The sequence below is a fragment of the Manis pentadactyla genome, chromosome 2, assembly GCF_030020395.1.
Source record: "Manis pentadactyla isolate mManPen7 chromosome 2, mManPen7.hap1, whole genome shotgun sequence".
Taxonomy (NCBI): domain Eukaryota; kingdom Metazoa; phylum Chordata; class Mammalia; order Pholidota; family Manidae; genus Manis; species Manis pentadactyla.
The window spans coordinates 149,259,662-149,403,840 of record NC_080020.1 but is presented as its reverse complement, the minus strand read 5'-3'; the positions used below and the strand labels follow the sequence as shown (position 1 = coordinate 149,403,840).

Below are 144,179 nucleotides of genomic sequence, written 5' to 3'. Positions count from 1 at the left end.
AGATGACAGAGAGTTGAGAATGTAATACGCTGGTCCCTCAATTTGGGGGATCAAAAATGAGTGCTGAGAGAAAATGCCAAAGATAGACATGCAGCCTCTCCAGTTTCCCGTACCTGCAGGGAAGGCTTCAGCAGCAGGGCATGGAGATGCCTTCAGTGATCACACCAGAATTCAACTGCAGGATGAGGCGTTCTCCAAGCTGTCCACCTGCTGGAGCTGATATGTTAGGAAAGGGCTAGGCCCTCTGTGAGTCTGCAGGGATGCAGAGCTTGGTCCTCCCTGAGGTTATTTCTTCACGGGGTTGTGCAGATGGGATTATTCATGCCCCCAAAATGGAAAGAGGCCTGGACTGGAAATCAGCAGACTGGAATACCAATATTATTTTTCTATAATCTCTGGCCACTCTACTTTTCTTGGTCTCTGCTTCCTCATTTATAAAATAAACGCTTTGGAGTAGAATAAGTCAGTCATTGCAATTTCAAATATGTAAGAAGCCAGGCAGGTAGTGAACTATGTGAAACAGCCTGTTATAAATGAGAATGGGTGCTTAAGCCTGAGGCAAACCAGAGATATAGGAGCCCAAATAAAAAGAGTTAAAACTTGTTCTTAACACTATGCTGGTTTTAGCAAATGGGCATCTAGTTTGTAAACTTCTATGTTAAATAAACTAAAGTTTCTTCCCAAAGTGTAAATCCAAATTTTCTCCAAGGCATTTTATAATTACATGACATCTCTACTTTGTGTAAATCTAGTATATTAATTAGGATTACATTCAGCTGCAAGTAGAAGAAAACCCTCAAAGAATAATGACTTAAGTGAAATTAACTTCTTATACTCATACAAGTCAGTAGATAGACAATTCAGAATAGGTCTAGAGGCTCTGCTCCATAACACCCTTTAGAAACACAGATTCTTTCCAGTCACTCCCTTGGTGTGACCCTTGTCTCCACAATCTTGGTTCCAAGTTTTAAGATGAGGAAGGGATAAAGAAGTAGGAACCAAGCACCATTTCTTGAAGTAGGTACCCAGAAACTATCTTATGACACTTCTTTTTTCAACTCACTGATAAGAATTTAGTTTTAAAGGAGGACAGGAAATGCAGTCTTCACACTGAGCAATCATGTCTGAATTGTATCCCCCTTCCCCAAATTCATACATTGAAGCCCTAAGCACCAACATGATGGTATTTGGAGCCTGTAGGGAGGCTGTTAAGATTCACTGAGGTCATATGGTGAGGCCCTAATCCAATAGGATTGATGTTCTTGTGAGAAGATTAAGCGGGACTAGACCCGGGTTCTCGCCTTCCACTTGCTTACAAATGAAAGGCCACATGAGGACACAGTGAGAAGGTGGCTGTCTGCAAGCCGGAAGGAAGGTCTTCAACAGAAATAGAGTTTGCCGGCACTTTGATCATGAACTTCTAGCCTCCAGAACTGCTAGAAAAATAGATGCCTATTGTTTAGGCCACCCAATCTGTGGTATTTTGTTATGGAAGCCCAAGTATACTACTAATGCATGTATCTAAATTGTTGTCAAGTTAGAAAAAAGAAAAGCAATGCATTAGTCAGGATTTGCCAGAGAAATAGAACCAATAGGAGATAAGAATATAAACATACACACACATACATATGCACACATAAAAATAGATGGATTGTATTCTCTCTATAGATACATGTGTGTGTTTGCATGATATATATGTGTATACATATGTATAATGAGGAATTGGCTCATGTGATTTTGGAGGCTGAGAGGTTGCATGATCTGCCATCTGCAAGATGGATATCCACAGAAGCTGTGGTATAATTCTAGTCCAAGTACAAAGGCCAGAGAACCAGGGTTTCTGAGGTGTAAAACTCAGTTCAAGGGCAGGAGGCTGGTATCTCCCTCTTCTACTCTGGACACAATTGAAAATAAATACAATTCCATGTAACATTACATTTAAAGACCAGTGATGGGGCAAAAAGTGTGTTATTTGAATTTCAGAGAAGGGAAGTTTAATGGTGCAAGATTAATACAGGAAACATCAAATGTGAGCTCTTAAATGGCTGGTTGGATTTAGTGATCTAGAAGGCACTAAGAAAGATGTATCACTATGTTAGGCTGTCCTAGCACCCTGAGAACTTTCATGACTGACACGCATTGAAGATGTCAGAAAAGCTCCAGGTCACTTGACCTTCCCAACCACTATGTTATGTGATCTCACTTGCTTCCTGTGGGACCATTCTGCATAGTAATTTGGTAAGTGTTAATGTAATCTCATTAACAGGTCAAACAACAATATTCAAAGTAATTCAAAATGGGTTTTATTCCATTACTCTCACTGTGATATTAATGTCTGGTAAAGAACTTGCATATCAGTTTCAAAAAAGTAGCACAAATATTAGAAACAAAACCAACCAAACAAAAATCTCAACAATCTCACTTTGTCATTGTATCTCCAGGGGGAAAATACTTTCCCAGCCCAGGGCAAATTACCTTTGAAACCAAAAGCAGTCAAAGGGAGAAATTAAGTGGGAGAAAGCCATTTATTTATTGCTTACAACCAGTTGTCTTCTTCTGCTGGCCAGTGTCTCGCATGACCTGGCTGCAAAAAGGGGACCCATCCAACCTTTCTGGTACAGATATGCCATCACTCCCCCATGTAGTCATCTACTGATATGAAGATGGACTACTTCTGTCCACCCCTTGGAAACACCTGTTGGTATGGAGATGCACTAAGGCCAGGTGAGAGATTCTGGAAATGTTGCACTTTACCCACAGTCATTAACCTAATGGTGTTATCTAGCATATTGTTTGCCATGGAGGCATTCTTAAAAAAGTTTGTTGAACTGAACTGAAGGAGACAAAAACTGGTGGGTATTAATAACTGTCTATGTTGTATAGACAAAGATTTAGAGAAGTAAGTAATGCCAGGTACTAATTTTAACATAATACTTAGAGATTTAGGGATTAAAGAATCATATACAAAATGATATTTACCATAGATATCATGAGCTTGCTTCATGACAATCTTGTTTTTCTCAATAATACTACAAAAGCAAACAAATTGCATTTATTGAAAATTTAAATGACAGTGTTACAGGAGAAAGAGAATAAAAAATTAAAATAGATACTGATAAGTTTATGATATACAAAAACACTTTAAAAAATTTGGTCTGTAAAAGCTTTTACCTTTGAGAAATTTATGTTAATTCACCCAAACTAGAATTTAGTTTGTACATTTTTGGTGGAAAAGAAGGAATGCATAGTAATGCTAACAACCTCACTGGAACATATTTATATCCTTATGGTCTGGTGCGTGTCTCAGAAAAAAATGGAAATATACTTGAGAGACGGTGGCAGTTTCCATACAAAAAGAGTGTGAATTGTAAATGGATCATTTTGTATAGCACTCCATTCCCTGAGTTTTCCTTACATGTAGCTCTTTCACTTCCCGAATTCAAAAGTAATTCTATTTATGTTACCTTGCTTAGATTTATTTACTTATGACAATGGTTATGTTTTTAAATCCTCATCACCAAATACTTTATTTTGGTATTAGAGTATTGAGATTTTTTCACACAATTAGTTAAACTAACTTTCTAATTGACTTTTTCATGAGCCACAAACTTAAATTTGCCTTCTGCATTTTTCAGAAGATACAGTGTTAGGAGCAGGGAGAAAACAAGCCAAAAACAAAACAGCTATTTGAGCCTCTCCTAATTAAGCAAAACAGTAGCATCTTTGTCTCCCTAATGTAATATGTCTATTGAACCTGATGGAATGGAAAGCTTGGAATGCATCCGAAGGCTGAAGTTGAACATTTCCCATTCTAGAATAAGGAGACATTTTACAAACCTGAATTGGAATAGATTCCTACATTAATTTTTCTTCAAAATCATTACATTAGAGTCATGCCTTTGTGGTCCTGAAAATACTGGAATTGAGTGGATTTTATCAATAAAATCCAAATTAGTTATTTGATATCCTATGGACAACCCAGTCATTTGAAAAAAAAATGTTTCTTTCCATTCCTAAAATAAATTATCAACCAATTATTTTGGTTCATGCTGACCTAGCATCTCTCTGAACATTATGACTAATTTGTATTTCTCTAGGCCACCTGCCTTCTCAACACAAAGGAGCCCTTTGAACCATTGCTGACGAACCTCCTATATTGATGAACTAGGGTGTGGGGCCTGGGCAGGTTGGGAGGGCTGAGAATAGCATAAGGATGAATCCACAGCCCAAATCACAGGGGCAGATTTCTTGACTTCTGTGACCCTCCATTCCTTCATCACTAAAAACCCCATAGGTTGTTGTGAGTCAGCAAGATGCAGGTGATGATTTACTACAACAATGACAGCAGCAATGAGGAGAGGGGACCCTTATTGAACTCTAAACCATGCATCATGCACAGACCTATTCCAGTGCTGACTACTGTCTCTTCCTCTCTTTACTGACTGGGAGAAGGAGCCTGCAGTAGGGGACCGATTGGAGGAGCAGTCGAGGCTTGATCTGGGGTGCTGAGGCCCAGACACTTCCTTGCTTGGACTTGGCTGGGGAGATGGTGAGAGCTGAAAGCTGCTGTGAGAAACGCAGACCCTGCAGCTGACAGCTACATGCCTGGACCTTCCTTCCATCCCTTGTCCCATTTTGTTTTCTTTATATTTTAATAAGACAGTTGAGTCAAATATCTTCAGCTGGCAAGCAAGCTCATATGTCCATCTTACTTAAAGCATATAGAAACCTGTGAGGCTGGTGCTAACATAATTTCCATTTCAAAGATGAGAAAACTAAGGTTTAGAGAAGCTGATCTAAAGTTACAGAGCTATAGGTGGGGCAGGAACTCAAAAAGGCTCTCTGGTCTCCCAAAGTCCTTCTTTGGGACTTCTCCACACTTCCTCCCATTGGGGGGCTGCCCCACAAGGAAGGGCTGCATCTCAGTCTTCTGGCCCACGGCCATGATCAGCATGAATCTGTGGCTCAGGGCAGTGCAGGATGGCCCCAAGGCCAGGGGCAGCTTGTGAGGTGGTTTGGAGAGCTGACCCAGTAAAGAGCTGGATTGATTAGAAATTGAAGCACCTTTCTCTGAGAGGATTTTCACTGGAATTAGGACAGAAATGAAGCAAACATCCAAGCCATGGACCCATGTGGAGAGGAGGTCAAAAAAAGAGCAGGCAGTCAGGTTGAACTTTCAAAATGGGCATTTTGCACCCTTCTTGGCTTGCTAGTCCCTGTCTTTTCTCCAGGAACGAAGGTTTTTCTATGCCTACAGCTGTTCCTCTGTCCTTCCCCATTCCTGCAGACATTATCAGTCCACAAAATATTCTCAATTATAGGACATAGCACCTAATTTCTCAGGATCTTCGTTGTCTGAAGATCCCCAAACCTAAATGTTATTGATCAGCTCATTGAGCCCTGAGTTAGTCCTGCGTTGGTGTAATGGTGACACCAGCCAAGCCCCTGGGCCTCATTGAGCCTCGTTCCCTTTACCTCTGCAAAGACAGCAAGTTAGGTAGGTCATTAGTATGACTGCTTCCTAACCTAAAATTCTGTGTTTTTTCTACCACACAAAAAAATAATTGATTACAGTGAGTAAATGAAGATTTGATAAATCATTTCTGGAAGGTTGCTGACCTCTAGTGTCAGCCCAGATCTAGAAGGAAAATTCAAACCAATATTAATTTCACATTCCATTTCCTAAACCTTTTAGTTCTTCCTTACGGAGGAGAAGAAAATGTAAAATACTTCAAATTAAAGTTCTATTAACTAAAGCTTCATTTACAGAATAAATATTTCTGCTGACATTTGACAGATAATATCAATTTTGAGCTTCAAATTTTAATAAGGTATTAATTACCAAGCCCAAAAGAATAAACAAGCTAATCAGGCCCAGTTTCCTATTTCCTCCTTTTTGTTCAATGATAAGTGAATTTTAAAGCTATGCTTTGTCTTATTAATATCTGCTAAATATGGATGAATTACTGAATATATATTTATTCTTAAACTCATTTGGAGGCAAATATTTACAAGGCTTTTCTGTTATAATCTGGTTTTAATATCTCAACTGAAACTGATTTGTAGCTCATGATTTCAAATGTGGTGTTAGTGAAAAAGACCAGGAATTAATTAGCTGATTCTATCAAGGGTTTCTTGAAACTGATTTTGAAAGGGGAAAAAAAAACTCCTATTTTTCTAGGTCAAATTTTAATTGTAGGAATTTTCATGGCAAATATCAGAGTACTGTGTAAACAAACCTTTAATAATGCTGCATGTGTGTATGTTTAGTTTTGCCGTATTGTTAACTCACTTGAATATTCTGTGCCATCAAGTGAACATCATCTCTAGCATGCAGGTGGATTACTTCATTACGTATTCTGGAATTAGTTACTGAGGAAGTCAGTGAAGTTTGTTTCCTGGAAATCTTTAAAACTTGCTGTGTCTGAGACATGGGTGGGTTGGATGTTGGTGAAAACCAATCAAATGTCTCCCCGTTTCTGCTTATCAGCTCAGAAATGTGGTCCGTCTACCATTTTGTATTTGAAGAGTGCTCGTACCTTGTTAGATGCACCAGAGAACATCTGAACCTCTTCATATAATGGGTCACAGTTATACTGTAGAGACAAAAAGCAATTTCCTTGTAATGCAACAAGGTATATATGATTAACTGGCAAAGTTTAGTCATGAAGAAAGTGCTTACTGTGTGTGAGGCAGTAAACAAATATCAGGCATTCTTTCATTTTCCTCCTCTCAGAGTTATCTATTGGTCAACTGTGAATTTAACATATAAGCCTGTCTTGTATGACACACAATTAAATAAGCATTCAGTTATATGTTAAAAAAATACATATAAATATTGTTTAAAGACTGCACACCTATTTTGGAAAAGAAGTACTTTGTATACTGAGCCTATTTGTGCCACAAGCCCCTCCTTTCAGGTCCTCCGGCTCATGCCATTGTGGGGCTGGCGAGGGTCCAGTGCAGGGCAGGTGGCAGGCCCAAAATTCGAGCAAGCGTCAGCGTTGTCGTCTTGAGTTTGAACACAGTCTGGAGGCAGAATTCCCTCCTTCTACAGGGATCTCAAGTCTGTTTTCTTAAGGCTTTTAACTGATTGGATGAGGCCTATCCACATTATGGACAGTAATCTGTTTTATTAAAAGTATACTGACTTAATTCTTAATCACATCTAAAAACACCTCTGCAACATCATCTAGACTGGTGTTTGACCCAACAGCTGGACACTGTAGTGTAGAAGTTGACAAAATTAACCATCACTCAATGTTACACAATTATGCACAGGGTCCATTTAAAATTTTATTTCAAAATTTTCTGTTCCTCTCATATAGGCATCCACTTGGCCCATTTTGAGAAAAGTTGAAGTGTTAAAATGATTTTATTATGTGAAGAAGTTATTCTTCCTGACTGGTCCCACAAAGCCTTTCCTCTTCTTTGGGTCCAAGGGCTTGGAGTCCATTTTTACCTGCATATTTACTTAATTTCTTTTATCTTTCCTCTGAAAATGATGTTGTCACTCTTTTCCCCAGTATTCAGTCAACTGGGTCTCAAAAAATGAGTGATTTGGAGGTTATCACAGTTAAGTTTATATGTCAGCTTGGCTGGCCACTATACCCAGATACTTGATCAAACATTGGGGATGTTTCTGTGAAGGTAGTTTTGTGTGAAATTAACATTGAAAGTGTTGGGTTGGGAGTAACGCAGATGACTCTCCATCATGTGGGTGGAACTTATCTAATCAGTTGAGGGCTTGAATAGGTCAAAGACTGACTTCAAGGAAGAATTCTGACAGCTGACAGCCTTTGGCCTGGGGCTACTGCTTTTCCCTGGGAGTTCAGCCTGAGAACCTACTCTGCAGATTTTGGACATGAACCTCCACAAACTTGTGAGCTAATTCCTTAAAACAGGTCTGTCTGTCCCTTTCTCCACACAAACACACACATACTCTCTTGGTTCTGTTTCTCTAAAGAACTGTAACTGGAGCAACCAATGGAGGACAAATATCCCTTCTTTATCTGGGATTTCTGTTGCTCCAAGCCCTTTAAAGGTTGGTTTCTGTTCTACATACTGACACAGTTTTATTTTTAAAAATGTCATAAAGCAGTAGTAAAATTTAGGAGGCCTCACTGAGACCCAAGGGAGTTTTCAATGTTCCAAATAAAGATACAGAATCTGAATCCCACAGGAACTGTGGTTTTCTGTGTCCGGGACCTCACAGAGGTGATGCTCATGTTCCTGGAGACATAGGAGTTGAGTGCCATTTATGACATGGCCTTTGGGAAGGGTCATCCCAGAGGTGGGCAGCTCAGGCTGAGCCCCAGATGCGGACACCCGGTGCCCACATTGTGCTGCAAGAATACACCGCTCAGCCCTCCAGGGACACAGTACGAGGTTGGCCCAAGCACCTAGGGGCTTGTTCTGCATCCATCACTTCCTGCCAGTACTGCAGTCCTTCTCCTGCTAACTACCCTTGTGGCTAAAGTGCTCTTACCAGATGCAGGTCCTGGATGACGTGACTCAAGCTTGCTCATCTGCCTGAGCTTTCTGGAAGCCGCACTGCCGTCTAAGCTTCCCTTTTGACTTTCTTCTCCTACCCAGTCTCTCACCCCCATTGTGGTCTGTGGGCTTGCATTTCCTCCCACTCCCTCCATGCCTTCCCTTATATGTTTTTACCCCAATGTGTCTCTTGCAAGTCTAAAGGCATCTTGGAGTCTGCTTCCAGTGAACTCAGACAGTACATGTGAGGTATGGGGATCTTGTGTTTTGTAGCTGCAGAGAGGGAGGGTGAAGTTGGGATCTATTAGAGCATCTATGGTGAAGCCCAAGAGCCAGGGATGCCTACAAGGTAGCTTGCTTCTGGGCACTTAGGAGGATTGGCTCAGATACCCCAACAAACTGTTAACTAACTTTAAGGCTTCGCAGTCTGATTGTGAAGCACCCTGGTGGAGGCATGGCTGCGGGGTGTGTGTGCGTATGTGTGTCTGTGTGTGTGCTTAACCAGCTAATACTCATTTATTGTTTGTTCTGTACAGCAGAATCCTCTTTCCTTAGGGGTGTGTGTGAAGGGAATCCCCGGTGGGTTGGTTCACAAATGAGCTTCTCAGCACAGATGCTGCCAGAGTGAGCTTGTCCAAGACTGAGGTAAAAACCAAGAAGAGCAGATACAATGTAATTAAGGAAAGTCTGTTTCTTTTCTTTTTAAATTTTTTTTATTTTATTATCATTAATCTACAATTATATGAAGAAAATTATGTTTACTATGCTCCCCCCTTCACCAAGTCCCTCCCACACACCCCATTACAGTCACTGTCCATCAGCGTAGTAAGATGCTGTAAAATCACCACTTGTCTTCACTGTGTTGCACAGCCCTTCCCATGCCCCCATGACATGCTAATTATACATGCTAATCATAATATCCCCTTTCATTTTCCCGGCCCTTATCCCTCCCTTCCCACCCATTCTCCCCAGTCCCTTTCCCTTTGGTAACTGTTAGTCCATTCTTGGGTTCTGTGATTCTGCTGCTGTTTTGTACCTTCAATTTTTCTTTATTCTTATACTCCACATATGAGTGAAATCATTTGGTACTTGTCTTTCTCTGCCTGGCTTAGGTACCTGAGCATAATACCCTCTAGCTCCATCCACGTTGTTGCAAATGGTAGGATCTGTTTTCTTCTTATGGCTGAATAATATTCCATTGGGTATATGTATCACATTTTCTTTATCCATTCATCTACTGATGGACATTTAGGTTGCTTCCATTTCTTGGCTATTGTAAATAGTGCTGCGATAAACATAGGGGTGCATATGTCTTTTTCAAACTGGGCTGCTGCATTCTTAGGGTAAATTCCTAGAAGTGGAATTCCTGGGTCAAATGGTATGTCTGTTTTGAGCTTTTTGAGGAACCACACTGCTTTCCACAATGATTGAACTAATTTACATTCCCACCAGCAGTGAAGGAGGGTTCCCCTTTCTCCACAACCTCGCCAACATTTGTTGTTGTTTGTCTTTTGGATGGTGGCGATCCTTACTGGTGTGTGGTGATATCTCATTGTGGTTTTAATTTGCATTTCTCTGATGACTAGCAATGTGGAGCATTGTTTCATGTGTCTGTTGGCCATCTGAATTTCTTCTTTGGAGAACATTCTTTTCAGCTCCTCTGCCCATTTTTTAATTGGATTATTTGCTTTTTGTTTGTTGAGGTGCATGAGCTCTTTATATATTTTGGATGTCAACCCTTTATCGGATCTTTCATTTATGAATATATTCTCCCATACTGTAGGGTACCTTTTTGTTCTTTTGATGGTGTCCTTTGCTGTACAGAAGCTTTTCGGCTTGATATAGTCCCACTTGTTCATTTTTGCTTTTGTTTTCCTTACCCAGGGAGATATGTTCATGAAGAAGTTGCTCATATTTATGTCCAAGAGATTTTTGCCTATGTTTTTTTCTAGGAGTTTTATGGTTTTGTGACTAACATTCAGGTCTTTGATCCATTTTGAATTTACTTTTGTGTATGGGATTAGACAGTGATCCAGTTTCATTTTCTTACATGTAGCTGTCCAGTTTTGCCAGCATCATCTGTTGAAGAGACTGTCATTTCCCCATTGTATGTCCATAGCTCCTTTATTGTATATTAATTGACCATGTATGTTTGGGTTAATGTCTGGAGTCTCTATTCTGTTCCACTGGTCTGTGGCTCTGTTCTTGTGCCAGTACCAAATTGTCTTGATTACTGTGGCTTTGTAGTAGAGCTTGAAGTTGGGGAGTGAGATCCCCCCACAACTTCATTCTTCCTTCTCAGGATTGCTTTGGCTATTCGGGGTCTTTGGTGTTTCCATATGAATTTTTGAACTATTTGTTTCAGTTCATTGAAGAATGTTGTTGGTAATTTGATAGGGATTGCATCAAATCTGTATATTGCTTTGGCAGGATGGCCATTTTGATGATATTAATTCTTCCTAGCCAAGAGCATGGGATGAGTTTCCATTTGTTAGTGTCCTCTTTAATTTCTCTTAAGAGTGTCCTATAGTTTTCAGGGTATAGGTCTTTCACTTCCTTGGTTAGGTTTATTCCTAGGTATTTTATTCTTTTTGATGCAATTGTGAATGGAATTGTTTTCCTGATTTCTCTTTCTATTAGTTCACTGTTAGTGTATAGGAAAGCCACAGATTTCTGTGTGTTAATTTTGTATCCTGCAACTTTGCTGTATTCCGATATTAGTTCTACTAGTTTTGGAGTGGAGTCTTTAGGGTATTTTATGTACAATATCATGTCATCTGCAAATAGTGACAGTTTAACTTCTTTACCAATTTGGATTGGTTGTATTTCTTTGTTTTGTCTAATTGCCGTGGCTAGGACCTCCAGTACTATGTTGAATAACAGTGGGGAGAGTGGGCATCCCTGTCTTGCTCCCGATCACAGAGGAAAAGCTTTCAGCTTCTCGCTGTTAAATATGATGTTGGCTGTGGGCTTATCATATATGGCCTTTATTAGGGTGAGGTACTTGCCCTGTACATTTTACTGAGAGTTTTTATCATGAATGGATGTTGAATTTTGTCAAATGCTTTTTCAGCATCTATGGAGATGATCATGTGGTTTTAGTCTTTCTTTTTGTTGATGTGGTGGATGATATTGATGGATTTTCAAATGTTGTACCATCCTTGCATCCCTGGGATGAATCCCACTTGTCATGGTGTATGATCCTTTTGATGTATTTTTGAATTCGGTTTGCTAATATTTTGTTGAGTATTTTTGCATCTACATTCATCAGGGATATTGGTCTGTAATTTTCTTTTTTGGTGGGGTTTTTGCCTAGTTTTGGTATTAGGGTTATGTTAGCTTCATAGAATGAGTTTGGGAGTATTCCCTCCTCTTCTATTTTTTGGAAAACTTTAAGGAGAAAGGGTATTATGTCTTCTCTGTATGTCTGATAAAATTCTGAGGTAAATCCATCTGGCCCGGGTGTTTTGTTCTTGGGTAGTTTTTTGATTACCGCTTCGATTTCTTTGCTAGTAATTGGTTTGTTTAGATTTTGTGTTTCTTCCTTGGTCAGTCTTGGAAGGTTGTATTTTTCTAAGAAGTTGTCCATTTCTTCTAGGTTTTCCAGCTTGTTGGCATATAGGTTTTCTTAGTATTCTTTAATAATTATTTGTATTTCTGTGGGGTCCGTCGTGACTTTTCCTTTCTCATTTCTGATTCTGTTGATGTGTGTTGACTCTCTTTCTCTTAATAAGTCAGGCTAGAGGCTTATCTATTTTGTTTATTTTCTCAAAGAACCAGCTCTTGGTTTCATTGATTTTTTCTTTGTTTTATTCTTCTTAATTTTATTTTTTTCTTCTCTGATCTTTATTATGTCCCTCCTTCTGCTGTCCTTAGGCCTCATTTTTTCTTCTTTTTCCAGTTTCGATAATTGTGAAGTTAGACTATTCATTTGGGATTGTTCTTCCTTCTTTGAGTATGCCTGGGTTACTATATACTTTCCTCTTAAGACTGCTTTCACTACATCCCACAGAAGTTAGGGCTTTGTATTGTTGTTTTCATTTGTTTCCATATATTGCTGGATCTCCATTTTAATTTGGTCATTGATCCATTGATTATTTAGGAGCATGTTGTTAAGCCTCCATGTGTTTTTGAGCCTTTTTGCTTTCTTTGTACAAATTACTTCTAGTTTTATACCTTTGTGGTCTGAAAAGTTGGTTGGTAGGATTTCAATCTTTTGGAATTTACTGAGGCTCTTTTTATGGCCTAGTATGTGGTATATTCTGGAGAATGTTCCATGTGCACTTGAGAAGAATGTGTATCCTGTTGCTTTTGGATGTAGAGTTCTATAGATGTCTATTAGGTCCATCTGTTCTAGTGTGTTGTTCAGTGCCTCTGTGTCCTTACTTATTTTCTGTCTGGTGGATCTATCCTTTGGAGTGAGAAGTGTGTTGAAGTCTCCTAAAATGAATGCATTGCATTCTATTTCCTCCTTCAGTTCTATTAGTATTAGTGTAACATATGCTGGTGCTCCTGTGTTGGGTGCATATATATTTATAATGGCTATATTCTCTTGTTGAACTGAACCCTTTATCATTATGTAATGTCCTTCTTTATCTCTTGTTACTTTCTTTGTTTTGAAGTCTACTTTGTCTGATACTAGTACTGCAACACCTGCTTTTTTTCTCCCTGTTGTTTGCATGGAATATCTTTTTCCATCACTTGACTTTTAATCTGTGCATGTCTTTGGGTTTGAGGTGAGTCTCTTGTAAGCAGCATATAGATGGATCTTGCTTTTTTTATCCATTCTATCACTCTGTGTCTTTTGAATGGTGCATTCAGTCCATTTGCATTTAGGGTGATTATTGAAAGATATGTACTTATTGCCATTACAGGCTTTAGATTTGTGGTTCCCAAATGTTTAAGGTTAGCTTCTTTACTATCTTACTGCCTAACTTAACTTGCTTATTCAGCTATTACAGACACTGTCTGGTGATTCTTTATTTCTCTCCCTTCTTATTCCTCCTCGTCCATTCTTTATATGCTGGGTGTTTTATTCTGTGCTCTTTTGTGTTTCCTTTAACTGCTTTTGTGGGTGGTTGATTTTATTTTTTGCCTTTAGTTAGTATTTGATTGGTCTGCTTTCTTTGCTGTGATTATATTTTCTCTGGTGACATCTGTTTAGCTTTAGGAGTGCTCCCATCTAGAGCAGTCCCTCTAAAATACCCTGTAGAGGTGGTTTGTGGGAGGCAAATTCCCTCAACTTTGGCTTGTCTGGGAATTGTTTAGTCCCTCCCTCATATTTAAATGATAATTGTGCTGGATACAATATTCTTGGTTCAAGGCCCTTCTGTTTCATTGCATTAAATATATCATGCCATTCTCTTCTGGCCTGTAAGGTTTCTGTTGAGAAATCTGATGATAACCTGATGGGTTTTCCTTTGTAGGTGACCTTTTTCTCTCTAGTTGCCTTTAAAACTCTGTCCTTGTCTTTTTTGATCTTTGCCATTTTAATTATTATGTGTCTTGTTGTTGTCCTCCTTGGGTCCCTTCTGTTGGGAGTTCTGTGTACTTCTGTGGTCTAAGCGATTATTTCCTCCGCCAGTTTGGGGAATTTTTCAGCAATTATTTCTTCAAATACACTTTCTGTCCCTTTTTCTCTCTTCTTCTTCTTCTGGTACCCCTATAATGTGAATATTATTCTATTTGTATTGGTCACACAGTTCTCTTAATATTGATTCATTCCTGGATATCCTTTTATCTCTCTGGATCAGCATCTATGCGTTCCTGTTCTCTGGTTTCTATTCCATCAATGGTCTCTTGCATCTTATCCATTCTCCTTATAAATCCTTCCAGAGATTGTTTCATTTCTGTAATCTCCTTCCGGACGTCATCCCTTAGCTCTTGCATATTTCTCTGCAGTTCCATCAGCATCGTTATGACCTTTATTTTGAATTCTTTTTCAGGGAGATTTGTTAGGTCTATCTCCCCAGATTCCTTCTCAGGGGAGGATGTCTGGGTTAGTCTGGTCTGTATCAAATTCTTCTGCCTTTTCATGCCAATAGAGGTAGTGAAGCTGGCGTGTGTGTTGGCTGGGAGAACATTCCTTCTTGCTGGTTTGTGGCCTTCCTCTCCTGGGAGAACAGTGACCCCTAGTGGCCTGTGCTGGGCAGCTGCGCACAGACGGGGTTTCTAATTCTTGCCCGGCCGCTGTGAAAGAAGCTCTGCCCTGCTGACTCAGGCTGTTACTCCACTATGGAGGAGCGGCATCGGAGGGGAAATGGGCAGGAGGCTGTTTATCTCCATGAGGGGCCTCCGAACTGCACTGCCTCCCAGGGGGTTAGGGTGCCTGGAGTTCCCTGGGATTCCCAGCTGCTGGGCTAAGTGTCCCAGGGCGCTTCTGTCCAGAAGTGGGGTCCCTGTCCCTTTAAGTCTTTCAAAAAGCACTTGCTTTTCTTTGTCCCTAGGGTGCTGGCTGTGGGGACTCATTCGCAAGTTTTACTGTCCCATTTCCCTAGTATCCAGCACCCCATGTACTGTGTGTCTGTGCTCTGGTGCGGATGGCTGGGGCTGGGTGTTCAGCAGTCCTGGGCTCCCTCTCCCTCCCCGCTCTGCCTGCTCTCCTCCCGCCGGGAGCTGGGGTGAGGGGCGCTCAGGTCCTGCTGGGCCGTGGCTTGTATCTTACCCCCTTTGTGAGGTACTGGGTTCTGGTAGCTGTAGATGTAGCCTGGCTGTTGTCCTGTATCTTTTGGTCTCTCTTTTAGGAAGAGTTGTATTTGTTGAATTTTCAAAAATATATATGGTTTTGGGAGGAGATTTCTGCTGCTCTACTCACACCGCCATCTTGACTCCACCCAGAAGAGATCTTGGAAAGTCTGTTTCTTAAAAACAACTTCATAATTATGAAATGCCATAGAAAGGTTAATACAATGTACAAATACTATTCAAGTTTTAGTTTTAAGTTTCATGAAATAATTATTTATTAATTTATATATATTTTTTTAATTTTGAAAATATTCAAACCCACAGAAAAATGGAAAGGATAAAACAAGGAACACCTTTGTTTTCCTCAACTAGATTCACCTGCTCTTAGCATCTTGATATATATGTTGTTTCAATCAGTCTCTCTCTTTTAAAAACTTTTTTTTTTGAGGTATCATTGATGTACAATCTTAAATTGGTTTCAGATGTACCACACAGTGGTTCAATAGTTACTCACATTATTAAATTCTCACATTCCAACCAACACTTCCCCAAACCTTTCCTTCTTCCTTATGGATAGTAACTAGTGAAGTTACTACCTGTCAACATAGGAAGATGTTAGGGAATCCTGGCTATATTCTCCATGCTGCACTATCATCCCCATGACCAACTTATGTTATATTTGAGAATTTTTTGTGCCCTTTATCCCCTCCTCATTTACCCCACCCAAAGCCTCCCCCATGGTAAGCACCAGGCACTTCTCAGTGTCTATGACTCTGCCTAATCAGTCTCTTTCCGTTTTTCCAAACCATCCAAAATTAGCTAGCCAATATGATGTCAAATCCCTCAGTGTGTCAGAATCCCCTACACAATCACTTCACCAAGACCACACCCAAGAAAACCTTAATGTAAAAACATGCTCTAACACAATCCATAGCCAGATTTTCCATTTGTCCTTAAATGTCTTTATAACTGTTTCACTTGTACTGGTTTTTGATTCAGAATCTATATGAGACTCACCCTTTCCATTTGACTGCTGGGTATATTTATTCTTCCTGGTCTAGAGAATACCCCTACTCCCCCCACCCTGTGTTCTTCAATACATGGAAGGTTTCAAAATGTCCTGCCAGCTGTCCCACATTCTGGATCCCTCCAACCCTTCCCAGATTACTAGAGGCCACCTCTGGTGCTTTGAGTATGTGCTCCTCGCACCTCCATAGTAGGCAGGCTGCAGGCTGCAGGCTGCCCTTGACCTCAGGATGACTCAGGGTCCACAATGCCCAGCAAGCTTAACTTCGTACTCAGATTACCAGATCTCTGCATTGCAAAAACACATTTCTCCCGTTGTAATTAACAGCTAATTAGAGAGGTAATATTAATTCATATACTAATTCATAGTTTTTAATGCTCTGAGTCATTCTTGGGGAGTGGGGTGGAGGGGAGATTCTTCTAGCAAGCATTTTACATAACTTTCCCAATTACAGAAATGCCCTTTTCCACTTACAGTGAAGACCCTGGGGAGTGAGGACTGGAAGGGAGCCAGGCAATGATCTGGTTCAATTCCATTTGTTTACAGAGGAGGAACCCAAGTCATGTTGGCAAAATAATGAGAACTATACTGCAGATCCCCTGATTTCTGTCCGCTTTTCATTATTTTCAAAACATGTTTACATAATCCTTCAATAATAAAAAACAAAATCTTAGACAATTAAAAGAAGATATGTGCACAGCATAGAAGAGGATGGATTATGATATCCTTGGGGATTTGTAGTGGGAACAGTTATACCAGGGTCATGTCTGTTGTATAATAAGTAAATAAATATAATGTGAGCCATATGCTAAAATTTTTTGAGTAACCACTTAAAACAAAAGTAAAAAGCAACAAAAGGAAGTGATTTAATATTATATTAAGCCCAATTTATTAAACCCATATTCCAAATAACATCAATCAATATTTTTAAAAATTATGAGATATTTCACACTCTTTTTTCCCCCAAAAATGTATGTGTTCTATATTTACAGCACATCTTCAGTCAGATGAGCCATATTTCAAGGACTTGAAATAGTGTCGTTTGGCTATCTAGTACCATGTTTAACAGCATTGCTCCAGAACAATGAGGAAATGTAAAACAGAGATTCCTACTAACTACTTTCAATATTTCAAAAGTCTATTTAATAGCATACATTTTGGAGTGTGGGATTCTGAAGCGTATGCCAGCGACTTGCCACCTGCCTTCCCAGGGGGCTCCAGGTTGCTTTCCGGTTGCACTCGGGCTGCGTGCAGGAGGCTCCCACAGAATGTGTGCACTCACTTGGTGAATCTCCTAGTGCCAGAGGACTGGCAACATTACATAACCATCAGAAATCACCATGACGGCACAATGGAAAGACTGTGGAAGAAAACAGAAGCTTGTTTCCTGACTGTGAATCAGGGCTCCACATTTTCATGCTGTGCTGGGCTCTGCGAGTTACCTTCACTCTTCTTGTCCCTGTTGCTATTAACTATTTTGTAGCATTCACAATTTCTGCCCTTGTAAAGAACAAGACTGGGGGCCGATTCTTGATAAAGGCAGTTTGGTAGACAAAGTCTTTGAAAAGATGTGACATATGGGTAATGTATCAAGTCAGATATACTTCATTACGTGAAGAATGTAACAGATTGGGTCTGGATGTGGAAAATGTTGGAAATTCCTGATAGTGACTCAGGAAGTGTTCAGAAACAACTAAATCACTCCATGCAATAAAAAGCCAGTTCATGTGGGTATTAGAGAAGGGGGACTCTGTTTTGGTTTGTCTTACATGAGGTGACTGTTCATGTACTACCTTTTTGCCCTATTGGATATTGCAGTGGGGTCCTGTAAGTGGAGTCTGACTAAATAAAGTTCCCTCTAATGAAATGTGGCATTTTGCATATGCAGGGATTTAGTGATCAGAACTGTGGGACAGTCTTTTAAATCACGATCAGTAGTAATGAAACCATGGCCAATATGATGAGATACTTTTAATAAATATAGTCTATTGATCCAAGAAGGCTAGAGCTGCATTGCAAGACCGTTAGATGAAATGTGACGACGGATTCCTGAGTGCACAATCCAGGGAAGATACAGGGAAGGACTGGCAACACTACATAACCATCAGTGTTCTGGGAGCCGCACAGCTCGTGGCAGAACTAATGGCCAGCATGGGTGGTGTGTGCTCATCGTGGGCATGCTGCCAAGCAGAAAAACCCAGCTCTAGCTCTGCCTCTAACCCACCAACTTTGAGAAGGGGTTCCTTTCCATATTTGTAAGCCCCAACAGCTCAGCCTGGCATCCCTTAAAATCCCTTCCAACTCTAAGATTCTATGATCAATAAAGACTACAATCAGAAATATACTGAGAATTTGGATCATTTTCCCAGTACATAAAGACCTACGTCTGTCCCACTGACATTATCCTCACCTGTGACTTGGAGAAAGAGTCACCGTATTTTAAGGAAGTCCTCTGGGGGATTGTCTACCCAGGGTTTCAAGAAAGGGAATCCTGGGCTGGTCAGTCTTCTTTTCTAGTTTGTTTTTCATTTCTTTCTTCTCTCTCCCCTCCTCTCTTCTACTTTCTTTTTGGATGCCCAGCTAAACACCCTGTGAATCTGTCAGGGCTGTTTAGAGGTCAGATTACTATCCATGTTCAGGGCATTAATTCCAGGCCCTCAGAAATCTGAGCTACGGATCACCTGGTGCTTCCTCAGCTTCCAGGCCTGCTTTGCTTTAGGCAGTCTATTATATATTCTTTTGCTCTTTTGGCGTCTGTTTTTGCCATCATAATCTTGATCACATACAGTTCTTGGGAATGGAAATGGTTAAATTGAGGTATGAAAATTTTGCTTCCCAGGGCAATGCCAGTAACCTTCAGAGATGGCTTTGAGGGCGTTGTCCCATCAACTTTTATAACTAAGGTTCCTCTTTGCCAGCAGTCTTCTCAAATATGCTTAATTATTTGAAATTTTTCTGAAAGCAAGTTTAGAAATTAAAGATCACTCCTGTTTAGGCCACTGGAAAGGACTGAGTGAGTGACTGGCTGACCTCCGACTTGACTGACAGGAGTCCAGCTTGTGGGCTGTCAAAGGCCCGGTCATCGGGCGTTACGAGTGCCATCAGAAGTGCAGAATGCTGCGGCTCACGTCCTCCAGGTCTGTGATAGACACAATCCATTTTTAATGCCTTGTGTCAGGCATCCCTTCTGCCCTCTAACCATTCTTAATAATAAGACAAAAGTGATATTTTAGGGTAACAGTTAATAAATAATGTGACTTATCCAATCACACCTTTCACTAAAATATTATTATCTTTTGGCAGATTCATTACTGTAGAGACATCAGGATCTGATGAAACATTCTCTAATTCTACCACTAGTACATTCTCCAGAGTTGTCTTTCTTTTAATTTAATTCTCTCACTCTGAAAGCATACTGTCCATTGCAATTACTGAATGAGCATTTAATCTCACATAACTAAGGCATTCTAATCTTTTCTTATGGAGAGACAATTAAAAAATCCTCACATTGCTAGGTTATGGATACATTTCACCCCAACACAGTGAATCAAAGTTTTGCTTTGTTCTCATACCTGTAAGTTAAGACTAACTTCGCCTCCAGGCACTTGGTTGCAATGGTTAAGCCACCTTATCACTAGGTGGGATAAATGTCTCAGAACATAGTCTATTGAACAGAAAGGTTAGCAGGTCTTCCCTGGGCAGAGGTAAGCCTAGAGGTGGAGAATCGCAAGAGAAATTTTTATCGTTGTTATGGTAGCTTGATTTATTGTCTATTATATTTGTCTCAAAGCAATAAATCTTGGCACTTTTTAAATGCTGTGTTGCTAAGAGAGATATTAGATCACTTTAAAACTGTAAGAGGTGATTTTGCTATACTATAGCATTTATACATTGATAATGTCAATTTTTTAGTTATAACTTTAGTATTATACAAGTATAAAATAAAAGGCAGTTTATGAATTTTTAAACACTTTTCAAAATCAATACCTTGCCTGATTTTTACTTTCAGTGCACTGTTTTATTTCCTTGGCACACAGATTGTAGCATTAAAAGGATTTTATGTAGACCCTGAATGTTTGCAATGTACATAAACCTTAGCCTATTATCAACTCTAGTGAAAATACATAAATATAAATCTGCAATGTGTTGTTTATCTAAGAAGGTAATTTCCCCATGACTATTTTGCCTGGCCTCCAACCACTGACACTGGTATATTTATTTCAATTGTACTGGTCACTGTTTTATTAGGAAAGACCTCACACTGAATTATGTATTTTCATAATACCCTGGGCTTGGTTGAGAAATGTCATATCCTTTCTCTTCAGCTTCCATTTCTCAGCCACATCCTTTCACGACTCGACTCTCCCCTTTGAAATAATAATGGGTCACAAATTAACAATCTTGCATTTGGGAAAAAGGGCAACTTCAATTTGATTTTGATTATGCATTTATTCCTCAAGGATCATTTCATATTTATTTAAAGTTGGTGAAACAATAATTCTTTCCAGATTGATAGTGATCTGGTAATCAATGGGAAATGTATTTGTAAAACAAATAGGGATTTATCTGTTTCCCCATGAAAACATTCAGATAACTGCAACAGCCATTTTAATGGTCATATTGGAAATTTTTAAAGATATCTTTTAAAGGAGAACATGTCTTTTTAAATTCTTCTATGTATGCTGCTTTCTTATATTTTCTTATGAAGAGTTTTTATAAATTAAAAAGAAGAGTTATTAAGTAAATATTGAGATTATAACTAAAATGTATAACTGGAATAAGAAACCATTCACAGGTATTTCACTTTTTTGTGGATGGTGGTAATGATGACTGAAACAGAAATCCACAGAAAGAATATCTAAGAACTTCTAGTCATAACATAAATTCATAAGGATACAGATGTACTTTGTTTGCATATTGTTTTTTATTAACCAGGAGCTGCTTTGATTATTTGGGCTAAGGTGTTGACAGCCAGAGGTGTACTCCTTGATTACATAGGTAGAGGACTATACATTAAGCTGAATAGAAAGATGATAGCAATGCAGGCTAAATGCATTTAATTAGCTGTTTATTCAAATACCCTATTCATTATTTCTCCCCTAAAAAAATGACATCAGTGTGTGTGTGTGTGTGTGTGTGTGATGGGCGCAGGACAGTGACGATATCGGTAAACTTTTTGGAGGGGTCCTGGGGAAGAGAAGAGATGAAGATCCATTTACAAAGGTAAACAAATGAACATTTACAAAGGAACCAAAAGGGTTGAGTGTATTTATTCTATGGTATTTCTATAGTACTACACCACCATAAACAGAAAGCCATTATAACAACATGTCATTGCAAAAGTCTAGTGGTTTAGAAGTGCTTTGTTTGGGTGAAAAAGAGGGTAGCCACTCTCTTCCTTAACTATGCAAGTTTCCCTTAAGGTGAAATAGAATTGAGATAGATATAGTCATTTCAAGTGTTAGTTTTTGTCTTTTCAAATGTAACTTTCTTATTACATGAGACTCTTGGCAAAAGTAAAGAAAATCACAAGGCAATAAATATCAAATTAAGTGCTGACATTTATTTTTTAAATTACTTATTTTTAGTTTCAGGGTGTACAACATAGTGACTTGATATTTATGTACATTACAAAATGGTCACCACAATAAGTCTAGCTACCATCTGTCATTACACAAAGTTGTTACAATATATTCCCTATGTTGCTCATTACATCCTTGTGTGACTTATTTATTTTATAACTGGAACTTTGTATCTCTTTATCCCCTTCACCTGTTTCATCCATCCCCCTACCCACCTCCACTATGTCAGTCATCAGTTCGTTCTCTCTGTGAGTCTGTTTCTGTTCTGTTTTGTTTGTTTGTTTTGATTTTTAGGTTCCACATGTAAGTGAAATTATATGGTATCTGTCTTTCTCTGACTAATTTTATTTAGTGTAATCCATCTAGGTGCACCCCTGTTGTTGCAAAAAGCAAGATTTCATTATTTTATATGGCTGAATAATATTCCATTGTGATTTTATACCATATTTTTAACATTCATCTATTGATGGACACATAAATTGTTTCCATATCTTGGCTATTGTAAATAAAGCTGTAGTGAACATGAGAGTGGATATATCCTTTTGTGTTAGTGTTTTTATTTTCTTTAGATAAATATCCAGAAGTGGAATTGCTGGATCATATGGTAGTTTTATTTTTAATTTTTTGAGAAGCCTTTATACTATTCCCATAGCCGCTGCACCAGTTTACAGTCTCACCAACAGTGTATGAGGGTTCCCTTTACTCCACATCCTCACCACTTGTCACTTTCATTTCCTGTCTTTTTGATAATTGCCACTCTGAAAGGTGTGAGGTGATAGAGTATTGTTTTTCAAAATCATTGAATGAATAGGAAAGTAGGGAAGGAAATGCAAATCTCATTTTGTTATCTGAGTCAACCCACCTCAGAAATGCAATTCAGTTGAAGATTACAGAATAATTAAGATAAAGATACTTGAAGTCAAGACAGACTTGAATTCAAATCTCAGCTCTGTGTCTTAATAGTCACATGACACCTGAAAATGTTTTGAAATTTTCTAACTTCCAGTATATAAAATAAGAATAGTAATAAAATATCTCCTCTTTATGGTTATTGTGAAATCTAAAGAAGAAAACATGTTAAGTTCTTAGCAGAGTACCTGGCATATAATAATAAACCCCCAACATGCCACTTAAAAAAAACCTCAGGGTAAAAAAAAAAGTGAAATACTTAAGAAAGAAAACATTTTGCCATTAACCATCTCTTCAAACTGGGCTGTTGGTTTTTCCCTAGAGCTAAATAGCTATTTTCTCTCTCTCTTCAAAAAAAATGGGAAAGGAATAAATAATATTTGGGTTTTTTTGAGAAAAATCATACCTTGAACTTGCTGCAGAGTTTATGAATTCTGAAAGGGTAAAGAAAAACATAATAATTAACTAAAAGCTCCCTGTTCAAACAGTTATTGCGTAAGTCGTAGTCCAACTGTTGTTACACAATTTTGCAGGTTTCCACAGGCTCTGCTGCATTTAGTCACCCAGTAGCCTTCAGGGAGAGGGTGACTGGGTGCAAGGCCAAAGTCAACCACGGACAGTATTTCCCCTTCTCACACTTAGGGGTTTGGCCTTTCTGGGGAGAGGAAGTACAGTTGAGCTACATGGCTTGCTTCCCCCTGCTTTAGGAGCCATAAAGCCTGATGGAGCAAGAACACCTCCATTGGTCCATGTTTCAGCTGCAGGCATTGTTTAAAGCATTTTATGATTAAAGTTATGCTGATACCAAGTCACTCTGAAGACTGAACCCAACACTAATTTAGTTTACCTTAATTGCTGTGTATTTCTGTCAATGTCCGAGATGTAGACACAATGGGACTTGCTTTGCCCAGTACTGTGATGTTGCCTGTGTAGACATTGTCAACTGAGGAAACATTTCATAGAAATTTCCCTAGGCTTTCCCCCATTTAACTAGGCAACTCCCACTGTTCCTTTGCATGATCCATGTCACCACATACCTGAAGCTCCTCACGGAAATCCAGGGCCAGACTCTTCCCCAACCACATCACTCCTACTTGTTCACTGCTTGATAACCTGCACTGGTCTGATTTAAAATCATGTGTCCCGAATCTGTATTGGAAAGTCCAAGATTGTAAAGGGTCTTCTATCCTTGCATGTAGGGCGATTTAGTATCTGTTTCATTACGAAAATAATTTTTCTCCCTTCTCTCTTCCAAAGGAAGAATTGGATTTTTCCATCATGTGACTTCAGAAGGTTTATTGGTGTTACTTTCACAGCCTCAATACTGTTGTGTTTTAAATTATAAGCAAAAAACGTGTGCTTTTTTTCACTGTATCCAATTTTTGTCTTTGATTTTAAATGACTAGGAAAAGGACCTATAACTACAAGTCAGAATAGGGATATACTTAATTTTAAAAATATATATTCAGGACATCTTATATTTTCACTTGAAATTTTTTTTTCTTATTTAGAACAAATAAAAGAAATGATTCTGGAAAAAGGGATATGAACATATAGAATATAAAAGTTGACTGACTTCTGAAGAGTCTGTCTGTCTCTGTCTCTCTCTCTCTGTCACACACACAAACTAAAACTTCTTAAAAAGTTGAACATTGGACAGCTATAATTGATTTTTGGTTTTATAAAAATCTCTGTTATTTACATAGCTTCTTAATATCAGACACCTGATTTAGAAGATATTAAAAGCCGAGGTGAATTGCTTCTCAGTCTTTTGGCTAAGATCAAGTGTAGTACCTAATTCTATCTGTTAATATCTGATACGTCCTCTATCAGGTATTAACTGAAGCCGGGAGATGGAATAGGTGCTTGTTCTGTCCACTCCTTGCATCGACCAGGTATTTCAGTGCCTCCAGGCATGGTGTAGTATAAATAAATAAATGTTGAAGTGAAATACAAAACCATTCATTGCAAAAGGACAAAAATTTAAATTTTATTTAGGGCCCTAAATTAACAAATTAGTCTTTACTATAAGATTGTCATAGTATTAAAACTGCACACATGGGACTCTGTTGCCAGAAACCACTCAGGTTTGCAGAGGGGGTTATCAGAGTCGCTGTCATCTGCGGAGTGGACCGTCTTGGGTGGGTCCGGGGCCCTGGCCCCACCTTGGCTGTGTGCCTGCGTGAGGTGGTAGTGGACAGAGGGGGGGTCTCTGCTTCAGGACACCGCCAGCCCCTTGCCGCGCACGCATCCCTCCAGGGCCCTTCCTACTCTCCCTAGCTGCTCCACTGCTCTCACGCCCAGTAGAGGGCGGTTCCTGGGAGCAAGGAAGAATTCGGGTGGCTGGGACCCTCTGCCTCTTCATGCTCTCCTTCCTTCCCCTACTTGTCCCCAACTTCTCCATTCTCGTGCCCCTTTAGCAAAACACAGAAGCCAAAATGCAATTAAAGCGGCTTTTTCTGAGCCACTGGTCCTTAAGGGGTCTTTTTGGGAAGGCTGAAATTCAATCCACTTTTAAGAAAAAGAATATTTCTTTATACAAACAGGATCTGGCCAGCTGTAGGTGTTCCGGGAGAGAACAAGTACTCAAAACACTTGGAAAATCATCTATAAAGGATTGAACAATAACCACCAGGGTTCAGGAGATTTCCTGGGGATTAATGAGTAGCTGGGAGGAATTGGTGGCCTTTAACTGTACTCCGGGCAATTAACCTCAGCTAGTCAGTACTTGCTAAGCAATGCCCTGCACTGTGGCAGTGATTGCTATTGTGAGATATAAACATGTAAGAACACTTTCTGTGTGATTTTATTTCAATGTGCCCTTTGCTTCTGAAAGACGGTGCAGCATCGTGTGAAGCATTTCGTGGCTAATAATAACACAGCACTCTTTAGCCAACCATACACGCCTCATCACATTAACCAAGCTGATTGGAATAATGTCTGAGGGAAGGAAATTAATATTTTATTGTGGAAAAAAAATACTGGAGAAAAACCCATTAAAATACTAAATACACAACCAAGATTATATTGATTTTAGAGCAAACCAGGTATGATTAATCACAAGTACGATTAAAACATTTCTCTTCAGAGTGAGGGTTTTGATTTTTTTTTCATGGTGATGAGATCATCTCAAAAGCTTTAAAAAAAGACAGCTTCTGTGCCTTTCTAGCTAAACCTTATGTCAGTAAAATAGTTCATTGGCAAAGATTCATGACCCAAGTTGACACTGGATTTAATTTCAAGGGGGAAATATGTAAAAATTACTTTCAACCTGATGTACTAAGGTAGACACTTAAATTTTCCACTGATTATTGCCTTCTCAATTCACTTTATCTTTAGGACACTCTCACAGCAGATTAACATTGGCTTTGTCCTTTATATTGTTTGCAACTTAAATTAACCAAGTATGTGATTAGAGGTTGGCGCTCATGTAGGGCTCATGATCCAGAGGACTGATCCAGAGCAATAGTCCGTTGCTCCCAGCGTCTCTGCGTCGGCATTCCCAGGCAGGGGCCTGGTGCTCTGACTCACCTTCATGCCCATTCTGGAAGTATCGACAAAAGTCTTCCTTTGCTTCCTTTACTTCCTTTACCATCCAGATACTTTGCTTCAGGAAGCCTAGAAGTAAGTATTCAGACTTGGCAATAAATGGCTTAGAGGCATGTTCTTTAGTTCTACTTCATAATTGAACATAATTTTAAAGTAATTGTTTCTGGGAAATGTAAAAAAAAAAGAGAAAAACCCACATAAGCCAGTGAGGCTATGTGTATTTCCAATACACCCCCTACTTCCCCAGAAGGGCAGACACCAGGCTGGAAGGGTGGGGAGCCCGGTGCGGCCTGGGAGGTCAGGTTGAGAGCTGAGGGCAGGGCAGGTGAATATGCATGGTCCTGTGCACACGACCTTGCAGAGTGAGTGAGCCTGGGGTCCTGCCCTTGCTTGGACATTCTTTGGGTCTGCTCTGTGGATGGGCCTAGCTTCTGAATGAGGCGGGGACTGAGTGTTAGAGACAAGACAGTGAATTCCCTCTATCTAATCAGCAGAGGTATTGTCTGGTTTTCCAGTTCCATGGTGTGAAAACTCGCATGTTAAATGGGACCAGAACAGAGTTGGCTACAGGTAACAAATTCTGAAGTACATGAAGCTAACATGAGAAGTCCAATCTCATTCATTCAGTAGATAAATATGTAAACAGGAAGAAAAGTAGGGAACAAGTTACACTTCTGAAAAAGCATAAATGGCTTAAATCCAGGCTCCACTGTCACACAGCACTCTACCAGCTCTGTGCACTACATCCCACTGACTCCAGCGGCTGAGGCGCACTGTGTGGTTCGATCCCACACACATCCAGGAAGGAACAGTGAGTTGTAATGGTTTAGCTCATGGACCCTGGAGTTGGAAGCTCCATCTAATAACCACCCAGTTGCTTACTGGGCTGTGTGGACCCTGAGCAGGTCCTTCACTCCTTCACATCCCAACCCCCTGGCAGCCTCCAGGCCTCAGCACCCTCCTCTTTTAACAAAGTTGTAGCTCTACTATTTAAATACTGGGAGAGAATGAGTTTTAGTTGGCCTGTTGATTTTGTCAGTAGAATTTGGGCCTTGGTGTTGCACCTGTAAAAAGGGATAAAAAATACCTTGCAGGACTGCTTAGGAGATTTAAGGGTGATAAGGATAACCCAGTAGCTAAAATAGTCATTTACTTCAACCCTCCCACACCAGGGCCAGTGTGAGTGATATTCCTGGTTTACAGATGTAGACACTGAGGTGTGGAAATGCCAACATGGTGCTCTAATCACATGGTAAGTAGTCAATAAGTGCCAGCTTTAGGGAGTTTGGTTAAGAAAATATTCTTTTCTTGGAATTGCTGAAAGAAAGAGAAGATGTAGTGTATTCATTTGCTAGGGCTGCCATAGCCAAGTGCCACAGACCAGGGGGTTTAAACAGTAGAAGTTAATGTTCTCACAGTCCTGGAGGCTAGAAGTCCAAGTCAAGGTATTAGCCAGCCTGGTTTCTTCTGAGGCCTCTCTCCTTGGCCTGTGGAGGGACCTCTTCTCTGTCTTCACACGGTCTCTCCTCCGTGTTTGTCTGTGTCTTAATTTCCTCTCTTATGAAGACACCTGTTGTAAGATTAGGGCCCACCCTGGTGACCTCATTTTCATTTTAATTACATGTTTAAAGGCATCATTTCCAAGTTCAGTCGCATTCTGGGTTATGGGGTAAGGACTTCAATATCGGAATTTGGGGAGAGGCACAATTCAGGCATTCAAAAAAGGCAAGTAAGAACCTCATGAGAATTAACTTAGTCCAGTCTAGGAGACTCAGCAATAAAACCTAACACCGGGTGCACAGACCTGTCTCCCATGCCCTTGGTCTCAGGGCTTCTGCACATGAGCATGAACGCCTGCACCTCTGACCACCCCAGGGTATGTACTGACCCGCTGCAGAGTTTCTTCCCCACAACTTGAGCACTTTGATCCCTCAAAACTTTAACAAAACAGCAACAGTAAAAACTTGCAATTGACACAGATCTCTGTTGTACTTATTATTACTTTCATGGTGATATTCATTTTTTCCATTCTGTTATTCCCTCATTTTATAGGACGTCATAGGACATATACAATAAAATTCTGCTGTCATGTCACTCCTTTTCTTTGTCCTTCTTTCCAATTCACAACCATGAACATGTTGACTGCATGACAAATCAGACCTAAAACATCTCAGAGTGAATTGTACTATTCTTTTTTGTATTTTGTTAGTAAAAGTTTGACTAGACACTGTTTATAATGGAAAAGATGCTGGGATGTTGCAGGCAGGGACTCGAATTCTTACTCCCTCACTCGATATTTTTGTTGAGTTAAGCAAGATTCCTCACCTCCCACAGGCTTAGTGTCCTCCTCTGTACAAGGACAAATGCATATCTGGAAAGTACACAGCAGACGCTTTTGGACTCTATTCTGTAGCCTAAGAATGAATTTACCCTGGCTGCTGGCAAAGTATACCACCCTTTACATTCTCTGCTTTCTCTTGGAAACATAGTAGGGAAAATTATGAGAAATAAATACTGATAAAAATAGCAACAACAATTAAGCCACTGCAATAATAATCATGAAGAAGCTAGTATTTATATATGATGTGCCAGGCACCAGGCTAAGTGTCAGATATGGGAGCCCTTTGTTATTTGTCACCATCGTTTCACAAGGGAGTGGTTTTTAGCCCCACATCACTAATAAGAGACCCAAGTGAGTTAAGAAACTTGATCAAGATCACTCTTCATGCTCCTAAGTGAAAGTCAAGATTTGTCTAACAGGACATTTCATATAGGTACTAGAGTGAAGTCCTTCAGAAACATAAAGGAATGAATTATGGTTCATTTCTACTTCAAATTGAATAAGAACTGAAAGGAAATGGAAAGAAAGAAAATTCCGAATTATAGAACTAAATAAATATAAAGAGTTTCCTGTAACCTCTGGCCAGATGGTTGGTAATCTTCAAGTGAGCTGTCAATTCAAATTGGATGTAGGCTAAAGATCTTCTAGACAGCTTTCTGTCAACTTCCTGTGGCCAAACTCTGTGAGTCTCGTTCTTCTTGGTGGATACATAGCAATATTTCTAAAGTCATAGACTTTCTGTCCCCAGCCTGAAGAATAAGTAATCAAGTATCTCTAAGGGGAAGAAAGACCAACAGAAATGTCTGAGGTCTTTGTAATTTTTCAAATTGTAATAGAATAGATATTATATAAGCAATTATAATTATAATTTAAATGTCATAAATTTGAAAAAATATTATTTTATGCAGGTTTGATTACAGAGATACATTCTACATATATGAATAAACTAAATTCCTTTAAAACCTTACTCCACTCAGAGATGCAGTCTTTTTTGGCTTGTGATTGGGTGTTCTATCAGCTCAGTGTTATTGAACATGAGCCCATAGGGCCTGTTAAGTTTGACAGGATTCAAGCAGTAACAGTCCCACTGTCTGAACAATGGACTCATATCTTAGGGATAATCATCCCTGAAAGGGGGTTGACATACTTAAAAGGGGATACAAATATTTAAGTGGAAGTAATGTAACATCTTTATCCTTCTGGTAATAATTGTAAAATAATGCGAAGAGGTCCTTTGAAGTATGCAAAACACGTGCCATTTAAAGCAGGGTATGTACCTTCTTTTGCATCATTCCCATTTCAGGAAGATTCCACTGCACTGTGGGAAGGCTGTTATAATATCTGAATTTTGAATAGTGTTTAGCTGAATGTACACAGGACAGAATTTGAATGATGTAGTATCTGACATGCCTGGCTTTCTGGGACTTGTGGAATTGAACTTCTTCATTCTGTTCCTTAGAGAGGAACAGGCTGAGGCTAACTGGTAGTAGTATCAACTAGCAGGTTTATTGGTATTATCAACTAGCAATATCAAATGCTACTGCTGTTTACCTAAAAACTCCTTTTTCATAGGTCATATTACAAAGTTTAATCAAATCAGTACTGCACATCTTTGGTGAGATATCTATTCTGAGAATTTAGTTTTTCGGTCATCACCAGACTAATAGCTGACTTGAGGACTTAGGGACTGTATCAGTCAGCTCAGGGTAAGTTATGTGGAAGTAACAAATATCCCCTAAATGTCAGTGGCTTATAACAATCCAAATTAACTATTTCTTCATGCTGCTTATCCATTATACGCCAGTCACATTTCTTGGAGCCAGGATAAAGGAACAGACCTTCTTTGGGACATTGTCAGTTTCATGGCAGAGGGGAAAATAACTACATGTAAGTTTGTAAAATTTTTGCTCAGAAGTGTGATATGCTACTTCCTGTCACATTTTATTGGTCAAAGGAAGTCAATAGCCAACACTGGTGTCAAAGGGGCAGGGATGTATAATTGTTTTGTAGGGAAGAACTTCCAATTCACATGGCTAAAACTGAAGTCCATGGGTTGAAGATATAAAATCTTCCCAAAGGAGAAATGTAGTGAATATTTTGAACAGTAATGCAGTCTACACCAATTAGTAAAGTAGCTTTTACCAGAACATGTCCAATACCTCACTCTGGAAGAGGTAAGTAAACCAAGGGGACAAAAAATTATCTCCCAGTTTCTACAATTAGCAAATAGCCCTTTGGACAAGGGAAAAGCCATCTAATTCTGGGAAAGGTGGAAGGTCAATGACTCCTTTGCTGGTGAAATGCATTAAATGAAAGACTCCTATTTGGAAGCTCATGACTATTTCATGAGTCAAAGAGGGAAAACAACTTTTCACTAAGAGCTAAGTACTAGTGGGATACCTATTAATCATTAGCTCTTGTGGGATAACCTGGAAGTATTCCTTTTATGCTCCCACATATTATCTGGACTCAAGGTAAAGTAAACAGAACTCAGCAGAACAAAACCTGCTGGTACATGTGCCAGAAGGAGCAATTCCAGGTCATTTCTGTGGTGGGGGGTTGGTGTTCTCCCTCCTGGAGCCTATAAACTGCAAGGAGTTCAACTCACTGGCAAAGTTGGGGGATCAACATGTCCATTGAGTGATCAGAAGTGGAGAGTCATTTTAGCATGTCTTCATAACATTTTTTTTTTGGATTCAATATGGTCAGTCTATTTAAAGTGAGGATTTGATACCCAAATGCAATCTAATTGGAAGAATTTACTCTGGTTCAAGTTTGAGGGTCCAGACCCATAGAAATTTGATCCCCTCTGCCCTCTCTCTCTCACAATGCTAACACATCCTTCTAGACAAAGACTGTCTCTGTGACAACATAAAGGACACTTTGGTTCCCATGTGTCCACCTGATTAATATCCTCCAAGACTATGGACACCTTCCATCTGGGATACTTTCTTTTTCTCCCCTTTACTGACTTTCCAGTGCCCCACAGAGCTCAGTCATTCACTTATCTGTGAGTCTGAATAGTTCGTTCATTTTACACAGTAACTGTCCTACTGCACTGGATTGCCGGTCTACATGTGTCTCCCCTACTGAACTAACCATGTATTCTATGCCTATTTCTTTAGAATAAATTAGACATCTCTACATCTTGAGGTTGAGTCCATATCTCCTCAACCTTGCACTCCCAGCATTTAGATGTTCAATAAAATTTGTGGAATGAATTAGCTTTCAATTTGCCTGCATTGCAACTAGAGCACTAAAATTTTCTACATCTAGTTTCATGCAGAGACTGTATGTTAGTAACTGTTATATCTTGAGCACCCACCACATACTGTACTGAATCCTCTACAAATGTTATTCATTTCACTTAATCTTAATGGCATTCCTGCAAATGCAGTATTCATGTCCCTGTTTTATTGATTAAAAAATAAAGTTGAGGATGAGAGAGATTAGATGCTACTTAGACAATTTATAATTCCACAAGTATTGTTACCTTTCTCAGTATCTTCAAAAAGATAAATAAAAGGAAACTGAGTTGTAATTATTACTAACGGCATAAATTAGAGCTCCTGTCTTGAACATCCTAATATTTTTGAGTACTAGATGTATTCTAAACAATATTTTTTGAGTTCCTTCTGGAGTTGAATAAAGATTCTAATATATTAGCATATGAGGTAGTTAGTGGGGAACTATGCTAGAATTTCTTTCTCAGAATTATGCAAATGCTCTAGTTCCTCATTTTCCAGAGGTCTAGCCTATAAAATAAACATACTGCAGATCACTTAAAATTCAAATACAGAATTGAACATATTTATATATATTTTTTTGTATCTCCATATACATACATACAGGAAATCAACTGTAACTGGTTTATCAGTTGGATTGGACTTTGTAAGCATGCAGGAAAGGATTTCATGATTCTCCCGCTATCTTAAACAAGTACTGATGGATTCCCTTCCCTGATCCAGGATAACAAATCAGGCAGAGCTCATGCCATATTTGCTCATTTCTCCATTATTAGCAACCAGTCCTTCGACCTAAGTTTCATCCAAACCAAATTTTGAGCCTGCCACCCAGGGGAACACTCCTTCACTCCCAACTCAAGCTCAGACCAAGCTTGAGCCTCAGTGTGGAGGAAAGATGTTGTGTTTTGTTTCTCCTTATTTTTCTAAACTTCTGTACTTATATTTCTCCTTCTAGCTCCTCCAGAGTTGGGATGGAGAGGAGAGATGTGAGAAGTAGGGAGAGTTCCTACTTGGCTTCAGGGTTTGCTAATGGATTGTGGATTCCTCAGCAGAAGATGTCAAATGCTAGTATTTCTCTCATAGGATACTTTTTGCAGACATGCAAATCTGTATCAGTCAGGGTTCTCCAGAGAAGCAGACCATTAGGAGACTGAAGGCAGAAAAGGGACAGATTTATTACGAGGAATTGGGATTATCTTTAGGGTCTGAGAAGTCCCACAATCTGCCATCTACAAGTTGGAGATAAAAGCTGGTGGTATAATTCCAGTTGAAGTCCAAAGGCCTGAGAACACAGGGAACAGACAGTGTAAGTCCCAGCCCAGGGCAGGAGAAAATCAATGTCCCAGCTCAAAAGACTGGCAGGAAAGGAGTGAATCCCTCCTTGCTCTGCCCTTTGTTCTATTCAGGCCCTCAGTGGACTGGATGATGCCTGTCTACACTGGTGGGCAATGAACTCTACTCAGTCTACTGATGCAAATTCTAATCACTTCTGGAGACTCCCTCACAGACACACCCAGCCAGGGTTCCCATGATCCAGTCAATTTCATGTATAAAATTAACCATCACACCATTGTCGACCAACTTAGCTGCTGTGTTTTCTTCCTCACCTCCTAATAACACTCCAACTTACCCTCTGGCAGATCTCCTCTTTCTGCTGAGGAGCTTCACCCAGCAGGCCTTGGAGAATCATCAGGCCTCCATGATCTGCCCAACTTCAGGAGCGCACATGACCTCTCTCCATGGCTCTGTGGTCACAGGGAGCCTCTTGCCTGCAGATTTTTCTAGGTTTTCCCTGGTTTCTCAAGCTCTAGGGACACAGGTCAATTTTTCCCAGAGATTCTCATTATTTTTCCAGGCCACAAAGGCCCTTGAATTCTATTGGGTGGGTGTGCATCCCTTTATGCCCTGCACTAAGGCAGAAAACATCATCTTCTATATAGACACACACCACTCTGTGTCTCTTTAAGTTAAACCTGTTTTTCCCTCCATACCTCTGCACTTGTCCAATCAGCTTCTGGTCTTCTCATATACAGGCCAATGGGTAGGAATTGGTAAAGATGCCAGAGAACTGGGGATCTCTCATACCTTAACTTAGTAAGATATAGATGGTGATATGGACTGAATATTTGTATCCCCCCAAAATGCTTATGTTGAAATCTAATCCCTGGTGTGCTGGAGTTAGGAGGTGGGCCCTCTGGGAGGTGATTAGGTCATGAGGGTAGAGCACTCATGAATCGGATCAGTGCCCTATAAGAAGGTACACAGCTAGCTTAGCTCTTTTGCCACCAATGTGAGGTTATAAAAAGTCAGCCATTGGCAACCTGGAAGATGACCCTCACCAGAACTCAACACCTGACATACTGGCACTTGATTCCAAACTCTGAAACTATGAGAAATAAATGTGTATTGTTTACAGGCCTCTCAGTTTATGGTACTTTGCAATAGCACCCTGTACTGAGACAGATGCTGTAGTACTGGCAGAATGGCCCAGCAAAGTTGTCCAGAGCCTCATTCTTGGAACCTGTGAATTGTTAAGTTGTATGGCTGAAAGGACTTTTCAGATGTAATTAAGGTTATGGACCTTAAGATAGAGCCATACCCACTGGTTTTGATAGTGGAGACAGGCACTGCAGCCAGGAAGTAGGAAACAATTCTTTCCTCCCCCCAGGCACTAGCACCACTCCCCTGCGACCCCCGACATCACTCAAGGGGCTGAGCAGCTTCAGAGATTAGAGCTTCTGGGCAATACAGGGTGCCACATATAAATATGAAATGTCAATGGAAACTGGTTCAAAGAAAAATCTCGCCAACACGGGAAAAAGGGACAAATGAAACTGAACTCACCAATCTTCCTGAAAAAGAGTTCAAAATAAAAATAATAAACATGCTCATGGAGGTAAAGAAAAATATCAAGAACTCAGGGATGAATTTAAGATGGAGATTCAATCATTAAGAAATTTCATATCTGAAATGAAAAATACAATGGAGGGATTTAAAAGCAGATTACAGGTAGTAGAAGAGATGGTAAATGGAATAGAAATTAGAGAAGAGAAATACAAAGAAGCTGAGGCACAGAGAGAAAAAAGATCTCTAAGAATGAAAGAATATTTAGAGAACTGTGTGACCAATCCAAATGGAACAGTATTTGCATTATAAGAGTACCAGAAGAAGAAGAGAGAGAAAAAGGGATAGAAAGTGTCTTTGAGGAGGTAATTGCTGAAAACTTCACCAATCTGGGGAAGGAGATAGTCTCTCAGGCCATGGAGGCGAAAAGATCTTCCAACACAAGGGACCCAAAGAAGAAAACACCAACACATATAATAATTAAAATGGCAAAGATCAAGGGTAAGGACAGACTTTTAAAAGCAGCTAGAAAGAGAAAAAAGATCACATACAAAGGAAAACCCATCAGGCTATCATCAGACTTCTCAACAGAAACCTTACAGGCCAGAAGGGAGTGGCAAGATATATTTAATGCAATGAAACAGAAGGGCCTCAAACCAAGAATACTCTACCCAGCAAAGTTATCATTTAAATTTGAAAGAGGGATTAAACAATTTTCAGATAAGCAAAACTGAGAGAATTTACCTCCCACACACCACCTCTACAGTGCATTCTGAAGGGACTACTATAGATGGAAGTATTCCTAAGGTTAAATAGCTGTCACCAGAGGAAATAAAACCATAGCAAAGTAAAACAATTATTTACTAAGCTGATGCAAAATCAAATCAACTATTCCCAAAGTCAATCAAGGGATAGACAAAGAGTACAGAATATAATACCTAATATAAAAAGAATGGAGGAGGAAGAAAAAGGAGGAAAAAAAAAGAACCTTTAGGTTGTATTTGTAATAGCATATTAAGTGAGTTAAATTAGACTGTGAGATAGTAAGGGAATTGCCCTTGAACCTTTGGTAATAATCACTAATCTAAAGTCTGCAATGGCAATAAGTACATACCTATTGATAATCACTCTAAATGTAAATGGTCTAAACGCACCAATCAAAAGACATAGAGTCACTGAATGGATAAAAAAACAACACCCATCTATCTGCTGCCTACAAGAGACTCATTTCAAACCCAAAGACATATGCAGACTAAAGGTAAAGGGATAGAAAAAGATATTTCATGCAACTAATGGGGAAAAAAAGCAGGAGTTGCAGTACTTGTATCAGACAAAACAGACTTCAAAACAAAGAAAGTAACAAGAGATAAAGAAGGACATTACCTAATGATAAAGAGGTTAATCCACCAAGAAGATATAACTATTATAAATATCTATGCACCCAATACAGGATCACATATATATATGTGAAACAAATATTAACAGAATTAAAGGGGGGAAACAGAATGCAATGCACTTATTTTAGGAGAATTGAACACACCACTCACTCCAAAGGACAGAAAATAAGGAAGGAGACAGAGGCACTGAACAACATATTAGAAGAAATGGACCTAATGGACATCTATAGAACACTCCATCCAAAAGCAACAGGAGACACATTCTTCTCAAGGGCACATGGAACATTTTCAAGAATAAATCATATACAAGGCCAGAAAAAAAGCCTTAGTAAATTCAAAAAGATTGAAATTGTACCAATCAACTTCTCAGATCACACAGGTATGAAACTAGAAATAAATTACACAAAGAAAATGAAAAAGCCCACAAACACATGGAGGCTTAATAACATGCTCCTAAATAATCAATTGGATCAATGACCAAATTGAAAAAGAGATCAAGCAATTTATGGAGACAAATAAAACCAATAATTTAACGCTGCAAAATCTGTGGGACACAGCAAAGGCCATGATAAGAAGTAAGGAAAGTATATTGTAATATAGGCCTACCTCAGGAAAGAAAGAATAACCCCAAACGAACAGTCTAAACTCACAATTAACAAAACTAGAAAAAGAAGAACAAATGAGGCCCAAAGTCAGTAGGAGGAGGGACATAATAAAGATTAGAGCAGAAATAAATAAAATTGAGAAAAATAAAACAATAGAAAGAATCAACAAAAACAAGAGCTGGTTCTTTGAGAAAATAAACAAACAGATAAACCCCTAGCCAGACTTATCATGAATAAAAGAGAATCTACTCACATAAACAGAATCAGAAATGAGAAAGGAAAAATTACTACGGACACCTCAGAAATACAAAGAATATTAGAGAATACTATGAAAAAATTATATGCTAAGAAACTGGATAACCTGGAAGAAATGGACAACTTTCAAGGAAAATACAACCTTCCAAGGCTGACCCAGGAAGAAACAGAAAATCTGAGTAGACCAATTACCAGGAATGAAATTGAATTGGTACTCAAAAAACTACCTAAAAACAAAACCCCTGGACAATATGGTTTCATGACTGAATTTTATCAAACATTTAGTGAAGACCTAATACCCTTCCTCCTTAAAGTTTTCCAAAAAGTAGAAGAGGAAGGAATACTCCCAAACACATTCTATGAATACTCCCCCAAAAAAGAGGAAGGAATACTCCCAAACATCACTCTAATACCAAAACCAGGCAAAGACACCACAAAAAAAGAAAATTACAGACCAATATACCTGATGAACATAGATGCAAAAATACTCAGCAAAATATAATAAATATTAGCAAATCAAATTCAAAAATACATCAAAAAGATCATCCATCATGATCAAGTAGTATTTACTCCAGGGATACGAGGATGGTACAACATTAAAAAATCCATCAACATCACTGACCACATCAACAAAAAGGACAAAAACCACATGATCATCTCCATAGATGCTGAAAAAGCATTCAACAAAATTCAACATCCATTCATGATAAAAACTCTCAAAAAATGGGTATAGAGGGCAAGTACCTCAACATAATAAAGGCCAAATATGACAAACCCACAGCCAACATCATACTTAACAGTGAGAAGCTCAAAGCTTTTCCTTTATGATCGAGAACAAGACAGGGATGCCCACTCTCCCCACTTTTATTCAGCATAGTACTGAAGGTCCTAGCCATGGCAATCAGACAACACAAATAAAAGGCATCCAAAATGGCAAGGAAAAAGTTAAACTGTCCCTGTTTGTAGATGACATGATATTGTACAGAAAAAAACTAAGAAATCCACCCAAAAACTACTAGATCTAATATCTGAATTCAGCAAAGTTTCAGGATGCAAAATTAATACACAGAAATCTGTTGCATTCCTATACACTAATGATGAACTAGCAGAAAGAGAAATCAGGAAAACAATTCCATTCACAATTGCATCAAAAATAATAAAATACCTAGGACTAAACCTCATAAAGTAAGTGAAAGACCTATACTCTGAAAACTACAAGACACTCAAGAGATAAATTAAAGAAGATACCAATAAATGGAAACACATCCTCTGCTCATGGATAGGAAGACTTACTATTGTCAAATGGCCGTCCTGCCTAAAGCAATCTACAATTTGAATGCAATCCCTATCAAAATACCAACAACATTCTTCAATGAACTAGAGAAAATAGTTTTAAAATTCATATAGAACCAGAAAAGACCCTGAATAGCCAAAGCAATCCTGAGAAGGAAGAATAAAGCAGGGGTGGGGGGAAGATTATGCTCCCCAACTTCAAGCTCTACTACAAAGCCACAGTAATCAAGACAATTTGGTACTTGATTATGGCACAAGAACAGACCCCTAGATCAATGGAACAGACTAGAGAGCCCAGATATAAACCCAAGCATATATGGTTAATTAATATGTGATAAAGGAGCCATGGCTATACCATGGGGAAATGACAGCCTCTTCAACTGGTGTTGGCAAAACTGGACAGCTACATGCAAGAGAATGAAACTGGATTATTGTCTAAACCCATACATAAAAGTAAACTCAAACTGGATCAAAGACCTGAATGTAAGTCATGAAACCACAAAACCCTTCAAAGAAAAAATAGGCAAAAATCTCATGAATATAAACTTGAGCAACTTTTTCCTAAACTCATCTCCTTGGGCAAGGGAAATAAATAAAAAATGAACAAATGGGACTACATCATGCTAAACGGCTTCTGTACGGTAAAGGGCACCTTCAGCAGAACAAAAAGACATCCTATAGTATAGGAGAATATATTTGTAAATTACATATCTGACAAGGGGTTAATGTCCAGAATATATAAAGAATTCACATGCCTCAATACCCAAAAAGCAAATAACCCAATTAAAAAATTGGTGGAGGATATGTACAGACAATTCTCCAAAGAAGAAATTCAGATGTCCAACAGGCACATGAAAAGATGCTCCACATCACTAATTATCAGGGAAATGCAAATTAAAACCACAATGAGATATCACCTCACACCAATTAGGATGGCCAATATAGAAAAGACTAGGAACAACAAATGCTGGAGAGGATGCAGAGAAAGGGGAACCCTCCTACACTGCTGGTGGGAATGTAAACTAGTTCAACCATTGTGGAAAGCAGTATGGAGGTTCCTCAAAAAACTAAACGTAGAAATACCGTTTGACCCAGGAATTCCACTCCTGGAATTTACCCTAAGAATGCAGGAGCCCGGTTTGTAAAAGACATATGCACCGCTATGTTTATTGCAGCACTGTTTACAATAGCCAAGAAAGGATGCAACCTAAGTGTCCATCAGTAGGTGAATGGATAAAGAAGATGTGGTACATATCCACAATGGAATATTATTCAGCCATAAGAAGAAAACAAATCCTACCATTTGCAGCAGCATGGATGGAGTTAGAGGGTATTATGCTCAGTGAAATAAGCCAGGTGGAGAAAGACAAGTATCATATGATTTCACTTATCTGTGGAGCATAAGAACAAAGCAAAAAACTGAAGGAACAAAACAGCAGCAGAATCACAGAACCCAAGAATGGACTAACAGTTACCAAAGGGAAAGGGACTGGGGAGGGTGGTTGGGAAGGGAGGGAGAAGAGGAATAAGGGAGATTATGGTTAGCACACATAACATGGTTGGGGACCACAGGGAAGGCAGTATAGCACAGAGAAGAGAAGTAATGACTTTATAGCATCTTACTACGCTGATGGACAGTGGCTGTAATGGGGTTTGTGGTGGGTTCTTGATAATGGGGGGAATCTAGTAACCACAGTGTTGCTCATGAAACTATATATTAATGATACCAAGGGAAAAAAAAAGATAGGGCCATAATCCTGAATTATTCCAATATATCTAATCTAATCACATGAGCTCTATCTTACCAATGGGTTTCAGCCCTGGGAAAGTTCACTATGGATTCAATGTGACTAATGAAATGTCAGTAGAATGTTCTTGGGGTGAAAGGGTTTATTACCCAGCTTGTTCTCCCAGCGGTAGTTTGAGCACTAGCATCTCTGCCTCCACCCAGAGCACTGGGATGAGCTCTCTATATAGTGCAATAATAGCTTATTGCTTACAGGTGTGGTGTGAAAGCAGTAGCCTAGCATCAGGCCAGTTACATTATCAAGTGGTTTAAGTTCATTGAGGATCCTGGCCATAGGATTCCCCACACTACACCTCTCCAGGATTCTCACCTTGCTATCTATGTGCCTTCAATCTTCTACAATGGTCCAGAAAGCTGGAGCACTGCAACAAGATTCCACAACAGCAACAGAGGATAACTACTTAGAGATAATAACAAAATTAAGATACAAGATTTTGAACAAAAATTATAATAATCCTCAAGCCCTAGGAGGTTCCCAATCCACAAAGACCTTAGGGGTGATAAGACACATGTTTTAATTACACCAACACAGGAAAACCTTGTCCATCAGATAGGATGCATGCAAGAGAGTGGTCCTGTGATAGGACTGTAGCAGGAAGGGGGTCCCATTTAGTCTAGTATATCATACTTTTACTCTTCTCTCCATGGGGGTTACTGAAACATGTATATATACTGCTACTGGAAGTGCATGCACTGACCATAATGATAAAACAAAACTCCCTGGTAAGATGCTCTTACATTCTGGTCGTTGAGGATGTGCTACTGTGATTTTTGGGGGTCACTCTGTTATTCTTCCAGGAATACACAGGAGGCCAGCTTCCAGGCCTTGTCACCAAGGTGCCAGGAGAGCCAGCCATCACTGGTTGACATGCTGAAAGGTCCAAAGCCATGTCCACTCAATGGAGTCTCCAGGGTTTAGTGCAGTTGGTGCTGGCAGCAAGATATTATTCTGGTGGCCTAACCTCGGCTTCAGTGATTCTTCCTTGGTTTGTACTTGCAGTTGTATAGTGAAGGCAGCCATATGTGTTAACATGTCTATGGGGCTCACGGCTCCCTTTTGGGGTCTCTCATTCAAACACAGTAGCATGGTCCTTAAGTGGACTGACCATCACTGAAGACTATTTGTATCTGTCTTCAGTCTGGATTTTAACAAGCCATTGTGCCTCTCTATCATGCCTGCTGCAGTAGGATTGTATGGCACATGAAACTTCCATTTATTCCTAACTGTCGCATCCATTCTTGCAGTGCATGTCCAGTAAAATGGGTGCCCTGATCACTCTCAATTACCTGTGGTCAGCCATAGGCAGCAAAAAGATGCTCCAGGTCTCTTTTGGTCATCTGCTGGTCTTCACAATGTGTAGGAAAAGCAACTAGAAGTCCAGTAGCTGTGTCCACACAAGTTATGAAATACCAATATCCTTCTGACACAGAAGGATAGAGGCCCAATAATCTATCTGCCACCTGATGGGGGGTATCAGTCCCTGAGCTATTGTCCAATGTTGTGGTAGAACTCAGTATATGTCCCTTTTAGAGCATATGACATACTCCTGCCAGGCTTTACTACTTTAAAGGTCAAAAGCAAGCTCTACTGATGGGCTACAGCCCGCATTGTCTTTTGCCCCACATGCAACAAACACTGATGTAACCTTTGGGCTACATCAGAAGCAGGCTTTCCTTCTAACCAACGTATCTGCTTCATCATTTCCTGGGGATGCCAGTGGCAAATGACATGTCACATGATATACTGTAATTGTTTTAGTCTGACCACAGGCTCATAAGTCTTGCCACAATTCTTTCCTCCAAAGGGATCAGTGCCCAACCAACCAGTGGGTATGGTACCAGGTTGGTAGCCACACAGTCAAGCCCTGATAGATGGCTCAGCTGTCAGTGCAGACAAGTATTGGGTAGGGCTCCTGTCTGATCAGAAGCCACATGACCCACAAATCTTCCCATTGACTGCTCTTTCCCTCACTGTCTTCCATCCCTATTGTCTCAGTCTTAGGATGGAAAGTTATGGCCCTCCATTTTGGAGGCTGCCCACAGCATCTTTGGGTATAGGGGCTCTTCCCTCCTGAAAGGACTCTCTGCTACTAATGGTTCTAAAGTAAATTGTTTCTACTTTTCACTAGTATATGTCACTGGCCCCAAAAAACATTGGAGTTCTTTACTCAAGGGGCTACTAGAAAGGGCACTACACTACTGTAGGTAAGCACCTCACTTGGCCAGTGTTGGCGTTTGTGCCACACCACTCCTTGGATTTAGGGCCCAGTCCCATACCCACCCTGAGATGGGATAGGTGATTATTACCTTTATTGGGGCCATTCCAGTGATGGGTTCTATAGCCAGCAAGGCATGATACATGGCAATCAGTTGTTTTTCTATCAAAGTGTATCATACCTCAGTCCCTTTCCAGAGTTGTGACCAGAATCCGATAGGTGCATGAGTTCATTCAAGCTGCTGCCAGAGACCAAAGCCATAACCATCTTCAGTCACAGGCATATCCAGCTCCCAGGTCCTTGATGGGTCTATCACACTCAAGGCTTGCATGGCCTTGAATGCCTGTTTTGCTGTAGTAAAGGCAGATGCACATGTCTCATCCAAGTCCCACCTGATGCCCTTTCATACCAACCAGTATAAGGGCTTCAGAATTTGCGCCAAGTGCAGGATAAACACTCTCCAGTAGCCTAGAAGACCCAGAAACTCCTGTAGCAATGCTACAGTTGTGGGGGTAGGAAAGGCCTGGACTTTATCTATGACTGCTTCTGGGATAACTTTGGTTCTTACCCGACCAGATGACCCCCAAGAATTTGACTGAAAAACCAGATCCCTGAAACTTGGTACTGTTTACAGCCCATCCTTTCTCCTGTAGATGTTGCAGCAGTCTAGGTGCTGCACCTTCTAGATCTGAAAGAGAATCGATGTGAGCATGACATCATCGATATAATTGTACAGCCACACCATTGGTGGTTTCTCCCATGTAGCCAAGTTCTGGGCTACAAGTCCATGACAGATTGACAGATAGTGGGGCTGGGCAGGTATCCCTGTGGTAGGATGGTGAAAGTCCATTGCCATCCTTCCCATGTGAAGGCATACTGTTCCTGACTTTCTTGCTCAATGTCTATGGAAAAGGAGGCATTAGAAAAATCTACAACATAATGGTATGTTCCTAGCTCATGACTGAGGGTATCCATTAGGTCTGCAATAGAGGGGACAGCAGCATGCAGAGGGGGTAAGATTTTATTCAGTTCTCAGCAATCCACGGTCATATGACAGGAGCCATCGGGCTTTTTTACTAGCCACACTGGGGAATTGGGAGGACTATGAGTGGGCTTTATAGTATCCACCTTTTCCATTTCCTGGAGGGTTTCTCCAATTTCTTTATGCCCTCCAGGCAGTTTGTATTGTTTGGTATTAGTCACCTGCTGAGGCAAAGGCACAGCGATGGGTGGGTGCTTAGCATGTCCCTTCAGATCTGCCTTCACCACACGTACTCTCAGTCTGAACTCACCTGCAGTGGTCTGCAACCACAGGCCCTGCAGGATATTAATCCCCAAAATATATTTGGGGATGGGAGACATATATACAGTATACCCTTTGGGAGGTAGACACCCTATTCCCAAAGAGATTTGGGCTTGTTTCACTCTGTTAGCCTTACCTCCATATCCATCTATGATAGTGGGGGTCCCAGGAAACAGCTCAGGGTTACCATAAATCAGTGAACATTCAGCCCCTATGTCCACCAGTGCTAAGACATGTTGTATGTTCACTGGGGACCAATAGATAGCTATTTCAACATGTGGCCTCTGGTCCGCCCCCCCCACCAGTCCCTCAGGGCAGATATCTCAACCTTCCCCTGAGTTGAACTGTGTTCCACAATCATCTTCCTGTGTGGGCTGAAGTGAGGTTGGCTTACTCTCCAGCAGGAAGTCTTGCACACACACAGGCCAGACTTGTGTCTCTGTCTCTGACCTCTGCCTCTATGGTCTTAATGGTGGGAACTGCTGCTCTGGTTTCAGTTGTTGCAAAAGCTCCAGTAAGATTCTATTTGACTTCCCATTTAATTTCCTCCTGTCTGCTCTTGCCCATATTAAATCAACCAATATCTGGGTCCTTGTAACCTTTGTGAGACCCTTTAAATTCTTTTTGGAGTAGCAGACCTTATTTCTCTCCATGTTCTCATTGCTTCAGCCTATCCTAAGTCTTCTACTGTACATGTTACCTTGCTTATGGGCTGCCCTAAGTGAGGGGCAAGAATGGCCACTAGAGACCCTAAGAGGGATGTGGGAATCATTTGAAACACAGTATTTCTCATCCCAGTAGTGAAAGGCTCTTCATCTGGGCTATGATTCTCTGGACTATAGATGGCATTTCTTATGCCTAGCTCTCGTAGCACCTATTGGAGTTCAGCATATGTCTGCCACCTAACAGGAGAGGATGGCAGATCACCGGGATTGGGCCACACAGCTCGAAGTGCAGCCATAAACCAATTGAGGAGGGAGTGATTCCCTGGGGTCTGATGTGCATTTTGTAATCGCTGCCTCAAGGGAGGCTGAACTCTCGGGGAAGACAGCTTTCCCATCTCTGATTCCAACAGAACAATTCCATCCACCCCTAAGTCCCACAGGCGCAGGAGCCAAGCTGACACTGATTCCGAGGGCTTCTGCCTAAACCGGGAGCCCAAATCCACCAGCTCAGCCTGACTATAGGGGCAGACCATGGAGTGCTCCATGACCTGGCGAGGGGGCTGCTCCTCTCCTTAGGGAATTATCAGTTGCTGGGTCTTTATTTTCTTTACAACCACTGGGAGTGCTTTCAATACAGGAGGCGTCAGTGCCTCCAGCACCACCCCTTCATCCTTCCCCAGCTCCTCCATTTCTGGGGCTGATGGCACCTTTCTCTCCCCTCCCTGGAGTGCCTCCTCTGCTACAACCTTTACCTTTTCTACAGTGTCTCGCAGCAATGCCAGCTCAGTCTTCAGACGCTCTCTTACCTTCACCTCAATGCTTCGCAGCTGACGTTCTCGTGCCACCTCCTCCTGTGCTTCCCTCAGGTGTCTTTTTCCTCTTTCAGAGCACCTGGCAGTGCTGCTGTCTCATTCTCTAAGGAATCTTTTACTTCCTGCGTTGGACCTCACAGCTCACGTTCTTGCACTGCTTCTTCTTGTGGTTTTTGCTGGGTTCCACCCTTTTCTTTCATGGCCTTTATCTCTTCAACAGCACCTTCCTACCGGCATCCTTGTGCTGCTTCTTCTCCTATCAAGGCCATTTCATTCTTCAATGCAGTTCGCAGCTCATGTTCTTGTGCCACCATTTCTTGTGCCTTTTTCAGGATTGTGTTCCTCACATATGTAGACTTTTTCAATACTGTGAGAAGCAGCCAACCCACAGTCCCCACTGCCTTACGGGTACTCTGCTTCTTAAAAGACCTACTTACTATACTAAAGGCCACCCCTACTGCCTCAGGTGTCACCTCCACTTGCCTCCAGTCCTGGGGTGGGGCCCAGTCCTCTGGGAGGCAAGCCACCTCAGACCACATACCCACTGGGGGATAGACCACTGTCTCCCCATTCACAGGGGCAGCCTGCTGAAGCACCCCTTCCGTAAGGGCAGCCTGTCTTTTTCCTTGGTCAACAATGAACCCTGCTGACTATTGCCAATTGTCTAGCTAATGGGTTTCAGCCCCAGACAAGTTTGCTATGGATTCAGTGTGAACAAAGAAATGACAGTAGAACATTCTTGGGGTGAAAGGGTTTATTACCTGGCTTGTTCTTCCTGCAGTAGGTCGAGCACTAGCATCTCTGCCTCCACCCAGAGCACTGGGCCGAGCTCTCTATATAGCACAATAATAGCTTGTTGCCTACAGGTATGGAAGAAGCAGTAGCCTAGCAACAGGCCAGTTACACCTTCAAGTGGTTTAAGTTCAGTGAGGATCCTGGCCATAGGAGCCCCAACTTCCCAACAAGCTCTTAAAGAAGAGAATCTTTTCTGGGTAGAGATAAGGTAAAAGATGAGGTCAAAAAAGATTTCAAGTGTGAGAGGGACTTAACCCACTGCTGCTTATTTGGAGACAAAGTGAGCCACCTGACAGGGCATGAAGGTGGCTCTACAAGATGAGAATGACCCCGGCTGGACAGCAGCAAAGAAATAGGAACCTCTGTGATACCAGTGCAGCACTGAGTTCTACCTCCTGAATGACCTGGAAGCAGATTCTCTCTCAGAACCTCCATAGGAAAGCCCATGTCAGCTGACATCCCCATTTCAGCATTGTGAGACCCTAAGCAAAGAACCCATCCAGCTAGGCTGGACTTAAGAATGACAGCACTACATGATAGTAACTTCCCTTGTTTTAACTGCTAACTTTTTGGTGATCTACTAAAGCAGAAGTAAAAAAGTCATACAGATCATTTGGCTGCTCTTGAGAATAAAGAAGGCAATTGGCTCCATGCTGTCCTCTTTTTGGGGGTCTTGTCCAGGACCACAAGACAAGGCCTATTTATTATCATGTTGCACACTACCTTTCCTCAAGTCAATGCTCAGCCACCTGCTGCTTCTTGGGAGTCTGAGAGAGCCCAGCAGGCTGGTTACAAGCAACACCTTGGGCAATTCTCAGCCAGGAGCAGGAAAGAGGCAGGCAGGAGGTTAATATTTTGTATATTTCTGTTATAAGAGAGCTAAATGTTAACTCTCATGCACAATTTCTCTTTATTTTATTGAACTGTATATAAAGATTAGAAATGAGGATTTACATCTGTGTTCAGGAATTATGTTTCTAAAACTTATGGATCTTAACTCCAATCTGCTCAGCTTCACATGAAGTCTCAGCTGCCTACATTTTTTCTTCTGCTTGCATTTTCTGATCTTTACAATAAGGTCTTAGAAGAGCAGGAAGTAGCATGCAAGATTAACTTTATTATAATTGTTTTGTTGCTATCTGATGTAGAAAGAAATGATCAAATGCAAATTGCTGCAATATTGATGCTTCGTGAGTGGAGGGATGAGGTGGAAATCCAGGAGCACATAGCTGGTGTATTAAAGTGAGACATAAAATGCACTTTCTGAATTAGTACTTCGAGAGCCACAGAGTCTGTGCACCAACCACTTATCTCCCACCCTCGACCACCTCTACAGTGAAGGAATAAACCAGCATTGAAATCATCAGAAGCCGGAAGTTTTCTTATGTGTTGGCTTGTGGGCTTGGATGCTGTGCAGCGCTACAAGCTGAATCAGTCAGGATGGTCTAGGGAGTGCTGTGGTAACAAAAGAGCCCTCACATTTTGTGATTTATCCTGCCAAAAGATTCTACCTCCCTGCTGTTGTGTGGCTTGCTGAGGGCCACCAAGCAGGCTGTGATCCCTGTGGTCTGTCAGGGACTCAAGTGACTTCTCTACACTTACTCCCAGGATCACCTCAGCAGAGGGCTGGAAGGTGGTGAGTCACACAGTTCCTTAAAGCTTTTGCCTGGGCTTTAGCAGGGACTGTGCAAGAGGCTTGTTGCTGGCAAGTATGATTTGCTGAGCTCCTTGGAGGCTGCCTGCCAATGTGCCTCACATCCCTCCTCCCTTTAAAGGCCATTCTCTTTAACCAAGCATGAGGCTTCCAGAAGGGCTATGTGGAAAGGCAGTAGATTTTGTAATGGATTCAGCCATATTCACCTGTAAGATAAGAATTCATGCACCAGATCACTCACCTTTTTATTGTTGGTCTTCCCCACCAGAACATGAGCTCAGGAAGGCAGGGAGTTTTGGTGGTTTTATCCTTGGCTGGGTCTGATGTGCCTGGAAGAGCTGCTGACAGACAGGAGGCCTTCCGTAAACATTGGTGAATTAATTAAGATTATGTTCATCCACAGGAAGCTTCTGCGAAAGTGAGACACAGGGCATGCAATTTAATGGGTAATATTATAGGCTTTAGGGAAAACTAGACCCAGTTTTTAATGTTAATCCTTTCTATGTTACCATAGACATTGATTTAACCTCCAAATTTCAGGTTCTCCTTATAAAAGGCAGATTAATAGCAGTAACACTCTCACTTTGGGGAGGATTATGAAGTAATGCCCACAGAACCTCCAGTGTAGTACCTGACACTTGCAGGTATTACTACTATTACTACCACATGGTGGGGGAAAGACAGGCATCACACACTTTAGGGCTGAAAGTGAAGATGCTTGGATAAGCTAAGGTTAATGGGGAGGCACTGTGCTAGAGCAGGAGAAGCAGAAGAGACCCCAAACTTCCCCACTGTGGCCTGGGTGGCTCCCTGAATTTGGTTTTTACAAAGGCCTGAGAAGTGGACCTCCATGAAATTATTTTAAAATATACATATGTAGATAGGTATGAAATTAATATTTACAGTTACATACCAACAAATATGGAGATATCTCTGAAAAGTGAATTAAACCTATTTGGTTTTGAAGGCATTTTAAAAAAAGAAAAGCCTTGAGGTCCTAGAGGAGAGTGGGAGTGGTGAGGCGGGGAAGAATCTCAGAATGTCACAAAGCCAGAAATAAGAACCTCAGCCCTCTAAACCCTTGGCATATTTCAGAATTTCAGGATATCTAACCATTTTCATTTGCATGCCACATGAGTTGAGTATGATATCTCCAGCTACATTGACTGCTTAGTGGCCTCATGATGAGCTGGTGTAACTACAGCAGAGCATTCACGACCTAGATGCAAAGTGGAGGCATGCATGGAGTATTGGCTGCAATGACAGGGTCCTATGAAGATCTTTGACTATTTTAGATATATGTCATCATCTGTGGGAAACGCGTATTCCCTGGATTGTGATACTTCAAAGACGTAGCCATTGGACCGTCCTTCTCTTCTAAACGTGTTAAGACAAACTGAAATAAGGGAGAAACCTGAGGGAGCTCACTTATTGTCTTATTTCCTCTAGGGTTTTAGTTTCCCTCCAGGATAAATGGAAATAATACCTTTGGTGCTTATACTCCAAGATTTTGGTGAAGAGTAAGTAAGATGATAGATACAGACATACATGGTCCCAAAATGTCAGAAGTGCTTTAGAATGGTTTCCTTCTTCTCTTTCTCCTGACCTCCTTCTCCCCTTTCCCTTCTCTCTCCTGCTTCTCTGTCAGGACCTTCACCTCCTGGGAAGAAGAAGGTGGTGAATGTTACAGTCAGAGACCAGTGATTCCTCGAGATTGACTTTGCTCTTTCTACTCCGGATGGACAAAAGGGAAGGGGCCCTAGAGATCTCTAGTCCAGTGGGGATTTATCTGGAGAAACTGTTTTTATTTCTACACAAACCTTATGAAGAAGCTGGTATATAAAGTAGATTTTAAGAAAGAGTGCTTCATTTCAAATGGGAATAAAAGCATGGGAAGTGGGTTTAGAGCCACCTTGTGCAGAACTTCCCCCAGAACCACTGAATTTCACAGGGAACAGTGTGAAAACAAAGGCCTCGTTTCCAGTCTCCTCCGGTAAATACTAGAGGGCACAGAAGATCGGTGAGGACAGATGACGTGTGGCCATGTGAGCAAGCCTGCTTTGATGAATGAGATGACCACAAAAATCTTCATTCTCTAGCTTGCTTTGCCTGGAGCCTGTCAACCTCTCTATGGGCCTCCTTTGTTCCTCATTTGCAAATGAAGGGGTTGATGAAATGAGCTGTAAGATCCTATTATTCAGGAACTCCACTTTTCTTCCTCTCTTTTTAATTGAAGAAAGGCTTAAATAGAAGCAAAATGCAGGATAGCAAAATACCCTTCAGAGACTGACAGCAGGAGTCACTCACAAATATTTTTTGAGTGGCTATTATGTACCAGCCACTCTTGGAGGTATTTAGAATAATTCAATAAACAACATAGAAAAAATACACTGATCTTACGTAGTTGACATTCTATCAAAGGCAGGGTATGTGTGTATGCAAGCTCCAGTTTATGCCATTTCGGTCCTTCAGGCAAATCAGCTACATCTGGGCACCTGACAGTGGTCATCTCTAATAAAAATAATGGTGACACTTTATGAAGTTGGCTTATTCTGGGGCTTTACACATTTTACTTTAATCCTTACAACAACCCTGTAAAGTGGGTGTTATTGTTCCAGTTTACAGATAAAAACACTGAAGCTCAGCGCATTTGCACAAGCTGAGTATACTTTAAAAAAATGTGGAGAAACTGGGATTTGCCCTAAGTCCCCTGATACATTTTCTGTGTCCTCATTCTTTGCCCTTAGTATTGGATGCCCTCTGCCAAGGGCGAGGGGAGATGCTACCACAGAACGAATGAGCCATTATAAAGAGCTGAACTTAAGGAAAACATTATAAAGAGCTGCATTTAAGTAGTTCATCTAAGCTAATTCAATGAATACTATTGTAGGAAGCCTAGAAAATATACAGTGGCATATATTGTTTTTGCTGCTGGGGTAAATAAATAATATTCCTGAGGTTAAAGGAGCCTGAAGATGTGGTATCACTTTGTCTTCCCAAGCTGACAGCTCCCACCTGAATTCAGCGCTGAGCTGATCTAGAGTGACTGTAATACCAACAAACTTGGTGTCCCCAGCCAGGACTTCCTTCTGAATGCTGTCTCTCTTGCTGCACTGCCTCTGCGTTGAGCATATCAGTCTGCTTTCGCAGTCCCCTGTGTTTATTGATCAGAGCCTGTCATCTCCGAGATGGCCCTCACATGCAACTGCACCTCCACCTTCCAGACCCTCCGACCGCCTCTCCACAACCTCTGGACACCCTTTCACCTGGGCTGTCAGGATAATGAAGGCTTGATTTCAATACTTTCCCTCATTTCTCTGTTCACTGCTCTGCGGGTTAATGCAGATTCCAAACTTCAACAAGCAGCTGTTAAACATGTCATTAACACTGCTTGGGCTGCAAATGAGACTCTGCTACTGGGATTACTCCATAAGCTATAGTTTTGTGATGAGCTTTGTCAATCACAGCTGACCTGCTGTGTACCGAATGGAACTCAGATTATCTTCTTTCTTCCTCTGACTCTTGTCATTTTTTTCATAAAGAATTACTATTCTACTCCCCAAAAGATTGATTACTTGCACAAATAAGAGAGTCTGAGACATTAATACAAAATTCACAGGCTTTTCTTTATCTCAAACCTGCAACTCCCTCTACATTTCCTCCTAGTAATTATATTAGAATTGTGTACACTAGGAATTTCCATCTGATTATTATGAAACTAGTTTTGTCATGACAAAAATGAGCTTAAGTCTTGTTTTTTTGGAAAATGATCAGTACAGTGCACTGGATGAGAGAGAAGGAGATTAAATCCAACTTGCTTTCATCCATGAATGCTTTCATCTCTTTTTCAAACACAGGAAATGATTACCACTGCTATAAGCTGCAGTTCATATGAGTGTAAAAGGATAAGGAAATATTGAAAATTCTGTAACCAACAGTAGGACATAATATAGGTCCCTGGCACCCACTGAGCAACATGTACTTTATTTTTCCAATTGCCAATGTCAAGAGTTTCCTAATTTAAAGAGAGTCTTACCTCGAGGTGAGACATTACAAACTGAGGAATAAATAAATAGGCTTTTTTTTTCACTCGGGCCATTTTGTTTTTTGTAGAAAATTAGAAGGAAGATAGTATTCACAAAGTCTAATAACTATTAGCTACATTGCAAATCAGTTCATGTTTATAATTTACAAATGAACACTCATTTCACGATATCCTCCGCTATAGCATCAAGTAGACAGAAGATTCTTCAAGAGCAATGACCACAGACTATTCACCTTTATACCCCTGATGTCTCGTATGCTGTAACTGTGTGATAATTATTGTTAGTGAATGAATGAATAAATAAATAAGTAGGAAAATTATCAAGTGTCATATTGAGATTAAAGAAATGAACATGATCTGTATTCATCCATGTAGAGAAACATCCACTGTGCTTTTTCTATTTCTTTCTGTTTCAACCATAGACTCTCTCTCTCTCTCTCTCTCTCTCTCTCTCTCTCTCTCTCTCTCTCTCTCTCTCACACACACACACACACACACACACACACATTCTGGCAATGCTTATATGCCAGTTTACTTCCCCAATCCATCTCCACAATAGGTCTTATTTTTAGTGAGAGTAGATACTAACACTCTGCTGTATCAGTTATCTGTTGACATTATAGTGCTATGTAACAAAGCCACAGAACTTTGGGTGCCATACAACAGAAGCATTCATTGCTTATATGTCTACGGTCAGCTGAGGGGTGCCTGAATCAAGCTGCTGATCTCAGCTGGGCTTGGTCACATGCCTGGGAGTTAGCTATTGCGTGAGATTGAGTGATCCAGGGTGACTTTCCCTTGGAGTTCCTGCTCTGCTGCATGTGTCTCTCATCCTCCAGCAGGCTAGCCTGGGTGTGTCCCTATTGATGGCAGAGTTGTACAAGAGAGAAAGCGGAAACTTCAGGCTCCTAACATCTTGACTTGGAACGGACACTTTCACTCTATTTTATCGGCCTGATCAAAGCAGAAGGGTTAGAGGAATGTACTCTGCCTTCCAAAGTGACATGACAGAGGGTATGGTTAGAAGGAGTGGCCATTTCTGCAACTTGTACATTTGCTATTAAATGAATTCTTAAAAATAAAATAATATCAGTTATATTGAACTGAGTGCACTTGAGATGCAGCTTCCTTCCTTATGACTTCTAATCATACATGTAACACATGGAACTGTTGTGCCTAAATGAGGTAAAAGGAAGAAAGGTGCCTTGTCCTTATATTTGGAATCTAGAGACATACTCAGTTCTAGATCACTCAAAAATGCAAGCTATTTCTGCAGCTTGCCAGCATTCTTGCTATATAGGTAAGAATAAAAGAACAACAGAGACAGTGACAAAACTGTTCAGAAAAATAAAACACAAGGTACATGGAGGCTGGGAACAGCGTGCGCAGTGCAGAAACTCCTGCTCCCAAACTAGAGGCTTTGCCATCTCCCAGTTCTATCAGAGACAGAGGCAGAGAGGAAAGGAAGAAAGATGGCTTTCAATGGATCAATAAGGTGATCACTAAACAAAGCCATGACCCCAGGTTATTTGGGTATTTCATATTTTGACTCATTTACATTTCATGGGCTCCAGATAGTCTTCTCAGTATTCAATTTTTTTCTCCATTGATTTTAATTAGGTTCATGATAGGCTAGCAATCCTGATGAGCAGGGAAAGTATTTTCTATCAAAAAGCTATCTAGCTTCTGAGGCAGGAATTCTGGGGCTTGTCCACATCATATTCAAAATGTTTTTGCTTCCATCCTGCAGCTGGATTTTTAGAATGTGAAATAAAGACACATTCAGGCACTACACCATAGATATTTTCCACTCTGTAACTGTGAAAATTACCATATTACTCCTGATTCAAACATGTCAAATGGAATCTGGGATCAGTGATAAGTACTTTATGTGCAGTAGCTTCTGTACAGGAACTGGCGCTTGGTGCTGTTCACGACGGGACATGCTTGCATACCTCCATTTAGATGTCTGATCACATGGTTTCCTTCTCATTTTCCATCATTTCCTCTTCATCTTTAAAATTCTGAGTTTTGTGTCTCTGATTGGAGCAAAGAACAGACATGGTTACTGAGTGTTTTGGGGTGAACGTTATCCATTAGTTGCGTCACTTGTTAAGCAATTGTTGCTCTATCTTTATATTAAGGAATCCCCAGGCAAAAATCATAATGCAAGATTCTTCTTATTCACTCCAAAGATAGCTTCAAGAGGTGGGTGGGCTTATTATTAGAGCGGTGTTTGTCCATAGGACAGAGTCACCAGGGTACAGGGGCACTTCTTTACATAGTCTATTTAAAAAGTGATTTCACAACAGTGTAGAGTGGGAAATGGCAAATCTGTGTCCAATTAAAATCAGAGCAAGAGGACAAAGAGTGTGAGTGGATGATTAGCACAGGCCACCAAGATCAGGTTCCCAGCATTCTGAGTACTCTTATTCTAGAAAAAAAAAAAGGAGAATGACTAGAAGAACATAAGGAAGGAGGTAGCCAATGGACCCAAATTCTTTCTGATATACAGTTAATATGCTTATTTTTTATAATGGGAAAACATTTTATTATTTATGTATTGCTGCATAACAAATTATTCCAGCATTTAGTGGCTTAAGCCATAAGATTTATTATATGACTACTTCTATGCGTCAGGAATCTTGGTGTAGCTGAGCTGAGTGCGTCTGACTTAAGGCCCCTCATGAGGCTGTAGTCAAGCTGACAGTCAGGACTGCAGTCTTATCTGAAGGCTCCACTGGGAGGTGGAGAGGGAAACAGGAGTGCAGGTTTGTTTCTAAGCTCACTCAAGAGACCTCATGTGAGGTCCTTCACCACATGAGCCTCCCATAAGGCTGCCTCGCAATCGGGTGGCCAGCTTCCTTAGGACAAGTGTTCCAAGGAAGAGCAAGAGAAAGCTCAAGATGAAAGCAACAGTCTTTTTTGAGTCTTGAGGGTGATATTCCATCACACCCACTGTATTCTATTTGTTAGAAGCAAGTCAGTAAATCTCACTCACTTAAGGGAAACAGGTTACACAAAGGCCCAACTTCAAGGGTGGTGGTGATCATTGGCAGCAATGTAGGGAGGTGCCTGCAATATATGTAAAAACATGGAGGAGAAAAAAATGTAAAAGTTGTCTGGAATCTCATCACTCAAAGATACTTATTTAATTTTAGGTGTATATATACATAAAGGCATTTTTCAATATATTGAAACACATTTATATCATTTTTTTCATTATAGAGTCAGCTCATACTACTTGCAACTCTCTGAAACCCTTACTTAATAATGTGTATTGTCTTGCTGGAGGATTTCAGTTCTGAGCAAGTTTACTCTAGATTCAGTGAGACTGAATAATGACAATGGAACATTATGGGTAAAAGGGTTTATACAAAGCTTTATTCTCATGGTGGCTGGTTGGTGATAGAATCATATCTGCATCAAGCAGGTCTGCAAATCCCCTCAGCCTCTGTCTCCACCAGCTGGGAGCTGATGGAGCACTGGGCAGAGGTCTTTATATAGCAACACAGATAATAATGTCTCATTACCAACAAGGGTGTAAACATGCACCTACACAGTAGGCGAGTTACGTCCTTGTACATGCACTGTGGGCAAGTAGATTAGGCTGAGGACCCAGGCTATAGGCACTTCCATTTTCCCAATTCCACCCCTCCAGGATCCTCACCTCACAGTCTATGTGCTCTCAATCTTCCACGATGGTTCCTGTGTGAGAAAACTGGAACACTGTAATAGCCGTCCTTAAGCATGAGGTCTAATAACAACAAAAACTGAGATAATAATAGTCATCTTCAAGCCTGAGGAGATTGATTGCCACCAGGTGGTCATTCCAGCTGTTTTCAAACCAATTCTACTCATATGAGTTCATTTGACTCTTACTTTCCACAGGAGGCCAGTACTGGAACTGGTAGGGAGTTCTGTGTACACCCAGCTAGTAGGAGTTTCTTCTAGGGTGTATGCCCAATCCATGAAGACATGATTAAGGGTGTTAAGAGACATGTTTTAATTATACCAACATAGGCAAATCTTGTCCATGAGGTAGGATGCATGCAAGAGAGTGGTCCTGTGATAGGACTGTGGCAGGAATGAGGTCCCATCTGGGTCTAGTATACCATACATTTACCCCTCTCCCTGTGGGGGTTACTGAGGGGTCTATATATAGTGCTCCTGGAGGCACATGCACTGGCCATAATGATAAAACAAAACTCCTGGTAAAATGCTCCTACCTTCTCACCATTTAGGGTACACTACCTTAATCTTTAGGGGCCACTCTGCCACTTCTCCAGAAATACACAGGAAGCCAGCCTCCAGGCCTTGTCTCCAAAGTGCCAGGAGGGCCAGCCATCATTTGCCCATGTGTTGAAATGTCCGAGGCCACGTCCACTGACCAGAGTCTCCAGGGTTTAGTGCAGTCACTGTTGGTAGCAGTGTATTATTCTGGTGGCCAAATGCTGGCTTCAATGATTTCTCCTTAGTTTGACTTGCAGTCATATATGGGAGGCAGCGATGTGTGTTAGCATGTCTATGGAGCTCAATACTTCTTTCCAGAGCTTCTCACTCAAATACCGTAGCACTATCTATAAGCAGACTGACCATCCCCATAAACCATTGGGGTATGACTTCAGACTACATTTTAACAAACCATTGTACCTATTATGCCTTCTCCAGTAGGGTTATGTGGTACATGAAACTTCCACTTTATCCCTAAGTGCTGCACCCATTTGTGTAATGTGTATCCAGTAAAGTGGGTGCCTTGATCACACTTACAATTACCTGTCAGCCATAGGCTGTAAAGAGATGCTCTAGGCTTCTTTTGGTCATTTGCCAGTCAGCACAATGCTCAGGAAAAGCAACCTAAGTTTGGTAGCTGTATTAACACAGGTCATGGCATATTGATACCTTTCTGATATAGGCAAAGGTCCAATACAGTCTGTCATCTGATGAGGGGTTTAGGTCCCTTAGCTTCATCCCAGGTTGCTGTGGGACTTGGTGTAATTTCTTTTTAGAGTACACAATGCACTCCTGCTGGGCTCTGCTGACTTCTTCAAAGACAGACTACAACCCATGTCTTCTGCCCCCATGAAACAAATGTTGATATAACCATTAGGCCACAGCAGAGGCAGGCTTTAACCTGCATCAGGGCCACTCCAGTGATGGGCTCCATAGCCATCAAGGAGTGGTACATGGCAGCCAATTTTTCTCTATTAAGGTGATCTATATACCTAGACTCCTTTCCAGAGTTGGGTCCAGAATCCAATAGGTTGATGAATCTATTCAGTCGCTGCCAGAGGTCCCAAACATAACCATCTTTGGTCACATGGGCATCCTACTCACGGGGCCTTGGTGGGTCTATCACATTCAAAACCTGCATGGTCTTGACTAACTATTTTGCAGCACAAAGGAAAATACACATGTTTCTTCCCAGTTCCACCTGATGCCCTTTCATACCAAATGGTGTAAGGGCTTCAGAATTTCTGCCGAGGGTAGGATAAACACTCTCCAGTAGCCCAAAAGACCCAAAACCTCTTGCAATAGTGTTGCATTTGTTTATAAGAGAATCAGAAGTAAGCATAACATCGTACACAGTATTAGATGCCCTGTTCCCAATGGGATTTGGGCTTAGTTCATTCTGATAGCCTTATCAATATATCCATCTATTGTTAGTCCTAGAATCATGTCTACATCCAGCAAGTCTGCAGTTCCCTTCAGCCTCCGTCTCTGCCAGCCAGGAGCACTGGGCAGAGCTCTTCTCATAGCCAACAGGTGTGTAAGCATGAGCCTACACAGTAGGCCAATTACATCATTGCATGTGCATTGTGGGCAAGTAGACTGGGGTCAGGTGAGGATTCTGGCCATAGGAACTTCTGTTTTTCCTATAGGTATTTAGTAAAAGGAGGATCTTTTTTTTATTATTCAACTAATGCATAGCATATTTATTTGGAAACAAAAAATCCAAAAAATGATCTACAGTCTCACAACTTTGACCTAAATGGTGTTAGGCATTTCATAATATATACTTCCATCTTTGTTTTCATGTTTATTTGAAAACACCACACACAAACATAAGTGTTACCTAACATCATTTGGTAACATGAGTCCTTATGTTGTACCATGCTTACAGTGTGAGGGGATCCAATCTCTGCAAATAACAATTTATATTTATTGTCATCATAGTAACACACTGAAGAGCTGGATCGAACTGACATTTTACAGTTTGGCAATATTGTATTTTAAGGTGCACTATAAAATACATGTGCTCATTAAAGTCAAGGTTTACATTTAAAATACAGTTTTAATTGTTCAAAAGGAGTATAACAATATTTCAACAAAAATAATTCAGATGATGCTTCATCATGCTCAGAATAAAAAAAGAACCAAAGGGACACATGTTCAAAATAAAAACACGAACACAACTTTCCCCTATTAAAGGCAGAACTGGCATTTTTGTTCCTGTAAGATAACATCATGAGTCACATTGAATTAATTTGTTAAATAAAATTTTATTGGTTTGTGGTTTTGTTTGTGTTTGAATTTTAGAGAGGTATAAGAGGTTGTGAGCATAAAGAGTTTAGATCTACTCAATTATTTGTATTATTTAAATTACTTTGTTTCACAAAATGTAGTAATGGTTGGCTCTATGAGAATTTTCTCTTTAAAGAGGGGGCAATTCATTACCAATGTGCCCATATTATTATTAGTAGTAGGTTCATATTTTGGACAGTTTCTCTGGCTGCATACATGATCCCTTGTTCTATTACCATTGCCAATAAGATCATAATCCTCAGTTGTTTTCTTCTTTCTTTTCATCTTGAAAAATCTGTTTTGTTAGGATTGCACTGGCTAACAATATTTACCTCCTCCATCCCCAGCCAACTGTTAGTATGTATATTTATCAATATTCCCAAGTCAATTATGTTATGCATATATTGATCAATATAATAACAAAAAAATTTAAGCATATACTAAGGCACTACTCTTACAGACCAAGTCCTCAATCTTTGCTTGTGTATGCGTTTGTATGTATTTTAAATAGTACTGAACTATATTAAAATATTAGGTAGTGATAAGTTCTGTGAAGAAAAATAAAGCAAGTAATAACTCGTAGCTAACCCAGTGAGCTTTGGCTTTTCATTATTGAGCCAAAACCTATTAGAGAGATAGGTGGGTCATCCTGTTGGAGTAAAAAGTCAGGGAGAAGAACGTTCAGTATTCCATCGGTTAAAAACTGGCTGCACATTGAAATCACCTGGAGAACCTTAACAGTGCTGTGTTGGATTGGATGTAATTGGTCTGGGTGCCCTGGCCTGGGTATTGGGATTTTTAACAGCTCCCTAGCAAATTCCAAGAAGCCAGTCTCTGACTCAAAGTATTGAGCTCCCCAGACAGCGGCATTTGTAAATTGGTTTCAGTGTAGTTTGGATGGTGCCATGCTCCTGTTTAAAGCTCTTCAGTGGCTCGTCAAGGCCACAGTGGTGCTTCTCAAAGCTGTCTGATAGAGAGAATCATCTGTGGTACAGGTGAGATATCCAGGTCCTTGGGACCTCTCCTGAACTAGTGAATCATCATCTCCAGGAATGGGAAGAGCAGACCATCTTAGCTCTTTCTAGCAATCAGTGCCCTCTTATAATTTCCAAGCAAGAAACTGTTGCCAAAGACATTTAGGCAGTCCAGGGTTAATATTTTACACTAAGTGGCAAAGGGATTTTTTTTGGTACCTGGTAAGAGATTATTTTGCAATACACATAGGGTCCTTTGGAAGAAATTCATGAGAAGAATGGTTTGCAAGCTGACTGTGGGTTTGCTCAGAGTACTGAGCAATTTTCTGTGCATCTTTCTTTTTCTCTTTAGAGGCATCTTCTCAACTATGTTCCCATGTAGCCAATGGAGCATTTTGTTACCATCTTTTAATGATCTGAGGAACCTCATTTGTAATAATAGTATAATAAGCTTAGATGTCTTTCGTTAGATACTTTTTAAAAAGCATTTTTTTAAACTATGGCAGTTCGTTTGATTTTTCTCATTGCCCAAATAGTTTGCAAGAGTATAGGCCATCTATCTTTGATGGAAAATCTGAGGCAAAACAAAATTGGGAATTTAAGAGGATTTTACCTGACAGCAGAGCTGGTCAGCAGCTGAGCAGCATTAGATTACTATGTATTCTGCCTCCTTTCTGCACCTTTGTAAACATGGACTTTGACCCCTTGCATTCATTTATAAATTATTCCCACCACTTACCTGGTGGTCCTTAGCTTATAGCTCATGAATGCTACTTTTCTTTTGCAACATAAAATATGCCTCTAAGGTTAGAGAGTAATGGAGGTATTTTTAATGAATCAGTTTGGGTATTTTTAATTCAACCTACTTAATTAGATACCATGAGATTATTTTTGAAACTTATGGATTACAGAACAACATAAAATGTTGTTTTTCTCATTTTTAGACAAGTGCTTCAGCTAGGTTTGGATGGTCAGATGGGGTTTGCAGTTCAGCTTGCTACAGGAGAAAACTTCACTTTGAGACAGCAGGAAAGTTCATTTCTGCTGCAGGAAAGTAGGAGAGAGGAGGAGTTTGGCAATGTCAAGAGAAAAAAACACAGCTTTCAGGAGATAGCTCGTCTTTTTTCAATGCTTTTCTTGTATTATCTTATAATTGGGGTTGAGCTTTGTATTTTTCACTCCTGCGTCTAGAAGTGTATGCCCGGAAGAAAAGTGGTTCCTGCAGTGGCATGTGCAGCACAGCAGAGTGAGCGGAGAGGGAAATCACAATTCTGCAATGTGTTATTAGTGGTTTCATCCATTACGAGCCACAGGTCTAGGCCCTTGGCCAGTAGGACATTACCAGTCTGGGTGCCCTCGGACCTCCTCCCTGGCTGCAGCTCCCCCCCCACTACCCACCCACCCCCCGCCCTGACCCCAGCTGCGCACATGGTTCTCTCAGGGTCGTGCCTTACAGAGCTTAATGTCACCTCCTGGGAGGCCTGGTGCTGCTCCGAACCGCCATCCCCATGTGTCTTCGAACCACGTGTAATAATGTCAGCTGTGTCATTTCTGGACAATTCCATGTCTTCCCCAGCAGACCTCCAGTTCACAAGGGCAGGGCCCCTCGCACTTGCCCGGTGATTCTGTTGTCCGTGCCTGGAGCACTGCTGATTATTACCCAGGGAATAAAGGAGAGCATGAGGGAATGAATGCTATCTCCTCCACTTGCAATGCCGTTGCCCGGCCTGTCTCCCTGAGAAACTAAAACAAAATTCTTGGTGACATTTAAGACTCTGTGCCAGTAGCATTTTTTCCTGTGACAAGTTTCTGCACTTTCCTCTATCAACAGAAAAACATTATTTCCATTCCTGCTCCTGAAGGCCTTGGGTATGTCCCTATAGTTATAGTGGATGCTATAGAACACATTAGTCTTATTTTTCCTCTACTCCTACCACACCCATGCTGTGGTCTCCTTTGTGACAGAATTGTATCCTGTTAGCCATTAGGCACCTCTCACACAGTAGGTGATGGTAAATATATGTCAATGATGTGGAGGCACAGGTGGAAGAACGGTGGAGAGATGTGGAGAGAGGGCAGAAGCTAGGGTAGATGTAAAAACAACAGACCACTGAACTGTGCACCAAGGCAAGGGACTTCCAGAAACTCACTATTCTAGAGCAGTGTGACTTTCCATTTTTCTATGTGATTTGCACTTCTCAGAGTTCATAGAATTCCTTGAAAAGGTCTGGATGCTGGTTGTAGGTATGTGTCTCATAGTGTTTGATTTTGAACTAATATTTCCCATCTGAGCCCTGATTCCTCACATGTAACATATGTAATAAGAAATAAATGGCCTACTTATTGTAAGAAATGCCCCATAACTTACTGTAATCTTGCACTGCATTGTGATCTCTTTCTGATGAAGCCAGGACCTACTGCTTCAGGCCAGTGCCTGGCAGCTGTGCCGTTTTTGTGACTGGTGTGCAGGAACTTTAGGTAAACCATACAATGAAGGTTGATTACATTTTGTCTCATAGCAGTTGAAGCAGGAACATCGCGGGTGTTTCCCAGGGAACCGTGTGTACTTCACTCCGCTGGTGAAAATAGTGCCATGAATTCACCCACTTTGAAGCCTTGAAGAACTGCTGTTTGTGTCATTAGGCATTTTATAATGAAGCAGGGGAATTTTGGAGCTCCATCAAAAAGGCCTTTAGTTCGTCAAGTGCCCAGAACCTCTCCTATAAAATTCCCCCTTTTTTAGAAAAATATAATATTCAAAGTCAGTACGACAATGAATCTACAGACTTGCTAATTCTTAACCTTTGCTATTTTTTCCTTTTTTAAAATTTTTTATTATTTACTGCTGTGGGCTTATTATTACTGCTTCTGCTCTGAGTACTTTTTATCCCAGTTTATGTATTTCTGCATATTCTTTGGGGGTAGGGGTCATAGTGGTAGTAAAGAGGGTTGGAAGTGGTGACATGGCAAGCAGAAAGGGAGAGGCCGGGTGAATTGGAGGCACAACACGTGGACGCTAAGTCTACCATTGGCAAACCTAAGGTCGTCAGAAATTTCTCTCAACAGCAGACTTCGGGGCTTTGATGCGGGAAGAAGCCGAGCACCGAGGTAGCAGTAACACGGAACAATTTAACTAAAGTGAAGGTGATCTGCTTATGACCTTTGAGGCCCATGGCCCTTGTTAAGGAGAGGGATAAAGCAAAAATAAAAATAAAATGACATTTGGTGAGGCACACGCAGCAAGACGGAGAGCAGGAATTTGGCAGACGTCTCCTGGTCTGCCTTTGCATGCTAATGAAAATAAATCATTACTCTGATAAATGAAGGCCATTTCTCCTGCAGCCCTCCAGGAGGAACACGGCACCTGACCCTTTCTTTAAAGCATTTGGAAGTCTGAACACTCAATTTCTTGCCACTGCCAGCTTTGGAAAATTGGCCTCTCCCCTCCTTGGGATTTAGCAGCAGAGTCAGCAGTGAGTCTACAAAGCCCTTGCACACTGGGGGTTAAGGCCGAGGGTAGGGGCTGGATTTTTCAGGAGTAAGCGGAATCTTAATACCCTTACCGCGGATGGCAAGAGGAAATGAAAATATATACCTGAGCGTATTCGTGCCTCCTTGGGCACTACGCTGTGGCTGCTTTACGCCGCTGAAGCATTGTCCACGCTAATACCCATAATCATACCCAAATTACTCAATGCCAGTTTATTTACTAATTTTCCCTGTCGAAAAGACAATGCATCACGAACAAGTCATAGACAATTCTTTCCCTGTAAAGGTCGGGGTGCTCGATGTACATTCAGAGCCATGCATGGGAGTGCGTAGAAGTTGACTACCACAGCTATTTAATCAGGAGTGTTTGTTGATTTGAGAAGAGGCCCTATGCTGTGAAATGAAAACAGAAAACCAAATTTTCTTGAGCAATCTTGCTGTTCCTGCTTCAGGTGCTAGGCCATTTCACTGAAGCAGCTCAGACGAGAATGTCATTAGTTCTTAAGCCCCAGGTGAATTTGCCACTGTTCCACATGATTAAGCCAGATAATTGTGTGTTGATAGCGAATGTGGTTGGTGAAATACAATTTCTAGGACCTTCCTAAACAAACACAATGTAGCAGTGAGTCAGAGTGCTGTCATTTCAGTCCTTTGTCACAGGTTTTGCATGGGCAGACATCTCTGGCGAGGTCTGGCCAGTAATTCAGGGGCAACGGCCATCCTGGGGCTCCTAAAGGGGACCTGGCTCGAAAAGGAATCGCACATCATTCTGCATTTATTTAGGGAAGGAGGAAAAAAAAAAGGACATCTCATTAAAGTGCCGGCTCCTACTTGCACTTTGTTTTGGACCCTGAATGTAAATGATGACTTCAAGTTTCTTTTAAAAAGCATTCGTGATTTCAGCGATCCTTTCTGAAGTGTGTAAAAATACCAACATCTCCAATGATAAAAACAACAACATCTGCCAATGGCAAAATATACTCGACTTTCGGGGCCAAGTTTTCAGAAACAGCCAATGTGTTTGCATGTGTGATTTCCTCTTTCATGTATACGTTTCTGTGGATACAAAAATATGTATTTGTATTTACAAATCAGGTGTCCGTGTCTAAAATATATATAGTTATGGATTTTCCTGCACCTAAATATTAAGGCTTTAAAAAATTTGTAGTGTGAAGGTGGAAGGCTCTTAATGTGTTGGTGGTTAGCCTGGGGATTTGAGTGCTTTCATTATTTGTATTTTAAAAGCAATTCTATTTACTTTTCAGAGGGATTGCTTTTTCTGTCAAAGTGTGCATTAATTAATTTCCCCACTTCCCCCAAATTAAAGAAAAAATTATTATAATACCTACATTCTGGTAAGCTTTTGGTTTATGAACTACCCATATGACCCTTTCAAAGGAAGATTGCCATTGATTTGTGAAGAAAATTGAAGGTTGAAAAGGGATGCCAAACAAGAAGGTCGGAAGGACAGTGGCCCCTGAGCTGGCGTGAGAATGTATGCACGTCTGACGTAGGTACACTGTTGTGCTGGGTGGACTCCTAATGTGGAGGGGTTTCTATATCAACAGCATTGGTCAAAACCATGGCTGTGAAAAATCTGTAAATAGGCCCTCAGAGCCCTACTAGTCACAGAGGGCAGCTTCTTGCAGCAGCAGGATTCCCTCTCATATCCCCACCCGAACACTTGCACTGACAGGTGGGCATTCCCTTTGAGCACAGGGCTGTGTGTCAGTGGTCCGTCGGGATAACCAGCAGGAATGTTCCGAGTGGGGCCCAGGGCACCACTAGAAGGCCTTCTAGGGCTGCAGACCCCACCACCGTGGGCTCTGATCCAGCAGCTCTGAACCGCAGAATAGCATCCCCTCCTGGTGAATCCCTCTGTCAGCCATCCTTGGATGTACTGTCAACTTCAGCTCTTCCAAACTGATAAGAAACCTGCTTCAGTTGGTGTCCCTTTTGCCAAGGGAGTGAAAATTTTTGGAGGTTAACCTGGAGGGAAGAAGACACAAATAAACCATGATGGCCTTCTCCCTAAGGGAGACCACACTGACAACAGAATCGGTGGTGGATTTTTTTCTTTTCTTTGCAGTTAATCGTCCTAGTGGAAGTGGTTGCCAGCTGGGAAGAAGGGACCAGCACTGAAAGAGGCTGACCTGGAGGGGTGTCTGTGGTTCTCCACTCACTCTCTTTCATTTACAGTGCAAAGGAGCTGTTTAAATACACATTTACTGGTGTCAGAAAATTGGCTTTTTAAATACCAACACCATCATATAAACATGAGCAACTAGTCACTGGACAAAACCAGCTTTAACACAGGGAGAGGCCCCACTTGGTTCGATTCCCAATATCAGCCCTTTTGCCAACTAGCTGAGTGACCTCGGACAAATTGCTTCATCGACACACTTTTCTGTTCCCTCAGTTGTAGAATGGGAAACTTGGGTGACATTACCTCTCATTTCTTTATCAGCCCTGGAAGTCTATGACCCTTTAGCTGTAGTAGCAGACCACTAAGCTTCGGTGAAGGTAGGATGAGGAGGATTGGGAAGGTAGTGGAAATGGGACATCATCCCCAAAATGGGCTGAGGGCAGCTGCTTTGTGGGGCATGACACAGGCTGGTTAGTGGCAGTGAAGTAGCTGGCAACAAGGGCAGCTTGCTATCTCTTTGACTCTGCTGGCAAGGTGATGTTTAACCCAGTCCAGATCATGGAAACAGCCCCACCACATTCAAAGGTCAACATTCAAGGATATGAGGCAGGGGATGAGTGACTTTGGGAACAGTCTACAGTGCTACAGAGACATCAATGACCGTCACTGCAAGGCAGCCCAGTTGCCTGAACAAGTATCTCACTAAAGAAATTTGCTCCATAGATGAGTTGGACCGGGATGCAGTCTAGGGGATAAGCTGGGACCTACTTACACTTTAAACATTAGGATGGTGGAAAGAAAAAAAAGGATCTGCTAGACATGGGAACTCTGCCTAGCGTTCTGGCATCATGAAAAACATCCCAGTCTTTTTATGAGGCTGTGCAGTGCTAGGCATTTTTTTTTCCCAAAGTAAATTTAAAATATGCTTGAAAATCGGATGAAATATTTAGGGAAGAAGAAAGCACCAAAGGGTCATCTGTGTCACTGGCATTAGGCATGCCTATGTGATTTGCTCAGATTTATGTACATTTCAAAACACATTTAAGAACAAATTGTTGGGCTGCTATATTTTAACATCCCAGGAAAGCTTTGTGTTAATGGCTGTGGCATGTGGGTTGCTACAAGCAAATGGAATCAGGCAATTGGCAAAGTTAATTCTCCTCTGAATCTTCTGCCTGCCCTTCTGCGGAGGCAGTGATCTGCGTGTCCAGACATGCGGTCCACTGCCTGCACGTGTCCCCCTGCCTCATGACACTACAGCAGCGGCTCTACCGAGTGGTAAACAAAGTCAGAATTGGATCCAAGTCACCAGACTGATACCTCGGGTGTTTCTGTTCACAAAGTGCAGCCTGTGTTTAATGTCGAAAAGGGAGGGAAGCAGGTGCTCTCTAATGAAAAGCTGTAATAGGACAAGCTGGGGTACTGTACTTGTCCACTGAGTGAATGGAGCTATAACCACATGATTTCTATTAACAGAAATGGAAGGCATGCTGTTAAACTTGCCTGCTCTGTGCAAAATGCATCTCTTGCCTCTCTCACCCATCCACCTTGCCCCCTCCTACCTCACTCATGTATGTCTATTAATGCCACTGAAGTAGGGCATTTGAAATTTGGGGAAATGGTTGCATTTTTCCCCCCGAGTCTTAAGAGGACTATAAAACAGACGCTTGGTAAGTGAGACTAAAACCCAATCCCATCAGAATGATTAGATTCTGTCCCACAAAGCACTTCATTGAGCAACACTCCTGTGAGTTCTTAGGTGTAGTTTCTGGAGCTCTGAAATGCTTTTCTTTGTTAAGCAATTGCAGCAAAAGCAAATGAAATGTTAGTGGCACCTCGCATTTTAAAATTTGGCCCTTCACATTTTATAAGTAATCATAAATTTCAGCTGACAGCTTATTTCTTGATTCTTTCCTAACTAGAGACTTAATAATACGTATTTCTTGAAGGAGAAAGTGGTCTGGGCTCTTATGATGGCAGAATCTTTGCTAAAATAAAATAACAGAGGCCAATGTCAAGCATACGCAAGATTCACTGCATCTGAGAGGTCCTGGACATTATGCTACTAAATTAAGGGGAAACCAGAAGCATGTTTTAATACTTTTAAATAATTGTGTCTAAATAGCCTTGCTCACTCCTTAAACAGCTAAATCTTTTTAATGCCTCTCAAAAAGGGTTCCAAATGGATTTAAATGGGTTTGATGAATGTGAAATTTCCCTCTCTATTTGTAATATTCCAGAAATAGTGCAATTAATTTGATTTGCCTTAGGTACAAATCAGTAGTAAATTGGGTGCTTGTGCTTTAAAAGGCTTCAGTCTTATTTAACCCTCTCAAATTGATGGGTTTTGGTCAAAAATAATCATTCTGTGAATTTTAAGTCATATACCCATTACTAGATTTTTCTATTGTTTTCCTACCATACATTAGAAGTTTTGTTTAACACTCCAATAAACAGTCATCTTTCTGCCATAAGGACTTTTCATGTGTACCCACTCAAGCTGTTAACTCTTCTTTAAGGTCAAAAGGTTTCAGGTTCTCTGAATTTTTTTCTTTTATTTACTACAGCTAGCTCAGAGTTCAATTCAATGGTTTAATTACTCATCATCAACAGGACTCAAATCTCAGGATTCAAATATTATTCAAATAATTGCAGTATGATTTTGTTCAAATGAACCCTTAAGAACTATCCTCTAGATGTGTAGATAGTAAATGATCCTTGCTAAGGATTAGAACACACTCCCCTCTGGAATGTTCTCTCTTTGGGAGAAGACTTTGACATTGGGAGAGGCAGTCATTTCATATTTTCTATTAGGAACACTATCCAGAAAAACAGATATCTGCCTGAAAACACTCACTAGATGGCCATTTTCCATTACCTTAAATGGAAAAAATTATGGCCTTACTTTTGAATGCAAAATTCCTAGCTAATATCCTCAAATATAACAAATGGACACTAAATCCTCCAGAGATAGGTAACAAATTATGTTAAGATGCATTAAAGGTAACATAACTTCCAGATCACCAAAAATATTAATTAGTTGTTTGCCAAGAGTTATTTTTTATGCTGACCCATGGCCTCTCTGAGCTCCAGAATTTGAAGTATGCCTCCTTTTTGATGACAATTTGTATGAATTTCAGCACAAGTACCTATGATTCTATAAATTGTATATGGAATGTAATACAAGACTTTCTGCATATTGCTTTTTTAAATGTGCTGAGTGTTGGGGATATAAATATAATACTTCTATAAAAACATTTGCCATAAAAACATTATATGGATAGACACAATTAAGTTACATAGTTTTAATATTATAACTCAAGAGGACAAAGACTTCCGGTCATGATGAAGTAACCAACCTGCACTCATGCCATAAGCACCTAGAAATGTAGACGAAATCTATGGAACAATTCTTTTTAGATACTGAACAGTAGACACCACAAGTCTGAGATACTAAAGAGAAAGGAAACAAAATGGGCCCTATGGTCACCCCAGCTTGCTGCCAGAATTCACTTTCCAGAATGTAGTGTAAGGAGAGAGAATCTAGGCAGAGAAGAGTGGCCTTATTGAGCTGACAAGACAGAGATTGGAGTTCAGGTAGCTTCATCTGGCTGGAATTTGCAAAGCAGAGTACCACAGCAGAGAAAGAGAGAGAGAGAGAGAGATCGACAGAAGAAAAGAGTAAGAAATCTTAAAAAAATCTGCTTGAGACTTTGACTACCTACTAAGCTCACATGCATAGAGTGAAACTCCAAGTTCATGGAAAAATAACCACACATGAATGTAAGCTGGACATTTCCCAGAGCTCACATATAGCTGGGAAGCAGTTACATTCCAATTGACCTGAATGAAGAAATTTTGTTGCATATAATTAATCCTACTGAAACCTTACCTGTATGTATGAAACCTTACCTTTACCCCCAGTAAAGACTACTCTGGACCCACCCTAATATAGCTTGAAAACAAACTCCCAAAGGATAAAAATAACCTAAAAGTAACTTAACTGTATGTCACAACAAAACTAAACATTCTATATGAAGGCCACAGAATCTAAGCACTCAACAATGCAGCAATCACAATGTGCAGCATCCGATAAGAATTATTAGACATTTGAAGAAGGAGGAAAATGTGACCCATAACATGGATAAAAATCAGTCAATAGGAACACAGAGATGTTACACATAAAAATACAATTAAAATGTGACAATGTAATTAGCAGATAAGGTATTTAAAATGCTATTAAATTATACTCAAGAATTTAAAAGAAAATCATGTACATAATGAAGATAGAAAGGAAACAATAAAAAGGAAGAAACTGAAACCCTAGAACTGAAAAACACAGTATCTGAAATGAGAAATTCACTGAATAGGATTGGCAAAAGATTAGACACTGCAGAAGAAAAGATCAGTAAGCTTAAAGGCAAGATAATGGAAAATATCCAAACAAAACACAGAGAAAAAAAGTCTAAGAAAAAATTGACAGGCCTGAGGGAAAATACTAAGTGGCCCACAATATGTATATTTCTTCCCAAAGGAAGAAAGGAGAGAGAGGGGCACAAAATAATTCAAGAAATAATAGCATAGAGTTTCCAAATATAATACAAATTATACATCCATTGATCCAAGAAATTGAAAAAAATCTCAAATGGGATAAATGGTAAGGTAATGGCAATCAAGTTGATGAAAATAAAAAACTCTTGAAATGTAATAGCAAAAAATTCATATGTAAGTGGAACAGAGATAAAAGTTGCCAATTCTGTTTGAAAACTATGCAAGCCAAAAGTCAATAAAACCTTTTTCAAATGCTGAAAGAATAGAAAAGTCAATGTAGATTTCTGTATCCTGTGGAAATCCAAAAAATAAATATAAAATAAAGGCATTTAAGGCAAACAATAACAGAAAATTTGTCATCAGCAGACTTGTGCTGCAAGAAACATTAAGGGAAGTTCTTTGGGCTAAATATAAATAATTCCAGATGGAAACTGGATCTACACAAAGAATGAAGAATGCCAAAGATGGTAAATATATGGGTAAATGTTAAATAGCTTCTTCATTTTTATAGTTGTTTAAAAGATAATTAACTGTCTAAAGCAAAACTAATAACAACATATTGTGATGTTTCTAACATATGCAAAAAATGTGACTATAATAAGAGTTTTGGAATTGGGAAATGGCAGTAAGTCTCTGTAAGAGTCTTAAAATACATGAGTCCTATGTATGTGAAATAAAGTTATTTTAAAGTAAATAAATTATAATGAATTAACTGCCCATATTTTAGATGCTAGAGCGCCCACTAGCACTAGAGGAAAAACAAAGAGATATAGCTAAAAACAAAAAGTCAACAGACAAGCATAACACATACCCACACACACCACCAACAGTTATTCAACCAGAAATATATTCAGCAGTGAGATGCTTTGCTGGGTATAGCTGTACATAGACTTGTTTGAGATATTTGTGTATAGACTGTAGTTCCCTCTTCTTTCTTAAACTCATTTCACAAAAATGTGTACTACAACATGCCTACTAATTGCCATAGCAGCCAAGGACTAAGGCACTCAGTACCTGTGGCCGAGCTTGGACAGCTCACACTGGCTTTCCCAGAAAAGAGACAAAGTTTCCCAGGTTTTGTTTAAGTTAAGCCTGGAGAAAGAAGGAGTCTTCTGAAAAAACAAAACAAAACAAAGCAAAACAAAACAAATAACACCATTGAACTTCTGGTTGTAGGAGGGACTAGAGAATTCTCTGAGCACTGATTCCTGCAGGTAAGGAGAGAGGCTGTAGCCCACTGAGGATGCAGACCATGCTTACTCCTGTCTGTCTGACACTGTGCACATAGCAAGTGCCTACAGATGCTGAAGTAAGCAGCATGGTGCAGTTAAGCTTATTCACCAGGACCCCTTCCCGTTCTCCATCTCCATATTGTGATGGTATCTAAGGTAATTAGGACATTCCTTGTGTGGTGATTTTGAGCCATTTCTCTTAGTAAGATTCCTCTGATACGGACTGAATGTGTACCCACACAATTCACCAGTTGAAGTGCTAATCCCCAGAGCTTCTGTGTTTGGGACTGGAGCCTCTGAGTATGGAATTAGGGTGAAGTGAGAGCATAAGGGTGGGCCACTAGCCCCAAAGGATTAGTGTCCTTATGAAAAGAGACACCAGAGACCCATGTGTGCAGACACGTGTGTGTGTGCACACTCAGGAAATACACCAACTTCCACCAGGAGAATGCTGTCCTCAGGCACCAACCCTGATGGCACCTTGATCATGGACTTCCAGCCTCGAAAACCATGCAGAAATACACTTCTGTTGTTGAAGCCCCCTGCTCTGTGGCATTAACTGTTGCAGCCTGAGCACACCAACACATCCCCAAACAATAGAAGCAGCATATCCGGAAGCCATTAACCTCCTGTATTTTATGACCTCACTAATCTTAACTCTATTTGAAAATGATCACTCTACACTGAACTGTCCTTTACAAGCTTTTAAAGTTCACAGGTAAAAAAATACTTAAATATTTACATCTTAAAATCTTTTTCTCAAGGTAATTTTCCTACATTGCAAAAGAAAATCTTTATGTTAGCTAATTACGTCATTTGATCTCCATAAAAGTGAACAGCAGGGGAGCTTTTCCTAAGCAAGCCTACCTAACCACAGTAGAATGGGTGGTCATACCGGGTGCTGCAGCTTTCCTTAGTCAGCTCTAACCCTCGCTCATCAGACCCCTGGTGTGAGCATGTGTCCATTTGTATGCCTCCTGGCTTTTCCTTACGCCTTAAAACTTCAGGGAAAATAGCAGATCCAACACCCTCCGGGAGACTACTTCCCTTAATGAGAGGTATGCAAAATATAAGTTTTCTTTTTGAACCACCCACTGGTACAATATAAAATTATTATTCTCTCACAGACACACACACTTTCTTGGTCTCTAACTTTTTGGCCTAAACTACTACACCTGCCACAGTCCAGTAACATTTGCAATGTTGGGAGATACAGTTCGTAAGTTAAAGTAAGACTTAGATCCTTAGATATCATAAGCCAGGGTTTCCCAGGTCAGGGGTGAGGGTTTTATGCTAGACTCCACCATGATGTAGCTCACTGATGCTTTCAAATGAAGGTTGCATATTGGCAACTGTACAGCAGTGTCTGGCAAGGTGCTGTATTTCTTGTGATGCACAAGCCTGAGTCTTCATAATTGCAAATGACATGTTCTAAAAGGTCTTCCGTCATGATGGAAGTATTAAAATATACAAGGCAGGAACATGTGTTAACCCCTTTCTTTGACAGCCAGGGAAATAAAATGAAGGAGCTAATTAGTCTGCAGGGTCTTAGTTTTGTTTCACTGCTCACATCCCAGAAGGCCTGTCCTGAGGAAGTCAGATGTCACAGGTTGTCCCAGATCTCAGTCACTATTCCAAAGCATTGTCAGCATTAGTAGTCGGGGGTCAAAACACTGTTTACAAAAAACAGCAATATGGGAAATGAATGCTCTGAGCCTTTCTTATTGGGCATTCTTTCCTACAGGAATGCATGCCTCTGTTAAGCCCTATCTTGCATTGGAAGACCAACAAAAGAACAAATGGTTTTACTTAATTTTCTTTCCCTTTCCATTCCTAACTCCAAAGTTTTGGCCCACATTACATTATTTTGCAGAAAAAAAATAACCCCAAAACACACACAAAAAAACCCCTGGCCATACCTGCCTGGAGATGGAGAGGCAGGAAGAATGTTAAGCAAGGGAGAGAGTACTTTTGAGTTGAGCTGGTGAAAACCACTGTGTTTGCTGCAGGGGAGCAGATTAAAGCCGTCTAAACACTTCATTTCCCTACGGGGCTTGACTATATGAGAACACTTCAAGGTCCACTGCACAGAGCGATGGAGCTTCCCTTCCTCACCAGCCTGCCCCCTGTGGTCTGTATCAAATTTAAATGACCTATGCCCACCAGGACAGATAGATACAGCTGTGCGTGTTGTCTAGGTATGCCGGATCTTAGATACTGGCAGACTTTTATGCATGAAACTATGGATTGATAGCTCATGATACAAATTATATTTTAATATCATCAGCAAGGTTTCAAGAAGACTCCCTAGGGTTGCCAGCTTTGGGGCTTTGGCATGTTTTGAGCTCAAAATCCTGAGCACTTCCAAAATCTACCTTCCAGTTACAGCTCTGATGGAATCACTCACCTAATAAATCGTCTAGTCAGGGAGGGATCAGGCTGCAGTACGGTGCTCACTGTGGCACTGAAGGCCACCACATCAGAACAACAGTCTGCTCCCGGCCTCAGGGAGGCAACTGTGACAGTGTTCTCGGTCAAACAGGAAAGTTCCGTCGCCCTGCATGTCCAGGATTTAAATCCATTCCGGGGATCACTCCCTCTTGACAGAAGGTCTCAACCCTTTGGGTTCTCTGGATGCTCAAAGAGTCCATAACCAGAGAGTATATAGCCTTTTAAAAATGTTTTCTTCATTTTCTTCCCCTCTTGCTTTGTTCCTCTCCAAGGGGGTCCACAAGGCAGGACACTAGTAGCAAGAGGCCTGTATCCTGGTTGGAAAAGGTGTTTAAAACCCCTCTGGAGTTTGGGTGAAGGTGAAATTTGTCAGGTTGTGACAAATGGCATCAGTGCTGGCTGACCTGAAATAGGGCTGTAAAGTTCTATTCCTCACGAAGGCAAGATATATTATTGCTGTAACACCATTATTCCGCTCCATCACTTTTAAACCTTGTTCCCATTATCTTCAAGTTAAATATAACCCTATGTAAAAACAGGAAGGACAGCATGAGTTGTCCAGCTTAACAGCACACACTTAAAACATAATAGAGCACTTGTTACTGTATTTTATGGAACGGAAACTCCAAATGTAAAGATGTATTAAGGAAATATCTCAAAGTTATTAGGGAAGGATATTTACAATTACAGATTGCTTTATATTATGCTTTTATGAACATCTCAGGAAATGAAATAGCCCTCAGCTGTAGAGAGTGAAGAGGGAGGTAATTTTCCTTAATACGGGTGATAAAATTAATCTGATTGAAATCGCAGGCGATTATTTCTCAGAATACTGAGTGGCAGTACAATCACTTACACTCTTTTATATTTTTTTAGTCAAAGCTCGTGTAGATGAAAGCTAATTACAAAGTAGTGATGTGAAGCGCTAAGGAAATAGTTTGTATAGCATAGAACAGGCACGGCTAATTGGGGTTTGTGATTACACAGATTGTTGTTAAGGAGAATTAACTACCAGCAGTCTCTCCTGCAAAGCTTCTCATCAAGGCAAAGTAAAAATAGACACTGGATCTGTTATTTATCTAATTATGCCTTGAATATTTTCACAAGCACGTTACACACTCTCAAATGGTTTGTTGTTCAAAAACTTTCGGTCCCACGCTGCTTGTGATCAAAGTGTCGGTATGAATTTTTGACGCTGGGCTCTCTGCAGCTCATTTCCCCTAAATCCCGGCTCACAGGTGGTGTGCATTGAAGCCTTCAGAGTTGGGGGACTGGTTGTAGATTGCTAAATGTGTGCTGGTGAAGAATATGTTATGACAGGGAATGGTCCTGCTTAATAGAGCAGTATGGATACCTGCAAGCCATAGGCACATGTTTACATCAGAGTTAACCTTACAGCAAGCAAGGGAAACTACCGAAGGGCTTTGAGGCCATCAGTTAGTAAAAAAGTTGAATTTGTTAGAAAGGTCCTGGGCTCCTTTGACCTAGTTTGGCAATAGTTTATTGCCTTCTTCCCTTCTACCCATGGTCATGTTCCTAATCACTTACATTCCTGAAAGCCCTCATTTATAGGATCTGTTGAAGGTTATGTTCGAGTCCATAGAAGAACTGATTAGTTCTAATGGCCACCTCCTTAACTGGTATGTCTTGCCTGAGGGTTTCAGCCCTGGGAAAGTTCACTGTGGATTTGGTAATACTGGGAAATGACAATGGAATGTTCTTGGGGTAGTTTAGGGTCAGGTGAGGATCCTGGCCACAGGAACTTCTATTTTCCACACACAGTATTTCTTGAGTTGAGAGTCAGCATGCTAGGAGCGGCAGGAAGGCACTCAGGCAGAATCCAACCTTGTCTTGATTTTCACATTTTTCACTGTTTCCTGCTACCCTGGGATTGGAGTCCTCTCTTCCATCTCCAGGGTGGGTTTGCTTCCAGCTCAGCATTCTTTTGGCCATGAATTCCTTTCTACTGTTCACCGAACACCTCCTGTATGGGCAGGCCCGAAGCTCCTTTCCAAGACGGAAAATAGAATCATTGCTGCCTTTCTTAGAGGAGGGGATCTCATCTGGCTCCTCCTGGCCTTGGTGGTGGTGGTGTTTGGAGAATGATGTGAGCGAGTGGGAAATGTGCAGAGGGAGCTGGGGAAGAGGCCTTTAAGGCAAAGCCGTATGAATCTTAAAGAGCTGGAAAGGCAGTGCCTTAAGAGAGCCATTCAAAAAGGCACTTCCTAGAATAATTCTGCAACATATGAAATGCAAATTTATTGACAAGGTGATATTTTCTGAAGACAAGGTGTCTTCTGGAAGCCTCCTGTAAATGGTGACAAACAGCATCTCTCAGGATATGAGCAGGCAGGAGTGTAAATGCTTTAGTGTGAGAGTATTTGCCATCGGGCTTTGGTGATACTCCTTGGCTGCACAAACCAAACATAATAGCTTCACAAATTGCTTTAATAGACCTAAGATCAACCAGTAGCATACATTAGTGAAATTACTTATGGATTTCAACTCTTGCTTTTTTGCTTACGGTTTTTTATTCTTACTCATCTGTCTACTTTTTGTTTAATCTTCATTATTAAAATGGCCAAGTTGCTGTGGGAAATTATGTACTAGGTTTAATTTTGAAAGTAGTGAACAGTTTAAAAAAAACACACAGAAGAGCAGGAGAAAATACACATTCTCCATTCTGTTTCCTCTAGTTAGCATCTGAGAAAGCTCTTCTTGTGTGGAGAAATAGAGCTAGCTCCTAAAATTGAATTTCCTGCATTATTATTATTATTATTATTAACTGTTTGCTACTGCAACCAATATGCTATGCAACAGTCTGTGGATATATGCAATTTCACTGCCTTCTTATGTGAAAAGAAGATAAAAATTATATTATATGGGTGTATGCAAATTACAGAGGGCCTGGCCTTGTGCTCCAGTAATTCTTATATGTGCCTCTTTGTTGTCCACTTCGAATGACAGGTACTGAAAATTAAATGGTTTCCAATAAAAATCCTGTAACCTGAAATGAATCCCCACTGAATAATTAGAATATCTCACCCATAAAAAGGTAATCATGTGCCTTCCATTTTTGAAGAAGCCCCTCTCCCTGATCAGCACCAATGGTGCTATGGTCAGATTAGATCTTTAGTTCTTATGAAAGAGACATAATACTCATCCTTTACGAGGGAACCTTCTGTTGGGATGACAGCCTTAAGCTGTCAGAGTTCCCAAGGATCTGAATGCACTTTGAGCTTAATATGGGAAAGAAGAAATACAAAGGTGTGATAGTCTCTGCATTATTTTAGACACATGAGGAAGGAACGGTGTCTTCCCCAGATGCAACATCTAAGCTGCTGAGGTGAACACCAGCTGCTTTGTAATGTCTTGGTGCCACTGCACACATGGGTGCCAAACTTCCCATCATTATGGCCTTACTGGCTTTCCAAACTAAAATGGTAACTTCAGGTAAAGAAATGCTAACATTACTCCACTCACTGTTAATATACCATCTCTCCTGACAAGGCAGAGGCAGGGTGCAAGGATTTGGGGATGAAAAACCTGGATTCAGATCCTGGCTGGTGCTCTTGCTGGGATCCCTTGGGCAGGTTATTATTGTCTCTGGCCCCAATTGTTTCTGACTCTGAAAAAGGCTGATAGCAAGACACCTTTTTATGGATCAAATAAGATGGCCTGCATAACAACTGCAGATTCTCTTGGTTCTGCTCGTTCAGACCTTAAGTGATAGTTTTAGACCAGAAGATAGAGCCCACCTCAAAGCTTTACTAGTCTTAAATGCAGGCAGGGTAGGTTAGTGGCCATGGAGACAAAAGGCGAGCCATTTAGAACGGAATCCCCTGTCAACAATGATGGAGCAACAGAAGGTTTCAACAGAGAGAGAGAGGAGGTACTGAAAATTTAATTTAGCAAAGCTTATGAGCTGTGAATCCTCTAAATTGTCAGCATAACAATGTAACAGGGGTTTGGTCCCAATTTTCTGTAATTTGTTTATAATATGAAGAGCTCCTTGTCCTTTGTCAAAAAAACTACAAATCACTCCTAAAACACAAATAATAGTCACATTAAGAGGATCAAATTATGACACTGAAATATGTCCTTGGGCTGGAAACAAGGAAACAATGTAAAAGTGGAACTGCACCCTACAAAAATATGGCCTAATGATACATATTAAAATAATTACCCAGAGTTAGCAATTCTCCTCAGATAATTTACTGAACTTGGTCCCAATGAATTTTCTTACTCATCTGTCTACTTTTCGTTTAATCTTCATTATTAAAATGGCCAAGTTGCTGTGGGAAATTATGTACTAGGTTTAATTTTGAAAGTAGTGAACAGTTAAAAAAAAAACTGTTTCAGAGGATTTTGACATTGACATCATTTTTTTCCTCTCCACAAAGTGGGAAAATATAGGAAACAGGATTTGCTCATAGAATTAGATAAAATAGAAACTCAGCCCAAACATCCAAACAGACACTGATTTATATAAATGTAAAATAAGGACAAATAATATCTGGATTAAATGTCTTTATCGAATCTCTGGCCAAATATTATACAATATGTTGTAATCTAAAAATATTTTAAATTGAGTGATGCCAGAGTCACTGTGATAATTATCAGGAAATGTCCAAATATATTACTCCTAATATACTTATGTAATGTCTCAAGGTAATAGTTTATGTTACAATATTTTGCAATTTTATATACACTCCAGTTTAATGTTCCCTCTGGACTACTCAGCAATTGTAAAATCTGGCACTTAAGAATAAGAGTAGATAAGTTACAAATAGTGGTTACATTGTCCATTATGTAAACATAAAATATTATTCAAATTAAGAGAATGAAAGTAACCACAGAACTCTTTTATGACAACATATTTCCTGACCATATGCATGTATAAGCATTACATGACTGGGTGAAATTACATAATTCATATTTTCAATTGATAGAATTCTTGCTCTGATTATATCCAAAGACCTACAGAAATTATATCTCTAGAGTAAACATCTGAATTTAAAGCTATGATATCTTAGATTTTTTTTGAAAGGCAAGTTATAAAGTCTGTAGCCATTAAATGTGTTTCCTCCACCCAATTGTTTTAGAAATGAATATTTTTAAACAACTGATTATACCATATACATGCATTTCATACAACCTATGACATTCTCTTAAAGTTTGGATTTATATAATAATATAGAAGTATCTTAAAAACCATTGTGGGTAACATAATTGACAATCATGGTAAAATACCTTGTCTATTTTACACAGAGGTTAATAAAATGTGTGTATGTGTGCATGTGTGTGTGTGATGTTACTCCTACATTTTGAGGGTGATATACATATGAATAAGTTATAGATGACTTAATAAAAAGTCACATAGTAGTGGGTAATAAAGAGTCTAATTTAAAATTCTTGTACGAACTTAAGTTTTCTGACTTCAAAAGTTTTTATTGTACTTAACACTTAAAAAATAGATTCTTCATAATTACCAACATGTGACAACATTCTCATTGAAAGACATAAAAATATGATGGGTTGGAATTGTTTTTACTGAGCCCATTAAAATCCTTTCCATTTGAAAAATAAATTACATTAAGAAATTTAAACTTTCAATTGACCATGTCCAATAAAGTAGCTTTAAAAGTACCCTGATGTCTGGGTTGTAAAGACATGACCCGAAAACAGCAATACAATTTTGTTCATTTTTTTTTTTTTAATGGCATAACAGTGGAAAGACAAGGGCTTCAAATTACATTTTCAACAATTTTAAGATTTTTCAAGTGGACAGCGTTCTAAATGATGTACATCCCTTCCGCCAGATCAGAAGCAAGAAATGACACTTACTCTGCAGGCCCCGAGTCAGGAAGGCCTCAAGATGAGGGTCCAGATCTGGACTGGAGCTAAAGCTCTCGGATGGATGCTGGATCCCTGGGACCTCCAGAGGATCGAGTACTGAGTGTCCTAATTCCAAGTGAGCAGAGGCACAAGGACCTCGAAAGTTAAAACCTGAGAAGGAAAAGACTAAAATCTCCCCACCTGAGCCTAGGCAATAATTTAATGAATACTTATTGAAATGTCTGTTCCATGTTAGGTCCTGTGGTAGGTGATCCCAGGGCAATGAGGGTCAGAGTCACGCTCAGCACTGAGACGTCCTAACACAGGCATGGATGCGCACTATGAAAACAGAGGGATGGGAAAAAGGTTATTTACTGGAAATCTTCCCAGGGGAGAAGCCATTTGTTCTACATCCTGAAAAAGTGAGCTGATGTTGGCTAGGAGACAAGGGAGAGAAATTACATTTGAGGCAGAGGAGACAGCCTTATCAGAAGTAAGCTGAGAAAGGACACAATGGTTGTGTAAAGAATCATACATACTTTTGTAGAACTATATTGCAAACTACATGTGCACAAGTGATCAAATATGACCCTAGAAAGAGTCATGACACATCATGACTGGTCTTGAATGTCAGGCTAGAAAGTATACCTTTTTTCAGAGCAACTACAACCAGAAGAGTTTTCTTTAATTCACTGAACATGGTTGGATATCTTGGTTGCTTTTATTTTTGATAGTTCATCTATTTTTTAGGTAGTTGTTAAACTATATATGCATTTAACAATAAACACTGAGCACCTATTAAGTTTCCAGACAGTGATCTCATTGATGTGGTTATGAAAGTGAATCCTGGACAAATTATTCAACACCGGTAGAAGAGTCATTTCCTTCTCGTTACCAGGCAATTAAAAAAGAGTGGAGAAGTGTAGCAGAGACAAAGCTTTGTTCACCAGATTTCATTTTTTATATCTTATTCCTGGAAGATGACATTTATCATTTATGGGGTGTTAATTTGATCAGTTCTGGCTATAAAAATGTGAGTGAAAATCGTGTGTGTCACTTTCAGGTAGAGAAAAAAACAATTCAATTCTCCAGCCTCTCTTTTGCACAGTAAATGTGAATGCCTTATGTTGAGAACGTAGAGCTACACGATTGAAGCAAACCAGATCCCTGAGTCACCACATGGAGAAGGGCTACCCTGGACAAATGTCTGGGTGCACAGTAGACATTGCATTAGCAAGAAATAACCTTTCATTGTGTTAAATCACAGAGATTTTAGAGGTGTTTGTTGAGACAGAGTAATCTGGCCTCTCCTGACCAATACAGGAAGACATGCCTACTCTGAACTGCCTTGCCAAAAAGTGGCAGACATCAGGTGCACAAACATTTTATTGGTGAGTACTAGTCCCTTGTCCCTTCTAGAGGCTGATTTTGTCAGGGCAGCCTCTTCCAGCAACCTCCATACCTTGTTGTAAAGGATATGGTGGTTCTCCTACTTAGGTGTCTGGAAATACCAGCTGCTGAGGGCTCGCGGTTGGTTCTTCCATTGAACACTGTCTGTAGCTAAGGACTGCCTGATGTAGGGATTCAAACCCAGGCCCCTTGAATTACTTTGGTACAATTCTGAAGGGCTACCCTAGCTTCAGAGCTCACTGTAGGACTGGCTGAGGACTCAGTTGGACCTGCGTGATGTATCAACTTCTCTCTCTACTGAATCCCACTTCTCATTTCTTTATAGGTGTATGTCCCAAGAACTCACCGCCATATAATTTTTGCATCTAACTCTCTCTCTGGGTTTGTTTCCAGGGAGTGTAATTTAACATAACTATGAGAGTGGAGAATAAATCTTTGTTGGGAAACCATCTCTATCACAGGAGAAATTAAAGATGTTATGATATTGATATATGTATTCTGGTCATTAAATATGATATGTACACTTACACATTTATGTACAAATTAATGTATTTATTAGGAATGTTTATTTAGCTAGTTTATTTATTTATAAAGAAAACATTTATTTGCAAGCCTCTGCCACCTGCTGATGAGGGTGGGCTCATCATTCGAGAATGTGTGGTTTTCAGAACATGCCACAGATCTGAGTAGGCAAACTTGCAGGGAGAAGCCAGAGCATAACTGAACTGCTCTGCACAGAAAGGGAAGAGAGATGTGAAGGGTCAGTTTGAAAGTTCAGGAGGTAGGCATCAGGAGCTGGCTAAGGGGATCTGTGAAAGTAGGGGTGGGAAAGGGAGTTTGGTGGCAACATGGTAAAGATGGGGTTGGAGGGAAGGTAAGTGCTTAATGGGGCTTCAGACTTGTTTTCTACATAATATGTGATATGAAACATCTTGACTGCCTCCCCTACGAACCTCTTGGTGGGTCTGTATTGGAGATCCTTTGAGGGCAACTTGAAGAGGATGGCAGTAGGAGATGGCCTAATCTTTAAAAACCATTCTAAACAATGCTGCAATGAACATCCTAGTGGATAAAACTTTGAATACATATATAATTAATTTCTTAGGTAAAATTCTTAGAAGAAGAACTGATAATGAAATACTATGAAAACTTTTAAGGCTTGTGATGCTTTTGTATAATTATATTCTTCAAAGTTTATGCCAGTTTATTATGGAAACTATTAATCATTTGAAATGTAATATGCAAATATTTTCCTTCTTTTTCCCTGTTATCAGTTACCTTTTTAGTGACACACACACATAGATGTATATTTTTTGCATGATTAATTTCATGTACCAGCTCAACAATCATTTGCTTTGTAAATCTGGCTTGGCCAGTTGCTTGAAAAGACATTCCATATTCTGATTCATTAAATTTTGGACTGTACTGGATTCCTTGTTTATTTCAGGAATCCACTTATAGCTTTCTTAAAATAGGTCTTGCACTTTAAAAATATTTCACTCTTGATTTTTCTTGGTATTTTGTGACTGAAAACATTTTCATGAAAGAAGATCTTACCTGGTTAGTCAGTTAGCATAACCTCATTTTTCGAATTTTCTATTCTTCATCTATTGATTTGCAATGCTTTCACTCTCATATACCAAATGTTTTTATATACTAGGGTTTATTTTAAGGCTATGCTGGCTTATCAGTCTATGAATTATATTCACAATTATAATTTTATATTATAAACTTTGAGTCATAATGATATCTGGGTGTAGTTGACAGCTTCATAGAATTATACTTTTCCATCAAGAAGAGTGATGTATCAATTCTTTAATGAAATCTGGGACTATCCCTCATTGTAAACATTAGAGTTTTTTGATACAGATCTTTCACTTTTAAAATTTTGTTCCTGGGTATTTTTTGTATTACCTTTGTGAATGAAACATTTTCAATTATTCCCTCCAAATAGTTATTTCTGGTATTTGAAAAAGCTTGTTGTGTGTGTGTGTGTGTGTGTGTGTGTGTGTTGCCGTTGGCTACCTTACTAGATTTTCTATTTCAATTTATTTGGTTTTCAGAAGAGTCTATAACTTCCTAGGTAGGCAATCCCATCATCAACAAATAATCATGATTTTATCTCTTTTATAGTATTTATACTTCATTTCTTTCTATAGTTTTTATCGAGCTGACCAGAAAAAGCAGAAAGCATTTGTTTTATATTATGTTTCTATATTATATCAAGAATGGATAATGAATTCTATCAATTTTCGTGGGCCTTGAAAGAAAGCCTTGACATTGTGTATCCCATTCTGTGTGCTTGTGTGTGTGTCTGTGGCCATTCTCAGTAAGATCTGCTACTCCAGCACAGTTCCACTGCACAGGCTGGGCAGTTTTTCTTATGCTAATATAGTGTCACCTATTCTGACTTTCTAGTGTCAAAGCCTTCTGCATTCCTGGGCAACGTTGATCACTGAATATTGTCCTTGCAATATTTTGGAGCATGTGGTTTGCTAGAATTTTATTTAGGGGCTCTGTATTTTTATTTTGATCACTACCTTTGTCAGATGTTGGTATCAAGATTATTTGAGAAAATAGTCATTATTTTCTATGTGTTATACATATTTTTAAAAATAAGATTTTTCCATGAAGTTCTTAAAGAATTGAACTATATATACAGGTTGCTCATTGCTGGTGGACGTAAACCTTTAAACTCTTTGTTTTAAGATAAATAATGTAGTTAGCAGTTTTGATACAAAGACATGTGTCAGTATGAGTTATTTCTATTTCTTGGATGTTATACTTTTAGGCCATATTTAAAAAATACTGTATTGGCATAAAGTTGTCTAAAATATATGGTAATACTTGAAAAAGTCATCAGAATCTGTGATTATATTTCTATTTTTATTATTGGTAATACATACATACACTTTCATTTGTTTTACTTTTTTTTTTGCTAGATGTATTGTAACTTCATTAAATTCATTATCATTTTCAAATAACCAGTACTTGGATTTTTTTATCTATTCAATTCTTTTCTAATTTACCCTTTCATATTTCTTAATTCTTTCATCAGGGTTTCCTAGAATTTTGTTATAAATTTTATTAATTTTGTAGTTAAATGTTTATACCATTTATTTTTATGAGCTCTTTTGAAATACATGTAGTTTTTATTTTTCTTCTTAATACCACTTTGGCCTTATTTCATAAGTTTTGACATTTGATTTTTTTTAATGTTGCTATTTTTACACTTAAAAATTACATTTTAGGGTGTTTTAAAAGACACCATGTTTTTGTTGGAAATTTTCAAAACTGCAAAATGACAAAGAGAAGAAAACAAAAATTACTTGTATGTGCATGTATTATTGTCAAAATTCTACACATATTAAATAATTGCAGTTTTTATTTCCTCTTTGACAAAATTATTTCATATTTAAAAAATTTCCATTTAAAAACTTGTTTCTTTTATTTATTGCTAGCTTTATTACACTGACATCAGATAATGTAACTGTGTGCTTCACATTGTTAGGAATTTAGGGAATTTTACTCTGCCCCATAAGTGATCAAATTTTATAAATGCTCAAAAATGCCATAAAATACAGCGAATTATCTCTGTTGATTGCAAAATTTAGCATATATAATTAAGTCAATGTTATTAATTATATCTTGCAGATTATTTTTCATTTACTGGGTCATTCAATGATATTCATGTCATCTAACACATTTATTTGTTTGTATGTCTTAGTGCTATATAAATGGTAGCTTATAAGTAATATGTTCAATGAAAATGTATGTGATACTTACAAGGTTATAGGAATTATGTCTCCTTGAAAACTGTACATTTCATTAGAAAATTACCCTTTGCCTCTTTTAAATTTCTTATGTTGAGTTCAGTTTTCTTTGATGTCAATATTGCAATCCTGACTTTCTTTCATAGTGCTTGTTAAATCTATCTTTCCTATCCTGTTGTTTACCTGTTTTTTACATCTCTCTGTAGTTGGTGTATCTTTCATAAAAGGCATATTGTTGAAATTTTTCTGCCTAATAAAGACTTTTTATCCTTCACAGACAAATTGATTTATGCTTCTTACTAAATGTTGTTTTTGGTTTTACATGTGTCATTTCATGTTTTCTGTTGTGTGTTTGTCCATGTGCTTGCTTATTGTATCCTTTTGTTTCTTTCAAAATACACATTGTTATTTTTATTTCCTTTTTATTCTGAAGGTATATATATTCTGTTTTATATTCTATGAAGTTTTCTATTTTTAGCTTTTAAAAATATTCTTCAAGATATAAAGCCATAGTTATAGCACTCAGCTTCACTTTCCACTTCCGATGCTTGCCAGCTATGTGATCTTTGTCATGTTACTCGCCCTTCCTGTGACTCAGTTTCCTTATCTGTAAAACAGAAATAGTAACAGATGATCAAATGAATGAATACACATAAAGTGCATAGAAACATTACTGGCAAGATGGAAGATATTATATCAATAAATGTAATATTCTTCAATTAGTATTATCCTTATTGTGTTATTGCTCTAATTTTCCGAGTGAAAGCAAAGTGGTGTATGTTTATTTTCTGTTCAGGAATACCACCTGTGGAAATGTGTTTAATTAAATTTGCCTGCAATAAGGTGAGCAACTGTAAATCTGTCTATCTAGGACTCTTTCATCTCTTTGATTATTGCTTCTGATCTATTTGCTTTCATCTCTTCTTCGAATAGAAATGATGTCTGCACTAATCACACTTACTTTCTTTAAACTTCTCTTGTGCTTGGGAACAGCTTCTCAAATTTGTCCTATCATGGGTAGATTCCGACCTTACCAGTTCTGCTCTTTATTGTATTCCATCTGGATTGTATTTTTGTTTGTATTTTTAGTTTCCTTTTTAGTCCTCTTTATATAATCTTTTTTCCTTTTCATTTTGCTCTCTTATATCAGTTAGTGTCCTCAGAAAAGACAATTCTATGCAGGAAGCCACTTGAGGGACATGCACTCCCCTGGGACTCTGCAGGGAGGGAAACAGAGAAATAAAAAGTCAATTTCCACCTCTCCTGCTCTGAAGGCTACTCCATGGCTTCCCCAGGCCTAAACCTATTTGGAAGCCAGGGGGCAATTCCCCAGTCAGCATAGGAATTGCCTCTTAAGATTAGCTTCTTGGAGCACAGGGTGGGGTGGAGATGGGAAGGGAGCAGATCTGGAGGAACAAATGGGGAAAAAATCAGCACAGATGCATGGGAGTGTGCATGCCACGCATGTCTGTATGGATATAGGGAATGTACATGCACATGTGCACATATATACGGAGTGGGCATGCACGTGTATAGGTGTATAGGGAGTGTGCATGCACATCTGTGTGGATATAGGAAATGTGCATGTATGTGTGTAGTGTGTGATTGTGAGTGTATTTGCCATATTGGGTATCTTTTTGTTCTTTGACTTTAATAACAGGACTACTTTTTTTTTTCCTTTATGGTTTTTTAAATTTTTTTATTTTGGTATCTACAATTAATCTACAATTACATGAGGAATATTATATTTACTAGACTCACCTAGACTCGCCCCTTCACCAAGTCCCCCCACCCCACATACTCCATTAGTCACTGTAGGACTGCTTTTGCAAGGAATGTGAATAGATGAAGCATAAACACCAAGCTGTTTTGGTTGAGGCAAAAGCAGGGGAGCTTGGAGACCCACCTGAACTGTGTTTCCCCATCTCCCTGCAGCCTGGTTGATAATATAATATAGGAACTATTGCATTAGTGGGATATATTGTTAAAGGAACACAGAGTGAATTGAACATATCATAGCTTTACATTATCACCATGAGAAGTGTAGAAGCAAATCTAACAGACATTTTGTTTTTGAAACTGCAAACTGAAAAACAACCTAATAAGCAATGTGTGGCATTCTCTTTCACCGAACATTATAGACTCATAGGATACTAAAGCTGGAAAGGCCTTATACTATAATATCATGTCATGATAAAGCCTTAATCATATTTAAGATGAGAACTCATACTTCTAGGATGCACTTGGTAAACTGTTTCATTATTACAGTTACATAAAGCAACATCCTGCTAAGATGTGCCAGTTTTTGAATGTAGTTTGCTGATCAGAAGCAATAAATACAGAAGTAATCAACTTGTATACAAACACACCCATGGTATAAATAAATTGCTACCATGCACACATATCTAATATTTTGGACCTTATTAAAATCCATTGAGATTTTTTTAAATCCTTTAAAATTTCTCTGCATGCATGTTAATTTTTATCATTTGCAATTTTTAATGCAATACTGGATAAAATTTTATTTATTCCTTGGGAAGTAGCTAAAGTTAAAAAATCAAACTTGCATTAGATAGTAAACTGTTTAATTATATATAACTTCAGGGAAATGTTGGAAATTTGAAAGTAGGGGAAAATTAGCAAGATATACTCATATTCTATTAAGTTAGCAGCTGTAACCTAACACATTTCCTGCATCAAATAAGTCTGTCCCTTTATGAATTATTATGGCAATTGTGAAAAGCCTTTATTACTATTCTCTGAGTTTTCTCTCATATATCAACTCTGTATCGTGGGCAACTCAGGCTTGCATGTTGAAATCATGTGCCTTTAATAAATATCAGTATAGTGACCTAAAGAAAGTGGGATAGACTCACTCCAAGAAATAATGCCTCTGATATTTTAGTATCTACCTGCTTTTACAAGGTCTACATTTCTTCCTTCCTTATGTGGCCTCCTGGGTAGCGAGCTTGGCTGTCAATGTGTGGTATGAATGGAATATATACCAGAAAAATGGCACGTATAAAAAAAGAGGCTGGAAACAGTGGATCCTGATGGGCACTAGGCATAATGGGGATTTCACATAACTTTTAAAAAAGTTATTTGTGGTTCTTATCCTACTTTTCCATCATGTAATTTTGCAATATGTTTTTTTCTTGTGTGATATGCCAACTGTGCTCCCTACCAGCCCCCAAGCACACTCTTGTTCCTGGCTTCCCTGTTTCTAATAAGGGCACTGCTGACGCTATTAATTTTTCTCCAATTTCACTGGCCAATACATTAGCCACTGGCCACGTGGGACTCTTTAATTTTAAACTTAAATTAATTGAGATGAAATAATTAATATAAATAAATAAATAACCCAGCTGCACTAACCACATGTCAAGGGCTCATAGCCACATATGTCTAGAGGCTATCCTATTAGTGCAGATAGAGAACATTTCATCATCACAGAATATTCTTTTGGATAGCTTTTGTGATGCTTAATTTTATGTGTCAACTTGATTGGGTAAGGGATGCCCAGATAGTGGTAAAACATTATTTCTAGGTATATAGTTGAGGGTGTTCTAAAGAGATTAGCATTTGAATCGGTGAACTGAGTAAAGCAGATGGCTCTCCCCAGTGTGGGTGGGCAGAATCCAAGCCCTTGAGAGCCTGCAGAGAACAAAACACAGAGGAAGGACTAACTCACTCTCTCTCTGATGGAGTTGAGACATACTTCTGCCTTGGGAGCTCAGCAACCTTGGTTCTCAGGCTTTCTGACTCAGCTTCTAACTGACCCCATCATTCCCCACAGTTCTCAGACCTTTGGACTCAGAATGAATTACACTATCAGCAATCCTGGTTTTCTAGCTTGCCGACAGAAGATCATGGGGCTTAGCCTCTATAGCAGTGTAAACCAATTCCTATAATAAATCTTTCCTATACACATCTGTATATGTGTCCTATTGGTTCTGTTACTCTATAGAACCCTGACTAGTACAGAAAATTGGTATCACGAAGTAGGGGTGCTGCTGTAACATACACCTAAAATGGAAAAGTAGCTTTGGAGTTGGATAATGGGTAGAGGCTGCGAGAGTTTCAATATGTATGCTAGAAAAAGCTGCAATCTTAAAGGAACACCTTAGTGGAGAGTGTTGGTAGAAATACACCTTGTAAAGGTCATGCTGGTGAGGACTGGGACAGAAATGAGGAATGTGTTACTGGAAACTAAAGGAAAGGCATCTTTGATATAAAGGGGCAAAGAGCATGGCTGCATTGTATTCGTGTTCCTAGTGTTTTGTGGAAAGTAGAAGTTGTGAGTGATGAAATTGGATATTTGGTTGAGGAAATATTTAAGCAGATTTTTGGAGATGCTCCTTGCTTCTCTTGAATGCTTACATTCTAATGTGAGAAGAGGGAAGTGATTTAAAGATGGAATTGTTAATCAAAAAGGAAGCAGAACTTGAGTTTGGATAATTCTCAGCCTATCCATATTGAAAGGCATGAAAAAGCTCGTTTGGGAAACAGCAGAAAGGATGTGGCCTTACTGGATAAGACTGTTGTATAGACTGGCCATCTCAACAGAAGCTGGGAGGTAATCCAGTGGGGATGTAAGTCAGCCATCTAAACAGGTGCCAAGACCTAGCTTCTAAAACAATGGAAAAATGACTCCAAGGCAATTCAGGAATTATGGGGCTGCCTCCCCCATCACAGGCCTGGAGTGCAAGGTCTGCGGGTCAGGCAATTTCAAAAGAGAAGCTGCCAGTGCAGGGAACCCCCTCACACTGTGGTCTCCACTCCCTGAATTCAGATGCCATTATCCATGGCTGCCCCGGGTGTGGTTCCCGTGGGCCCCTACTGCTGCATGCCCTGAGTTCAGCAAGCACAGGGACAAGATGGAACAGGTTGGAGCCACCCAGGGTTTCCCCAGCTGGCAGAGGGATGGGGGTGCACTGCAGGGCCCCCACGATGGCAATGCCCAGCAGACCGTGGGGACAGGGCCAGTCCCCACCCAGTCGTCACAGGCATGTGACACTAGCCTGGGGGGGAATCATGAGAGTGTGAGCATTGCTGTGTGGGCCCCACCCGGCAGTGTTCTGCCCTAGTGGGTCCAGGCGGCAGAGCTTCAAGTCGAGGAGGATTGTCCTCAGCCTTGGCTTTCGTGCCTGCTCCCTTAGGCTTTGGGCTTACCTTGGACCTGTCACTCATTTTCCTTTTCTATTTGTTCCCTTTGGAATAGGAATGTCTCTCCCATGTCTGAAACCCAAGGTATTTTGGAAACACTTAACATGTTTGACTTCTTAGGTTCACAGCTGGAGTCTCACCCTTTTCTTATTTAGATCATACTGGGGTGAGACTTTGGACTTAGATTTTGGAGTTGATGATATGTGAGAAGGATGTGAATTTTGGGGGCCAGAGGTGAAATGCTGTTGTCTCAATGTTTTTGGTACCCTACCCCACCAGATTCATATGCTGAAACCCAATGCCTGATGTGATGGTTTTAGGATGGGGTCCTTAGAAGGTCAGGAGAGCAGAGCCCTAATGAATGGTCTTGGTGTCATTAGAAGAAAAGGTCCTGCTGAGTTTCTAGTCCCTCCTACCATGTGGAGACATGGCAAGAAGGCCTCATTTGTGAAGTAGCAAGCCCTCACTAAATACCAAATCCTCTGGTGCCATGATCCTGGACTTCTCCACCTCCAAAAAAGTGAGAAATCAATGTTTGGGGTTTATAAATAAGCCAGCAGTTCACGGTGTTTTGTGACGGCAGCCTGAATGTGCTAAGACAGCACTGTTCCATGTCTTCATGATGGTGATTTCTTTATAGCAAAAGGATCACTTTGTCTTTTGTGCTATCAGTTACAAGACCTGATTATTCTGTAGAAAATTTCTTCTTCTCTTACATTCTTTCTGTTTCCACTGGCATCACCAATGTCTGGGCCCCTTGCACCAGTTATAAGTGAACTATTCACCTGCCCCTTCTCTGCACTCCGATCAGGCCATCCACTGCATTCAGATTAAAAGTTCAAAAACACAGTTGGAGCAAGTACTCTTCTGCATTTGACTGCACTGTCTGCAGAAACCTGGCCTTGACTTAGAAATCACACAGAAAGAGAGCGAGCAGGAAAGGATTCTTTAAAGTTGTTTCATCCAGTTTTGAGTTGAAGAAAAGCTCCCTTACATTGTTCTTATTTCCTCATTTTTATTAATAGTTAAATTCTGAAATATATCTCCATATACATAACATATGGTGTGCAATAAATTAATTCATGATTAAATCCTCAAATTTTACATTTATTGCCTTGTGTATAAATTGACCTTTGAAGCATTAATGTAGCACTAATTATGTTTTTCATTTGATGTAAAATGCTTATAAACTAGCTCACAGAACTACAAATTAAACTACCCAGTAATACGTTGTGTGCTGCATTCTTCTTTCCAAAAGCTCAGGGACTTTTACAGAAATCATTTTATTAATCTTCACACATCTCTGAGATGAGATAGTTGGTTTTAATTACCCTTCCTCTGTGCTGGGGAAAACTGAATGGATGCCATTCACCACGGAAGTATACAGGCACTGTACCAAGTGTGCTGTGTTAATACAAAGTAGCATAAAGGCTGAAAAACCATCTCTTCTTATCAAATATATATCATTGTTGAAAATTTTAGAAGTTCCATGCCAGTAGGAAATGAGTCGCCTTCTGTTCTGTTCAGGAAAATCGAATGCTTCAGTTGTCTATTCACTGTTAGGATACAGTAATCAACCCTCTAGGGACAGAAGTCAGAGAATTTAGTATAGGACTTAAAAATAACCCACCCTTCTGTTTCTCTTTCCCTGAGTCCTTAGATCTGTCTTATTTTAACTCATGTTCAAATTAATATCACGGCAATCTCAGTGCTCTCATTGTAATCTTAGGGCAAAAGGGCTGCTGGCACCCAGTCCACAACTATCCTCTCCATTATTTTTCCATGAGCCTTAGTGCACGGGTGGGAAAGAGGAAATAGACATAAAGCTCAGTGAGCCAAATTAATAAAGGGAGAACCCCACAGAGCAGACACTGCAGAGGTGTTTTATATTTTTTCCAAAGGTACACTAAATAAGCACAAATTTCCATCATATTTTCATCCTTCTGTTACTTTACTGTGGCTGATATAAAAATGAAGGTGTAGTCACAGGTCCAAAGTCACAAGGTGGAGAAAAGAAGCTTTCTGGGACAGGTTGAAGAGAGGCAGAAGCTCCAAGAAATTGTAAATTCTTCATAAAATCCACTAAAGCAAGGTAGACAATTGAGAATTTATGGCATTTCCAAAGGTACAAGGCATAAATGTGAATGAAATCGATGAATTGACTTAAGCAACTGAGAAATAGAAACAGAAAGCACATATTGGAATAATTTGGCTCCTAAGTGTTTTTACACATAAAGGCATGCAGCAGTTGCTCCTTATAACACGATGTGCTTAATACAGAGAAAAGTCAAATATATAGAAATAAAAGGTATAGAAATGAAGGTGCTTACCTAAATATATTGACAAACAGTGTTGTTGCCAAACAGTAAAGAGAGAGAACACACCAGAAATACTCTATATGTAATTCTCCTAAAATAAAAGCATTCACTGGATTGCATAGGAATTCATTTTTAAGGAGGTTATTTAATATAAAAATATGAGAGTTTAGTTAATGGTTCGATTTTTTTCAGCTCTCCCTTTGCTACTTTCTGTTGTTTGGGACAGCTCTAAGATAGTGACAAACAATGTGAATTCTAAATTAAAGTCTGAAATTTCAAGTTCTTGCCAGCTCTGTAGAGGGAGGTGTACTTTCCCCTAGAGGTCTGCTGCCTTCATGGAGCTGGTCAACCTCACGGCTCTCTCTCCAGGATAAGCCCGCAGACTGTGGGCTGGAGGGCAGGGCTTGACAACAGGAGGCAACTAAGCCCCAGGGGGAGAAATCAGTTAAAGTCATCAGAAGTCATAAATGGGCAGAGGAAGGGTGGTGATACCTTAGCTGGAATTTGAACAAAGAACCCAAAAGTTAGTGTCTGGAAACAATAAACATGCAATCCTCCTAGTGGGTCAGGAATCCAGGAATGGATTTGCTGGGTGGTTTGTGGCTTAGGGTCTTTATCAAGGTTACCATCAAAAGTATCGGCTGACCGCCATGGTCTCAGGGCTCAGATGGTGGAGAGTGTGCTTCTCACTCACATACCTAGTGCAAGGCCGTGGTTCACTCATGTGGATGTACCCACAAGCCTACCTCACATGACAACTGTTTTCCTTCGGAGTGAGTGACCCAAGGCAGAGGACCCAAGACAGAAACCATTGTCTTTTTAAAGCAAAAGTGGTGTCCTGTCTCTTCTGCCTTATTCTAGTCATTAAGTCATGTGTCCAGCTGACATTCAAGTGGAGGGAATTGCATTAAACCATGAGGCCTGGGAAATACAGATTACTGGGGCCATCTTAGATGCTGCCTATTGTAGTATTCTGTTTTCTGTCTGGTAGCTCAAAATTTTCAAAGAACTCAAGGCACATTCTCTTATTTGAACTTTAGAGCCATTCTTTGAAGTCCTCAGGGTGGTTCTGGGAGCTAGGTCACTTTACATCCAAGCACATGGGACTCAGTGAGATTAAGTAACCTGTTTAGTGATAACCAGAAAGAAATAAAACTGGAATTAGAATAAAAACTGGAAAGAATAAAACCTACTGTGGGGTAAATTGCAGAATTCTTGGCCTAGCCTCAGTCTATTTGCCTATCAATAGGTGTTCACTGCTGCAGCCTCTGTGGATCCTGGGCAAGGGTTGCAGAGAAAACTGGCCATTCTTTCCTCCCCTCCCTTCCTGGTATGTAATTGGTCTGGCGTCTGTTAGTCACCAAGGACCTGCTCACGGAGTTCCTCCTGGAAGGGATGGGCGGGGAAGTGAGCACATGTCAATGACTGCAGAGAGCGTGTAGTGGCCAGAGGGGACAGATGGACCCCCTTCCCCTAAGAGCTACACCTACTCATCAGGTTATTTCCAATCTACTGGGAAAAAGGACATGAAAAGAAAGTGCCCAAGTGGTTTGCAACTCAGGATTGCAGATGGACCAAAGGATTGGAAAGATGGAAGTGGAGGTTGGTTATTTGTTTAGTTTGAGTAAATCGGAGGGAAAAATCATTTCAAGTCTCTTAGAGATTTCACATAATAGGGTGAAAATGTCAGGATGGATATCTTTAATACAATCAGTTCATTTGGGATATATGATGGGGAATGACTTATGTCAAGTAGCTAATCAGATGTGTGGCACAGTGGATGATGGATTTGGTCTTTTGTTTTCCAGTTACTCTTGTATGATGTTGTATTGATGTTATGGGTTTGGGGTTGAACAATGGAGCTGAAGACTCCCAAGTGTCCTCTTCATTCAGTTTTCTAAATGTTTTTCTAAGTATTACATCCTGTGTTGTTCTTGTGCAGTGCCAAAAAATGGTGGTTGTTTTGAACAAGGAAAGCTGCCATAATGCTTTGTGGTATGAGATTAAGTCAGGGTTTTCAACCTTGGCACTATTGCCATTTGGGGCTAGATAACTCCTCACTGAGGGGCTGTCCTGCACATTGTAGGGTGTTTAGCAATGTCCTTTCCTTTTACTCATTAGATACTCATAACACCCCATGCACACATGATGAAGAAAATACTTTTGGACAATGCCAAATGTCATTGCTGGGGGGGCAAAAATCACTTCCAGTTGAGAACCACTGGGGTAGGCAAACATAAAGCCAGATAAAAACTGTATATGATGTCCCATTGTGGGTAAAATTACAATATTTCCAGAATCTCTTGCCTGGTCTTAGTGCATATCAGCAGGTGTTTCCAAGGGGGGTGGGAAGGTGAGAATGCTGGGACCAGAGAGAGGTTTTGAGGGGCCTTCACAGCTGGGTCGTGAGAGAGAATGACTTCTTGTAAGCAGTAAATGGGATTCTCTCACTTTATTTTTCCCTTTGACTGATTTCTGCTTCAAAGGTTTATTTTCCCTGGGCTGGGAACACACTTTCCCCCAGAGTTACATCCATACTCTTAAAACAATCAGATAAAAACACAATACTGCCATGTTAAGAGTATATCTCTGATTAGTGGAATTATGAGTGTTTTTAATATTCTCTCATGGTATTTTCATTTTCTAAATTTCTTAGCATTAGTATGAATTTATTTAGAATCAAAAACAATTTTAAATGGTCAAATTACTTGGATTAGAATTTAAATAATAAACTAAATAAAGCTTTATTAATTTGACATGTTAATTCTTAAATATTTAGAATACTGCTTATACTAGCATATCCTTTCACCTTTATTAGCTCATCTGATCTTTGCAGAAGGCTAGATGCTGTCTTCATTTTAATATAAATTAACATATGAATTAAATGTCTTAAGGAGGGAAATGACTTCCATAAGACCCCTAAGGGAAAGGACCAGCCAAGCTCTGCGTTTTGGCTTTCAGCTGCATGGATTTCCACTGATATCATTAAAAAGGAGACAGCAGACTGCAAAAGGAGTCACTTATGCTAAAACCTCACATCAGCAAACCATGACTTAATACCTAACTTAACTACAGTTTCAGCCTTCCAGGAATATAATCTTTCACCTGTCAGCATGGAATTACCTTGTCAGAACTAAGGAGGTAACTTGCCTGATAGACCCTATAACTCTGGAGGGAAAATCCTGGAGCAAAATACCTTTGAAACTGAAATCAGTCAAAGGGAGAAATAAAATGGGATAAACTGTTTATTTCTTACAAGCAGTTGTTCTGCGTCTCTACAGACCTGGCTGCAGAAGAAGAGAGCTCCACCCAGCATCTCCCAACCAGATAAGCCCTAGCTCACCCATGTAATTACCCATTGATATGGAGATGGACTGCTTCTCTCCACCTCTTGGAAAACACCTAGTGATAAGGAGATGCACTTAAGCCAGTAAAGAGATTTTGGAAATATTGCAGTTTTACCCACAGACCCCTTCTGCTCCTTTTAGAAAGGTAACTTTGCCTGAAACAATGCAATTTTTGCTAATAATTTCCTTCTCACATGATCTCTCCACCTTTAAAAACCACCTTTACTTTTCTATAGCTCAGTGCTGTAAGATTACATGACCATAAACAAAAATCTACCAAGTTACTACCCTTATAGATACCCCCATACCTACCTTCAAAGTACAGGGGCCTACATGGGCTCCTCCCAGGGTTGGTGGGACTCTGAGGGATTTTCTGGTAGACTGTTGTTATTTTCTTAAACAGCCAATGAAAAACTAAAATTAAAAATAAAATATCTTGCCAAAATCTGATAAATACCAGAGTTACAGATAGGATCCTGGAAAAACTACAAGAGGCTGGTTAATGGTGAGAATTCTTACCAGATTCAGCACTCCTAGATGTCTGTCTGCCTATTGTACATGACAGAGAAAGGAAATTATCTTGTGTTTGGGATGCCTATTAAATCCAAGAGGTCATTCAATCCTGCCAGAAATATTCACTGTTTGTCTGGTCTAAAAACAGATGAGAGAAAATTTTAGGTAGCTTTGTAGTCAAAGTTTGGCTGAATTGGAAGCTGATAATCAAAGCCTGATAGGAACTTCTTCAGGCCTTCTCCCCTAAGCAAAATGAAGATAATGCAGTTGGATAGGTGGGTCAACCTATTATGTCATTTCAGCTGCCCCACAATTCTTTGAGGATTAAGAGCAACTGTCCTTGCAAGTCTTTGATCTAGAAATATATCTCTTGAGGCAATTCAAAATTCACCTATTCCTTTTTACCAATCTCAAAACCTCCCTATTTATTTTAAAAGCTTGTAATTTGCATTCATCTCTGTGCTTTTGAGATGTAGATATTAAATTATAAACTTCAGGGAGGTAATTCTTATCAGAAGAAATTTGGGAAATCTAATCCCACAAAATCCTAATTCTGTTAATTGTCTTTGAGTTTATGTTATCTATAAACTGGCATGGATCCTGAATCTTTCTAGTTTCTTCAAATACCTGGCTATAACTTACTAAACTAACTTTTCCAATTTTCTCCCACACTTCTGATTTGGAATCATTAAAAACAAAGGCTGCCCTTGCATCTCCTTGGAAAGAGAAGATTTTTCTCATTGCCCAGAAGACAGCAAAATTGCAGGGGCTCAAAATTTGAGTACATATCTCACAGCTAAAGAAGGATCCATGTAGCCTCCAGTCCTGTGGAAATGCTGGAGATCTTCAAATCAAATTGCCTAGGAAGAGAAATAGCTGGTATTGAAGTAGACTCCTTCCTCCCAAGATGGGGCTCACGGCTGCATACTTTAACCAAACAAGAAACCTTCCTGTAACTCTGGGGGGAGGGGTTGGTGGTGGAGTCTTCTCCCAGTGAAGGGCAAATTACCTTTGAAACTAAAATCCTTCAAACAGAGGATTCAGCTAGGTTCCAAGTCCTATGCAGATTAAGTCCATAGCTTGCCCATTCCACAGGCAGTCAGTAGCTGAACAGGTAGGGAGTACAGGGCAATCATCACATGGCACCTGCAGCCAGGGGATGCATCCAGGCCACAAGAACTGTAGAAGAAAATAACCTTAAGGGCAATAAGATATACGTTTTAATGACACAAGTGTTGGCAAATCTTGTCCATCAGGTAGGATGCATGCAAGAGAGTGGTCCTGTGATAGAACTGTGGCAGGAATGGGATCTTGTCCTAGTCTAGTGTACCAGACTTTCACCCCCATATCTGTGGGAGTTATAGATGGGTCAATATATAGGACTACAGGAGGTACATGCACTGCCATAAAAATAAAACAAAACTTCCCAGTAAGATGCTCTTACCTCTTGAACATTTTGGGTACACTACCATGATCTTTGGGGGCCACTCTGCTGTTATTCCAGGAACACATAGGAGGCCAGCTTCCAGGCCTTTTCCCCCAAAGTGCCAGAAGGGTCAGCCATTGCTGATCCATGTGTCAAAATGTCCAGGGCTACATCCACTCAACAGAGTTTCCAGGGTTTTAATGCAGTTGGAGCTGGCAGAAGGATGTTGCTCTGCTGGCTATGTCCTGGCTTTAATAACTCCTCTTTGGTTTGTACCTACAGTTGTACAGGAGAGGCAGCAATGTGTGTTAGCATGTCTACAAGGCTCAAGGCTCCTTTTTAGAGCTTCTCATTCAAATGCCATAGCAATGTCTATAAGCAAACTGACCAGCCCCATAGACAATTGGTGTCTGACTTCAGGCCAGATTTCAACAAACCATTGTACCTCTCTAACATGCCTGCCCCAGTAGGGTTATATAGTACATGAAACTTCCACTTTATTTCTACTTGCTGCACCCAGTCTCATAATGCATGTCCAGTAAAGTGGGTGCCTTGATCACTCTCAATCACCTGTGGCCAGTCATAGGCTGCAAAGAGACACTCCAGGCCCCTTTTGGTCATTTGCTGATCTGCATGACATAAAGGAAAGGAACCAACAGTCCAGTGGCTGTGTCTACAGAAGTCATGGCATACTGATGTCCTCCTGATATGAGCAGAGGCCCAATATAACCTATCTGCTACCTGACAAGGTGTATCAGCCCCCTTACTATTGTCCCAATTTGCTGTGGCTCTTGGTATAAGTCCCTCTTAGAGCACACAAGGCACTCCTTCTGGGCTCTGCTGATTTCTTCAAAGGTCAACAGCAATCCCCACAGATGGGCTACAGCCCACATTGTCTTTTGCCCTACATGCGACAAACACTGGTGTAACCATTGGGCCACATCAGAGGCAGGATTTCCTTGTAGCCAGAGCACCTGGGCCAATGTGTCTGCTTCATCATTCCCTGGGGATGTCAGAGGCAAATGGCCAGTCACATGATATATGGTAACAGTCTTAGTCTGACCAGAGGCCCATAGGTCTTGCCACAACTCTTGCCCCCAAAGGGGCCAGTGACCAACCATCCAGTTGGCATGATAGCATGTCGGTAGCCACAGGGTCAAGCCCTGATAGACGGCCCAGCTGCTAGTGCAGACAGCTACAGGGAGGGCTCCTGGGTGATCACAAGCCATACTGCCTGCAACTCAGCCCATTGGCTATTCTTTCCCTCACCATCCTCCATCCATATTGTCTCAGTCTTAGGAAGAAAAGCCACAACCCTCCATTTTGGGGGCTGCCCATGACTGGAGCTGTCTGTGTACCAAGTATCTTCAGGTATAAGGGCTTTTCCCTTCTGATAAGGACTCTCGGCTACCAATGGCTCAAAAGCAAGTTCTTCCTGCTTTCCACTGGCATATGTCACTGGCCCCAATAAGCACTGGAGTTCTTCACTTTAATGGGCTAGTAGAAAGGGCACTGTAAATATGCACCCTGATGGGCCAGTATAGGGATCTGTGCCACACCACTCTGTGGCCTTTGGGTCCAGTCTTGCACCCACCCCATGATGGGATAGGTAGTTATTAGCTTGGTTGGAGCTGTTCTGGTGATGAGCTCTGTAGCCAGCAAGGTGTGGTACATGGCAGCCAGTTGCTTCTTTATCAAGGTGTACTGGACCTCTGCTCCTTTCCATAGCTGTGACCAGAATCCAATAGGTTGGTGTGTCTGTTCAAGCTGCTGCCAAACACCCCATCCATAACCATCTTCAGTTACATGAACATGTAGCTCACAGGGCCTTGATGAGTCCATTATACTCAAGACCTGTATGTCCTTGACTGTTTGCTTAGCAGCTGCACATGTTTCAGTCCAGCCCCACCTGATGCTCTTTTGTATCAACCTGTATAAGGGCTTCAGAATTTTTGCTAAGTGTGGAATAAACACTTACAGTAACTGAAAAGATCCAAAAACTGTTGTAATACTGCCATAGTGGTAGGGGTAGGGAAAGCCTTGACCTTCTCTGTGACTGCTTCAGGAATAACTTTAGTTTTACTCAACCAGACCCAAAGTTTAGTTTGCCCCAAGAACTTTACTGACAAACTAGGTCCCTAAAACTTGGTGCTGTTCACTTCCCATCCTTTCTCCTGTAGATGTTGCAGCAATCTAGGAACTGCCCCTTCTAAATCTGCAAGGGAATCATATGTGAGCATAATATCATCAATATAGTGATACAGCTGCACCATTTGTGGTTGCTTCCATGTGGCCAATCCTGGGCTCCAAGTCCATGGCAGACGGTGGGACTATGGAGGTATTCCTGTGGAAGGACAGTGGATGTCCACTGCCAGCCTTCTCACATGAAGGCAAACTGTTCTGACTTTCCTATGCTATGTCAATAGAGAAGAAAGCATTAGCAAAATCCACAACATAATGATACGTTCATGACTGAACATGTCCATAAGCACTGCTATAGAGGGGACAGCAGCATGCAAAGGGTTTATGACTTTATTAAGTTTCCTGTAATCCGCAGTCATATGCCAGGACCCATCTGGCTTTTTCACTGGCCGCACTGAGGAACTGAAAGGACTATGATTGGAATTTATGATGCCCACCTTCTCCAACTTCTGTAGATTTTCTCCAATTTCCTTGTGTTCTTCAGGCAATTTATATGGCTTAGTATTTGTCACCCACTGAGGTACATACAGAGCTACAGATGGGTGCTTAGCATATCCCCTCAGAACTGCCTTTACCACACATACCCTCAGTCTGAACTCACCTGCTGTGGTTTGTAACCATAGGCCCTGCCAGATATTGATCCCCAGAATATATTCAGGGATGAGAGAAATGTATACAGTATACTCCTTTGGGTGTAAATGCCCTATCCCCAATGGGATTTGGGCTTTCTTAACTTTAATTGCCTTATCCCATAGCCATCTATCACAGTAGGGGTCCCAGGAAAACTCTCAGGGTGGCCATAAATCAGAGGCCATTCTTCTCCTGTGTCCACCAGCTCCAGGATATGTTGTACATTCATGGGGAACCAGTGAATTGTTAATTATACATGTGGCCTCCAGTCCCCACCACATCCCTCAAGGCTGGGGCCTTGATCATTACCTCAGTCAAACCATGACTAAATCACCCTGATTAGGCCAAACTGCCCTGATGGCTGCTGTCAGCCAATCCAGAAGTGCCTGATTCCCTGAGGTGTGATGGGCACTTTGCAAATGCCGCCAGAGGGAAGGGTGGGTCATCAAGGAAGCCCATCTACTAATTTCAGAACCTGACATAACAATGTTTTCCACCCCCATATCCCAGAGACATAAAAGCCATGTGGGCAGAGTTTCTGATGGCTTCTGCCAAAACCAGATGCTCATGTCCACCAGCTCATCCTGGGAATAGGGGCAGAGCATGGAGTGCTCCACAACTTGGGGAGAGAGCTGCCCCTTCCCCTGAGGAGCCCATGGTTGTTGCATTTTTATTTCATAATTACAGCTGGGTGGGCCTTTAATATGGGAGAGGCCGGTGCCTCGCAGTGGCCTGGGTGACATTTCAGCCTGTGGCCACACCCCTCCCTCCTCCCCCAGCTCCTCCTCCACCATCTCCGGGGCTGAAGGCACAGCTCTTTCCTCCCCATCCCCCACGGCCTCCTGCTACATGGCTTCTCCTGCTACCTCCTCTCTTGTTGCTGAGGTATCTTGCAGGAGCAGGACCTGTCTTCTTAATAACTATCTATCTTTCTTAAGGCCATCCCATAAGTCATCACCCAGCTCTTTCAGGCAACACTGAAATGTGTCTCTCCTGCTGAAGTGTGTCTTTCTACTCAATAACACTTTTTACTATCTTGACAAACAAACATCCCATAATCCCGGCTGCTACATGGCCACTCAGGGCCTCTAAGCAGTCTTCTAGCTCATGGAGGGCTAATTCCACAGCTTCAAGTGTTTCTACTCTTCCCCAATTCTGGCAAAGGTCCCACCCCTCTAGGAGATGCTTTACTCTAGACTAATTTCCCACTAGGGGCTCCCCAAGAGGAAGCCCCATGAATACAGAACTCCTGGATGAAGCTGCACCCTACACTGCTGCAACCTTGGGGGTCTCCCCACCATCCACAGGGGCAGCCTGCCCAAGTGTCGCACCGATGAAGACAGATTTTGGGTTCAGAGATCCTGCCAACTACGCCAGGTGTAATTCTGCTGGGGGTCGTCTTTCTCCCAGCCTGGGCAAATTACCTTGAAACCAAAATCAGTCGAAGGGAGAAATAGAGGGGAGAAACCCATTTACTGCCTACAAGCAGTCATCCACTTCTGCTCACCCTTGTTCCTCACCACCTGGCTGCAAAAAGTGGCTCTCCCAAACTTCTCTGGTCCAGATATACCCTGGCTTCCCCCACCCTTGTAAACACCTATTGATATGGAGATGGACTACTTCTTTCCACCCCTTGGAAACACCTATTGATAAGGAGATGCCCTAGGGCCAGGTGAAAGATTCTGGAAATATTGCAGTTTCACCCACACTGGGTAAACCCAGCAATCCCCATAAATGAATCCATATTAGCAGTACCTCCTTAATGGGAATGGTTTGTGCCCTAAAAGCGTTCAACTTTGTCTGTGGTGGATTCATTCCTCTTGGGCCTGTGAGTGTCTAAATAGCTAATGTATAACCAGACAATGCCTCTCAAGTCATCTAACTGTGCCCCTAACTGCTCGCAAACAAACTAAGATGCCTTGTCAGCTCCCCTAAACTTATGTTGTCCAGTCAGGAAGGATCTACCAGGAATCATCCATGATTCAAAATTAGCTTCTTAGTGGATTACTACTGCTCCCCTGCTTAGGATTAAGTGACTTGACCAAAGTTGCTCGTGGTAATGGGACAGCCCTTGATTATCTTGTGGCTGAGCAAGGAAGTATCTGTGTTATGGCCAACCCCACCTGCTACACTTAGGTTAACACTTCTGGGGAGGTTGAAATTCAGTTATACAAGATCACCGAGCAACCCAGTTGGCTTTAAAGGGTGACTTCTTTACTGTGGTCTGTCTTTGACTTACTTGAATTTGACTGGGGACCATGGTTCCAAAGTATGCTCCAAACATTGGGAATTATCCTGTTATTATAATCATAATAATCTCCTTGATGCATTGTATTCTCCCAAATGCTGTAAGTGCATGTATACAGCTGCTACCACCAAGATGATCTCTCCAGGACTGAAAGATTAGAAAAGAAATGGAAATAACTGATTTAAGGATTATGAACGTGGAACCATGACCTGTGAATAGCACAGGGATTAAGCAAAAACATAATGACCTGTGAATAGCACACAGAAGACTGAGGAATGCAGTGGTTGGGAGTGGGGCTAATGCCTCCCTTGTATTTTGATCACATCTCTCAATTAAGCTAAGAGTCAGATCAACAGGGAAAGATTGTTAAAAAGGAGACAGCAGACCCCAAATGGGGAGTCATTTATATTAAACCTCCTGTTAGCAAACCAAGACTGAATACCTATCCTAACTGTAGTTCAACCTCCTAGGAATGTAACCTTTAACCATTCAACATGTGCCTGGTTGGCACTAGGGAGACAATCTGCCAGATCAGCCCTTCTGTTCTTCTTAGAAGTCTGACCTTGATTGAAATAATGTATTCTTTGCTAATTTTCTTCCCCACCTCCTTTCCACCTTTAAAAACCTTTCCTTTTTTATAGCTTGGTGGAGCTCCTTTCTATTTTCTAGATGGGTTGCTCCCTGATTTGTGAGTCATTCAGTAAAGCCAATGAGATCTTTCCATTTACTCAGTTGAATATTTTTTAATAGCTTCCAGAATATTTAGCCATTTGGGTCAGCTCAACCATTGACAGTCCCAGGTAACTCAAGTGTTAATACACATTATCATTATTGTGAACTTGCCAAACGTTATTCTATGCCAAGAGCACTATGCACAACTCTAGCAACAAAGGAAAGGATACAAGTTAGATAAGTTAGAAGCTAGGACCACTTATAACCCCAAATGATGGTAGATATGTCCTTTGGGTCCACCTTTGGGGTTTGCTGGTCAAATGGGCAGGAAGGTATTGAGAAGAGAAAAGCACCAGCAGATCACCAATTATATGTGCATGTTTTGGATCTCGGCAGCATTTAAGGATGGAAACGGCTCTCATGGGGTTTGTAATTTTTGATGCGGATGCTGATTTTGGAGAACGTGACTTGGCATGGAGAAAGTGTGCTTCCCACTGCTGAACGTCAGCAGCTACAGACAGTGGGAGTCACTGTAGGGGGTCTCTTCCTGTAAAACAAATGGAGGGGAGAGCCATGGAGAATAATGACTTCCTGCAGGACTTGGTTCCGGGTAGGAAAGAGCATGGGCTGCACACCAGTTGCACATATTCTTCTTCATGGAGATTTAACCAATCAACGTAATTTCCAGAATAAATTGCATTTTCTTTTTGAGTGGTCCTAGAGTCAATCTCATGGGATTCGTCTAAATAGGAAAAGGGAAATAGTAATCTGGGGTAGTGGTTCTATGAGAGAAATCAGGGTCCTGCAGTCTTTGGTAAGAAATAAAGTAAATGGATAATTAAACATGCCTTTAACCTAAATAGGATTAATAGTCCAATGCAATTGGATTTTTAGATGATTTTAAGTGAAACATGCACTTCTAAAAAATGCTCAGACCCAATAATGTTAGAACATTGGGGAAATATAACTAAAAAAATTTTTATAAATTTTTTCCTATGCTGCAAAAAATTGTGAGGAGGTCCTTACAAATAAAAGTACGAGACCCCCTTCGAGGAGCTGGAAGGATACAGTTAAAGGAAGAACCTGTGATTTGGGTCATGGAAAAATCCCTTTGAACAAAAGGGAACCTTGATGAACACATATGCCCCAAACTCAGAATGAACTGAATTATTAAAACTATGGGCAGATGTAGACCAGATAAAACAGACCGGTCTCCTACATCGAAGCAACATGAACTCTGCTCTGTAGCAGGTGATACATCAAACTCAGAGCCACTTTTTCAACCCAGTATGTCTCAAATGTTTAAAGAGGGAATGGTTAGGAATGAAATTTGCACTTTAACATATGTGGTCTCCATTAATCTTGGTTAATTTAGGGAAGCAAATCCTTTTCCAAATTCAGTGAGTTGGAATCTAGGTAGCAACACCCCTCCTTTTGGGGGGCACTAAAATATTCTGTGAAATACAGTAAAATAACAGACTATGGATAAACTGAACAGAAATAAACATCCCAGCTAGAAATGAAATTCCCTGAATGTGATTAAATTGCACAGTCTCATAAATGCTATAATGGGTGTTCAACAGTCTCCTGATGTGGAGCAGACCTTGTAATGTCACTGCCATCTCTGCGGCTTGTTATGGTGGACTACAAAGGACAATATAGAGAAATGTAATGGCCTCTAAATATTTTGACAGCTGAATACCAAGAACCTAAAGGGTGAGAGAAGAAGTAAGCTCAAGGCCAGTAACAACATAAAGATTTGAGAGGGATCCAGGGAACTACTATTACAAATGAAAATATAGTGCTAAGATGAGGACAGGGACACAGAACTATAGCAGTGTAGCTGGAATTCTGTCTTTACAATGGGGGAGGTGAAGGTGAAGGAGGGAGAGACCAGGGTGGGGCTTCTCTGTTATCTCAGGCTCCTGGAGATGGAAGGAAGGTCTGTAGAATAATTTTAACTCTATTTTGAGCTTCAGGATGATATGTTTCTGCATCTACTCAGTTTCCTGCAGAATTCTAAGGGGAAAAAGATAAATCCCTTTAATTTCTAAAGCATGCAACTCACAGTTCAGTAGAATGTCTGATTTTTCTCTCTGGCAAACAGAAGTAGGCAATTATTTTGAAATAAGGTAAAGAATCATACTTCTGGGCTGTAACAGGCTGCTTTGTCTTCTGGATTGAATTTTCATATGAATTGGAACCAGATTCTTCCATCTCCTCTCTCAACTCCATTCCTTCTTGGAAAGTTGGCGGTTCTGTTAAATATGTCAGGTTTGCGGGGATGGCCGATACACACGGATTTCTGCACAACCTCCATGTGCCAACCACTGGGCCAGGCACGCTCCTCGGACATCATCTCTTGAAGTCTTCATGACAACTTCATGAAGTGTGTGTTTTATCCTCAGTTTATAGAGGAAGAATTGAGGATCACAGAGTTCGTGTGACTTGGCGGGCCATACATAGTTAATCAGTGTTCCAGCCAGGCCTATGTGGCCACAGAGCTTAGACCTTTAGCTGTTCCACATGGTTGCTACCTTGAGAAAATAATTTTTCCTCCAACATGATCTCGGTGGTGTTAGCAATTCATAATTCATCCATAGAGGTTGGAGTGCAAGATTTAACCTGTGGAGGTCTGTGAGAATGTGAATGTGCACATGTGTGTGCATGTATGTACAGACATGAAAGATTCTATTCAAACAGCCTCTTGCTGTGGAGAGGTTTTCAGTATAATTTCCTCTATTAAACATCCCTTTCTATATCTAATAGTGTCATTTTGGAATCAGCACTGGAAGAGTTCAGATGCCAGAGGTAAACATTTCTGTAACCAGATCCACCAAATTCTGTTCCCAAATTAATTTCCTAGGAGGAAGCTTTTAGAAGTCATGGAGAAATTAAACAAAGACTGAGCCTTTTTGATCCCCAGAACATTGTGGACACTGAATTCAGACCTGCTTAGTTATCAGGCAATTTGTTATACTTGCATTGCTATGGAACATTTCTTCCTTATTCACCAACTTAATCGGAATTTTCCCTTTCTTGCTGTATACGGTCCAGTCACAAATAACTAGAAGGCAATACTACCTGAATTCTAGGCAGTGTTTTCTGCCAAAGGAGAAGGTATTGCAAAAGTTCTGGTTTTGCTCCAAAACCTACCCTGATGGTTTACAGATGAGATCCAGTTTTGGGGTAGCTAAAGATGTTAGTAACCTGAGTTTGCTAAAGCTTCAGATTAAATCAAAGTTCCTTGAAAAAAAAAAAACAACTTATTTTAACATTTTACTTATTCCCATACTTCTGATTTTTGTTAATGCTGATGAATTATTGAGACCCTGTAGAGAGCAGACAACCTCTGGGATAACATGAGGTGGTCTGGGCAGGGCAAGGACACCCAAGTTTAGAAACAGGAGTATCTACCTTTGTTATGTGTTCTCAAGCACCGATGCTCATTTGATTTGATACTTTCATGCAGGGATTAAAAATATATGGTGATAGAGAGGGAACAGATATCTTTCGCAATATGGATTGAAACCTAAGCGAAAGCTTAACTTGGGCTGCTACTTGTCTGCACTGGGTATTTTAAGAAAGAGCACAGAAGAGATCAGTGCCCTGGCATTTTATTACTTTCACCATGGATGATGGAGATGAGTAGGAGTAGGGTGGCGATAATAACCTGTGACCACAATGTGCATTGTATTATCTGTTAATTCATGGCTTGTCATTTGTGTTATGATTCATTGCTTAGCATGGATTAGCAGTAGGCTGTCTTAAAAAGACTCCTTATGAATTTCAGGATCCTTTTTTATGAACAGTTATAAAATACTTATAACTAAATTTCCTTCTTTCTCCTTCAGAAAGTGCATGAAATCATAGACTGCAGCTTACCCACACACAATAAAAATGGGGACAGAATTTGCTAATCAAAATCACACTGGACACCTGGGCTGAATTACTCCCGAAAGCCCATGACCCCATTACTTGCTTTCTCACTTGGAAAGAATTCCTGTGAAAGATGATCGTGAGGTATTTGCACATATGCTGCATCTGACACATAAAGATGGGATGATCTCCATTTAGCAATAGGAATGGGACTAAAGGAAACTGGGAATTCATACTTAGAGAATTTCCTTCCCAATCTAACAAAATCATTATCGGCCTGTGCGTTTTATTTCTAAAGCACTCTGGGTTTCCAACATCATGGGCAAGTCTGATAACCTGTTACATTCATAAATGCTTATTTTTAGAAGGCTTTTCACATACACTTTTCCCTTTATTCAAGGCAATAAAGGTCTTTGGAAGTTTGTTTTCATGTTATTTCCATCTTGGAGTTGTGGGCGCTGATCCAGAGTTGGGTGGGCAAAGTAGGTAGGGTGATGTCAAGCTCAGAGGCAAAGCTCTTGGTGCTTTTCTACCCCAAACCCTCCCTCATTTTTTCTAATACCTCAGGTATCTCATTATTGCCTGGAATTGTGTCGGTCTATTCCTATACATGGAAGAAATTCCTAGGGCAAAACATACTGGAAAACACAAGACTTGAGTCTGAAATTCATGCTCTATAATGGTGCTTAAGCTTTTGAATCATTCTGCATCCCTTCTCAGTTTTCTGTGTTTTAAGTATTCTCAGGAAGCATTTATTTATGATTATTCAATTAATGGTGACCCGCCAACCAAAAGGTAAATGGCACCTGCCCCAAGATCATACTTACGATGATTATGTTGAGAAAATGTGGGAGGAAACAGAGTTTGAATTTACTTTCAATCTAAAATATGCTGAATGTGTCGAGTCTGAAGTTAAAGATATGTACAGTATAGTTCTGCAAAATGTAATCCATTGGACATGACCTCTAATGAACTTTGGAGATTTTGGAAGCATTCAAAGGAATGTTAGGGCCACTAGGGTCTACTTTTATTAAAGCAATAGGTAGTTTGTATGTTTCCATTTCTCTGTTTTGTTTTCTGTATAATGCAGTGTGAGTTACTGTATTTCCTCTGGGGGGAAAAAAGTCTTTTTTTATATAAAGCCTAAGAATAGTAATCAAAGAAATACTCAAAGAAAGGAAAAATTGGATTATTTTTGTCATATAGCCAGTGAGAATGGAGAAATAGGGTGATATGGAGTGAAGCCTTTCATTGAAAAGGGCTATTCATTTTCATAGTTCCTCTAAGTTCTGTTAGCTGGGAAAATTTGGATTTTGGGGAAAAAAGAACAGTAGCTTTTCATATAACAAAGCACTTAATGTACAAAATCCTTTCCAAACAGGATACCCAAATTGAATATGATGAAATCAATTAATAGTTGCAGAATATGTAGGGAAATTATGTGAACTGGTTTAAAGAGGCACATGAATTGGCAGATAAGATTGATAGACCTGATTTCTACAGAACTTTCTTAGAAGAATCTTAAAGTGTTTTAAAAGTGTCTGAGTCCCATTCACTAAGTGCTTGAGGCTTAGGGGTTCGGTGATGTCCCTGGTGGTGTGCAGTATTCCACCCCAGAGCATCCACGTGATGCCAAGTTACCACTTCCTCAAGTAGCTCAGGAAACTTCTCTACTAGCTCAGTTATAAGCATTGTTTCATTAGAAGCTGAGGCAAGAACGTGCCATTAGTCTACAGCTTTGTTATTAAGATTTATGAATAAGAGCCTGTGCTCCGAGGTGCCCTCAGTTGCTGGAAAATGCCTGTTAGATCCTCATGGCAAACCCAGAACCGCCATGCCGAGCCTTCGTCTTGGAGCAGAGCAGTGGTCCTGATGGGCATTTCCATCTTCCTCTCAGGTCAGAGAAGGAAGCCTGAGGCATCTGGCTCTTGCTAGAATAGCTGATGTTAAGAGAAAAGTAGGGGACTATCCTCAGTTCTCCGCTGTGGAGACATGTAAGTGCACTGCTCTCTCCTCGGCAGCCTTCCCATCTCTTCAGCACCTCCATCACCTAGGCAGAGGCTCTCAAAGTGGGGTCCTCAACAGACAGCATCAACTTCATGTAGGCATTTGCTGGAAATGCAAATTCTTGGGCCCACTCCGGACCGATTGAATGGGAGAGTCCAGAGTCAGCTGCAGTCCGCGTCTTCTAGAGCCCTCCAGGTGATTCTGATGGGTACCACAGTCTGAGAATCTCTGACTGAGTAGTACAGTCTTGGCGGAAGTCTTGTGCACTCCCCCACCTCTGTTGTGTGCCTGCATGAACCGTTCAGGATGCCTGCAGCTGGACCACCCTTTCTTGTCTTATTCACCTAGATGGCTCTCATGCATGCATCAAAGTCTCAGCTCACAAACCATCCCTGTGAAGCCAGGTGGGGCTGGGGGCCCTTCTGTATGCTCCAATGTCACCCTGTAGAACTTAGCAGTCAGTATGTTGAATAAAAGTCGTCTTGGCTTGTTGCTTGTTTTGCCACTGTCTCCAGCAATAGAGACGAGGCCTCATGCAGACAGGCCTGGTGTCAAGTTCCCATATCTTTGCCAGTAACTCTGTGATCCTTTGTCAGGTGTCTGCCTTTGTCACAATATTTTCTCATCTTTTACCTCCCAGTCTAGCACAGGTGCCAGGATTTCTGATCCCTTTTGAGGTTTGTTCAACTAAAAGCAAACGAGGCAAAATCATCAGAAAACCAACATTAAATGCAAGAATGGAGTGGAACCCTGAGCTCCCAAGTAGCCAGGAGACCATGGCAGTGGACAGGAGCTACAGAGAGTGTGCTGAAGGCCACATGCCCAACCCAATGCAGGGGAGGGACAGCGCACATAGCCTGGGGGAAAGAGCACTACATGGAGACTAATGGGACGAGTGGTCAGGCTACCTCTGCAGCGTTTCATATCGATAGAAGGGATAATGGAGAATCTCGGTCTCAGTGACTCTGCAAGGTTGAGATCTGGTGCTGAAGGGCTGTGGAAACAGGAGGGAATGACATATGTAAAAATGTAACAGTCAGAGGTATTGAGTATCACATATGTGCCAGACATTTCATGTCACATCGTTCTATGTCTTTTACTTCTCAGGAGTCGTGAGGTTGGGTGCCCTGCTATCTCTCTGTACTGTAGAGAAGACAATGGAGGTTTTCAAGGAGTACTTGGTAAAGGGCAATAGCAGGATTTGAACCCAGAGCTGTGTCCACCAAAGCAGAGCTTTTAACCAGACTGCCTCCCTGCTCCTTTGAGCTCAGGAGGTGTGATTGTATCAGTTTCTGCGTATCCCAACAGAGCAGGAAGGGCTGAGGCAGAGAGTAGAGCAAGAGGAAGCACTGACCTGAGGACGTTCAGTTCCGTAGCTGAGATTGGTGAGGGGAGCGTGGTCTGGTCAGCAGAGGAGCTCATGCCTGCCCACTTGTGCACTGCACAGTGAGCCAGGTATGCCCTCACGTCGGGAGAGCCCACTTCCAGCAGAGTGTACATTGTGTCAGCTCAGCGAGAACAAGGGCAGTCCAGTCGATCAGAAGGCAGTGAGAGCAACACCCTCTGGGTGGTGGACACAGCTCTGGGTTCAAATCCTGCTATTGCCCTTTACCAAGTACTCCTTGAAAACCTCCATTGTCTCCTCTACAGTACGGGGAGATAGCAGGGCACCCAACCTCATGACTCCTGAGAAGTAAAAGACATAGAACGACGTGACATGAAATTTCTGGCACATATGTGATACTCAATACCTCTCAAGGCAGTGAGAGCAACACCCTGCATCACAATGATGAGATCAAGCAGTGGAAAGGAAAGAAAAATTACGAGAGAGTTACTGTTTTGAAATTGCATCTTAGACCAAGAAATACACTGCTCTTATAGCTGAGGCATCCACAGGTTAAATGATTTGCCCAAGGTCTCATAGAAAGTCACTGGCAAGGATAGGTTCAACTCCCAGTCCTGAACTTCATCCTGAACTTCATACCTCCCACAGTAGCTCCGTTTTCTGAACAATTCCTGCCTGTGAATTCAGCTGCTCCAATGCCTGGGAAAGCCAGTTTTCATTGCACGTACACCCATGAACTCAGCATATGGGAAGTTGCCTATTAGATGTAGGGCAATTTTGAACTGCCACAATTAAAAATTTTCTCCAAATTCCATGTTGATAAGATGATCAGATCTTTGAAAGATGTTTTCTCATTTCTTGAGATTTGCTCTTACTTTAGAAAGCAACAGTTTTAAAAGAGACCCCTCCCTATAATTCCCCAACCAGGCTCAGCTAGTGAAGAACAGTAAAATCGCTTTTTATGGCCTCTCTAATCTGTAACAAAGTCCGTCATGCAAACCCTACGAGCTGAGCTTGTTAGGAAAGTTGAAAATGTTGGTGCACATACCCAGGAACTGTGTCACCGCCTTCCAGAAATGGGAGGGGGAGGGAGTGGGTCCTCCTGAGAAGCAGGAATGTTGAGCTCCAAATATCCAGTGGGCCTGTCCCCTTGGGGTCAGTGGGCTTTTGATAAAATGATTACATAAACTGTCCTGATTTCTTGGGTCCAAAAATCTATGTCATTGCAAAGTGTCCTGGATGGGTTTCAAAAGGAAAGTGACACTTTATTCAGGATGGCTCTTCCAGAACTGGTGTCTGTGCAGCTTCTGCCTGCTGCTGCCCTTCCATAAATTATGATCATAGTGACATTCTTACTGACCCAAAGCCCTCGGTCTTGGCTCTGTGCATGTGTATAAATCTAGAAAATGTCTGTACAGCTTTAATCGCCCTTTCCTATTACTTACAGAAGGTAGCGTTTCTAAGTGGCCTTATTTTACACTACCCTTAATGTTTTGTCAAAGAAGCAAGGGAGTTAAATAACTTGTGTGATCTGGGAACCTGGAACTCTTTGTGGTCCAGCTTTTATTTTTGAATGAACAAGATCACTGTGGTTAGGTTGACTTAATCTTTGAAATATAATAGAGTGTTTGGTTGCTTTATGTGACTTTATTTTTAATATCTGTAAGACATATAAAATCGTAGAATTTGTATTACTTGTTCAATGATTTAGGTAGACTTACATCAGAACACATTCCTGGCATTTCTAGCCTGCTTAGCATTCAGAGGATAGGGACTATAAAATTATTTAAATTTAATGATTAGTTGTTTCACAAAGTTAATGTTATTTGGCTGACAATGTCTTCTGAAACAAAAAAATAGCAGTCCCAGAGGAAGCAGTCTGTTCCTCTCCTCTTTCCCCTCTCCCCATTATTTAGGGTTAAGGTTTGTTTTAGACTGAAGATTTCCTAAATAGATTTCAAAGTGTTGCTTCTTCCCACCACAGACATGAATACAAGCATCTTATCATAACCAACCGTGACCACATTTATTAATTGACTGTTTTCAGTTCCCAAAACCTTCCTTAAACACCTGCCTTGGAAATCTTTATCACCTCAAACATTCACAGATAGTTAGTAAATAAGTCCAGGCTAGCAAATATAGTAGAAATAGTTCTAAGTAGAATAAGTAGAAAGAGTTCTAAGTAGCAATAGTTCTAATATTTCTATAGTAGAAGTAAGTCCATGGAATTAACATGGAACATTTGCTTTCTGAATAAGAAAAGGGAAAAACACTTTAAAGTGCATATGCAGCCCGAAGATCCTCTCCCATCAAAAGAGGAAATGCTGTTCAGACTCTTCCTCAACCATTTTATTGCCATGTTTTTAAAATACAGAAGAACCACATCACTGCATAATGATAGATGCTGAATTCAACCTCGGAGGAAAGTCAAGCTCTTCCTGGGAGGGTTGAATTAGGCTCCCTCGCTCGCTCTTTTCGTTTGCATTATTCAGTGGAAAAATACAAAGTGGCATAATGATGGGAATAAGTTATCTTTTATCAAATCTGACTTTAAAATTTGGGTTATGTAAAACACAGAAATGCATAGGAAATTCAATCAGAATTTCCAGTCACATTATGTACTCTCTCATCTTGGGCAACTGAACACTCCGTGGAGCCCGTTCCCGGGAGCAAATCCCAGATTCGCCCTTCTTGGCTAGAACACCTTTTGCCAGCAACTTCCACCAGGGGAAGCTCTGAGCACGTCAGTGCTTCACAGCCAAACTGGGAGATTCAAGCAAGACAGGGCAAAGAAGACAGCAGGGGGAATCTAACAAAATGTCCTGCAATTGCTTTTGCAGAGATTAATGAGTCTGGTTTCCTTGGGATCATTACACCATAATTTAACTACTAGTAGAGAATGTAGAACCTAGTAAATATGTAAACAACATTTGGAACCATAACCTTCCAGAACCTAACTTGTCTCTGGGAGTAAACCCACTCGCTGTTTGAGAACTCCAGTCCTTTAGGGGCATGAAATCCCTGTTTTACTTCCTCATCCCTCATCGGTAGGTTATTGAAAACTACTCCAATTCATTTTCTAGTTCACCTTGGTTTTAAAAACACACACACACATCCACAGTCCTATAAATGATAAATTCAATGTCTGTAGAAAGACAGTCACCTAATTGCACAGTGAAGCAGAAGAAAGCCTTGCAAATGGTATACAATTTTCAAAGTGTTCCAAGCCTTAGGCAAAAGCCTTTCAACTGTGTCTAAAACTGAATGATAAAATATGTTGTACAAATTATCTGTGAACAGGAAACATGTGGTAGTGGCAGGGGACTGAAATGTAACACTTGTAAAGAAATGGGAACTGCCAGTCATTTCGACCCTTTTCTTTCTTTCTTTCTTTCTTTCTCTTAGTTGCAAGTTCCATCATTTATTTTCTACCATCCGTTGAGGTTCAAGTTTATAATAAGACACTTATCAGATCGCACCAGGCCAACTGCAGCTTTCTTTAAAAAAACAACAACAAAAAAGAAACAGATGAGGTAAAAGGTTTGGTTTTTCCCACCTCCTCCCCCTTGGTAAGACTCCTTAAAATCTCTCTGCTCTGTTGTTTGGAGCCCAGGTGGTTTGTGTCTGGAATTTTGAAAAGAACTGAAATTCATCTCTGCAATAGGAAACACGCAAAGCTCAGCTAATCACAAGTTAAATAAACGTCTCTCTATCCCTCATTTTCAAAAAAGCAAAGTTGCTACTTGATCATTGTGAAACGAGAGGCAGAAGACTTCCACTGGGAAGTGATTTTTCTCTGTCCTTACTCCCTGTGTTGCTTTTGGAGTGACTTGTTCTCTTTCAAAAAAGCACCCGTGCCTCCTCAAGGAAGGCGATTGCAGTTGCTTGTGTTCCTTACTGATGGAACTGTGATTAACCCCTGCTGTTTATCACTGAGACTCTTCAGCTCTGGATGAGCACACAGCAACCATACATATATATTTTGAGCCTTAGGAGGCTAGCTGAGGGAAGCTGAAGTGTTAGTAAATTTCATATTTACAGGAAAGGGAGAAAGAGGGAAGTCTGTTCTGCTACATTTGTTTTCTATCATGAAGTTACTTAGCTTTCATCTCATTCTCAGTTGTCTTGTCTTCTAGCACAGAAATGTTTAATGACATTAAAAATAGCATGCTTAATATTCTGCCTGGTGCACAGACCTGCCTCCTTAGGATTGGGGCAGATCTGGAATGGAATGCCTTGGAACAGTCATCATAAAGGAAAGAGGAATGAATAGTTTAATCTGCAACCCAAACTCAATCAGCCACAAAAATACCGAGCTGAAAGAATCTATTCCTACTGAAAACTCATGGACATCTTTAGAAAAGCGCAGGCTTCCAGTCAGGTGGTTGTCTTCCATCCAGGGACTGTACCTCACATCCTCCTCCCCTGACAATAAGTGTTGCCTTTCTCCTTCTTTACTCTCTCCTCTTTTCCTTCCTCTCTTCCTTCTGTATATTTTAAGTCTGCACAGGATTGAGCTTGTTCTTTGTGCTGGTCACAGTGAAGAGTTGTGGTTTTGACGAGGAGTAAGGTGTGGTGAGAAATCTGGAGTTAAGTTCATAGAGGAAATCACAGCACCAGGCTTCCTTTCCCAAGGTGCCAGAGTGTGTGTCTTGCGCTCACCAAGACATAGTTATCACATCCTGGTGTTCTTGCAACATTTCTTTGGAATGCCAATCTTTTCCATCCAATTTCTCTGAATTTCAGCATGTTGCTTGGAGGGCAGATGGTTCTCCGTCTTTTCCTCTGCCTTGTACAATCATTCTTATCTTTATGCCTTCCTGGTCTATCTTTTAAAAATCCTTTTCTGCAATGTCCCCATTTCTCCTTTGCACTCAGCGAGGCCCTTCTACTTCTTGTAGTTCGTAGCGTATAGCCATTTTATTGGAAACCTCTAATACCAATTGTTTCTCATTCAGATTTACACATTTCAGCATACTTTATACTTTTTTCCCCCACTTTATCTCATATCATTCTCTTGTCAGCCCAAACAAGACTGAGAGCAAGAATTATAGCATATCCTGCACTTTAAAAAATCTTGACAGCATTAATGATAATAGCAAGCATGGGTGGACTATTTATTGTCTGCCAGGCAATGTGCTAAACTCATTCCATGTACCATATTTCATACTCAAAACAATCTTAGGATGTAGAGAGTTCCTGTTCTCCACATTTTTCTCATGAAGAAACTGAAGAAGGGAATTGTAAAGCTAACTTGTCAAACTGGCAAAGTCGACATTTGAACTCAGATATCTTGGCTCCAAAGCCCACGCTCTTTTCTGCTGAGCACCTAAGAAGTTTTCAGTAAACATCTGCTCTAGCAAATTGAATGGGAAACAATTTGCAAATCTGAGAACCATAGAGAAACCTGTTACAGGAATGCCTTGGGTGAGTGAAGGGGCAGGTGGTGAGCACTTTTTTTATTTTTTCATGTGAATGGGTTTGGAGGTTTGGATGTAACTTAACTGTCACCCTCACAGCAGAGTTTGTCCTGTCGGTGTGTGGAGGAGTCTGGGAAAGCAGGGTACACAAGGTGGGCAAATGGGGTCAGCTGTGTTTCTCTGGCTTGACAAGAGCAAAGGAATTTAATGAAATAGCCCATAGTGGCAATGCATCTGCAAATTTGTTGGATACATTTCAGGTGCTTCATAAATTCTGTTTACGTGTTGCTCAGATCTTTCCTTTGATATCCCTCCCTCCTTCCTTCTTTCTCCTCCCCCACTTTTCTTCATTGTGTGGATACAGTGAAGGTTCCTGTGGCCAGGATTCTCACCAGGCCCTGGTCGGCTAGCTCACTACACATGTGTGGGCAATATGTCGTTATTGACTCTATATAAAGAGCTCCTCCCAGTGCTCTGGGGGACATGGTGGCAGGGCCACAAGGCTGCAGGAGAGCAGGGGCTGGAGTGGTGGCAGCACCAAGGACAGAGACTGAGATGGCTGCAGGGGTACAGACGCCCAGAGGCAGAGACTGGCCTGCTGCATGCAGACTCGCTCTGAGTGGATAGGATTCTAGTGATTGACCTGCCACCGTAGAAGTAAAGTTGGTTATAAACTTTCACCCCAAGAATGTTCTATTGTCATTTCTTTGGTCACACTGAATCCGTAGTAAACTTTTCTGGGGCTGAAACCCACTGGCAAGACAATTGTGTCCACATGACTGAAAGGAAATTGTGCTGTCCTGGGGATGGTACCTAACCAGAAACAGGACATGGGCCCCTTGTCATAGAATCTCACACAGGGTCATCTCCTGGTGTGAACACCATAGCACCACCATCAGCTCCAGTCAGATGTTACCCGTGAACATGCAGCCTCAGGGGCTTAGCCACAGCACAGGACAGGACATGGCCTCACTCACACTCTCCTGCAGCTGCAGACAGGTCCTCATGGGGAAGACTAAAGATGAAAACTGTGCCCTTTGCGAGCTGATCATCTCAGAGTAAAGATGGACACTTGCACTTCTCCCAGTGGTCATTCTGTAGTGGGGCCTGTGAAGTTTCCGTCCATCCAGTCTGCATTTTCATCTCATAAGCAGCTCCTGATATCCTGCAGAGCAAGGCAGTGGATGTGGTATGATTAACTCCTAAAGTATGTAGAGCACGATCACGTTGCAAACACACACCCCATCGTGAAAGGCTCCAGTCCTCACACCAGCCAACAACACATGAACTGCTTGGTGCCTTCACAGTGAAAGGCCTCCCCTGGGGACAGGGTGCAGTGACTCTGTCTCTTGCTGGGTAGAAGTCATTATCCTCTGCAGCGCTGGCCATTACTGTTTGTGTGATCAACCCACCTTCAGCTCTACTCTCAAGTCTTTTACTTTGCCACTTCATCTAAGCGTCAGATAGGGTGTGTTCCCTTCTGCCGTGCTCCTCACCCTGAACCTTTATTACTTGTAATCACTCCTCCATGCCTTTCCTTTCTCCACCTGTGCTCTGTGTCCGCACAGGTGCAGTCAGTCCTGGACCTTGCTCTTTTCCTTGCAGCCTGTCAGACTTCTCTTAGCTCTGTCACGTTTCCTCCCAGTCCTGTCCCTGTGGTCGACGTGGCTGCATCTCCTTTGGCCTTGTTGTCCTTGCTGTTCTTCTCTCCGACAGAGTGTATCCTCCACCCAGGCCACACCATTCCAGGCCTGACCGACAGCTCTGAACAAAAATACACACCATTCTCAGCCCTAGTATCCCAATCCAAGCCTTCCTGTTTCCTCTGGGACTTCCTCCCACCCTCTCACACTCCTTCTCAGCAGGTGCTGACCTTGTACCTGATCGCGCAGAGAAAGAGTGGGCTTGGGCTTCCCAGCCCCGTGCTCCCCACGCATCCATACACAGGCCGTCCTTGACCCTTCTCCTTGACCTTCCTCTCTCTCCTTCCTTTCTTCTTGCCCTCCCTCCTTTCTGGCCAGACTTCTTTTTTCTCGGACGAGACAGAGGAAAAGCACTGTCTGTATGGTGCACCACCAGTCTAACACCATCTCTTCTGCACAGCCCACCTTCCCTGTCTCCTTTCCCTCCTCTCTGCATCAATCGGCTCCTCTCACATAAAGATGCCAACTTCCTCTTTTCTGCCATCTAACTGCCTGGTGTACACACATGCTCAAGTGGTGCCCATCATCACAAATAAACATCTCGTGTCTTTGGTAGCCACTGATTGCCCTGTACTGCCCCTTCTCTTGGCAGCCAGACCTAAGTGTGTAGCCTATATCAGTAGTTGCTACTGTCACTTTTTTAATCCATTGATATCTGCCTTCTGACCCCATGCTGCTCTGAGACGGACTGTTTTGATGCAATGATAATTTCCAGCTGTGGAAACCAGTGGACACTTTTCAGTCTTCATGCTTACCTGAGCATTTAGCAACATTGTGTTGCACTTAATTGGTAAACAGAAAGAGAGTGAGTGAGTCACTGCATAGCATGGTGGAAAGAGCATTGATAAACCTACAGGAGAGCTAGGCTAGTCTGGCTTTAGGTATGTGACCTGGGCCTCTCTGGGTTTCTGTTTTCTTATCTTTAATGTGATAGAATTAGATTATTTAAAAAGATACTTCCAGCTGTAAAAAATTATAATCTAAAATGCTGTCTTCTGAAACATCTAAGGTGGTTCTTAGCATTGGACCCTTGGGTGGCATCCCAGGATGGGTGCTGAGGGCATCTAGGAATGTGTGACATTGTCACATTGCTGCTGCTGTTACTTGCTGTAGCAGAGATTGCTGACTGATAACTGATAGGTATTCTCTTGTATTCTTTTCTTAATAGAATATAAGAAATTTTGTTTGGTCACATAGCCACTCAGATGAGCATATTTCTCAGTCTCCCTTGAAACTGTAGGTGGTGAAGTGACTAGGTTCTGTGTGACAAAAAAACTTACAGAGTGTGGACAAAGCAATACAGGCAACTCCTGTGTCACCCTGTGCCCACTCACTCCTCCCCTCTTTGTTCAGGGTGAAATGTGAATATGGTGATGTTGAACCAGTTTTGGTCAAGAAGGACAATTACCCAAGAGCTGATGGAACATTAAATCAAAAGGAAACAGGTCCCTGAATGACCGTATGTGGCTGAAGCTGTACCCCTGCCATCCAAGAACTTTTTGTGAGAGATTTAAATCTGGCTTGTTTATACCACTGTTATTTTTAGGAGTTTAACAAAACATTGAGCCAATATCCAGCCTGATACATTTGCACATACCCAATACTGGAAAGAGGGCCCATAGATTTCACTAAATTTGCAGAAGAGTCTATGACCACATATGCTGTTGAACTAAAGATGGACACAATGGTTTTGACAGACTTGCCATTGAGAAGTGGGTTTAAAACTGACCCTTTCCCCGAGTCTGAGTGGCTTCTGTGGCTGCTTTGCCAAAATGAATACAGCGTTAAGTAAAGTCATGCCAGTTTCCAGTCTAAGACCTTAAAGGAATGGGAGCTCCTCTTCCTGTTTCTTGGAAGACTGACTTTTGGAGGCTTACCGCCATGCTGTCAGGAAGCTGAGACAGTCCCTGGGAAGGTCTTCGTGCAGAGGCTCCAAGGCCCCTTGTTCATCTCTTTTAAAACTCAAAGCAGTACTATGAAGAGTGTGTTATCTTCCTGTACTACAGATGAGAGAAATGAAAAACAGAGTTTAAGTAACCCACTTAAAGCTACTATTAGGAAGTGGTAGCTTTCACTATGAACCCTGGCAGTGAACTCTAACCTGTGTGCTTTATCGCTGGGCTATGTGGCTCAATAAGACACTCATATATATTAGAAGTTACAAAAATTCAACTAGGTTTGTGGATTGGCAATCTCTTTATTAATGGACCTTTTAAGTATTACCATGGCAAGCTGCCCTTCAGATGTTCCATTTCTATTCTGTTGGTCGCCATTGAGGCCCACATGAAATTTTATAAATACTTTATTGTGATCTAGTTAGCTGTTCACCCTACCCATAAAAGCACTGAATAGTGGAACTTCGCAATCTTGTTAACAATGACCAGGTCTTGGTCATTTTTTTCTCCCTTTCTTTTCTTAAGTATATGTACATTAAAGTATCGTGGTATGGGAACTGTGTTCTACAGCATGCACCACAAGTTCTCTATTTCTTAGGGGTGCATGCCTGGCATTCACATCCCTGAGTTACCACTGCCTTTCCTGAAGAAGAATCCAACTGTTCAATCTCTGCTCATGTGCCTCCTTCAGGTTCTGTCAGAGCATGCTCAGTGCATGCCTGAACATGACCCTTTCGTGTGGATTCATGCACAATCATACGCACAGCCAATCTGCCATCCCGGACCGACGAGCTCACACAGAGCCTCCACTTCTCAGCAGGAATCCAGCAAACCAGATGTCAAGTGCATATTTCCTGAGTATTTTATGGGATCCACAGAGAGCCTCTCACAGTATGTTTCAGGCCTCAGTTTAGTGCAACTTGTCAAAATGAATTGTTTCATTTCTGTACCACAAATGCCAGGTTGAGAGAAATTAAAAAAAAAAAGAAATTCTGATGCAGAATTTAGGCTTTCATGTTCTTAATGAAAATCCCATGGACTAGAGATGGGGTAAGGTACTTGGGCTGGGGGTGGGGAGTGTGGGAGTCTGCTTCTTAAACAAGGTGGAAAATAAGACAATGTCCTCCAGCTCGGCTTATTCAACTATAAGGGAATGAGATAAGAAATTCCCCCATGACCAAAGGCGTCTGGGCAGACTTGTGACATTAGGATACAAGGCAGAGTTTCCAGGAGGAGCTCTTCCTTCTTAACTCAGAGAAATACAAACATTAGTAATAGGTCACTGACGCATTCCCATTTGCTCTCTAGGGTTTTCCAAATGGTGTCCCCATTGGACCACAAATGATGGCTTGCTTACTTCATAAGTGCCCAGTGGGCTTCTTCCTGAATCTCTGGGCATTTACAAGTTAATCTTTCATGAAAAGGATGTCTTCATGCATAATGGTTAAGAACTTGGTCTTTGCATCAGACAGAGTTGGGTAAGAGCACTGGTTCTGGCATTCTTTAGTGAAGAGCATTTGGGCAAATCAGAGAGGTAGTGCTCACATGTGGAAGATGGGATAGTCACTGCACATTAGTGGCACTGCCATGCAATGGAGATCTCATGAGCCCTGGCAGCCGAATCGCTGTGCTCGGCTGGGATCAATGCTCCGTAACTAAGATCTCTTATGCATAGCAAATGTGTTGCTGATATTTCAGCAGTAATAATGATGATGACTGTTTTTGACCCATTATAGCTCTTCCATCAACTGTCTCATGAGACAGGGATCTCATTGATTCTACTCAGATCAAACCTCTATTTCCTTCATTGCTTGGGTTGAGCTCATATTCCCTACTCCCCATGGGGGGACAAAGGAGAACTTGGTGGTATAGAAACCTTTCCATGGCGTTGTGAAAAATAATGAAAGAGGCTGGATTTGACTTTGATTTTTTTTTCCCTTGAATCAGTGACTTTTTAAAACCAGTTACTTCCAGTGACTGATTGTCTTTCCTGTTCACAAATTATTTATTTAAATAGTTCTTAAGAAACAGCTCTTCAGAATTCTGTTTAGGAGGATACTTTGAACATCTAAGGTGCAAAATTCCTTTATCAGTCATATGCTACACACCCGTAATCAGATCCCTTTGGGTGGAGTCCTGCAAGCTCTGCTCTGGCAGTTCTCACAGGAAATGATGGGCTGCTCTCCCTGAAGCTGCAGCTGCAGGGTCAGAAGCATGTGCTCCTCGTAACTGGCTCCTATTAAACACTCTGGGCAAAGCCTTTGTAACTTTTTTGCTCAATAGAAATGTTATTATGCTTTGCAAACTGCATGAAGAAGAGGCGTTAGACTGGTGGGATTTAGCTATTGACATTGACAGTGGGCTATTTGGAGACAGGACCATGTCCTGTGCATCATGCCACAGCATTGGGGAGAAGGAACGCAGTAAATGTTGCTAAATTAATGATCATGTACATAGAGTCCAGCCCTGCACGTAATATTTAAATACTGTCTGTGGCATACTTGCCAGCTAGGGGCTTGTTCAGCCTGCTCCAGCAGACTTCCTCCTTGGGAACCCCCCAGTTCTGGGTATAGCAAACAGGGCTAAGATGCCCCAGAGTTAAAGTGGTAGGTTTTATCTTCTCATTCTGCCTCCTGCCTCCATGATTGGAAGCACGTTTTACTGCTTTCTTAAGGCAACATGGTCTAAATGCTCTCAGCACCTATCAACATTTACCTGAAAGAAAGGTTCTGACACATCCTTCACTCTGAGGTATGAACAAGCAATAGTAGCTCAGAATACTGCTTCCTCTTGGGGTCATTTGCATTTTATCAGAGCAGAGATCTTTACATTAAAAAGAATCTTTGAGCATAAAATTTCAGTCTTCTGTCAATGGCTGGAAAAAAAATGCCTTCATTCTTTTCTTGCCAGCCACAAGGCTTTCCCAGACCCTGAAATCATACTTTGTGGACAGCTGTCTTACATCCCTGCACAGAATCTAAAAGGAAGTATAAGCAAGCATCATAGTGTTATGGCCTCAAGATCAGCAAACTAACCTTTATTTCTTCTCAAGGATTTTCAGTGTTCTCTCTATTTTACCAATGACAAAATGTTCTCCCATTTTAGCACAATGATGTATATTATTTTCCTAGTAAACTATCTTCTGTGATTTTGGAAATAAAAGAGATTTTTGGTCTGGCTCATTGTGAAAATATTCCATCTGATTTTTGATGCTTTCGTTCTCCCAAGAATATAGAAACATTTTGCATTAAGGGAACTATTTTATGGACAGTCATCAATCCTAAAACAAACTCCTCAGTTTGAAAGGAAGAAATTACACTGAACTGAGAATGGGCTTTAGCACCCACCCCAGATCCCAGCCCGGCCACTAGCAGAAGCTGTGAGCATTTCCTGGGTCCTGCTGGCTCCTCAGGCCTTGTGGACCTGCTGCAGCCTGGGAAATGTTTGCATTGATTTTTGTTCCTGCCCAGAGATCTGCAGAATAAGCCAAGAGAGCAAGAGAATGCTAGAATCAGAAAGAACGTGCCTATTTCTCTTGCCCCCAGATTGGTCCTGGAAGGCATGCCTTTTCCTTTGGAGACCCAGTGGAGGCCTTGATAAATGGAGGTGATGCATGAGACTGGAGGGGATCCTGCTCTCGTGTCAGTGGGAGAAAATGCTGAATGAATGTGTTCTATTTACTGCTAGTTGCTCCTAGTCAAGGACACAAATACGCAGATAACAAATAACGGTGGGAACAGCAAAAGAAAAGCACCAAGTTGGCAGCTTGGGCATAAAGAACAGAGGTTATTCCAAGAGAGACAAGACAGGCTGCAGATTATCAGGGTCCTTATGTAGGCACAGAGAACGGCAAGAGCGCAGCCATGAACATGAACGGAGGATGAGGAAGAGCACCCCTGTCTGAGCAGAGCACACTGAGCCTGAAAGGCCAGGCCTACTTGGAAACGTTTCCAGGGGAGGGAGGCAGGAGACATATTTCCCTGCCTTGCTTAGTGAGTGTCTAGGATCATTAGGACCCGAAGTAGAAAAATGGAAATAATTTGACAAAGTGCCTGGAGGCACCACATGATATAAAGCATGACATTTTTCACATATGTGTAGGCTTGTTTCAAATGGGCATTGCTTCTAAAGAGGAGGGTTTTTAAAGATGTGGATACAGAGTCAACTTTTAGTTATCTGAACTCATGCAGTTGAGGGGGGATAAGCAAGGAAAAGGACATTTTTTTAAAGGCAGATAATCCCAAGCATGTATGGATGGTTCCAGAGAGCAATGTGCATGGATACAGATCTGGCATCCTGTGCATGGCATAATATTAAAATGCATTTGTCTTCTATGAATACACTATAAGAGGACTGTCGAAACGTGGTATTAGACTGATTTCTGTTTTCTGTGCCACTGCTGCCTTGCTAGGTAACCCTGGGGAAGTCAGATAACCTCTCTGGCTGTCGCTAACAAAGTTAAGGAATTGCAGTACATCCCAGCTGGGAAGAGTAATAATGTTATTGGTTATATGTCCAAGTATACTCCATCAGAGCAAAGCTATATATATGTGTCATTGCTTGTGGGCTGATGGAAGGGACAGAGAAGAGAGAGACAATGAAAGTGACCCAGTAAGGACAAGGAAAAGGAGAGTTTAGGGGCAGAAAAGGAGATCATTTGCACTCAGAAGCTGATGCTGGGGTAGGTTGAAAGGGCCCTGTGGCCAGTGCTCATTCTGGGTCTGCAGAGGCTGGGATCTACCATGAGCTGGGCCTCACCTTTGTCCTCAGTGAACGGACAAATCCCCGTCCCCTGTGCAGTGGGTAGCTGTGGCTCACCACAGGGCTCATTGCCCGCTGTAGCCAGTCCCCTCCTTGCAGCCTGAATCCCGGAGTGAGGCCAGCTCCTGGGCTAGTCAGTTCCCTCAACACTGGGGGCTTATCAGAGCCTCAGGGCTTGACGCTCAAGCTATGGGAAAAAAGAGAAGGAAGCAACAGCAGTGTGAGGACATGACCAGGTGAGCAGATAGCAAAGTCACCGCTTACATGAGAAAACTTGATGGATCCAATATTGCAAACAGAATGCTTGCCTTTAAATTTACTTCACATCATCTTTCCCTATGGCTGTCTTGGAGTTAAAGCTGAGCCCCGAAGCTCCAGGCTCAGGGAGCCGCTGAAAGGAAAAAGCCTCAGAGTTTTGAACCTCCCTTCTTTACTTCCTGAGGAAAGCAGTGCTTTCAGAAATCAGGATTTGTGGAGAGAGGATGAGATTCCTAAATGATGAAAATCTACAGGAGGAGAACGCTGGTGGATTTCATCTGTGAGTTTTACTACATGTCAAGGACAGAGGGACCTCAGGTAGCATGTGAGGGGACCCTTCCTGGAGCTGGGAAGAGGGAGGGGAGAGCAGGGGAGAAGGGCCTGGACGCCTCTCCTCTTCTCCGCTCTCTCAGGTTGTCTGCAGCTCTCTTGTGACTATGAGGAGGTGTGGTTTTGCCCTTGCACCCACGGGAGAAGGGGGCGTGTCTCGGTGATTGTGGGTTAGCAAGTGGCTCAGAGAGGTGTCCCGGGGAGTGCAAACTGAACCAGAGTTGAAGGCCATGGGGTGGGCTGCCCAGCATGTGTGATTCCATCTCTAAATTCCTTCTATAAAATGAGTTTTAATGAGCCACATGGTATTCACTCATGAGGATATGCCATATTTTATTCAAGAAATTCTCTATTCTTATGCATAAAGGTATTTCTCATTTCTTTACAAAATTACACTTTAGATAAAAAATGCCAAGGCAGTACTTGGAAACATTTAGTTTTCGTCTTTGTTACTCCGCCAGAGAGCAATAGCTCCGTGGCTTAGACTCAGGGAACATAAAAACAGAACAAAACAGAATAGACCTGCTGCACTGGGCCCGCAGGAGGCGGAGGTGCCCTCTGAGGTCTTCGAGCATTGGAAAGCTTCCACGGGTACCTGGGGGGCATCTAGGTTTGAGAACCTTGTTACTAACAGGGCCACTGAGATGTTGTTTTCTATTTATAGATTTAAGAATCAGCTTGTTTTTCAGTCTGTTGCCCTTGGGGTATAATCTTAGGTAAGGTTCCAAATTCCCCTCAGAAACAAACAGATAGAGGAAAATAGAAGTCTGGTGATGTGTGCTAAGAAGCGAGTGTCCCCCTGGCCTTATCAGGGAGCGCAGTTGGGTTTATGCTCCAACCAGGAGGATACGACCTGAATGTATAGAGCTTTCTTCTACAGGCTTTATGGGGAGATGTTGCCATTCTTGTCCTTTTCTGTGTGGGGGGGAATGCCTAGAGAATTATGTAGGTGGAAATATAGCAGCATTTCCCAAACTGTGGTTCATGGAACACTCATGTACTGATAGTAAAAAAGGCTCCAGGGGTAAATTATATTTGTAAAATGGAGCATACATTTTCCAATGGAAGGTCACAACTGGTATCAGAAATGTTTAAAGTAACTGAAGTCCTACAAGGGGAGAATTACTTCATTTCTTTCTTTTTTTTTTTTTACCAAATGAGGCCCTTCATTTCAATATTTTGTGGGACACTGACATACTGTGCAAATGTTGACCTAAGGCAGCCCATGGAGAAGGCTTACTAAATATTATTATGGAAAGAAAATGGGCTTTCCCTTAACTCCTGGCTGTGTAAAGGGCTCTAGTACTTCATTCCAGCAATACCACACACAATCTTTCTAAGCTTCAGTCTTCACTTCACAGGGGCAATCTGAGGGCCCAACGAACTAACACAGCTACAGACCAGCAAAGCGTCTGCCCTAGAGTGCACATCTCATTTGTGCTTTCATCTGAGTCTACCCCTCCAGAGCTCTCATAAGAGTGGCTGAATTTATAACATGTAATCAAGTGCAAGGCCGTCCTACCTGCTGGCTTTGGGAAGGGCTCACACATGCTTGCATCTCCTTCCCTGAGCTTGCTCTGCTCATAAGCCCACCATACCTCAAGCTTGTTCGAGGCAGAGACCATACTTCATTCACTGTTAAATCCCTGTAATGGACTCTCATGGGCTTCTTGGACATAATGGGGTAGTCTTACTGCAAACAGCATGATATGTAGTAGGAACTGGGTGTTGTCTCTTCTTAATTGTTACATGATATCTTGCCCATTCTAGTTGACTATTTGAGGTTCTCTCCTCTTGGTAAAGATGAAGTTTAGCTTTTGGCGCCCTTCTCCAGACTCACAAGATGGATGAGCTGGCTGGCAGGTACTTCAAGTTAGACTAGACATTGCTGAAATGCAGATACAGAGAGCTCCTCTGCAGTGCTTGGCCTCCACATGTGCATCATGATGCCTGCAGGACACATTGTGTGGAAATCAGAGGTGGAACATACATTTTCTTGCCAGAGTGGGAGGATGATGTTTGCAGTGAACAGTCCTAAAACCATAAAGGTGGGGAAGCAGAGAAGGACTTGCCCCTGATCATCTCTCATGCGTGGGTCACTCTGCTGGACACTTCACTTTCATTATCTCTTTCATCCCTCATAACACCTTTGTGAAATAGATGTTATTGTCTCCATATCAGATGACCCCAGGATTTAAGTAAAGTGCCAAGCATGCAAGTGTCATTATGGCTTCAATAAAATGGAGCCAATATGATTATTTTTGCCCCCAGAGGAAGAAATAGGCTCAGATTCATTTAGCAACTTTTCCAAAGTTACAGAGTAAAAACATGGCAAAACCAGAATTTGAACCAGCTATTCTAGCCTAAAAAAGCTATGCAAGTTTTGCCGTAATTTATGGCCTTCCAGAAGAGAAGAGGAAAAGGGGCTTTGTTTGTTGAGATCTAATGCTACTTTTTTTTCTTTCTCTCTTTTGTTTTGATATTTTAAGATTGGTAGATAGAAATACAGAAAAATGAAATAATCACAAATACACTTGATGCATTATTATACAGCCAATACTGTGAAACTACCATCCCAGTCCTGAAGGAGAGCATTTCCACACTCCAGAAACCCCTCTCACCACCTCAGCCCCACCCAGAAAAAGGGGAGCTGCTCCATTCTTACTTGTCTCGGTAGTTTGTATGTATCTCTAACTGCAGTAATTTAAATTGCCCTGCTTTAGGAATGTTATACTAACGGAAGGTACTGTTTTGTTTCTCATTTCTTTTGGCTAACAATATGCATACAGGATTCATCCATGCTATTGCATTCACTCATTGCTTTCATTACCATGGGATGAAAAATCATCCCAGTTGTCCCAAACTGTCCTTTGCATTTTTGTCTAAATTAATAAATTTCACTGTTAGAGCAGTTTTAGACTCACAGAAAAATTGATTGGAAAATAAACATAATTCCAATATAAACCCATTCACACACACACACACACACACACACACACACACACACACACACACACATAAACACACAAACACCCCTCTATCAATATCCTGCACCACAGTTAACAACTGATGAACCTTTATTATTATCACACAATGTCCATAATTTGCATTAGAGTTCACTCTCTATTGTACATTCTGTGGATTTGGACAGATGCATAATGACAGGTATCCGTCATTATAGTATCCTTCAGTGTAGTTGCACTTGCCTAAAAATACTCTGTGCTCCCCCTGTTCATCCCCAGCCCCCTGCCCAACAACCACTGGCAAGCACAGATATTTTGTCTCCATACCTTTCCCTTTTCTAGAATGTCATATAGTTGGAATCATACAGTGTGTAGACTTTTCAAATTGGCTTCTTTCACTTAGTGATATGCATTTAAGTTTCCTCCATGTTTTTACATGGCTTGATGGCTCATTTCTTTTTAGCGCTGAATAATATTCCATTGTCTGTATGTACCACAGATTATTTACCCATTCACTTACTGAAGGACATCTTGGTTGCTTCCAACTTTTGACAATCATGAATAAAGCTGCTATAAACATTGTGTGCAGGTTTTTGCATGGACATAAGTTCTCAACTTCTTTGGGTAAATACCAAGGAATGTGATTGCTTGATCATATGGTAAGATTATGTTCAGTTTTATAAGAAACTGCCAAACTGTCTCCTATAGTGGCTCTACCATTTTTCATTTTGACCAGCGTAGAATAAGAGTTCCTGTTGCTCCACATCTTCTCTAGCATTTAGTGTTATCAAGAGTTTGGTATTTGGACCATACTAATAGGTGTGTAGTGGTGTCTCATTACTGTTTTAATTTGCAATTCAATAATGATATAAGATGTTGAGTGTTTTTTAATAAGCTTTTGTTTATCTTCTTTAATTTGCTATCTGTTTATCTTCTTTAATGAAATGTCCATTCAGGTCTGTTGCCCATTTTAATTAATTGGTTCATTTCTTATTGTTGAGTTTTAAGGGGTCTAAGTATATTTTGGATGAGTCCTTTATCAATTTCTTTTAAAGATACAGGCTTATTCAGATTGTTTATTTTTTCCTTTGTGAGTTTTCAAGGAATTGGTCCTTTCATTAAGTTATCTAATTTCTGGGCATAGAGTTATTCATAACATTCCTTGATTATCCTTTTCATGTTCATGGAATATGTAGTGATGCACCTGTTTCATTTCTAATATTAATTTGTGTCCTTTTTTCCTATTCAGCCTGATAGAGATACTGATTTTATTGATATTTTCATAGAACCAGCTTTTGTTTTTGTTGACAATCTCTGTTGATGTCTTGTTTTCAATTCCATTGATTTTTACCCTACTTTTTATTATTTCCTTTCTTCTGCTACATTGGATATAATTTGTATTCTTTTTCTACTTTCTTGAGGTGAATACTCAGATTATTAATTTTAGATTTTTCCTCTTTCTTATATGCATTCAATGCTATATATTTTCCTCTAAACACTGTATTTGTTGTATCCCACACATATTGATAAATTGTATTTTCATTTTCGTTTAGTTAAAAATTGTTTTAAATTTCTCCTAAGATTTCTTCTTTGATCTATGTGTTATTTAGAAGTATATTGGGACATTTTCCAGTTATCTCTCTGTTTTGATATCTAGTTTCAGTCCATTGTTGTCCAAGATCCAACACAGTATGATTTCTAGTCTTTTTTTTTTATTGCCCAGTATATAGTCTATTTTGGTGAATATTCCATGTGAGCTTCCAAAGAATATGTATTATGCTGTTGTTAGATGACATAATAAAATATAGAAGTCAATTACATCCAGTTGATTGATAATGCATTTGCGTTCAACTACATCCTTACTGATTATCTGTCAATTTCTGCTAAGGGGATGTCGAAGTCTCCAAGTATAATGGTAGATTTTTCTATTTCTTTGTGAAGTTCTCAGTTTTTCAGGTTTTGCCTAATATATTTCAATGTTCTGTTGTTAGGTGGATATACACTAAGGATTTTTATATATTCTTGGAACACTGATTATCATTATGTAATGTCCCTATTTATTCCTGATAACATTCCTTGCCCTGAAATCTACTCTTTCTGAAATTATTATAGCTACTTCTGCTTTCTGTTGATTAGTGTAAGCATGGTATCACTTTCCATGCCTTTGCTTTTATATTTAAAGTGGGTTTCTTGCAGACAGTATATAGTTGGATCTTATTTTTTGATCCCCTTGGATAATATCTGTCTTCCAACTGGTGTGTTTACTTAAAGTGATTGTTGATAGATTGGATTAATATATATGGTATTTGTTACTGTCTTCTATTTGTTGCCTTTGTTCTTTATTCCTACTTTTGTCTTCCACACTTCTCCTGCTTTTTGTGGTTTTAATTGAGAATTCTAGGTGATTGCATATTCTCTATTTTCTTATAATATTAATTATATTTCTTTTTTTTACTTTTAAAGTGGTTGCCCTAGAATTTACAACATATGTTTATGACTGAGTCCACTTTCAAAAAACAGTATTCTACTTCATAGTGAAAGTACCTTAAAGTAAAAAATATTCCTAATTCTTCTCTCCTTTCCTTTGATCACTGTCATCATTCATTTCACTTATACATAATAATGCCTCAGCATATATGCATACTTTTGTCTATGTATATATGTGTGTATGTATATCTCTATACACACAAAGATAATTGAATACATTATTGCTATTATTATTTTGAACAAACTGTTGTCCTTACATCAATTAAGAATAAGAAAAATATTTTTTTCTTATTTTATCTTCACTTATTCATTATCCCATTTTTTTTCTTTTTTCATGTATATACAAGTTTCTTTTCTTGATCATTTTCCTTCCAAGAATTTCTTTTAACATATTTTGCAAGACAGATCTATTGGCAACAAGTTCCTTCAACTTTTGTTTCTTCTTTATTTCTTCTTCACTTTGAAAAATAATTTCTCAGGGTACAGAATTCTAGGTTGGTGGTTTTATCCTCTCAACATTTTAAATATTTCACTCCAATCTCCTTTTACTTAAATGGTTTATGAGGAGAAGTCACATGTTATTATTATCTTTGCTCCTCTGTAGGCAAAGTGTGTTATTGTTGTTCCTGTTGTTTGCTGACTTCTGCCAAGAATTTTTCTCCACCTTTAGTTTTCTGAAGTTTGAATATGATAGACCTAAGAGTAACATTTTTTTTGGTATTCATCCTCCTTTGTATTCTCTGAGCTTCCAGAATCTGTCGTTTGATGTCTGATGTTAACATGAGGGAAATTCTCAGTCATTGTTTCTACAAATACTGCTTCTATTCCTTTTCCTTCTGGTATTTCCATTATGCATATGTTATAACCTTTGTGGTTGTCCCAGCGTGCTTAGATATTCTGTTATTTTTTTAATTCAGTTTTTTTCTCCTTCCTTTTCCATTTTGGGAGTTTCTATTGTCATTCTCAGGCTCAGATACTCTTCCCTCAGCTATGTCCAGTCTTCTTATGAACCTGTCGAAAATAGTCTTTACTCTGTTACAATGTTTTTTACCTCTAGCATTTTTTTCTGATTCCTTCTTAGAATTTCCATCTCTCTGCTTATATTACCCATCTGTTCTTGCATGATTTTTCTATTTTTTATTAAATCCTTTAGCATATTAATCATAGTTTTTAAAAATTCCTCATCTCATAGTTCCAACATTCCTGCCATATCTGACTTATTTTGATGCTTGTTCAATCTCTCCATACTGTAGGTTTTGCCTTCTAGAATGTCTTATAAGCTTTTGTTGAAAGGCAGACATGATCTATTGGGTAAGAGGAGCTCTGTAAATAGGCCTTATTAATGTAGTGGTAAGATGTGGGGTGAGGGGAAGTGTTTTATAGTCCTATGGCTGTCTCAGTCTTTTAATTGGTCTTTAAATGTACCTCTGTGCTGTGATCTTGTCTGTGGTCATTCCCCTTAACCCCACATTCATCAGGTGGGACAGGAGGGCTGGAGGAGGCAGGAGTTGGGGACATCCCTTCCCCAAGTCATTTAGGCTCTGATAAAAACTCCAAGCATGTGAAGTGGCTTCTGAGGCCAGGCCAGTTTCCTCTCCCCTGAAGGAAGCATGAGGGGATTCTTCTCATATAGTCACTGCAAGCATCTTGAAGAATTCCTAGAGATAAAACTCACAGAAATGTGGGGGCCCCTTAGAGTTTTTAGTTGTCAGATCTGCTTACATGGGGCCTCCATAGACTCCCTCTGGGGACACCAGGAAAAGGCCTCCAGTGATTGTGAAGGCAGGGCCCAACAGGGTACTCAGCCCATGGCCTTCTGCGGCATGGCATCTACCACAGTGTCCCTGACAAACAGGAGGGCTTTTAAGGTTTAGAAGCGTGTACAGACAGAGGCTGTCAAAGCTGCCCATTCAAGGTTTTGAGAATTCTTTGCCCCTGGGGTGCTGTGACGTCTCTCCCTGGACTGTGGAGTGGAATCGTCCCCTACTGCTGCTTTTTGACTCTTACATAATTTACCTAAGCAGAGTGACTTTGTTTTTCTGTTTATTTTTGCCCCTTCTGACTGGCTTGATTAGCTAACAATGTCCTGGGTGTCTGCTTTCCCAGGCCCTCACCTCAGATTCCAGGCTGGTGAGGGGAGGTTGAGCCTCAGTGACTCCCATTCATTGCTTGATAATTTGGTTTGTTCTTTGTGACTCCTCACCAAATACTGAGCCCTGCCCTGGTGGTTCAGGAAAGGATCATGCCCCCCACCCTTCCCAGAAGGTAACAAATAGATAAAGGCAGATGTTCAAAGATCACTTCTGAGCAGTTGCATCATTTTCTGGCCCACATGGCATATTAACACTGCATAGACTGGTATTAAAACACAGTCACAAACCATGTCCTTAGGAGAACTAAAGGGTGAGCAGAATCCCAGGGTGTTCAGGGAAAGAAGCAACTTCCTCCACTGCTCCCACATGTCCAAAAGCAAATGTTGTTTATGATTTTATAATGCTATATACAATCACACAACAGAAAAGTGCCAGCAAGGGCTTCTGGCTCAGATAGACACCCCAAAAGTGAGGCATTTGTTCGAATAACTTTAGGCTCTTTCCCCAAAATCCTTTTGTAGGCTTGCTATCCAGAAGGTTGAAAGAAAAATACATTTCTGTCAATTGTGCATAAGCTTTGGCTATTGTGCTGCAGTTGTCCAAGGCCTCAGCCGACACGGTGACCCTAATCCAGGCACCACCCTGTCCCCTCATGAGGGTTTTTGCACCCTATCTGGAGATGTAGCTCCAGGGTCATCCCAGGCCACGCTGCAGCTTGGAGCGGAGGTCTACACACAGGGGATTTGGCTGTCTCACTGCAGCACCAGCTGGCTGTCTCTGGTGGGAAAGAATTGAAAGAGTGTTTAACACCATGGAAATTGTCTTCCAGGCCCAGATGGACCGTCGCTGTTCTAGCTCTGACAGGCCAGGATAGATATATTCAGAAAGCCTTCCAGCTATTTAGTAACTCTTCCAAAACACTGTCAGCACCCATGCTAGGATACAGGGAGTGGGAAGGAAGTCTAAGTAGGGAACCAAGCCTAGTTAGTATATATTTGCATAATTATCTTGCAGTGAATGGATGTGTGACTGGTGGCAGGGCGGAGGTCGCCCTTGGACCCTGGTAGCCAGGAAGGAACTGAATCCCTTTGGGTCAGCACCTCAGACTCCCTCATGCAGACTCGGGCATTTTTAGTGTCAGGTTTAAAAAAAAGAACTTTCCCAGGCTAGCTCACCTGGGAACTAAGAGATAAGTTTGGGCCCCAGGCCCTTGGATGTACTTCCTGTTCTCTCAAAGGCAGGGGTCAGTCTGAAGTCACCTTCCTCTGCAACCTGTCCTGGAGGGTCAGGGTGGGGAGCTGAGGGATGAAGAAGGGGGAAGGGTAGCAAGATTTGTCTGGTCACTGGGTGCAAGATGCTGTGCAAAATCCAGTATTGAAAAACACGATTATAAAGATACCATAGAATTCATGGCAGCAGCACTCTGGATTTAAATATAGCTCTGTGACTGTTAGCAAAATGATGTGGTTATGAGCTGACTATTAATATAGCTGTTTGCCTGAGACAGACAGGAGGGGGGTGGGGAGGGAGGGAGGGAAGGAGAGAGATTGAGAGAGAGAGAGAGAGAAGCCTTCACCTGAATTATGAAAGCTCATCTATTTTTAGGCTAAATATGTCCCTTTCCAGACTAACCTTCACTTTTTGCCTTGAAACTTCTTAAATGAGAGCATCCCAAAATTTTTAAGTTTATCGGCCAGGGAAAGAAGAGGTAAAAAAAGCAGCGGCCCTGAGCTCCCTTGTTTACTCATCACCTTTGCCCATCACAGAATAGTTTCTTGGGTTGCAGAAGTTCCTAAAATGTCAGGTATTTCTCCCATCCATGGCATCATAATTTTTAAATAAAATTTCATCAATTTTATTAAAATAAAATTTCAACCACACATTTGAAAGAAAGAACACGATACTTGGTGTGGGATTCAGTCTTAGTGTTTCAAAAGGAAATCTTGAGTACTTTTTCTAGCCTTTTGTTTTGTTTTGCATCGGTATCTAAAAATACAGAATAAACCCTGGTTTCATGATAACCTATATTTTAAAATCACTTGTAAAGCAGTATTTTTACTGCTCTTACATTTTTTCCTTCAGCGTATTAAACAAGCCAAGGCCCTTATTAGGTGGGAATTACTAATTATATTTTGCTGGACTGGCAATGAACCATGGCTGTTCCTTGCCTTCCACAATTCTATTAATGACCCCATGATGGCTGACTGTGAATAAACTTGAAATAAACTTTTGTAAAAGAACAGCCCTGGAAAAGAACAGGTTCTCCAGGTAAGGCAGCTGACTTATGGTCTGTGCAGTTAATGACTCTGTGTTTTAAGTGAAACACCAGATTGTTTGGCTATTAGCCAGTTTCATGTAAATAGGAAAAAAAAACTTTTCTCCTATGGCAGTATTTCCATTACTTCTCTCATGTAATGGTCCAACATGGTCTAGATAGTCATTAGAGGGCAAGGAAAAGTACAAATATTGTATTTTCTATTGGAGCCAAAACTAAGTAACTTAATTGGGCTGACTTCGGAGAATCACAATTGCCCAAATATTCTTTTTTGCTTTACGTTAGCATTGCTCTAACTAATACAGATGAAGTCAGAGTGTTCATAAAGAAAAACAGGCATTTCCTCTAAAGAATCAATCCAAAATGAAGTCTTTCCTCCTCATCAGCTTTGAATCACAAGGGTAAGTTTTCAACTAGCTGTCTGAGTCAGAAGAAACCATTCCTTCTCACCCTCATCAGTGAGCACGCACTAAACGCTCATTGTGTGTGTCTGGGACAGTGAACAGTGAAGACGCATCTCAGCACTGCCTCTGACAGATGTGTGGGCATTCAGGGGTTAACGTGCCCTGTCAGAGAGCCATTCCTTGCAGAATTTTATATTTCTTAAGACTTTTCTGTGGTTAATATAGTTTCCCCTCAGATTGTTCCCTTGAAACTAAATATATCGCCTGGAATGAAATGTCTGAGTATATGAATTTCTGAAAGAGATAAATTCCTTGAAATTTCTGAATGTGGAAATTTCTAGTAGACTATTTGGCTAGTCTAGTTCGAAAACTCCTTGGGCTAAGTCTTACTGATTTTCACAATCCATGTGAAATTTAATATGAATTACGTTACATACTATATCGTGAGAAAGGTCCAAAGAGATTCAGCTCATTCCTATAAAACCCATATGCACAATGTATATATTTGTGTATGAGAGATATAGTTATGTTTTTATTAGATTTCACTGGTCATTTGTTGGACTTCTCTACAGAAAACACCATCATTCATGTTTTAAAAAAAATGTAACTCTCCTGTGAAAAAGCTGCTCACTATTTGAAGATGCCTCTGTCTTCTCCAACACAAGAAGGTGTAGTTTTATTTCATTGTATGCCCCTTTGCTTCTTTCATATGATCGTGGATATTTTGACTTAAATGCATTGAAATTATTGGACATGTTCTTTTGGAAGGTCGTGTTTAACTGTAGATTATTATGCAGATAAAATGTCCAAATGCATGGTTGAGCCCTTCTGTATTTGGTTTTACCTTAAGTCCCAGTGTTGCTAGTTACTGGAGCAGAATTGGGATTTCCTTTACTCATTAAAGCATACAGCTCTCGTCCTAAAGGGCTGCATTCTCCTGCCACGAAGACAGTGATTCTCAGTGGCTTCATGCCTTGTTCAGGACTTGTTAGCCCCCTGGAAGGGGCTCCTGGGCCAGAGAGGGAGAGGTTGTGCAAATGCTTGCCAGAGGTCTTGACCTGCATCTCCAAAGCAGGGAATGAATGATGTCATTCCAAGTGTTTAAAAAAAAAAAAGAAATAAAGAAAGAAAAGAAAACGGGGGAAAAAAAGCATCAGAAGAATCACATTATTCTCACAATGTTCCCAAACACCAGAGTCTCATTATGACAATGCTGTTTTTCATGTGCATTTAAAATTTCACCTGAAAAACCGTTTATGCTTTCTTCCACTGAAAGATTAAGTTGAAACAGAGTCTGGCCATTGTCCATGAGCCAGAAAGAGTCAAGCTGGAAAAATGAACGTTCTCCCCAAGAGAGAGAGGCCTCTGCCTGGCATGTTAGGAGGAACACAGAGGCAGCAGTATTCCAGTTTTCCACATACTTATTGAGCATCATGTATGTGTCAGGCTCTGTTCTAGACACAGGGGAAAGAGCCAGAGCATCTGTGAAGCAGGGGGAGTCTCTGGTTCCAGGAATGGCCTGGGTGGGGCCCATCCATGCCAGGTTTTTCAAGCCACACTGGGGGCTGTGAATCAGCTGTGGCAGGTGGGTTATATCAAGGGATCAGCAAATGCTACCAGTCAGGCTTTTATCATTCTGTTGAGAGAGCTTTTGTTGAGCATATATAGCACACCTCTATGTGCATTCTCCTGGAGGAGAGATGGGAGACAAATAATAAACAACAGCTCTGGGATAGTCGGCGGGTGATTACGTCATCAGGACAAATAAACCACGGCAGGGGAATAGATGGAGTGATGGACTGAAATGCCTGGAACATTGTACTTTTGGTTTGGTGTTTGTTTTGGTAGGTAACAGGTAAGCAGTATGGTTTGGCTGGAAACGTCCTGGAGTGGGGGAGTTGGGAGCCCTGGGTGCCCACCCCTGAAATTCTGTGATTTTCTGTGAGTAATGTAACCTCTCTGAGCCTCAGTTTCCTTATGGATGACATGACAGTATTGAATCAGATGCTCCCTAAGATTGCTCTCTGCTCTGTGATTCTCTTCTGATTTTTTAAACTATAGGATTAAGTAGAATTTCTCTAACTGGGCCAAAAAAGTTATGTAAGGGCAAAAATAAATGTTTAGAGAAAAGGAATAATCATTGCCAGATTCACTACAGGCCTCTGTACATCTGAAGGTATTTGTCAAAGCAGAGGGTCTTGGGATCAAGAGGATTCATTGGCAATTGCTGTCTGACCCAGAAGATAAAGAGCAAAACGGGGCATAGACATGGTAGAGGCATCACCTAGAATGAATTCACTTGAAACCTATTTTCTAATATGACCAGTGCCCTAGTGATGAATAAAGCAAAACCCCAGGATGTTCCAGACTTTTCATGGCCAAATGGCCCTGCTGCCCTGCTGCCCTTCCTGCCTTCCCACAGCAGCCAGGGGAGGGAGACAACGGGGACAATGGATCATTTCCTCCATAAGAAGGACTGGCTTCCACAGGCTGGCATGCATCACCCATCTGCTTTAGGTGAGCGCTCCCCAGCAAGGAAGGTAGGGCTGCTCCCACATCTTCCTGCTGAGGCTGACTATCTGTCATCTATTAGGCAAATCATTTAAGTCTTCTGAGCTTCAGGGCTTTTTACTTTATTCTTTTCTTTTTTAATCCATAAAATGGGAAGAAGACCCACCATCTGCTAGAGCTGCTCTATGTTAAATGGTGGTCATATGTTCACTAGCACCCTGCAAACTGGGTAATTCTCATTAAGTGTTATTACAGTGGCATTTCCCCCTAATTAGTAGGATATTCTTTCTTCACAGGGGTTTCCCACTCTGGCCAAAATACAGGTGATGCCACTGAGATCAATTTCTAAAAGGAGACGGTATCAACAGCTTTCTGAAAGACACATTCTGTGATGGTCTTCACACAGAGGAAGGGAAGGCCGCTTAGCCGGCTCAGCTTCACACGGAAGGGATATTTCAAAGCTTGGAATAATTATGGTTTAGATGCTGAACTGCAAACAAACACGTTTCCAATGATGAAAATAAGCCCGTGGATGTCTGGAGGTAGTCATGCTTTTCTTTACCACTTTGGAGAGCTCTGCTCACTGTAAAAATGAAAAGAGTATACAAAGAAAACATGAATATGGAAACTGCCTTCATTTCCATCTCGATTTTTAAAAAAAATTTTGTCCAGCAGCTTATTGTAAGTGCATACTGTCCTCTCTAGCATCACTAAAGCCTTTATAGGACTTTAAATTTCAAAGCTACAGGTGGCCCTCAAGTGCCCTCTTCAAAGACACTTTCGATTAAATGAAACAATATTTGTGTAATACGGACCCTGAATCTTTGAACTTTTCCTGTTCAATTCATCCTACAAAGGTTCAATCAGGAGAGATCAGAAGACACTGTGCCCTGAGCCATTTCCATCTGTCGCTCAAGTCTGTCCTTTCAAATATCTTTTCTATCAACCCAGGAAAAACAATTTATTTGGAGGGTGTAATAATCATAATTCAAAAGCCACTTTCAAAGAGGCAATGTCCTTTGCTGGCGAGTATGGCGTAGGCCCATGTATGCACTATTTGAAGTGACATTTTAAACCTTGGCAGCCTTGTGATTCCTCGTCATGTTACAACTTGTCTGACTATTGATAACTTGCACTTACCGCCAACAAAAAAATCCAGCCCCAGAGGCCCGGCGTTTGGTGAGCCTTTGTATCAGTCACTCGAGCATATTTCACTTCTGAATCTTGCGGTTTTTGCCTTCAGTGAAAGAAAAACTGATCCTAACAGTTTTAAACTTGTTAATTCAAGCCATATGTCAGAAACCCAGTCTCCAGATGGTGCCATACCACCTTATATTTACAGGGGGCTGCTTTTCAAAACATTATTCTAAAAGCTATATTTGCCCCAAAGTTAATATGTGGCCTCCTGTGCTATTGAGTACTGTTTTTAAATAATGCAGGCTTGGAAATTGCATGCTGATATAGCAAAAATACACTGATTATTAAACACTAATTACCGCCTGTTTTATTGGCCAAAACGTGCTAATCAAGTCCTTGAGGAGGGTAGTATCCTGAAAGAGAGAACGCCCTGCCAATCCTTTCTTTCCAAATATGGCAAGGAGGAAAGAGGAAACAGAGAAAGGAAAATCGTGACCTTGTTGATTATAAATAAGGCTCGAATGTTTCAGGGAAAAGCGTCCATAACAGAAGTACAGTTACAACTAAGAGACAAAATCTCTTTCTGATCACAGCTTTGAGCAAAAGGTAGAAATGAAGCGAGGGCTCCATTGCCCTAAAAAGCCAGAGACTGCCAAGTGCCTTCCCTCCATTGCCCAGTGCTTTTTAACTGGGATCTTTAGCTGGCAATCCTACCAACTTGGAGTATAAGGGAAGATTATCCAATTGAATATTGAATTCACTCTCCCAAAACACCTACAAGGAGACTACAGATGGATTAGAGCATAATTATCTTCAAACAGCTTTGTTTGATCTTCAGAGTCCAAGCAAGCATGGTTTTGATTTGAGAGATGAGCTCTTGAATGCAGTCGGCACTGTATAGCTGGTTGGTGCATGTTAAACATATTCTTTCTTTCTTTTTCTGGAGAGAAAAAAAAAAAAAAGGTGCCTTCCTTGTGTCTACTTCCTGGTGGGCATTTGTATCTCCATTCTTACTTTACAGACTTGCAAAGTTCACTGGCAAGATTCCTACATGTGGAGGACTGCTCTGCTAGCGGCTCTCGCTGCTTTAATTCAATTAATTCCCCACTGAAATCAGTTCCTGTCTTTTTGTTTGTATTTCACGCATTTTTCCCTGGTTCCTCCATATCTCTTCTCCTATATAACTCCTTACATTCCTAGATTCTTCTTCCTTTTCTCCTATTCTTTCATATATTTTTTTCTGGACAAATCAAAACAATGGAATGGGGTTTTTCTTTGAAATTTAGGAAGTGATTTCAAGGGATTTGCCAAATCATAAAAAATGCATCTGTTATAAATAGTGCAATGCATTTAAAACTTTTCCCATGACAATAATAAGGTTGTCATATATGTAATTTTCAAATTATGAGCAGTGAAATCAAGAGAGTCTTAATTAGAGAGTCTGCTTTTTTCCCTAAACCTCAACAAATATACAGACCAATGTCTGTACTTAAAAGCAGGACAGATCTATCAGGGGAAGAGAAACAATCGAAGTATTCAAGGGAATGATAAATTTCATGACTTAGTAGCTATTCAAGGTTTCAGAAACACTGCTTCTAAGAACAAAATTTAGCAGTTGTCTGATATTAAAAACATATACATGGGAATGTTCTGATTCAAGGATGGAGGGGAAAAAAATTCCATTCAGGATCTTCCCAGTTAGCTAAGCTCCCAGCCAATCAAGCCACCATAGTTCACAATCCTCTTTCCTATTGCAGTGTAGACAAGGTTGGAGTGAAAAGGGCACATTGCCCCTGGAGCACTCAGGCAGGCAGAGGGAAGGAACTCAGCCCAGCCGCTAAATTCAGGACTGAGGAGAAAGCTGAATGCTTTCTTCCGACTGTTCTAAAGCCCCATCCAGATAACTCACTGCATGATACAGAGCTCTGTCATTTGCAGCTGACGTTTAGATAAGGCTGAGAAATAGTAAGTTGTGTTTTCTGAGGCCAGATTATAACCAATGCTATGGAATGAAAGTAAGATTTCCAAATTAGACCAGCTTTCTTAATAGTAAAATTGCTTAATGGTGAAATCCTTACCAAGGTAAAGAACTAATATCTTACAACTGGGCATTTTTTTAACTATCTCAATCTCTTTAGTTTGTTATTTGTTAAAAAAAATTTTTTTTTCCCTCCTGCTTAGGTGTCTCACTAATACTGATGCTCTGTCGTGTCTCAAAGGCTACTGGTGAAACTTGTACACTGTGCCCCACCCCCTTTTTATTTGGTAATATAAGAAAACTCTGGTTCTGATATACATATACTTTCTAATCAAAAGAGACACTCTGATTGATGCCCAGAATAAAAACCACATGAAATTGTGTAAGGCTGAGGGCTCTCAAGTTATAAAAACAAGTCTGCTTGGGTCTTGAAAGAGTAAAATGTTTCTGCATAGTTTAAGAATAAAAACCTATTACCCTAATGGAGTCCGAGAATTGTGCATTCTTGGTAAACTGCTGTCAGGAAACTTCTGCCACTGAGTATTTATGTAAGAGCTACCTGAGTACAACCTAGTGTTTAATCTAAGGCTGCGTTGTTTCTAGCATGGCTCTCATGAAACTTTATTTGGACGACAGCATATGATGGAATTTCTAAGGAAGCCAACTGCTGGACAGTTACTAAATTATCTTCTAACAAGCTGAGTCACTCAGGCCATATTAGGTTAACTGACCATCAGCAATGACTCCCTAAAATAGATTACACTGATGGAACTGCCCCCCAGGCTGCAGCTTCTGATAAATTTTTAATGTCGCAGAATCAAAATGATTAAGTTGTAAATAGCATTTTTTTAACCCAGGCTATTTGAAACACTCTCCTCTTTTCCGAACATTTATCCTCTTAAGTTACCATTTTCATTGTTTATAAGAATAACAAAACATTAATCAAATATTTAAAATATGAAATAATATCTTATTGAAGTATAAAGCAAATAAAAGCAATCTGTTGGTGGGGTTTCTCCTTTTCAATTTAATTACAGTTGCCTTTTAGGAATTTAAGATTTCATATGATATACATGAATACATTTACACATTTTCATTGCCGTCTAGGAATTCATCTTCAAAAATACATTGTTACAGTTCATATCCTTTTGAAATGGTGGCCCAACAGTGATGACAATTAGGAAAAATGATGTTTTGTTAGAAATAGGAAGCAGTATGTACAGTAGTTATATTAATCAGTCCACATTCTTAGTATAAGACACACTTCATATTTTAAAACTGCAGATAAAAATATGTTGGTCTGAAAAATGTATAATTTAATTGTAAAGAATATAAAATCACAAATTCCAAATTACATTTGTATATCAATTGCCTTCAATATGGGTGGTCCCAGTCTTTGTTTTATTTGTAAAGGATGTTTTAAAATGAATTTTTGCTGTTCTTGTCTCTTTGGATAAAGAAACTTCCACTAATTTCAATCAAACCACTATACCTTGTGAAATGAAAGTCTGTGATGGGTGTGCGAATGCTTGGCAGTGACCCAGCAGCCCCCCGACCCCCACTGCAGCCCAGTCATCCCTGTGAATGGAACTGGCTTTGTCAGGCATCTGGCTGAGATTACCTGAAGTCAAGGTGAGAGGATGCTGCAGAGATGCCCCCTGACGGATGTCAATCAGTTTCTCTAATCTCTATCTCCTGGCCAGTTACTGATGAAAGAGTGAGCATGTGTCCATATACACTCTGCCACCAATGAGATCCAGAGGGGGAATCTACCAGGATGGCTGCAGGCAGCAAGGGCGGGGTGAGGGGACCAGAGATGGCCGGAGGAGAAGAGGTTTCTTTCCTGAGAAAAACAGCAAACTCACTTGTCTTCTTGTCTGTCTCCTCCTCTGACCTTGAACAATGCATGTGGTGCTGGAGATGTGGCTGCCCCTGTGCCTTTGGCCTCTGATGACATCACGAAATCAAGAACCCTGTGCCGGACCCTGCCTTCCACTTCTTGTCAGGCAGAGAAACAAGCTCCTGCTGTTGAGCTCACTCCACTGGGTTTCTTTTACTTGCAGCCGCATGTAGCCTAAGTGATCCAATTAATAAGAGAACACGTTATACATAAATGAGACTAGATGGAGCAGCAATGTCCAAAATTAACTCACACACTATCATAGCTTTTCCAGGAAAGTAACTACTTTTAAAGACACTATTTTTCTATATTTTTTCCTCAACTAAAAAAAAAAAAGTGTTATTTTGAAATCTGGGGTGATACTTCCTGAGTTAATCCCAATTAAGTTTATTGGTAGAAATTGCTTGACATGTCAAAGAAAACAGAAACGCAATTATTACAATGCTTTTGAAGGACAGAAGGGCCTTTGTCAAACTTCCATCAACTCTTATTAACTCATTTTTTTTTTTTTTAACCCAGATGTCTGGAAATTCCCCAAGTCTTCATGCCTGCTGGGATAATCCTGTCCTTTAAGCATTAAGTAAAAATGCTCTAACATTTATCCTCTAACTGGTAGAAACAGTGTTATCCGGACCCCGCCTGTATCTGGTGATGCCTCATTTCTGCCAGTGGCCTCTGCTGTGCTCTACGGCTTCTGCTTTTTGTTGCTGTGTCATTCTATTCCTGGCCTGACCCCCACCCCACCCTGTATTGTCCCAGGCACAAAATGCAGTCACTTTTCCATGACCATCCTTATTCTTTCAACATACATTTTTAAACTTCCTACCATGTGGATAGAGATCAATGTTGCAGAGATGAAATGAAATGCTGTATGTAAAGGGCCTAGCACAGGTTTACATATGACTACCTTGCCTTTTATAATGGAATCCTGATCACATGCACAGACCTGGGTCTTTCAATCCCTAATCCACTCCTATTAGACCCCTGACAATATATTTAGTGTCTATATGAACTTTAATAAAATGGGGCTCACTGAGATATCAAACACTTAAGACAGCTGAAAGGACGAAATGCAGTACTGCAAAAAATTACCTTGCAAATATGTTCTCTATTATTATTGCGGTTTTGACATTCTGGGTTGTTTTGTCCAGACTCCCTTTAGTGGGTGTGTGAATGGTGCCACTCTATCCTTTCTTCTTGTCCATTAGCTTATGGATATCAAAATAGCAGCTAAAATGCAAACTTAATCCAGAATCTGTGTAATCCACAGTGGTGTATGTGATTTATTTAGTTAAAACAGAGCCTCACTAGGTATCCACGTTTTTGTTTGAGTTTCATTTTGTTTTGATGTGTGGCCTATACACTGCTTTTGATGTCCTGAGTGCTTTTAAGGGCTAGTTTGATGGGGGTTTTGTATTTGATCTGGGGCTTTTAGTTTTCTGAATCTCAAATGTGTTTGCCCAAAGAGAGAAATATTTATGCTCTTTACTAATCCCCTCTCAAAACAGAATTCAGTGGCATACACCAAAATGGTCTCTGTTTTGCAGTCCCTTTAGAAACTGGAAGATTGGATGGCCTTCAATAAACTCCAGTTTTGTCCCTGAGCTAAGAACAGAATGTCCTAAATATAATGAGTTCCTTCTGGGAGGGTTTTATCCATCCTGCTAGATTCAAGTCAAAAACAACTGCCCAGGAGGTTTTGATGGCCTGTCATATTTCTGCTCCTTTGGGTAAGGCCCAAAAACCCACTGGAAGATCAATCCATTTTTGCCTACGGGGTAACACACAGATTTCCAGGCACCTTCACAGAGAACAGTTTAATACAAAATTTAATACAGATGCGTTATTTATTTCCTTATCTCTGTACAGGAAAGGTGACGTTTTTGAAAATCATTGACATTTTTCTATATCCTGGGCTTTTTCAACCAGTGACATTATTAAATTAATTCAAGAGAAGTAGAAAATTTCCCACAGACTATGTGGCCAAATATAAAGTGTAAATGTGTAAATATGATCAACTGCTGGAGAATTCACATATTTAGAATTTCCCTTAATTACATGCACTTGACTGTCCTCTTACCAAGTTGATAAGACTAAGCAATGAAGGTTGGATTTGAATTTATACATCATGTTTGAGTTCCCTTATTTCTATTTAGATGAATAAAATTTTTGTATATAAAAGTATCACTGAATATGTTCAGAACTATATTTCTGAAAAGTTGTCTGTAAAATGGAATTTTATAGATGAAACACTACACATGTAATTTTGACCTTGAAGAGTTCCACTTGTGGATTATAAAATCACTGATTACTTTTCTCTTAATCTCAATGAAACATTAGATATTGTTTAGTCCAGAGGTCTTAAAGTGGGCTTTGGGAGAGAGAAATGAAAGAGTTAATT

The 144,179-nt window shown here is 40.7% G+C and overlaps 1 pseudogene; it reads left to right on the top strand.

Moving 5' to 3' along the window:
- The first annotated feature begins 24,450 nt into the window (after positions 1–24,450).
- On the top strand, positions 24,451–24,624 carry LOC118923509 (U2 spliceosomal RNA; annotated as a pseudogene).
- Positions 24,625–144,179: the final 119,555 nt, after the last annotated feature.